The sequence below is a fragment of the Eschrichtius robustus genome, chromosome 1 (genome assembly GCF_028021215.1).
Source record: "Eschrichtius robustus isolate mEscRob2 chromosome 1, mEscRob2.pri, whole genome shotgun sequence".
Taxonomy (NCBI): domain Eukaryota; kingdom Metazoa; phylum Chordata; class Mammalia; order Artiodactyla; family Eschrichtiidae; genus Eschrichtius; species Eschrichtius robustus.
Genome location: NC_090824.1, coordinates 175,146,485 through 175,290,663, shown reverse-complemented (window position 1 = coordinate 175,290,663; position 144,179 = coordinate 175,146,485). Strand labels below are relative to the sequence as shown.

Here is a 144,179-nt window from a genome sequence, read left to right as displayed (position 1 = left end):
AGCATAGGACTTTTTTTTTAATATTCTCCTTTTATTTTTTATTTTTTTAACACCTTTATTGGAGTATAATTGCTTTACAATGGTGTGTTGGTTTCTGCTGCTATCACAAAGTGAATCAGCTATACGTATACATAAGCATATGACATTTAAGCAGACTTTCAAGTAAGTACATGTTTTCTGTTCCACAAATGTTATCTAAAAAAATTCTCCCTCCAGGAGGTGAACAAGTATATCAGAGAAAATGGCATCAATTCTCTGCACTAATTTGACTACTCCCTTACTGATCTTCAGAGAATGACTGTAGTTAATTTAAGGTGTCCCTGAAGGCTTTCCAAAAATATGGGCTCACATGGGGATGTTCCTTGCAGACGGTACTTTCCAGCTAGTCAGGAATCAGAAAGAGAGAGCTGCTGAGATTTTCAAAGCCAATCCCTTTGTTATTCCATTCCTCCTCTGAAGGCGTGCCATGCAAAACCCATGACCTCTTCTTCTACAATGTTATCCTAGTTATATGATGTTATCCTACTGATACGAGGGTAGGTCAAGAGAATATTCCATCTGGAAAAAAAAAAAAAGGCTAATAACTACCTTCAAGCAGTCAGGCAAGGTGGGTGGCTAGGTGTTTTCCATTAGCAGACTCGGAACAGAAAATCTGGCTTAAGCTCTTCAGATTACCTTGACAGAATAGACCCTAATAAGAGAAGGTATGAAGTGTTTGAAATCTTCAGTGGAGTAAATGCTTTAGAGCAAAGTGATTAATTGTGCAGGTAAATACCATTAATCAGCAAAGAAGTAAAAGATGCAGCAGCAGATATGTGATGACTTCCTGTCCTTCCATGCCCTGTTCCCGGCTGTCAGGGTCTGAGTCTTTGCAAATTACACTTCCCAGATGCTCTTGCCCCAGCCATGGGCTAGGTGGCCAGTGGGAAGTCCTAAGAAGAGTCTGGAAGGCAGATGAAAAAAGAGAAGCCATAAACATTCCTTTCTGCTTTTAGCAGCATCTCCATCAGCGAGAGATGGCTGCAGGCTCCAGCAGCCTTTGGCAGCCTTGGTAAAGAGAACAGTGGTTGACTGCCACTATAGGCTCCAAAATTTTTTGCAGTTACAACAGCATTGATTTCTATAGCAGCAATAGTTTCCTCCAGAATCAGCCATAAGTATATTCCCGGATATTCAACATCCCTTATCTTAGGGAAATGCAAATTAACACTACAATGGGAATGCCACCTCATACCCATCAGGATGGCTATTATCAAAAAAACAGAAAAATGGGACTTCCCTGGTGGTGCAGTGGTTAAGAATCCACCTGCCACTGCAAGGGACATGGGTTCAATCCCTGGTCTGGGAAGATCCCGCATGCCGCGGAGCAACGAAGCCCGTGCGCCACAACTATGGAGCCTGCGCTCTAGAGCCTGTGAGCCACAACTACTGAGCATGCATGCCACAACTACTGAAGCCCGTATGCGCCCTAGAGCCCATGCTCCACAACAAGAGAAGCCATGGCAATGAGAGGCCCACGCACTGCAATGAAGAGTAGTCCCAGCTTGCTGCAACTGGAGAAAGCCCGCGTGCAGCGACAAAGACCCAATGCAGGCAAAAAATTTTTTTAATTAAAAAAAAAAAAAAAAGAACAAGTGGTGGCAAAAATGCGGAGAAATTGTGCACTGTTGGTGGCAATGTGAAATGGTGCAGCCACTACAGAAAACAGTATGGAGTTTCAAAAAACTAAAAAATAGAACTACATATGATCCAGTAATCCCACTTCTGGGTGTATACCCCAAAGAACTGAAAGCAGGGTCTCAAGAAGATATTTGTACACCCGCATTCATGGCAGCGTTATTCATAATAGCTAAAACATGGAAGCAACCTAAGTGTCCATCAACAGATGAATGGATAAATAAGGTGTGGTCTATCTACACGATGGAATATTATGCAGCCTTAAAAAATGAAGAAAATTTTGCAATATGCAACAACATGGATGAATCTTGAGGGCATTGTGCTAATGAAATAAGCCAATCACAAAACACAAATACTGTCTGATTCCACTAATATGAGGTACTTAGTCAGAATCAGAGACATGAAGTAGAATGGGGGTTGTCAGGGCTGCAGGGAGTAGGGAATGGTGAGTTACTGTTCAACGGGTACAAAATTTCAATTTTGCAAGATGAAAAGAGTTCTGAAGATGGATGGTGGTGATGGTCGCAGAACATTCTGAATGTACTTAATGCTACGAACTGTACACTTAAAAATGGGTAAAACGGTGCATTTTGTGTTATATGTTTTTAACCACAATTTTTAAAGAGTATTTACTGCTTGATTCCATTTATTTTATATAAATTTCTGTAAAATGCAAACTAATATACAGTGACAGAAAGCAGATTGTCAGGGGAGGGGCAGGGAGGGGCACAGTGAGGATTACAAAGGGTCATTTGTGTGATTGTGGTTTTACAGGTGCAGACATGTCAAAACATATCAAATTGTACACTTCAAATATGTGCAGTTTCAATTAACCCCCCCCCCCAACAAAACGCTTTCTAAAAAATTCACCTCTGTCTGAAATTCCTGGCAGGGTTCAGGGTTTTTGGGGGGTTGGGGTGGGGGACTGGTCTCTGACTGAAATGTCTTCTGGCCTCACGAGCCAGTAGGTTCAGACCAAGCCAGGCTGTTGGTGATAAGCCATAATTCCTTGCTCTTGCTCCACCTGCTAGTGTAGGACTTTAGCCCTGCACACACTCACGGGCACACGCACAACACTCACAGTCTCATACACACACACACACACACACACACACACACACACACACACACACACACACCCCGTCTCACTCAGACACCTTTGGGATCTGCTTGTCAGGACTGTATTTGCTCTAAAACAAGTTCCATGTGCCCTGGAGTCTCACCAAGTCCTCCGTGAATCCTGTACCCTCAGCTCATGCCTATAGCTTTTCCTGCCATCAGGTTCTCACTCACGGCCAAGGGGCCAGACCAACGGGACAGTCTCAGACAGACACAAGGATGTCCTCCCTTCCTCCCTATGCTTGTCCCCTGGGCTCACTTCTCCAAAACCGCAAATAGATTCCTGCATCCTGTCCCTGTAGGTTCACCAGACACACCCAGAGATGTGTGAATTTCAGTGAGCGGGACATCTAGCCCATGTAGATCAAGACGACAGTGTTGAAACCGCTGTTAGGGCCCCTGGATTTTGAGTTTCCCATATATTCGTTTTACAAATACGTAGCACCACTCTCTAGGGAAAACCTGCAGACAGACGGCTCCATAGACGGTGTGATAGGGTGATACGTAAAGTATGATGTTTTGGCAGAGCTAGAAATTAAGGCACCAAACTCTGCTCTGTGCCCCTGCAACCACCTACACTCGGACTCATGAAAACAAAGCCACCAGATGTTAATCTGCTGTTCAAAGAACACTCCACCAGGTGTGGGACAAAACAGGTGGGGGATTGCGGGACAACCGGGAGAACTGGTTTCCTTCCCTACGCCCACTCTCCCCGGCCCTCCTCGAGGTTAAGGAAGAGAAGGGGTGAGGTCTAGCTCAGCGCCTCCACCTTCCCTTGCTCCGCGCTCTGCGGAGGGGGGTAGGTTCTGACACAGGCACCCCATTAAATTGGGACACCCACGAACCTAGGGGCAACCGTAGAGTGACAGAGACGTTTATTAGTGTGATCCTGGTGATATTTTCATAATGTATACATGGATCAAACATCAAGTTGTACATCCTAAGTGTATATAATTTTTATACGTCAAAGATATCTCAATAAAGCTGTTTTAAAAAAAAAAAGAGCCTAGGGAAGTCTGGCTGTTTTGAGAGTAGCCAGGAACACAAATCCTGCACCCCTAGAAGTGGGAAAAGCCAGAGAGAGCTTCCAGAGGTGGTCTAAGCTCTGAGCTCCCCTCTGGGCGAATGTGGCCTGAACAGAATCCAAATGTCTCCAGGTGCCCACGTGGGGACCAGAGGGGACTGCGGGCAAGGACCTCACACTCTCCAGGCCTCAGCGAGGAAGGAGCCTGGGTGCAGGGAGGGAGTTGAGGCCAAGAATGTCAGCGGATCTCCTGTCAGGACTTGATGGCACCCAAGGACCTGCAGGATGTCACCCTCAGGGCCTGGAACAGGACACCCTCACTTACCACCTGGAGACATCGGGGCAGAAACGGAAGAGAGACGTCCCCCCTCCACAGAAGCGGGTAATGGAATCCTGGGAAAGAATTTTAAACAAAACTCTGAGTTAATAATTGACCTGAGAGCTTACGGAAGTGGACAGAGGGAAGGCATGGAGTGGGCGAGACAGGACGGAATGCACCTGGCAGGTCAGAGGTTTAGAATCAGAAATTATTGTCTCTACTCTAAAATGCTTCTGCCACCCGGGTCCTGTGAGGGCAGCTGTCTGCTCACTCTACCTGGAGGAATCAGATGGCATCTTTGCTCCCCAAAAGTACATCTGTGGGGTTTGTGGGCTTTTCCTTTCCTCTTCTTCCGTAGTTCCCTCCCTAGAGATGTCTCAGTCATTTTAAATGGACAAACCTTGTGCTGGGACCCTTAGAGACAAAAATATTAGAAAATAAATAAACTGCAAGTACAGTGGGTCACACTGTGCCTCTAATGCGTACAAGTGCTCACAAATATTCAGCGCTCCACCATGCAGAAGGTTCCCTCGACCACCCTCTTAAACTCAGGCACGGCTCTGTTACTTGCTTTGGCCAATAAATAAGAGAGGAGTTGTGGACTGAAGTTTTAAGAGACAGCTGTGTTATCTGAAGACTATTCAAAAGTATGTAATTTGTTGTGTTTTATTTTCTCGTTATTTCATTTTTATACCTGAAAAAAGAGATAAAGGCTATGGCCCAATCTGCTCTCAATGGCCCTTCAAACCAAATCTCCCCATGAAGTCATGTAGGATCTGATGCAAGTACAAACCCAAGCATGCTTTCCTTCATAAACTCAGGAGTCCCATAATAACTAGCATGAAATTACCTTAAAATATGGCTCTGACCTTCCAGATTAGGTCCAGGCTCAAGAAATCAGAGGTTAACAGCATGTTGCTGTGGATTAAAATGAAGGAAATAGGCATGAACCCTAACTGGGCACAGAAAATGTCCTATTTATAAGCTTTGCCCATGAAAACCCAAGTCAGCTAGACATCATTAAAATGCCAAATAATAATTACTACTATTGTTACTAAGAGTAATAATGATGACTAATAGTAATAATAATGAGCTGCTGAAAGATGTCAGGCCCTAGGCTAGGGCCCTACCTGGAATCTCACTGTATCCCAAACAACCCCACTTCTGTTCCCACCTTGCAGATGAGAAAAGGGAGGCAGAGGGAGGCTCGTGTGCAGGAAAACTCAAACTCCAGCAGCCTGACTTCAAGCCCTATAGGCTCCGCACAGCACCATAGCACTAGGGCATCTCAATACGACACCCAGCACTTCCCCTGGAGCAGATCCCTAGCAGAACCATCATGGAGTCCACTTCAATAATAGGAGTGTTTCCTCAGGGCCCTAATGATTATTTCAATTCCTATTCTTGCAATTTGGATTAAGTTTTCTACAATTAATCTGGATCCTAAGTGAATGAAAAGAGAAATATATTCTTGTTAGTTCTTCCAGGTGGTCTTGGAAACAATCTTTCTGATTTCACAGACTGATTTGAGGAATTGCAACCGAACATTCATCAGGAAAGAACACGCCTGGTTGAGAGTATATTTCTTTACCCACAGCCAGAATCTGAGCCTTGTTCCCTCTACTTTCTCAGGTGGAAAGGAAGGTTAAATCTTGTTCTCCGTGGCTCATAAGGAAGCCAAGATTGCTCTTGTTTGCATGGATCCCTGGACCTCTCATCAAAGATGAAGGTGCAGTTTTTCAAAACTGCAAGAAAGTTCTATATTTCATGGACACCTATCAGTCATCACATTTTCTTTATCATTTCACCCCCAGTATAAATGCGTGTATATATTTATTGACAAATACATACACTTTGGCTTTTTCTTGTTTGGGATGACTTGAAATAAAGTCGGTGTTCATCTGAGTCACCCAGCATATTTCACCAGAGATGTTGCCCTTCTTGATCCCGTGGAGACACACCTTTCCTGGAAGAGTTTATTTATGGAGAGTTAAACTTGGGAATGATGAAGGAGGTAGCATGGCAGAGGGACTATTCAATAAACAGCTAGAAAAAGTGGGTTTTCCATATAAAAAAAAATGAAATTCGATCTCTATTTCATAGCATGCAAATAAGTTAACTCCAGATGGATTAAGTAAGGACTTCGTGGTCAAAAGCTGAACTTTAAACTTTTTATAAGAAAATAAAGATGAATATCTTTCTGACTTTGAGGAAGGAATTTCTTATTTTTTTTATTTTTATTTTTTGGCCACACTGCAAAGCATGCGGGATCTTAGTTCCCTGACCAGGGATTGAACCCACGCCCACTGCATTGGAAGCATGGAGTCTTAACCATTGGACCGCCAGGGAAGTCCCTGAAGAAAGAATTTCTTTAAAAGACAAAAAAAAAAAAAAAAAAAAAAATCCTCGTAACCATAAAGAAAACAAATTTTTAATTGATAAATTTTATCATATTAAAATTCAAATCTTCATCTTTTCATCTCTTGTTCATCTGTTTTGATCTTCTGCAAACAGTGACAGTTTTACTTCTTCCTTTCCAATTTGGATTCCTTTTCTATCTTTATTTTGTCTGATTGCTGTGGCTAGGGCTTCCAATAGTATGTTTAATAAAAGTGGCGAGAGTGGGCATCCTTGTCGTGTTCCTGATCTTAGAGGAATGCTTTCAGCTTTTCACAGTTGAGTATGATGTTAGCTGTGTGTTTGTCATATATGGCCTTTATCGTGTTGAGGTATGTTCCCTCTATACTCACTTTGTTGAAAGTTTTTTGCAATGTCTTCTTTTTTTTATATAAATTTATTTATTTTTGGCTGCGTTGGGTCTTTGTTGCTGGGCGTGGGCTTTTCTCTAGTTGCGGTGAGCGGGGGCTACTCTTCGTTGCGGTGCACGGGCTTCTCATTGCGGTGGCTTCTCTTGTTGTGGAGCACGGGCTTTAGGCGCGCGGGCTTCAGTAGTTGTGGCTCGCGGGCTCTCGAGTGCAGGCTCAGTAGTTGTGGCGCACGGGCTTAGTTGCTCCGCGGCATGTAGGATCTTCCCGGACCAGGACTCAAACCCGTGTTCCCTGCATTGGCAGGCGGATTCTTAACCACTGTGCCACCAGGGAAACCCTGCAATGTCTTCTTGATTAATTTATCCTGTTAGTATATGATGTCCCTCTTTATCCTAGGATTATTCTTTATTTAATATTCTTTATCCCTGGTAATATTCTTTGTTCTTTATTCAAAGTGTACTTTGAATTAATACAGCCCCAGTTTTCTTTTGATTACTATTAACATAGCATATCTTTTTCCATTGTTTTACCCTATTTCTCTTTATATTTAAACTGGGTTTATTATGGTATATAGTTGGTTTTGCTTTTTGAATCCAATCTGACAATCTCTCTAATTTATTGGGTTGCTTAAACCATTTATATTTAACTTAATTGTTGATATGGTTGAGTTTAAATCTATCATCTTGCTATGTGTTTTCTATTTGTCCCATTTATTCCTTGTTACTTTTTTTTTCTCATTTCCTGGGTTTTTTTGATTATTTTTTATGATTCCATTTTTTTTAGTTCCATTCCATTCCACTATTGTTTATTATCTATGCCTTTTTTGTGTGTGTGGTTGCTCTAAAGAATATACATTTTCTACTTGTCATAGTCTATCTTTAAATAATAATTTAGCACTTCACTTTAAGTGTAATAATCTTTCAGCAGTACATTCCCAGTTCCTCTCTCCCATCCTTTGTGCTATTGTTGAAATGCATTTTACTTCTACATGTTATAATTCCCATAATACACTGTTACTGTTTTTGCTTTAGAGAGTCAATTATCCATTTAAGAGATTAAAAATAAGAAAAAACTTTCTAATATTTGCCCACATTTTTACCATTTCCAGTACTCTTCATTCCTTTGTGTAGATACAGACTTCCTTCTAGTCTCATATTCTTTCTGCCTGAATAATTTACTTTAACATTTCCTGTAGTGAAGGTCTATGGGTGATACATTCTCTTGGCACCTATTTGCCGAAAAAAAAAAAACAACACTATTTTTCTTTCATTTGTGTGAGATATTTTCACTGAGTCTAGAGTTCTAGGTTGACTTTTTCTTCTTTCAGTTGTTTTTTTTTTTTTTTTTTTTTTTGGCCATGACACGTGTCTTGCGGGATCTTAGTTCCCCCACCAGGGACTGAACCCATGCCCCCTGCAGTGGAAGCACGGTGTCCTAACAACTGGACTGCCAGGGAATTCCCTTCTTTCAGTTTTTTAATGATGTCACTCTATCATCTTCTGGTTTGCACAGTGCCTGATGTGAAGTCTTCAGAATGTAATATCTTCCTTATGGATTATTTCATTATTTCATTCTGGCTGTCTTTAAGATTTTCCACCTTATCACTGATTTTCAGCAGTCTGATAATGATGTGCTAATTGTGTTTTTATTTGTATTTATCTTGACCAGGGTGCTTTGAGATTCCTGAATCTGGAATTTGTTGTTTTTCATGCACTTTGGGAAAATCTCAGCTTTTATCTCTTCTATCTTCCTGTCTCTCATCCTTCTAGGACTCAGTAACACATATGTTAGACAATTTCATATCATCCCAAAGTTCTTGGATGCTGGTATTTTTTTGTCCTCCCTTTTCACTCCTCATGTTTCAGTGTGGATAATTTCTATTGTCCTTTCCTCAAGTTAACTGATTCTTCCCTCTGCTAATAAGCCTGTTGAAGGAATTCTTTATGTCTGATATCATGGTCTTATTAGTCTGCTAGGGCAGGCCTTATCTCCAAATGCAGCCACATTGGGGGTTAGGGCTACAACACATGAATTTGGGGGGAAGGAGGGAAGGTCACAATTTAGTCCATAAAGAAATGGTGTTCATTTCCAGCAATTTTATTTAACTCTTTTTTAGAGTTTTCATCTATCTGGTCAAATTCCCCATCATGCATGCTGTCCACTTTTTCCACTATACACTCTTAATATATTAATTATAGTTATTTTAAAGTTTCTGATAGTTTCAACATCTGCACCATCTCTGTATCTGGCTCTGTTGACTATTTTATCTCATTTCATTTTGTTTTGGGGGGATTTCTTGTCATTTGGATTAAATGTTAAATTTTGTGTGAACAAGAATAGTAGAGACTGAGGTAAACAATATTTATACCCAGAAATGAGCATGCATGTTCTTCTATCAGCTCTACAGGCGGACCTCAATTGATTGCACTTCATTTTATTGCATTTTGCAGATATTGTGTTTTTTACAAATTGAAGGTTTGTGGCAACCCTGCATCGAGCAAGTCTATTGGTGCCATTTTCCAACAATTTGCTCACTTCACGTCTCTGTGTCACATTTTGGTAATTCTCACAATATTTCAATCTTTTCCTTATTATTATATTTGTTATGGTGATCTGTGATCAGTGATCTTTGATGTTACTACTACAACTTGTTGAAGGCTCAGATGATAATAGAATAATTAGAATAATCTTACACATCTTATAACCTTATCAATGTTCTTTTAGTTATATTATAAATGTGATTATTAAGTTAATGTATAATAATAACAGACTCTTTTTTCTTTAAAAATACAACATAATTTTATGTTTTTTATAAATGAAATTAAATAAAATTTATTTTAAATCACAAAAGGGTAATGAAGATGTCAAAATAGGCTTAATAGTATCTCAAAATTGATGAAAATAAAGAATATACTAAATGTTTTTACTTGCATCAGGGAAATGAAAATACCAGGGCTAATAAAAAGAAAATCTATAAGGGAAAAAACCCAAGCCTATCTGGAACATAGTTTCTCTTTTTAGATGTATTGTTAGGATAAGTTTAGTTGTAAGAAAAAAACCAAAAGTAGCAATGACAAACAAGGTAGATGTCTATTTCTCTTTCAGGTTCAACAAATTCAATGGGAGACAGTCCAAGCTGCGTTGGTCCTCCTGGTGTCAGGGACCCAGGTTCTTTCCATCTTAGCTCTACTCTATGGGTGGCTTGTGGCTCCTATTTTTGAGAGTCCTCATGGCTCAATATGACTGCTGGAGCTCCAGTCATTATGTCTGCATTTCAGCCAGCAAGAAAGAGGAAGGGTGAAGAATGACACATCCCTTCCTTTTAAGGCCATTTAAATCAAGTGACAAGATATAAAGCACATCTCTGTTTTCAGTTTTTTGTTGGTTTTTTTTTTTTTTTTTTTGCAACTACATCAGCAAACAAAAAAAAATGTCTATTGGTTTTGGAATAGTGTGTAAAGAGATGGTCTGGAAGAGATGACCTATCTTTTAGGGATGAATAATCTTGCCTAATTGAGCCTCTCTGGTCTACCAGAATGCCAGATTTTAAATCTCTTATTGGTTAGTTATTTTGGAAACATTCTCATTTTAGAAGCCTGTTTACTTCAGGATTCTTATTTAAAATGGCTACTTTATACTAGAAGTATACAAAACTTTACACTAGAAGTATCCCTAATAAAATGGCCAAAGTAAACTTTCACTTGAAAGTATACCTGCAAAACCATATCAAAGCTGCTGGCTTGCCTTGTTTCAATTTCTTAAAATTACCCATGAGCTAAAAATTCCTGTTTGAAAACAAGGTGTTTAAGGTTGTCATGAGACTTTTTAAATTTAATTTTTAGAATAAATAATATGGGTCCTCCCTGGTGGTCCAGTGGTCAAGAATCCGCCTTCCAATGCAGGGGACGCGGGTTCCACCCCTGGTCGGGGAACTAAGATCCCACATGTCGCGGGGCAACTAAGCGCGTGCACCACAACTACCGAGCTCGCGCACCTCAACAAGAGAGCCCGCGTGCCACAAAATACAGAGCCCACGCGCTCTGCAGCCTGCGCACCACAACTAGAGAGGAGCCCGTGCGCCACAATGACAGATTCCACATGCCCCAAAGAAGATCCCGTGTGCTGCAACTAAGACCCGACGCAGCCAAAAAATAAATTAATAAATTAATTAATAATACATATTTTAAAAAGAATAAATGTTTCAAAAATATGGAAAAAAGGGTAAAACTATATGTATACATTGAAGCATCCCCCCTTAATTCCCATGTCCCATTTATTCAGTTACCACCTCCATAGGAATGCACATTTATTGCTTTCTTGTGTGCTTTTCCAGGGTGTTATCAAATATGCGTGCTAATACAAGCAAATATAAATATATTCTTATTTTTCTCCCTTCTGACATAAAAGGCAGCATACTATACATTGCTTTGCATATTGTTTGGTTATTTGTCTTCTAAACAATGTATCCTGGAGATCTTTCTACATTCGTAGAAAGAGAACTAACTTTTTTACAACTGCATTATATTCTCTTGTATGCATGTTACATATTTTATCCAATCACTTTCCTGTTGATGGACATTTGGGTTATTTCTAATCTTCGCAACTATTAAGATGTTTCTTAACACATTTTTTTATAACATATCTGGAGAAATCATTTTGCAAAAAAAAAAGAAAGAGAGAGAAAGAAATGACACTAACAATAACTCTAACCCCAAAGAAATCAGTAAGAGTTTTAGGTTCATAAATACCTTATCTTTCAACTCAGAAGCTATAAGTTCTTACATTAAAAAAATTACAGGGGCTTCCCTGGTGGCGCAGTGGTTGAGAATCTGCCTGCCAATGCAGGGGACACGGGTTCAAGCCCTGGTCTGGGAAGATCCCACATGCCGCAGAGCAACTAGGCCCGTGAGCCTCAGCTACTGAGCCTGCACGTCTGGAGCCTGTGCTCCGCAACAAGAGAGGCCGCGATAGTGAGAGGCCCACGCACCGCGATGAAGAGTGCCCCCGCTTGTCGCAACTGGAGAAAGCCCTCGCACAGAAACGAAGACCCAACACAGCCAAAAATAAATAAATAAAATAAAGAATTATTTAAAAAAAAAATTACAATGTCTATAAAATATTATAACTTGTAGATATTTTATTCTTAATATCTTAGGTCAAGGACCCTTTTGAAACAAACACTGATGAAAGTTATGGGTCTTTTCTGCAGAAAAGAGCATGCTCAAAAAAACTTTTGCAAAATGTTCCAAGAGGTCATGAGTCACCTACTGTGATTGGTCATAGATCTAAGATTTTAAAATTCGTGAACCAAACTCATTCCAATAAATTAATATTTCTGATTTCTAGCATAGTGGAGGAATCGAAACACTTTGAGTATTTGTCAGCCTAAAAAGATTACTACACATTAGATGGTGCAAAGCCTACGAACGGGCTTTCTTGGGCTTGCATGGTGTTTTTTTCTAAAGCAATAGTCACTATTTGCAAACCAGGAGATATCACACAAGGACCTATATTTTCAACGTTTCTTCAAAAATTAAAACTCTAGTGGCCCTGGACACACTACTCCCGTAGTCTGCAAGAGCTTTCAGCTCACTTCCTCTCACGCCCACCAACCCGATTCCAGGATAAATCATGGGTTTGCATTTTTAAAACCCTAAGGTTCTGTCACTTTCTTCCTTGGATTTATCCTGAGTTATTTATGGATGAACTAAAGAACAAAGGAGAAAGCAGGAGGCTCATGAAAGCTGTTCCTCTTCTTCAAGCCCTCCTCACCGGAGATGAGATAAGGGAGGAAGAAGAGGCCGGGCTGGGGGCAGGAGAGGAGGGGCAGATTTAAGGAAGAGCCCCCAGGGTGACAGGCCAAATTGGGCTCTTGGGTGAACAGGGGTCAGTAGGGGATTCTCATGGTGTAATTGAAAGTGGAACACAAAGCTGATTCAGCTCGGGGAGGTTTGCTTTACAAGTTTATCATCTTAGTTGGCTGTTGTCTTGCTGTAGGAAGTGACAGCACAAGTGGGAATATTGGTCGCAGCTGTTGGAACTTCCACCCAGGGTGGAGTTTCTATCCTCACCATCTGTTCATGGGGCCTCCCTGTCTATCTTCTTGGTGCTTTGGTGTGATGAGAAAGAAAAAAAAAAAAACTATTGAGAAAAACAACTTTGCCTTCTGAGTTGCTGCTGAGGTATTTTACACTATGATAACCTTACTCACACCCAGAGTCTGGACATTTAGATAAAGACTTGAATTGAGGATGCCGCCGTAAGTTCCCACTTTGCTTTTCCTAGGGCACCCTTTAAAATAACGCTTTACAGTGAAGCCTGTGAAAAGTTAGTGACCTCCGCCCAAGCACCTTGAAAGTTAACAGGTGCTCGCTACCCTGCTCTCCATCTCCTGCTTGCCGCCACCGGGGACGGAGGACTGATTTTTCCCCAGGGTCACTGTGCCCCCTCGCTTCTGGGATCTGTAAATAATAATCAGTCGATGACTCTACTTCCTTTGTGTGGGTGTATTGAAACTTCACCTTCAATCAAAACGACCCCCGTGGGTTTCGCTTCCCCAAAGCGGGACCTGGGATGCTGAGAAAGCTGCCTGCCGACCGTCCCCTGTGGGTGACTGGTGCCGCCTCGTTCAGCAGGTCATAACCTGCATATTCTTAATCCATTACACCAGCTCGGCTTCTCCACACATCTGGTCCCCGCCTTGGCAGCTGGCTCGGCTTAGCATCAGAAATAATATTTCTCCCAACCCTTTCTCCACCCCTAGCTTGTACTTAACATTTTTAGTTGATAACTTTCTCTACAATCATCTGAAGTAATTTACAAAGGACAATATATTATATATTACACATTGCGTATCATATATGTAACACTTATTGAGCATTTGTTATATGTGGGGCACTGTTCAAAATGCTTTTATTAACTCGTCTGATTTTCACAACCACCCTGTGGTGTGGGTGCTGTTATTCCCATATATGCAGAACTGGAGAGAATGTGGTTTCAAAGTCAATTAAAAAGTAAAAGTTCCAAGCCAAATCAAACAAAAGCAAACACATAGATACAGAGAACAGAATAGTGGCTACCACAGGGGAAGGGACGGGGGAGGGTAAAATGGGTAAAGGGGATCAGCTATATGGTGACAGAGGGAAACTAAATGTTTGGTGGTGAGCACGCTGTAGGGTAGACAGAAGTAGAAATATAATGTTTTACAAATGAAACTTATGTTATAAATCATGTTACCTCAATTTAAAAAAGTTCCAAAATTAAAAAAAAAAAAAAGTTCCAAAACAACTTTGAGTTAAAAAATAAACTTTAAATAGTTGTTAAACACACTCTACTCTGACATGTTTAAATCTTTAAGATTCAAAATCCATTTCATCGCTTAACTTTTCAACTACAAAAGTGATTAAATTATGGCTATGAGGCTGCAAATGAATATAACTGAGTGATCAAGAAATGGATTGGTCTCTTGGAGATTCTACTTATCACAGGGAAGAAAGTAAGGGGTGATTTTCCCCAAGAGCAGACAAGATTTTGTGTTCTACAGTGCGGGGCTCTCCCATCCCAGGGATGCAGTTTACAGATTATGTATTTGTTTGGTGTTTGTTTATTTGATTGCAGAGTAACAGGGAGGTGGACCCAAATAGGGCTTTTCTGGACAAAGACCTTGGCTAATTGAAAGAATCTGCCTAGATTGTCTGTGAGGCTGTACAAAAAAGGGGGTCAGGTAGGTCTGCTGAGACCAGAGGCCGAAGGGTGGGTCTGGACAACGACCACCCAGAAATAACCAAGAAGACAGAGGTGGCAGGCCTCTCCCTATTTTTCCTGGCAAAATCCATGGGAAGGGAAGACAGCCATTTGCCTTTGGAGGATGGGGGGAGAGTGATATCGGATTTGTGTTGATCTTGGCAAGTGGAAGCTTGGAGCCAGATAGGAAGATTTACAAAAATAAGAAAACCTGGTATTGTGTATACTTTGAGGATTGAGAAGCAATTCCTCCCTCTTACAGCCAACATTTGTCTTTCTGCTCTTCAGCAAAACTCCTCCTGTGAGTGGACTAGTTTTCTCTGGGTCCCGCTGCCTCATTTTACTGCCTCGGTGCCCCCAGGTTGGCGGCAGCAGCTAGATGCCCACGTGCTGATGCCTACAGACTTATATTGCCTTAGCTCCTAAGTCAGCGTCTCCCAAAGCCAAGGACACTATCCTTTGGTGAGCAGTGGAATGATCACCCCCAGTCTGGGAACCAGCTGTGCCTGGTTCCTTAAAGGCTCCCCGAGTCTTCATGTTGTCCTTCAAGAATCTGAGAATTACCATGTGACCCAACAATCCCACTCTTAGGCATACACCTGAGAGAACTGAAAACATATGTTCACACAAAAGCTTGTATTTCAATGTTCATAGCAGTATTATTCCTAACAGCTAAAAGTTGGAAACAGCTCAAATATCCATGAACTGGTGAGAGAATAAACAAAATGTGAAATATCTATTTAATGGAATATTATCCAGTCATAAAAAGGAATAAAGTACTGCTACACCCTACAACATGGATGAACCTTGAAAAAATTACAGAGTGAAAGAAACCAGACACAGAAGGACATATTGTATGATTCCATTCATGTGAAATATTGAGAATAGGCAAATCCATGGGGAAAGAAAGTAGATTTGAGGTTACCAGGGACTAAGAAGAGGTGAAATTGGGAGAAACTCCTAACAGGCCCTGGGTTTCTTTTTGGGGTGATGGAATTATTCTGGAATTCGATAGTGGTGATAGTCATACAATGTCATGAATAAAAACCACTGAATTATACTCTATATAAAGTGGTGAATTTACTGTTATAGGAATTATATCTTACTTTAGAAAGTTAAGATTCTAAAGCAAAAAGGAGGAAGAGGAGAAGGGGTTGGGGAATAATCCATTAGCCTAGATCCATAGTCTCCCCTTCTTGGTGGCCCAGTGTGACATGTTACCCTCCTATCCTGAGGGTTCACTGCCTGCCCCCCTCCAGAGGACAGCCGATGGCTGAAGACCCAGCTCCCAGGTATCATCTCTACTGACCCCACAGCCCCGTCCTCAACTCCAGCTCTGCTCTGAGTGGTGGCTGCTGACCAAGCCCCCCAGCCCTGTAAGGGGCCCTCTTATTTGAAGGCCCCAAACAAGCTCCCACCTGAGTCACCCTTGAGGTGTGGACACTGTACCTCAGGGATCCAACTGTTCTGCAGGCAGGTCAGTTCCTTTGGCCTGAGAAAACAGGTCTTGGACTTTGTTCTCAGAAATAAAGATACCATATTGTTATAGGTGGAAGTGTGTCACCCCAAAAAGATATGTTGAAGTCCTAACCCCCACTAACTCAGAATGTCACCTTATTGGAAATAGGGTCTCTAAGAGGTCACCAAGTGAAAATGAGATCATTAGGATTAGGGTGGGTCCTAATCCAATACGACTGGTGTCCGTATAAAAAGGAGAAATTTGGACACAGACACGCACAGAGGGAAGACAAGGTGAAGACACACAGGGAGAAGCCAGCCACTTAACTGCAGTGACGCACCTACACACCCAGGAACACCAAGGATTGCCGGCAAACACCAGAAGCTAGAAGAAGCAAGGAAGGATCTTCCCCTGGTGCCATCCAAGAGAGCATGGCCCTGCAGACACCTGCATCTTGGACTCCTGGCCTCCAGAAGATCAGAGGACCAATTCCTGCTGTCATTAAGCCACCTAGTTCTTGGTACTTTGTTAAGGCAGCCCTAGGAAAATAATACACATACAAAAGCACAGGGCTGTTTGGGTGTGGATGGCAGAGATTCACATGTTTTTAAAAGAAGAAACCATCAGTACTGCTCATAAAAAAGGAACAAACTACTGACACACCGCAACTTGAATGGATCTCGAGGGAATTATACTGAGTGAACAAAGCTGACCTCTACAGGTTACAAACTGTATGATTCCATTTACATAACATTATCCAAATGACAAGATTATAGAGATGGAGAAAAGATCAGTGGTTGCTAGGGCTTAGGGAGAAGGTGAGAGTGGAAGGTGGCTGTGACTAAAAGAGTAGTAGTGGGAGGAATGCTTTTGATAACTGTTCCCCGTCTTGACAGTGGTGGTCACAGACATCTACATATGTGATGTGTAGTGCCCAGAACTGAATACACAAGCTCCATTGAGTGCATGGAAAACGGACTAAATCTGAATAAGGTCTGGGGGTTGCATCAGTGACATTCCCTGCTTGTGCTGTTGTACTGGAGTTATTCAGGATGTTACCACTGGGGGAACAGATGGAGACCCGAGCCCAGATACGACCCATCCTGCCTAATTTCACTCCCAGAACTGGGGATTTCTGATTGTGCGTCCCGAGCTTTCTCACTGCACACCCGCTTCTCAATAATGCCAGGCTTAACTGGAGATGCAAAGAAAGAAAAAAGCCACCTGCAAAGCAGCAGGATGGTAGGCTAGCCGAATCGTCTAAGGCACAGAGGTGAATAACTGTCGGTCCTCCCTCCCACGCCCGCTTCAGAGAGTTTAAATGTTCTTGGGGAAGAAAGATGCAGCAGGAGTAAGAAAAGTGGCGGTGCCGGGAGCCAGGCAAGGTTTGGGCAGGCGGCCTGGGCTTCGCTCCCGGTCTGGGCCTGGGCGCACCAGATAGGTGACCGGGCCAGCCGCGCCGCGGCGATATCCCCGCTGTCACTCAGCGTCACCGGCCCGGACCAGCGGGGCGCGCGGCCACTCGTTCGCCAGCTCCTGCTCCAGGACCTTCGAAGTCGGAGCAACAGGCGGAGACAAGCGAGGAGAGGTGACTGAGTGGAGCCGAAACCAGGTGTGACGCCCACCGGCCGTGTTTACGGGAACTAGTCTGCTTCCCGACAGCTTCTCCCACTCGTCGCGGGGACACAAGACTGAACGGACTGCTGGGGTCACCAGGGGCGAGGAGGGCAAAGCCGGGGAGGACCCCGGGCCTCCTCAGGGCACAGTCCGGGTCCCCGTCCCGCGCTGCCGGTGGCGCTGCGGGGACCGGGCGGTGGCGCGGGGGTCATTGGGGCTTTTTCCTGGGGAGGGGGTGGGGATGCTGAGTCACGGGTCTGTCACCGCTTCTCACCTCTCCAGCCCTCGGGGGCTAAAGCAAAACCGAAAGCGAATGCGGCTCGCTGGGCGGCCGGTCTCGGAGCTGCGCCCGCCGCCTGCTCCCGGGCAGTGGGCATCTGAGCGCGCGAGCGGCGGGGCGTCGCGGCGGGGGCGAGCCCGGGAGGAGGCCGGCGGGGGCGCGGCCGAGGTCGGGCCATGTCCGGGCGGCTCCGGGGCTGCGGGGTCGGCGCCCTCCCCGCGCTGCTGCTGCTGCTGCTGCTGCTGCTCGGACCGCCGGCGACACCGGGTAGGGAGCGCGCGGGGAGCGGGAAGCCGGGCTGGGGGCGGCCCCCAGCACAAGGCTGTGTGCCAGCGCGCCGGGGACACGTGGAGGGACGCGGGGGCCGTCGGCTCAGGGCCCCGCGCCCCGGCTTGCCTGGCCTCTCAAGGCAGGGAGCGAGTGGCCGGGCTTTTCATTCTACGTTTTCCCCAATTTCCGAGGCAAAGGGAAGAAGCCGGGGTTTGCAATGCGGGCTCGGAGTTGGGAGTTTTACAGCGATTTCGAGAAACGCATCAGCTCCGCGAGGAAAGCTGTGCGCGCGTTCATCCGCCGGCAGTCCCCCCGGGGGGCGGGGCGGTCCGGGGAAAACGACTGGTCTCTACCCTCCGACCAAAGCAGGTTATATGGGTGGGTGGTGGTAGGACGGGGTACGGACTGCGTGCGTCCCGGAGAAGTGAAAACGTGTCGGGCAGGTTGCACACCTGGGGGACCTGGCAACAGCTCCAAATTCTTCAGCATTAGGAAACCGAGAGAGTGCGCGGGGGCGGGGGGGGGGGGCGCCCCGGAGTACGCGCTCCCAGGCAAAAGGGGAAGAACGAAGTTGAGGATGGCTGGGTGTGTTCGGGAAGAACTTTAGGTCGCACAGATGTCATTTCCCGGTTAGACTCGAACGCGTGTCCCATAGGTTGTAGATTTTCGTCCCGAGAGCTAGACAAGAGGGAGGAGAAAGGAGAGATGGGTCTGGCTTTATCCACGTTGGCGCGCCTTTATCTTGTTACAGTCACGGAGCTCTCTGAAGGTCTGATGAAAGCTACGAACCCTCTCCTCTGAAAAATACATGAATGCACATACTTCCACAACTTGCATATAATTTGGGGGTTTGGGACCCCAAAGACCAACCATGGACTCTCCAGGAGATAGTAATCCCATGATCTGTGTGTGTGTGTGTGTATGTGTGTGTGTTTAAGGCAACACTCCTAATAACTTACCTCCAGACGGGCCAGTCTACCCATTACTCCATCAGAGGCGTCCATCCACAGTTGTGGCTGGCTGGCCTGCTGTGAACCCATAGCTCTGAAGGCTTTCCTAAAGTTTAATTTTCCTGAGACTATGTTCGCATTTCCCCCAACTTCTGAGAATCTGAGTTATGTTGGTGACGGAGTCAGTTGGCTAGCCAGTGTCCCACATGACCCTTGGGGAGATGTGGGGCACAGCCAGAGCACTGGGGCAACTCTCCTGGACAATGTGAAAGTGAAATTCAGCTTTAGTCAGAACCCAGCAAAGATGAGCCATCTGCTTACAAATGCAGAGGACACTGCAGGCAAGCTCTCTAAAGCTCATCAACCGGCATAGCTCTTTGACCCCACAAAGGCATTGCTGCCATCTTTTAGCTCCTGGTGTTTCTTAGTTTTTCTTAAACAGTTCTCTTGGGGGTACAACTGACCGATAATAAACAGTATACATTTAAAGGCGCAATTTGACAAGTTTAGAGGTAAATGTATAGTCACGAAACCATCACCACGGTCAAGAGAGTAAACATGACCATCACTATCAAAAGCTTCCTTACATCCTACATTTATCCTGACCTCCCAGCCCTCTCCCCCAGGCAACAAAGATCTGCTTTCTGTCACTATCGATTTGTTGCATTTTCTAGAATTTTATATAAATGGAATCATGCAGTTTGTACTCTTTCTTGTTTGGCTCCTTTCACTCATAGTAATTATTCTGAGAATTCTCCAGCCTCGTAACTTGTATCAACAGCCCATTCTTCTTTATTACTAGCACTGTTCTACTGCATGGATATTGCAGTTTTTTTTAATCCATTCACTTGTTAGTGGACATTTTTGGGGTTGTCTCCGGTTTTTGGCTATTACATACCAAGCTGTTATGAACATTCACATATAGGTTTTTATGTGGACAGAGGTTTTTGTTTCTCTTGGGTAGAGAAAACGGCTAGGAATGGAATGGCTGGATCACGTATGCTTAATTTTTAAAGAAACGGCCAAATTATTTTCCAAAGTAATTGTACTCATTTACACTCCCACCAGCGGTGGGTGAGAGTTCCACTTCCTCCACATCCTTGTCAGCACTTGGTATGGCCAGTCTTTTTTTTGTTGTTTAACTTTTTAACTTTTTAATTTTTTTACAGCTTTATTGAGATATATGTAATTGGTATATAATATTGTGTAAGTTTAAGGTGTACGACATGATGATTTGATATATGTGAATATTGTGAAATGATTACTACAGTAAGATTAGTTAACACATTCATCATCATCTCACAGTTACCAAAAAAAACCTCTGTGTGTGTGTGTGTGGCCAGTCTGTCTTTTTAATCGTTCCATTCTAATAGATGTGTAGTGGTCTCTCATAGTTTTAATTTGCATTTTCCAAGTAATGAATGATGTTGAGCGTCTCTTCTTGTGCTTATTTTCCATCAATATATCTTCTTTTGGTAAAGTGTCTAGTTAAATATTCTGCCCTTTAAAAAAAAATGAGTTATTGAATTGAGTTTTGAGAGTTCTTTCTACATTCTGGATACAAGTCCTTTATCAGATATTTGATTTGCAAATATTTTTTCAGAGTCTGTGGCTTGTCTTTTCATTCTCATAAGCGTCTAACGAAGAGCAGAAATTTTTTTTATATAAATTTATTTATTTTTGGCTGCGTTGGGTCTTCATTGCTGTGCATGGGTTTTCTCTAGTTGTGGCTCACGGGCTCTACCCTTCCTTGCAGTGCTCGGGCTTCTCATTGCGGTGGCTTCTCGTTGCAGAGCACGGGCTCTAGGCACGTCGGCTTCAGTAGTTGTGGCACGTGGGCTCAGTAGCTGTGGCTCGTGGGCTCTAGAGCACAGGCTCAGTAGTTGTGGCGCACGGGCTTCGTTGCTTCGTGGCACGTGGGATCTTCCCGGACCAGGGATTGAACCCATGTCCCCTGCATTGGCAGGCGGATTCTTAACCACTGCACCACCAGGGAAGCCCAGAAATTTTTAATTTGGATGAAGTTTAGCTTATTAATGTTTTTCTTTTACATTACTGTGCTTTTAGTGTCATATCTAAGAAATCTTTGCTTAAGTCAAGGTTACAAAGGTTTTCTTCTATGTTTACTTCTAGAAGTTTTATAGCTTAGGTTTTACATTGATGTCTGTGATTCACGTTTTTTTTTTTAGTTTCTATTTATTTATTTATTTATTTATGGCTGTGTTGGGTCTTCGTTTCTGTGCAAGGGCTTTCTCTAGCTGCGGCAAGTGGGGGCCACTCTTCATCGCGGTGCGCGGGCCTCACTATCGCGGCCTCTCTTGTTGCGGAGCACAGGCTCCAGACACGCAGGCTCAGTAGTTGTGGCTCACGGGCCTAGTTGCTCCGCGGCATGTGGGATCTTCCCAGACCAGGGCTCGAACCTGTGTCCTGTGCAGTGGCAGGCAGACTCTCAACCACTGCGCCACCAGGGAAGCCCTGTGATTCATTTTGAATTAATTTTTCATATAATGTGAAGTATGGCTTGAAGATTTTGTATTGGCTTGGTTTTGGGTTTTATTGTATGTGGCTATCCAATCATTCTGGCACCATTTGTTGGAAAGATATCTCTGCTGAATTGCTCTTACACCTATTTTGAGCATCAGCTGTTTATATATGTGTTGGCTGCTGTAGACAAAACATCAGTACATGAAAATCATTTATATTGCTATACATTAGCACTGACCAATTGGAAACTGAAATTTTTTTAAAAAGCAATATCACTGGCAATAGCATCAAAAAGTATGAAATACTTAGGGATAAATCTGACAAAAATGAGAAAGACCTGTACACTGAAAACCACAAACCACTGCTGAGAGAAATTAAAGAAGATCTAAATAAACAGAGGTATATCATGTTCATGGATCGGACAGATGAATATTGTTAAGCTGTCAATTCTCCCCAAATCAAAATTCCAGCAGGCTTTCTTATAGAAATTGACAAACTGGTTCCAAAATCCACATGGAGATGCAAAAGACCTAGTATAGCCAAAACAACTTTGAAACACAACTGAGTTGGAGGATCAGCACTTCTGATATTCAGAGTTAGAAGGTTACAGTAATCAGGAGAGTGTGGTATTGGTGTAAAGATGGACAAAAAGCTAACAGAACAGAGGGTGCCTGATGTTTTTAAGTGAGCTTAGAAGGGAAGTGGTTACAGATGGTTAGATTTACTACTTGGCAGTATGATCCTGGTCAGGAATTATACAGGGCAGCTCATTCCTTACAACTAGCTAGGTAAATAATAGTCTTAGATCTGTTCCTGCTAGTTTTCAGCGCTAACAGACACAGCAAGTTGTTGTCATCTGTTCTTATTCAAAAGGCCTGATTTGGAGGGGAAACCCATCATCTCGGCTAGGAGGTCATTTGCTTCTTAAAGATCCTCGTAACCTGAAAGGCTGCAGATGATTTGCCCAAAGCAGCTGGAAACGACAATGATTTGTTTGAAGGTGAATATCCCTGCTCATCAGTTTGGATTTTGTTGTGCAGGGTGCTAGTGTATTTGGGGGTGGTTGTAAAACTTATGTCTTTAAACATTTTTTAAACCATTTTTCAGAATCTGGGAAGTTTTGCTAAAACCTTTTCTTTTCCAAATCATTTTTATCTCATTATTGCTTTGTGCTGCTACTGATAGCAAAAAAAGTGATAAAAACTCAAATGTACAAAATATGGGATTTGTTGAAATCAACCTAAATGTCCAACAGTGGAGGATTGCATAAATAAAATAGGGTTGCTTTCAAATAGTATGCATCATATGATTCAGTTTTTACTAGAAGATCTAGGAGTAGTTGTCATTCAGTAGAAAAATTATAGGTTATGTCTGTGTGTATGTGTCTGTGTGTGTGTAGTTGTCCGCCTTTTCTTATTTTTCTGTCACAATTTGAATTGCTTTTGTAATGAAAGGAAATAAATAAAACTACAAAAGAAATAATGCAAAAAAGATCTAGAATTTTGGAATTTTTTTCTAATTCATCTTTAATTAATTATAGCCGATCTTGTTTGGCAATGTTTTTGTGGCTTCATAAATTTTTCAAATTGCTCAAAATCAGGTTCTATAAAGTCACTGCATATAACATTTGTGCATTATATACATACATTTATAATCCTTTACAACTTGTTTAAACAATTCCTTATTGTTAGAGCTATTTGTAGGCTTCTGTTACCTCCCAATGGTTGAATATTTAGGTTGTTTCAAAATGTCTGATATTTTAAAAAGCACAGAGTAGGAATAATTGGATGAAAATTAGCTATAAAGAACAAAAAAGGCAAGGGGAAAGCCCTCAAAGTCTTTTTTAAATGGCAGAAATGTTTGAGGATATTCTTTTTCAATCAAATCATCACTTCAACTAACTTGTATTGGGCTAAATCACTTCTGCCAAATTGATTTCACCGAATAGTATGTAACTAAGTAAATTCATGTATAAAATCCCCTAGTATATACTCTTGGAGTCATATCCATGTTACTCATTATACATGATTGATGTTGTTTGAATGTTTCCACTTGGAAAGACTTACTTTTCTTCTGTGCAGAAGGGACCTAATTAAGGGCTCTGGTGGGGGGATATTATTGGAGCTGCATGGTGGAAGGGGTTACTCTTATCAAGAGTGTGAATAACAAACTGTAGTCAAGAGGGTCTGGAGGCAGGAAACTAAGTTGGAGGCTTTTGCAATAGTTCCAGTAAGTGGTGATGAAACCCTGAAGCAAGGCAGTGTCAGTAAGGGAGAGGGGAGGGGGCAGATTTCCTTTTGAGTTCTACAAGTATAGAATGTATTTCATTCTTTCCCTTTTTTGTTTGCCCTTCAACCTATAGCCACTCAAGTCTTCCAAGCCTTCAAAAGTCATAATTTAAGAACTTGAACTGTGATGAATCCACCTACTACACAGAAGGTAGATTAAGAAGCTCAGTGAATGAGCCTGAGAGAGAGAAGAGAATTGATGAGTTAAGGGCAAGACCTGGCTGTGGTTGGTACTTACACTGAGTGCCAATAGGAAAAAAATGTGTTGGCTTGGCTGGCGTTTCAGCCAGAAAAATAATGAGGGAAAATGGATTACTGCGAACACAGAGAGGCTTTTACGCTTTTGAGACATTAGCGCCACAAAGAGCTTGAGGGCAGAAACCATATCCTATATGTCTTTGTATCCTACCGCAGTCAGTATGCTATAGGCATTTAAATGGTAGAATAAGAGAAAGAAAATACTGGAATGGATTCTGACTTTCCTTTAAGAATGGGAGGGGCCTGCTACCCTTGAACTCTGGATGCAAGACTAGGCCAAGGCTACTTACTCATACTAGACTGTGTAAACTGACTTGATAAAAAAGTCTGATTCACAGGTTCTGAGAAGTGAAAGAGGTGTGGCCCTACACAACTATTTTGGTGACTTCATTTAAATGATCGTTAGGACTTGTTATGTATATTTTTTGCTACTTAAGAGCTTTGAAAATGCCAGAATCTTACATTTTCTCCCATTTCCATTACTTCATCCATTCCACTCTATAGATTCATAAGCTAGTAACTAACTTGAGAAAACACCCATTACATACGGGGTTTAGATCTGTAAGAGTACCAGAGAAATATATTCCCCACCTTCAGGAGCTTACAATATTGTAAACAAGGTGAGAATTGCTTACACTGAATATCTAGGGAACAATGTCATGAGAGAATATATAGAGAAATTATAATTGAAGTATCAAAAGATGTGATTAAGGCCTCTGAAATGAAAGGTTATTGATGCAATCAAATGTGTTATCTCCAATGCACGTGTGAGAGAGTCTAGCTTTGTAAAGTTAGTTACTGGCTAGTATGTGGCTGATTGGGTTGGCTGCAGTATAGTAATACCCTTGTGGATTCATGTATCAATTATTCATGGATTTATCTATCTTTGAGGACTGTTCACAATGGAAAGTAGACTCCCTTTCTTAGCAAAATGACAGAGTAGGTATTCTGAAAAACTCTCCTGCTGAAAAAAACACCCAGAAATGATAAATAATACAGAGCAAATATCTATTAAAATCCATAGCCAATAAAATAGGTAATCAACTGTTTAAGGCAAAAATAATAATAATGTGTTGTGGTGCTTATAAAATATGTAGAAGCAAAATGTATGACAAAATAGCACAAAGGCTGGGCAGAGAGAAATGAAAGCATATTGTTTAAGGTTCTTATACTATATATGTGAAGTAGTATAATTTCACCTGAGGGTAAGCTGTGATGAGGTAAAGACACATACTATAAACCCGAAAGCAACCACTAAAATAATACAACCAAGAATCATGAAATTTCTATGGGACCATCTCCATAGAAAATCCTACGGAATCTACAAAAATGCTACTAGAATGTGTTTAGCAAAGCTGCAGAGTACACAATTAATTTACAAATATCAGTATACAAAATGCTAGCAACAAACAATTAGAAATTGAAATAAAAATAATGCCATTTGTGTTGGAATAAAAATATGAAATACTTACGAATACATCTGACAGAAGATGTACAAGATTAGTACACTGAAAACTATAAAACATTTCTGATAAACTACTGAAGACGTAAATAAATCAAGAAAGATACTGTGTTTATGGATATTGAGAAGACTCAATATTATTAAGATGTCAGTTCTTCACCAACTTGATCTATAAATTTAATGCACTTGCAATCAAACTTTCAGCAGGCTTTTTTTTCCAGTTAGAAATTGATATACTGACTCTATAACCCAGTAAAGAACCAAACTCACCTTTGAAAGTAATTAACAAAGTTACAGGATTTACAGTACCTGACTTTAAGACTTATTATAAAGCTATAGTAATCATGACAGCATGGTATTGGTGTCAAGATTAACAAATAGACAAATATATCAATGGAACAGAATATCAAGTCCATAAATAACCCCACATATACTTGGTCCTGTTTCAAGATCCTACACTAAATACCACTGGAGGTCCACTACTGCTGCTGCTGGATGAGAGGAAGGAAGTTTTTTAATGCACAAAACCTGTCAAAGATACAAGGGAGAGGTTGGCTGCCATGAAAGGAAAAAGCAATATAACTGAAAACTCCAACCCTGAGAGCCAAGCACACAGGGCCAGCCTAAGAGTGAGGCTGGACTAAGACCACAGAGAACTTCCCCTGATGCCACCACATCCAGGCAAGCAAGCACCAAGTAAAAAACACAGCAGTCAACTGCTCAAGGTGGGGTGGGCAAGAGTGTAGAGAGATAACCCCTGTGGTTTAGATAAACAGAAAAGGACAAAAGATGAGGGTGGAGCAGGAGCACTGAGAAAAATCTTCTGCCACTCTAGCCCCCACCCTAAGCACAAGATAAGACTAGAGGAATTTGAAGCCAATGGTGTTCTGAAGGTAACCATAGCAACAACAAAATCCAAATCCAATTCAACAGCTGACTAGATTGACTCAATCCTCCCTACATCATCAGTTTAGCAGAAGTGTTCACATTTTCAGGCATAAATACTATTTATCTCAGTTCTACACACATAGTTCAGCATTCAATCAAAAATTATGAGACATACAAAAAAGTGACAATAGCTCAGTCCCACTATGAAGAGACAGAGCAATAAACAAGACTCAAGAGATGACCCAGAAATTGGAACTATCAGACTGGAAGTTAAAGTAACTATCATTAATATGTTAAAGGCTCAAGTGAAAAAGATGGACAGGATTCACGAGTAAATGGGGAATTTCAGCCGAGAGATGGAAATCATAAGAAAGTATCAAATGGAAATGTTAGAAAATTTTTTAAAAACAAAATGAAGAAAAAAAAAGAAAAAAAAAAATGAAAAAACAAAAACAAAAAAAAACAAAATGAAGCAAGCCTTTGACAGGCTTATCAGAACACTTCACACAGCCAAGAAAAGAATCAGTAAACTTGCAGATAGGTCAGTACAAATTACTCTAATAGAAACATAAAGAGAAAAAATGAAAAGAAAAAACAAAAAAAACCCAAAGAAGAGTATCCAAGAGCTGTGGTACAATAGAAAGTAGTCTAATATATGTGTAATCAGAATTCCAGAAATAGAAGAGAATGGAGCAGAAGAAATATTTGAAGAGATAATAGTTGAGAATTTCCCCAAATTTATAAAAGATATTCAGTCACATATCCAGGAAACTCAGAGAACACCAAGAAGGATAAATGGCCCCCTGCCAAAAAAAACCAAAAACCTCATGCTAGACACATCATATTCAAACTGCTGAAAAGTAAAGAGAAAATCATGATAAAAAGAATAAAAATACATTATACACAAGAAACAAAGATAAGAATTACAGTAGACCTCATCAGAAACTATGCAAGCCATAAGAAAATGGAGTGGCATCTTTACAGCGCCAAAACAAAACAAAACATAACTGTCAAGCCAGAATTCTAATAATCAGGAAAAATATCCTTCAAAAATGAAACCAAAATAAAGACTTTCTCTGACAAACAAAAGGTGAAAGGATTCATGACCAGCAGACTTACGCTACAAGAAACATTAAAGGAAGTTCTTCAGGCAAAAGGAATATAATCCTAAATAGAAACTTGTATCTACAAGAGAAAAGCTCTAGAAATGGTTAAAATGGAGGTAAATAAAATATATTTTTCCTTTTCATCACTCTAAAAGATACTTACTGTCAAAAGCAAAAATAGTAGCAAAGTATTGTGGGTTTATAGAATATATAAAATTAAAGTGTATGACAGCAAAAAGTTAGCAGACAGAAACTGTAAATATGCATTGGTAAGATTCTTAACTATTTGTGAGGTGCTATAATATTATTTGAAGGTAGCCCATGATAAAATAAAGATGTATATTGTAAACTTTAAGGAAACCACTAAAAATAAGTTAAAGTGGTACATATGATAAGCCAATAGTCAAGATAAAATGGAATAATAATAATCAATCCAAAAGCAGGCAGAAAAAAAGGAAAATGAACAATGATCAAATAGAAAACTAGCAAAATGGTAGGTTTAAATCCAGCCACATAGGGCTTCCCTCATGGCGCAGTGGTTAAGAATCCGCCTGCCAGTGCAGGGGACACGGGTTCGAGCCCTGGTCCGGGAAGATCCCGCATGCCGCGGAGGAACTAAGCCTGTGCACCACAACTACTGAAGCCCGCATACCACAACTACTGAAGGCTGTGCACCTAGAGCCTGTGCTCTGCAACAAGAGAAGCCACTGCAATGAGAAGCCCGTGCAACACAACAAACAGTAGACCCCACTTGCCACAACTAGAGAAAGCCCCCACACAGCAACAAAGACCCAACACAGCCAAAAATAAATAAATAAATAAATAAATACATTTATATATTTAAAAAAAATCCAGCCACATAAATAATTACATTAAATATAAGTGATCTAAACACACCAATTAAAAAAAACAGAGATTGTAAGATTGAATTAAAAAAACAAGACTCAACCATATGCTCACTATAAAATACTTTGAATATAAGGGCAAAGATAGGTTAAAAATAAAAGGATGAAAAAAGATATACCATGCAAACAATCCCTATTAAGAAACAATTTACTGACCAGGGGGCAGACAGCAGAAGCAAGAAGAACGACAGTTCTGCAGCCTGTGCAATCCTGTTCCTGTGGTGGAACAAAAACCACATTCACAAAAAGATAGACAAGATGAAAAGGCAGAGGGCTATGTACCAGATGAAGGAACAAGATAAAACCCCAGAAAAACAACTAAATGAAGTGGAGATAGGTGACCTTGCAGAAAAAGAATTCAGAATAATGATAGTGAAGATGATCCAGGACCTCGGAAAAAGAATGGAGGCAAAGATCGAGAAGATGCAAGAAATGTTTAACAAAGACCTAGAAGAATTAAAGAACAAACAAACAGAGATGAACAATACAATAACTGAAATGAAAACTACACTAGAAGGAATCAATAGCAGAATAACTGAAGCAGAAGAACGGATAAGTGACCTGGAAGACAGAATGGTGGAATTCACTGCTGTGGAACAGACAAAAGAAAAAAGAATGAAAAGAAATGAAGACAGCCTAAGAGACCTCTGGGACAACATTAAACACAACAACATTCGCATTATAGGGGTCCCAGAAGGAGAAGAGAGAGAGAAAGGACCAGAGAAAATATTTGCAGAGATTATAGTCGAGAACTTCCCTAACATGGGAAAGGAAATAGCCACCCAAGTCCAGAAAGTGCAGAGAGTCTCATACAGGATAAACCCAAGGAGAAACACGCCGAGACACATAGTAATCAAAGTGGCAAAAATTAAAGACAAAGAAAAATTATTGAAAGCAGCAAGGTAAAAACGACAAATAACATACAAGGGAACTCCCATAAGGTTAACAGCTGATTCCTCAGCAGAAACTCTACAAGCCAGAAGGGAGTGGCATGACATATTTAAAGTGATGAAAGGGAAGAACCTACAATCAAGATTACTCTACCTGGCAAGGATCTCATTCATATTCGATGGAGAAATCAAAAGCCTTACAGACAAGCAAAAGCTAAGAGAATTCAGCACCACCAAACCAGCTCTACAACAAATGCTAAAGGAACTTCTCTAAGTGGGAAACACAAGAGAAGAAAGGACCTACAAAAACAAACCCAAAACAATTACAAAAATGGTCATAGGAACATACATATCAGTAATTACCTTAAACATGAATGGATTAAATGCCCCAACCAAAAGACACAGGCGTGCTGAATGGATACAAAAACAAGACCCATATATATGCTGTCTCCAAGAGACCACTTCAGACCTAGGGACACAAAGAGACTGAAAGTGAGGGGATGGAAAAAGATATTCCATGCAAATGGAAATCAAAAGAAAGCTGGAGTAGCTATACTCATATCCGATAAAATAGACTTTAAAATAAAGAATGTTACAAGAGACAAGGAAGGACACTACATAATGATCCAGGGATCAATCCAAGAAGAAGATATAACAATTATAAATATATATGCACCCAACATAGGAGCACCTCAATACATAAGGCAACTGCTAACAGCTATAAAAGAGGAAATCGACAGTAACACAATAATAGTGGGGGACTTTAACACTTCACTTACACCAATGGACAGATCATCCAAAATGAAAATAAATAAGGAAACAGAAGCTTTAAATGACACAATAGACCAGATAGATTTAATTGATATATATAGGACATTCCATCCAAAAACAGCAGATTACACGTTCTTCTCAAGTGCGCACGGAACATTCTCCAGGATAGATCACATCTTAGGTCACAAATCAAGCCTCAGTAAATTTAAGAAAATTGAAATCATAACAAGCATCTTTTCTGACCACAACGCGATGAGATTAGAAATGAATTACAGGGAAAAAAACGTAAAAAAGACAAACACATGGAGGCTAAACAATACGTTACTAAATAACCAAGAGATCACTGAAGAAATCAAAGAGGAAATAAAAAAATACCTAGAGACAAATGACAATGAAAACACGACGACCCAAAACCTATGGGATGCAGCAAAAGCGGTTCTAAGAGGGAAGTTTATAGCTATACAAGCCTACCTAAAGAAACAAGAAAAATCTCAAGTAAACAATCTAACCTTACACCTAAAGAAACTAGAGAAAGAAGAACAAACAAAACCCAAAGTTAGCAGAAGGAAAGAAATCATAAAGATCAGAGCAGAAATAAATGAAATAGAAACAAAGAAAACAATAGCAAAGATCAATAAAACTAAAAGTTGGTTCTTTGAGAAGATAAACAAAATTGATAAGCCATTAGCCAGACTCATCAAGAAAAAGAGGGAGAGGACTCAAATCAATAAAATCAGAAATGAAAAAGGAGAAATTACAACAGACACCGCAGAAATACAAAGCATCCTAAGAGACTACTACAAGCAACTTTATGCCAATAAAATGGACAACCTGGAAGAAATGGACAAATTCTTAGAAAGGTATAACCTTCCAAGACTGAATCAGGAAGAAATAGAAAATATGAACAGACCAATCACAAGTAATGAAATTGAAACTGTGATTAAAAATCTTCCAACAAACAAAAGTCCAGGACCAGATGGCTTCACAGGTGAATTCTATCAAACATTTAGAGAAGAGCTAACACCCATCCTTCTCAAACTCTTCCAAAAAATTGCAGAGGAAGGAACACTCCCAAACTCATTCTATGAGGCCACCATCACCCTGATACCAAAACCAGACAAAGACACTACAAAAAAAGAAAATTACAGACCAATATCACTGATGAATATAGATGCAAAAATCCTCAACAAAATACTAGCAAACAGAATCCAACAACACATTAAAAGGATCATACACCACGATCAAGTGGGATTTATCCCAGGGATGCAAGGATTCTTCAATATACGCAAATCAATCAATGTGATACACCATATTAACAAATTGAAGAATAAAAACCATATGATCATCTCAATAGATGCAGAAAAAGCTTTTGACAAAATTCAACACCCATTTATGATAAAAACTCTCCAGAAAGTGGGCATAGAGGGAACCTACCTCAACATAATAAAGGCCATATATGACAAACCCACAGCAAACATCATTCTCAATGGTGAAAAACTGAAAGCATTTCCTCTAAGATCAGGAACGAGACAAGGATGTCCACTCTCACCACTATTATTCAACATAGTTCTGGAAGTCCTAGCCACGGCAATCAGAGAAGAAAAAGAAATAAAAGGAATACAAATTGGAAAAGAAGAAGTAAAACTGTCACTGTTTGCGGATGACATGATACTATACATAGAGAATCCTAAAACTGCCACCAGAAAACTGCTAGAGCTAATTAATGAATATGGTAAAGTTGCAGGATACAAAATTAATGCACAGAAATCTCTTGCATTCCTATACACTAATGATGAAAAATCTGAAAGAGAAATTATGGAAACACTCCCATTTACCATTGCAACAAAAAGAATAAAATACTTAGGAATAAACCTACCTAGGGAGACAAAAGACCTGTATGCAGAAAACTATAAGACACTGATGAAAGAAATTAAAGATGATACCAACAGATGGAGAGATATACCATGTTCTTGGATTGGAAGAATCAACATTGTGAAAATGAGTATACTACCCAAAGCAATCTACAGATTCAATGCAATCCCTATCAAATTACCAATGGCATTTTTTACGGAGCTAGAACAAATCATCTTAAAATTTGTATGGAGACACAAAAGATCCCGAATAGCCAAAGCAGTCTTGAGGCAAAAAAATGGAGCTGGAGGAATCAGACTCCCTGACTTCAGACTCTACTACAAAGCTACAGTAATCAAGACAATATGGTACTGGCACAAAAACAGAAACATAGATCAATGGAACAAGATAGAAAGCCCAGAGATTAACCCACGCACCTATGGTCAACTAATCTATGACAAAGGAGGCAAAGATATACAATGGAGAAAAGACAGTCTCTTCAATAAGTGGTGCTGGGAAAACTGGACAGCTACATGTAAAAGAATGAAATTAGAATACTCCCTAACACCATACACAAAAATAAACTCAAAATGGATTAGAGACCTAAATATAAGACTGGACACTATAAAACTCTTAGAGGAAAACATAGGAAGAACACTCTTTGACATAAATCACAGCAAGATCTTTTTTGATCCACCTCCTAGAGTAATGGAAATAAAAACAAAAATAAACAAGTGGGACCTAATGAAACTTCAAAGCTTTTGCACAGCAAAGGAAACCATAAACAAGACAAAAAGACAACCCTCAGAATGGGAGAAAATATTTGCAAATGAATCAACGGACAAAGGATTAATCTCCAAAATATATAAACAGCTCATTCAGCTCAATATCAAAGAAACAAACACCCCAATCCAAAAATGGGCAGAAGACCTAAATAGACATTTCTCCAAAGAAGACATACAGACGGCCACGAAGCACATGAAAAGATGCTCAACATCACTAATTATTAGAGAAATGCAAATCAAAACTACAATGAGGTATCACCTCACTCCTGTTAGAATGGGCATCATCAGAAAATCTACAAACAACAAATGCTGGAGAGGGTGTGGAGAAAAGGGAACCCTCCTGCACTGTTGGTGGGAATGTAAATTGATACAGCCACTATGTAGAACAATATGGAGGTTCCTTAAAAAACTAAAAATAGAATTACCATATGACCCAGCAATCCCACTACTGGGCATATACCCAGAGAAAACCGTAATTCAAAAAGACACATGCACCCGAATGTTCATTGCAGCACTATTTACAATAGCCAGGTCATGGAAGCAACCTAAATGCCCATCAGCAGACGAATGGATAAAGAAGATGTGGTACATATATACAATGGAATATTACTCAGCCATAAAAAGGAACGAAATTGAGTCATTTGTTGAGACGTGGATGGATTTAGAGACTGTCATACAGAGTGAAGTAAGTCAGAAAGAGAAAAACAAATATCGTATATTAATGCATGTATGTGGAACCTAGAAAAATGGTACAGATGAGCCAGTTTGCAGGGCAGAAGTTGAGACACAGATGTAGAGAATGGACATATGGACACCAAGGGGGAAAACTGCGGTGAGGTGGGGATGGTGGTGTGCTGAATTGGGCGATTGGGATTGACATGTATACACTGATGTGTATAAAATTGATGCCTAATAAGAACCTGCAGTATAAAAAAAACAAACAAACAAAACAACTAATACTAAACTTTCATTGGGTTATTTGTATGGAAATATGTTAATATAAATGTTTCAGACATTACATGAAATTTCTAAAAATCTTATATTTGTATTTGTATGGAAATATGTATGGAAATATGTTAATATAAATGTTTCAGACATTACATGAAATTTCTAAAAATCTTATATGTTCTGGTATAATGTTATAAGTAATAATCCTAGTTATTACTTTAAAATGTATATCTCAGAAATAACTAATTTTCTTGTCAACTGCATTATTATGAACTTTCATCAAATCTTTAACCGTGGTCATTTTTAAGTCTTTTGTCATTTACAGACAGTTCTGGGTGTACTCTGATGATTTTGCAAATATGTTCCTATAAAAGGGTTTCATCTTCAAGAAATTCATGGAAAAGACTCTGACAAGTACAGGTTTCTGGTAACTGACTGTACTGCTGAACTGAATGAATAATCATTTTCAGAACTCTAATGAAAAACTGATGAACTCATAAAAGTGCTAACAAAAGATCAAGATGAAAAAAAAAAAAATTAATTACATGGGACTGAGTGAACTGAGGAGGATGAGTATAATTTTTGTGACTTTCTGTCTGAATTAAAAAAAAAAAAAATCCCACAAGGACTCAGAGGCAAAGAATATACAAATCAATTTTCACTGCAAAGTAAAGGAGCTGTTACAGTGGAGGATTACTGGACTGAATGTCAATATTATGACATAGTATGAGTGTGTTTCATGTTTGGTAATTGCAATCATTGTTGCTTTTGTTGTGGTCATCCATGTACAATGCTTGGTGTCAGTCTATTTATCTCTTGTAAAAATAAAATACAGTGTGTGTGTGTGAAAAATAAAATAAAAAAAAAAAAAAATAAGAAAAAAATAAGAATGATTTCAACTCAACAACCTAACTTTATACCTCAAGGAACTAGAAAAGAACAAAGTTATCCTAAAGCTGGCAGAAAGAAATAGTAAAGATCAGAGCAGAGGTAAACAAAATAGAGAATAGAAAAATACAGAAAATCAATGAAATCAAAAGTTGGTTCTTTGAAAAGATCAACAAAATTGACTAACCTTTAGCTAGATGGGCTAAGAAAAAAAGAGCAAAGACTCAAATTCTAAAATCAGAAATGAAAGTGGGGACATTACTACCAATTTTACAGAAATACAAAGGATTATGAGTATAATGAACAATTATACACCAACAAATTAGATAACCTATATGAAACTGACAAATTCCTAGAAACACAAAACCTACCAAGACTAAATCATAAAGAAATAGAACATTTGAATAAATCTATAACTAGTAAGGATCAGTAATCAAAAATCTCCTGATAAAGAAAAACCCTGGGCCCAATAGCTTCAATAGTGAATTCTATTAAACATTTTAAAAAGACCTAATATTAATCCTTCTCAAACTTTTCCAAAAAGTGAAAAAGGAAGGAACACTTCCTAACTCATTCTGTGAGTCCAGCATTTCCCTGATACCAAAGCCAGACAAAGACAGAATAAGAAAAGAAAACTACAGGGAATTCCCTGGCAGTCCAGTGGTTAGGACTCTGCACTTCCACTGCAGGGGGCCCCGGTTCAATCTCTGGTCGGGAAACTAGGATCCCACAAGTCATGTAGCGCAGCCAAAAAAAAGAAAACTACATACCAATATCCCTTATGAACACTGATGTGAAATCCTTAACAAAATACTAGCAAACTGAATTCAGCAGCATGTTAAAAGGATTATAAACCATGACCAAGTGGGATTTATTCGTGGAATGCAAGGATGATTCAACACATGAAACTTGATAAATATAATATACCACACTAACAGAATGAAAGGAAAACACCACATAATCATCTCAATTGATGCAGCAAAAACATTTGACAAAATTCAATACACTTTCATAATAAAAACACTCAAAATACTAGGAATAGAAGAAAACTACTTCAATATAATAAAAGCCATATATGAAAACCCACAGTGAACATCATACTCAATGGTGAAAGACTGAAAGCTTTTCCTCTAAGATCAGGAAAAAGGAAAGGATGCCTACTTTCACCATATCTATTCAACATAGTACTGGAAGTTCTAGCCAGAGCAGTTAGGCGAGGAAAAGAAATAAAAGGCATCTACACTGTAAAGGAAGAAGTAAAATTATCTCAGTTTGCAAATGGTATGATCTTATATGTAGAAAACTCTAAAGATTACACACACACACACACACACACACACACACACAATGTTTGAATAGGATCAATTCAGCAAAGGAGTAGAATACAAAGTAAACACACAAAAATCAGCTGCATTTCTATATACTAACAATAACAATTTGAAAAGGAAATTACAAAAACAATTCCATTTTCAATAGCATCAAAAAGAATAAAAATACTTAGGAATAAGCTTAATCAGGGAAATGAGAGAATTATACAATGAAAACTACAAAATATGCTGAAAGAAGTTAAAGAAGACATAAATAGATGTATGGAAGACTCATACGTCCTGATTTCAAAACTTACTACAAAGCTACAGTAATCAAAACAGTGTGGTATTGGCATAAAGACATACGGGCCAATGGAATAGAATAGACAGCCCAGAAATAAACCATTGCATTTATGGCCAAGTGATTTTTGACAAGGGTGCCAAGACCATTCAACTGGTAAGGGACAGTCTTTTCACCAAATAGTGCTGGGAAAACTGGATATCTATATGCGAAAGAATGAAAGTAGGATCTTACCTAATATAACATACAAAAATTAACTCAAAATGGATCAGTAAGACCTAAAACAATTAAACTCTTAGAAGAAAACGTAAGACAAAAGCTTCATGATATTAGATTTGGCAATGATTTCTTGGATGCGATACCAAAGGCAAAGGTAACCAAAGAAAAAATAGACAAATTGGACTTTATGAAAATATCAAAATTTTTTGCATTAAAGACCCTATCAAGAAAGTAAAAATCAACCCACAGAATGGGAGAAAATATTTGCAATTCATATATATGATAAGGGATTAATATCCAGAATATGTAGATTCCTAAAACTCAACAACAACGAAAGAATAACCTGATTCAAAAATGGGTAAAGGACTTGAATATACATTTCTCCAAAGAAGATATAAAAATGGCCAATGGGCACATGAAAAGATTCTCAACATCACTAATCTTTAGGGAAATGCAAACCAAAACTTCAGTGAGATATACATCATACCCATTAGGATGACTGTTATTTAAAAAAAAAAAATGTGTTGACAAGGATTTAGAAAATTGGAACCCTTGTGCACTGTTGGTGGGAATGTAAATTAGTACAGTCACTGTTGGAAAATGGTATGGCAGTTCCTAAAAATATTAAAAAATAGACTTACCATATGATCTAGCAATTCCACTTCTGGTGTATACCCAAATTAATTGAAAGTAGGGTCTTAAAGAGATATTTGTACACCCATGTTCATAGCAGCATTATTCACAATAACTAAATCGTGGAAGCAATCCAAGTGTCCATCAACAGATAAATGGATAATCAAAATGTGGTATACACATACAGAGCAATATTACTTAGCCTTAAAAAGGAAGGAGATTTTGCAATATGCTACAATATGGTTTATGCTAAGAACATTATGCTAAGTGAAATAAGCCAATCACAAAAAGACAAACACAGCTTTGAGCAAGTTGTCTTTGCAATCCCAAGGAAATGGCCTGGTCTTGTGAATCACCATGTGTATGGTGTTTGGGGTGAGGTAGGGGTTCTCAGGCTCTCTCTCCCTTCCGAGGCTTCAGAATAACCCATGGCAGCAGTCATCAGTCCCCCAGAGACTCAGCACTTGACTCTGTGATATCATAGGCTCTTCCAGGCCCAGGACAACAATGCTGTCAGCTCCAAAGAGCAGAAATGGCATAAGGAAGGAAAGGGGCAGGTGAGGAAAAACCAGTTAAATACATTCCTGCCAACTAAATTCAGTCTTTGCCTAGCCTTCTCCCCTGGGGACCTCACATCTCTTGTATTCTCTAGTTACTGGTCTGTGGCTGGATGGAGACCATCCAGTCACCAGTGATACAACCTGAGGCGTCCAAAGATCCAAGGTCGATTCGGGCTCCCTCAGAAGGAAGGAACATTTTATCATAGAGCAAAGTCTAGTATTTTTATGACACTATCCATTCTGGTCCATCATCAAATGTTTTCAGAGTTGAGTTTTATGGTCATTCCTCTCCACTCACCCCACCCCTCCACCTCTAAGTATTTCCCCAGCTCTGTTAACATACAGCAAAGCCCCCCAGATGCAGATTTAAGATTTTGGTAGCAAAAATTTGAGATTTAATTTAAGATTTTATAGTGTGGTACTGCCAAGGTAAACACACACACACACACACACACACACGCACACACACAATATTTTTGAGATGGAGGTGGGGGAATTAGATCCAATTAAAAAGTATTAGAACACGGTCCAGAGGTTAAGACTCTGTGCTTCCAATGCAGGGGGTGCAGGTTCAATCCCTGCTTGGGGAACTAAGATCCCACGTGCCGTGTGGCGCGGCCAAAATATTAAAATAAAATTTTTTTAATTAAAAAAAAGTATTAGAACAGAAATTCAGAAAATCACATCAGGAAGAACCTGTAAAAGAAATCCTCATTGACAGAATCAATACCATGACCTGGAAAAGTATGAACAAAAAGTGTTAATGTGTGCTGAAAAGTATTGTAACTTGCTGTGATGCCAAGAGACTCATGCACCTGTAAATACCAGAGAGCATGGTCCCTGGACCAGCAGCATCACCATCACCTGGAGCTTGTTAGAAAGTCAGACGCTCAGGGCTTCCCTGGTGGCACAGTGGTTGAGAATCCACCTGCCAATGCAGGGGACATGGGTTCGAGCCCTGGCCCAGGAAGATCCTACATGCCGCGGAGCAACTAAGCCCCTGCGCCACGACTACTGAGGCTGCGCTCTAGAGCCTGCGAGCCACAACTGCTGAGCCCACGTGCCACAACTACTGAAGCCCGCACGCCTAGAGCCCATGCTCTGCAACAAGAGAAGCCACCGCAATGAGAAGCCTGTGCACCTCAACGAGGAGTAGACCCCACTCGCGGCAACTAGAGAAAGCCCACGCATAGCCATGAAGACTCAATGCAGCCAAAAATAAATAAAATAAATTTAAAAACATACAAAAAAAAAAAAAAAAGGAAAGAAAGTCAGATGCTCGGCCCCTGCCCTGGACCTACTGACTCAGGAGCTCCGGGAAGAGGGCCCAGCACCCTGTGTTTTAACAGGCCCTCCAGCGGGTTCTGGTGATGAAGGCAGTAAGGAAGATGAAGGCAGTAAGGAGCAGAGTTGATGTGGCAGAGCAAGGCCTCCAATGTGGCCGTGATGGAGACTAACGCTACAATCATGACCAAACGTAGGAAGAGCGGAAGCACCACTACTGGCCCCGGGAAATGAGGAAGAAACTCTAAAAGGTGTGGAGAGAGGACAGGAAAAGAGGGGAGGTCGGCACCATGAAAACCACAATTAGGGAAATAATTAAAATTTTCCTGACCAAAAGGTAATCTTGGTCTGAGCTGTCAAGGGCTCATAGAGTTTCCTTCAAGAGGAAATCTCAAAGAAAGGGCCCCAAGTGGCACTCATCAGGTGGTTTTTCTTTGGATACTTATTTTTTAACTTATTTATTCTGATACAACCTCAAACTTACCATGAAGTTGAAAAGATAGCACAAAGACCTTTGGAATATCCTTTACCCAGATTCACCAACTGTTTACATTTTTCCCCATTTGCTTTACCATTCCCCCTCTCTCTAAATAAATCTACATTTATTATACACGTGCACGTTCTTCTGAAGCATTTAAAACTAGGTTGGCGACACTATGCTTCTTTATGCTTATAAATTTCAGTATATGTTTCCTAAGAACACATTCTCTTACATACCTTCCTAAAAAACAGCACTCTCACATAATCATAGTACAACTATCAAAATTAGGAAATTTAATCTTGACATAATATTATTATCTAATACTCAGTCCATATTCAAATTTTGTCAATTGTCCCATTAATGTCCTTTTTAGCTGTTTTCTTCCTAATTCTGGATCTAATCCAGGACCATGTATCACATTTAGTTGTCACATTTCTTTAGCCTCTTTCAGTCTGGAACATTCCCAATGCCTTTCCTTTTTTTTTTGGCTGCGTTGGGTCTTTGTTTCTGCGTGCGGGCTTTCTCTAGTTCCCGCGAGCGGGGGCTACTCTTCATTGCGGTGCACAGGCTTCTCATTGCAGTGGCTTCTCTTGTTGCAGAGTACGGGCTCTAGGCACGAGGGCCTCAGTAGTTGTGGCACTCGAGCTTAGTTGCTCCGCGGCATGTGGGATCTTCCCGTACCAGGGATCGAACCCATGTCCCCTGAACTGGCAGGAGGATTCTTAACCACCGTGCCACCAGGGAAGTCCCTCTTGATCTTTCTTGATCGTGAATACAGGCCAACTACTTTTCAGAATGTCCCTCAGTTTAGGTTCATCTGGTGTTTCCTTGTGGTTAGATTCCGGTTATGGATTTGGGGGAGGGAGACCACAGATGTGATGCTTGTGTCCTTGTCAGTGAATCGGATCAGGAGGGATATGACAGCTATTTGTCCCAGTGTTGGTGAGGTTACTTCTGATCACTTGGTTCAGGTGGTGTTTGTCAGCTTTCTGCAATATAGTTACCATTTTCCCCATTGTAACTAGTAACTAATTGTGGGAAGATTCTTCAGGACTCTATGTACCAGTCGGGATTGTGGTCCTAGGAATCTAAGAAGAGCAGAGCCACCTTGTGCAGCTGCGGGAGCTGGTTACCATCGAGGTGAGCTGTTCCTTCTGTGTCTGGAGCCGGAGCCTCCAGGCCACGGTCTGAGTGGGAAGATGGCCATAAAGTGGGGGAAGCAAGAGCCACCTGGGAGCCGTGAGGCCGAGCTGGATCCCATGTTGGTCTTTCGTCTTCCCTCCGAGACTCCAGCTTCCACGAGGAGCGTGTCCAGCAGGAGAAGCCGGTGCTCCTCATCATGGCAGTAGATACACACCTGGCCCAAAGGTGGGAGAAGCTGCAGCAAAGAGTCACGGGGCTGGAGGAGCCTGCCGATAAGTGACAGTGCGTGAGCGGCAGCGGCCCCCGTCTCCCAAGTGCAAAGGAACGTGGATGCTCCTTCCCTCCTTCCAGATTGAACATAAAATCTTTGTTGTGTCACAGGCTAACTGGACACCGTGCAGGGAGGGGAATTTAGGGCGTGTGTGTCCAGCTCAGCTAAACTGACGCAGGGCAAATCTGCCACACTACGTAAATACTATGTCCCCCATTTTTGCATCCATTGTCCCTTTTTCTTATTCCATCATCCTGTCTATATTTATTAGTTAGCATTATACTGAAGGCTTTCTCCTCTCCCTTATTTAGTTATTAGTCCTTTATTTATTTATATTAGCACAGACTTGAGTTTTGTTTTATTTTATTCCTTAATCTGTTAGTGTATTTGTTTTGACACTCAGATTGTCCCAGATTGGCCAGCAACAGCCAGTTCAACCTGGCCACCAAATCCTTTTGACATGTTGCCATCATTCTCTAAGCCTTTCCCTACTTTCTGGTACCAGATATTCCAAGCTCACCTTGTGCTTTCTCTCTCCCGGCCCCGGGTCAGCCTTTTCTCCAAGGAGCTGAGGTTCCTTTTAGTGGAGTCCAAGATCTTGGTACTAAATATGTTTTCTGCTTATATGTCATTGCTTCCAGGCACTGTCAGAGGACACAGGTAGCGTGTGCGCACACACGTGTACACACAGAACCACGTGTACACAGACGTGTACACACACACTATGATTACATCCTGACACCTCCAACCCCAATTCTATCCCAGCACCACAGGGTCCATTCCAGTCGTCCCTTCCCCATTTCCATAGTTGTAACTTCTTCCTCCAACAGTGAGGACCCTGGGTTGAGTTTGTCTTACTCACTGATGAGTGGTTCCAGTAGAGAATCAAGAAGAAAAGGAGGGATGACAGTGACTTCAGACCTTTGCCCTCAGGTTTAACAGCAGAGATGGGCTTGGGAGGAAAATCTACGGATACTACAAGAAGTCACTACTCATTCACTCAGGATCTGGCCCAGCGTGCTTTGCCTTGTAAAACAGAGGTCCTCAACTGTGTGCACAGCACATTTCCTGATCAGTGTGTAAAATTCACTGTTGCTCAAGTGAATATACCGGCAATGACAACGTTTGGCAGAAGGGGTGTTGAGCTGGGAGGGATACTACCTGCTATGAATCTAAGGTGAAGTCAAACCACCACAAAGAAGACTGCATATTTACTGAAGGCTGTAAGAACTCTGAATTATTATATACACCATAAACTTAGGTACTTTTATACGCAATAAACTATCCCACCCACATGGCAGCCAGCCCTGAAGGATGACCAAGTGAGTTACACATTAGCATGGATACCCTTATGCTGTGGCAGTGGCTCTTTATAACTTGCTGACATGGTCACCATTGCCTCAATGTTTTAAATCCCCTTGAGTGGGAGGGCGCAAATGTTTCATTTCAGAGAGTGCCACAGACACTCAAAGTTGAAAGCCACTGCCCTAAATGGAGGGGAGTATTTTAAGACTTAGAAGATGTAGAAAAATTTGCTGACAAAAATCCCAAACCTGAAAACAACAAAGAAAACAGTGAAGACTGAGAAAAGGTGGCCGAGGAAAGATCAATAGATTCAGAACATCATTTGAGGGACTTCCCTGGTGGCGCAGTGGATAAGACTCTGTGCTCCCAATGCAGGGGGCCTGGGTTCGATCCCTGGTCAGGGAACTAGATCCCACATGTATGCCGCAACTAATAGTTCGCATGCTGCAACTAAGGAGCCCACATGCTGCAACTAAGAAGCTGGTGAGCCATAACTAAAGGAGCCCTGGAGCTGCAACTAAGGAGCCCTCCTGACGCACCTAAGACCTGGTGCAACCAAATAAATAAATAAATATTTTTTTAAAAAGAACATCATTTGATATGAGAATCAGTGGATTAAGCTGAACTTGAGGACTACACAGCGAATAAAAACGTTTGGGAAGGGATTCAGGCGAAAGAGGTACAGCCCAAAGACCAGATGGGAGAGAGAGGAAGATGAAGGAAGTAAACCTAAACAGCCAGATTTCTTCTCTCCGCTATGAACTTTGTTCATACAAATTAGTAGGAAAAATGTTTTTTAGAAAACTGGTACATTGAAATAATGATTATCTTATGATCTCATTGAAAAGAAAATGAAAATGTTTGAGTCCACTATAGAAGCCCCATAAGCGAAAAGAGAACGTTGTCACCATCAGGATGGAGTGATAAAGGACGGCAAGCTGTATGTTATAGTTTTAAAAATCTAATATTATATGTCAATGGGGCTTTAAAAGAAGAGTCAGGGGTTGGATTAAGAACAAAAAGCTAACAATCCATTTTCCCTCTTGAGACTAGGGAGACCAAAGTAAAGCCTGGAGTGACTGACCCACCGAGCTCAGGTGGGCTCCGGTATGAGGATGCTGACACCTCAGTGACAGAGCCTGAAGCAGGAGGGGAGGGTCTGACAGCTGCCCCAGCAGTGGGCTGGCCTGTCTGCAGGCTGCCGGGCACTTGACCATGGATTGTTCCAACCACACTCTGAATCTGGAGATGGCTCCTTCTTTTTTTTTTGTTTAAGATTTTTTGTTTTTTGATGTGGACCATTTTTAAAGTCTTTATTGAATTTGTTACAATATTGCTTCTGTTTTGTTTTGGTTTTTTGGCTGTGAGGCACGTGTGGGATCTTAGCTCCCCGACCAGGGATCGAACCTGCACCCCCTGCATTGGAAGGCGAAGTCTTAACCACTGGACCTCCAGGGAAGTCCCTGGAGATGGCTCCTTGTGATTTTGATATCTAAAGAGGCCCACCTGGCCAGCAGGATGTGGCATAAGGGGTCCAGGTGGTGGTGACGCTGAGAGTCAGGTGAGTAAGTGTCCTGGTGATTCTGGCAGTCATTCTCTGACATCCAAACCTAGGCCAGCAGCTGGGGAGTGTGGAAATCCAGGGGATGCCCTCTGGAGGAGAAGATGGACAAGACCTGGGCAGAGGGTCAGTCCCTAGTCCAGAAAGCTAGGGTTCTGGACAGAGGCGGCCCAGTCCACAGGGAGCAGGTGAGAAGGATGGTGAAAGCTGCTATTTGGGGGGCCCGTGGCTAGTCAAAGCTGACCCCAGATCCTGCCCGACCAGAGGAAGGTTCGGATTTCTAGGAAGCAGGCACAGGTTCTGTCGGGGTAAATCAAACAAGACTGGCTTATTTGAAGGCTGTAGAAGGAACTCAGCACCACCGGAACACGCGGGTGAAGACAGAGACATTTTCCAAGGCAGATGAAGATTCACGTTCTGGAATCCAGCATCCTCAGCACGTCATGCAAAACTGTGGAAGATGGTCACATTTTCCAGACTCTGTCCCCCCGGGCGTAGCACAGGCTCTAATCTGGATAGGACACAGTCTTATCTGGATAGGTGACTGAGCCCACCTCATCCATTTGGGAGTTGGGCTGTTCCCAGTACTCTCAGGTGGCTAAATCAGCAGACTTTCAGACTAGCACTGTCTGATCCTAGCCTGTTCCCGAACTCAGATATGAGAACAAAGGACTTCACTAGGTGTCATGCTAACAGCACTAGACCAGCTATGGAGCTGATTGCAGATCTACTGAGCATCTGTCTACAGAGAGGTGCCTCGGAAATGAAATGAAGGTCCAGGATGGGGCAAACCCCAGGACACTGGTTTTAGCCATCAAGTTTCATACAAAGAAAACCTTAGGGTCTAAATCTTGCTCGAATCTTTCAACTTCCAACTAATTAGAAGAAGGGGGCAATTATTAAGAAAACTTTAATTGTTCTAGTTCTGGCTCTTACCTTCTTTTGGTAACATTCTTCTGATAAAACATATCTTAGGGCTTCCCTGGTGGCACAGTGGTTGGGAGTCTGCCTGCCAATGCAGGGGACGCGGGTTCGAGCCCTGGTCTGGGAGGATCCCACGTGCCGCGGAGCAACTAGGCCCGTGAGCCACAACTACTGAGCCTGCGCGTGTAGAGCCTGTGCTCCACAACAAGGGAAGCCACGACAATGAGAAGCCCGCGCACCGCGATGAAGAGTGGCCCCCGCTCGCCGCAACTAGAGAAAGCCCGTGCACAGAAACGAAGACTCAACACAGCCAAAAATAAATAAATAAAACAAAAAAATAAAACGTATCTTATTTTTCACTCCACGTGCACTTTGTCACATCCACAGTCTGCTGGGAGTGACTTGTGTCTTGTCTCCCAAAAGGCTGTCCAGAATCCTCCCAAATGGCCTCACAAGTCTTCTCGGCTTCAATTTTACCCTAAGCTGCCCTAACTTGACCAGAGAAAGGAGAAAATTCCTAATTCTAGGATCTCCTACATTTTTCACATTCATTTAGCAGCAAAAGCACTGAATACCCACCCTTGGCATGGTTTAGCTCTCTCTTGCCCTGTGGTCAGCCAAGGTTTCTGACTTCCTGTGGCAGGGTATTTTAAAATCCCCTCCCCCACTTTTTTATTATGAAGTATTTCATATATTTAAAACAGTATATAATATATACACATGACTAATATTCTTCCAGTCCTCATCGGTGTAGCCTTTCATCTATGGCCAGTGGTTACCCCGCGGGGTCCTGGTTAATGCCAACAGCTATTCTGATTGTGGGGCTGAGGGAGGGCTTTCCTGAGGAAGCGATGTTGAACTAAGCTAAGAAGGGTGGCAGGCGATGGCCAGCCAGGATGGGCGGGGGAGGTGCACGGTGAGAGGCACGGGGGGACCAGAGGCCAGTGTGGCCAGAGGGAAGAGTAGCTGGAGAGGCAGACAGGGCCGGGTCCAGCAGAGCCTTGATTTTAGTTTTTATTCTAAGAGCAGTGGGCAACCGAGAAAGAGTGAAGTCATCAAACTTGAAGTCATCTGAAGATGATGCCGGCTGCCTTGTGGAAATGGATTAAAGGCTTGTAGGGATAGCAATCCAGAGGCTAAGAGATACTGAGGCTGGAGACTGATGGGAGTGGAGGGCAAGAGAGAGGGGTCTCTATTGATGACCCCTGGTATCTAGCTATGCTGAATGGCTGGTACTTGAGGCAAGATTCTGGACAGCTTCTAGACGGTGGGGGCCCTTCCTCAACATCTTCCACATGCTTGGAATCTGGAGTGTATCCCCAGGGGCCCCTACGATAATCCAGACCCCGATTATAAAGTTATTGACTACCACCCAAGTGTTCCCTCGGAGCAAGCTGAAATCTCTTCATCTCTCCCCTCTCATCTGCACTTCTGCAGGCATCACGTGCCCAGCTCCCACATCTGTGAAACATGCAGACATCCGAGTCAAGAGTTACAACCTCAACTCCAGGGAGCGGTATGTTTGTAACTCTGGCTTCAAGCGTAAAGCCGGGACCTCCAGCCTGACTGAGTGCGTGTTTAACAAGACTGTGAACATCGCCCACTGGACCACTCCCAATCTCAAGTGCATCAGTAAGTGCACTGTCCCTCCGCCCCTTTTGCCAAGGCCACGCAGAGAGCAGACTGCAGTGTGGGCAGCAGAATGAGGTGGCCTTGACATCTGGGTTGAGGACTGAGACTAAATAAAGCAATGGGCTTCTAAACACACCTCCGGGAGGTGGAAATACATGGGCTTCGGGGTCACACAGTTCTGGGTTCAAGTCCTGGCTCTGCCACTTAACCATCCGTGAGACCAGGGGTGAGGGCCTTAAGGTTTTGGATCTCTTTGTTCCTCATCTAGAAAATGGACCTGATGTCAACATTGTGGCTTGTAGGAGGATTAAGAGAAACCTGGTAAATATTAACTATTATTACCTCAGTGCTTTAAGATCACAGAAGGAAGAATTTGGCTACAGACAAAGGTGTGTGCTCACAGCATGCTTGTTTCCCAGACAGCATTCCCGATTCCTCCCTAGGAGACAGCCTGCAAGGAAATCACTCCCCGTTCTCCTCCCCTGAGAGCAGCATGGAGAGCCACAGAGCAGAGACCCCCTTAGCCCAGTTATCACGTCTGGGGTCCCGCCAGAGCCCAAGACTGAGTGTGAGGAAAGATCTCCAGAATCCCTTTTTTTTTTTTTAACCATCCACAGCTGGATAACCACACCAGAAGTCAAACAAACTTGGAGTGGAAGCCAATAGTGCTATTTTCAGGACTACTAAGCCCCGTACCCTAGAAAAGGAAAGGTTAATCTGTGGTCTTCCAAGAGAATGATGATTCAACAAACATTTATTGCACACGTGGTGCACGTCCAGCCGTGATACTTTCTCACGTAATATTTGTGAAAATCTGCCACTCCTCTCTGGGGAAAGCAGACAAGCGGGGCTGTTCAACAGCAAACTCACGGCTGGGGGACTCCTTGAAAAGCCAGACTCCCTCTGGCTTTTTGAATCTGTATTGAATCTGTAGCGCTGAGATCGCCCTGTACCCCTTCCCCTCCCCCTGCGTGGTCGCCCTGCAGGCATCAGAGGCCGGGCAAGGAGGGAGCCTTTGCTTGTTGCAGAGGAATAGCTGGGCTGGGAACATGGCGCCCACGGCATCCTGGGGCCATTGGAGGGATGAGCTGGGTGAGGACGGGTCTGAGCAGTAACTGCAGGGAGAACACAGATGTCTTCCTCGGTCTAGTCCGGGGGACCCACTGGAACCGTAGTCCAGGGGCAAAAATAAGGGCTTTCCACTGTAGGGAAAGTGACTGTTTCTTCAAAGTTCCAGTTCCTCTGGGTGAATGAATCGAGGATGGCGAACTGAACAGGGCGGGTTGCAGGCGGAAGGGGAGAGGAAAGAAGGGGGCGAGGCCTGGAATCGTAGACTTTTAGAACCCAAAGACTGGAGGAACCTTTAGGTCTCATCCCCAAAGCCCCCACCTTTTACCACTAACAACAGCCTCCGTTATTTTCCCCAACCTTTTGTGCCAAAAACAATCCGCTGAGTAATCATTTATTCTCCCACGCAAAAGCCAGCGTTATAAAGCTGAGTTGCTATCGCTGCTGTCATCCCAGCCAAAAATAAAACACATGTGATACTTAACTTGTGCAGTCTTTTTGAAAGGCTAGAAAAAAATAGTGTGCAGTCTGTTTGCAATGGGAACTGCAGACTGATGCTTGTTTATCTCTTGTGCTTCTGGCCTAGCCTAGGGAGCCAGACGTGTCCACTTTAAATTTATATATTTATTTTTGATTTACATCCAGTTCTGAAGCCACACCAGGGTCCGCCCTCAGGATCATAAACGCCATGTGGTTATCCTCTCTCTAGGAGACCCCTCCCTGACTCACCAAACGCCACCCTCCACAGCAGCACCGACAGGGGTGACCCCAGAGCCAGACAGCCCCAACCCTTCTGGAAAAGGTAGGAATGTCACAGACTCTCTCCAGACTCTCATCCCCTGATGCCATCCGGTCCACAGAGAACCCTCAGATTCGTGGACCACTGCCAGGGTTCCACTGCAAACACCTCTTATTCACGTCAAGAATGAGGATTGACATTAGTTTCATTTTCCCTTTTAAACCAAAGTAGCCTGATAGCCAGGCTTCACAGGTGCATAATTAATAATGGTTTAAAATCCACTCTTAATAGGCCAGATCACACTTTGTGGTAGAAACGTAGCCTCAAGAATGGGGGAGGGTCAGAGGTTCTGACTGCCTTGCACGTCAGCCTTCCCAGGTTTCATGGGCGCTGGCAGAAAACCTGACCCTTCTGGGTCAGAGATGGAAGACTTTCCTACCCGGCACCACAGGCAGCAGGACCGTCAGCAGGTTTCATCAAGTCCCTCGTCCCCACATGCCTTAAGCAGGCCTAAACAGATGCCCGTACGGGCAGCCTACGTCACTGGAGGGGAAGCCTGAGCAGGAGCCTGAGTGTTTCACTGCTGGCATGAACATGTCTGCCCTGTGTTCCAGGGGGAGGCGCTGTCTCCACCTTCCAAGTCCATCTAAACATCCTTGAAAAGTCGGTGCCAAGAAAGGGCCGTCAGTGCCCTGCTGGCAAGATGTGCAGAACCGGGAGAGACCCACGCAGAGCCGTCTCCCAATAACCTGTGATTGCTTTAGTACAGACGCTTGCACGAAGCTGCCAGGGTTCTGCATTTCCACCAAGTCTTGGGTAAACTCTACCCCAATTTCCTCAGCACTGTCCTGATGTTAAGAAAATCCGAGCTCTTGGAGGCTGAACATCCTGGGACAACATGCGCTGTATCCTCTAATACCCTCTCTTGACTCCTGGTTTTCTGTGGCCCATTACCCACTGTGAGGCTTTTCCTGGTCCCCGTCTCCCCCTTTCCCTCCAGGCACAGCCATCCCACTGTGGTTGACGGTGCTGCTCAGGCCGCCTCCCTGGAGAGCCGGTTCTTAACCGTGGATGCTCGTTGAAATCTCCTTGGAACTCTGGGTGGTCTGGGGAGCATCTGGGAATTAGGGTTCTAGAAGCTCTCCTGGGGACCCTTACTTAGGTGCCCAAGGCTGAGAACCACTGCTGAAGGGAGGATGGAGAGGCGGGAGCAAGGTTTCCTCCCAGTTACTTAGCCGATGACAAACGGAAGGAAGGGGCTGGAGTACCCAGAATCCCTTTGGTCCAAGTCACACCTGTTTCGGGTGGCCTCCCCCAGCCTTGCCTTCATGCCCCAAACACCTGGCAGACGCAGCTGCACAGTGAAACCTCAGACATGAGACTGATCTCCCAGGCGGGCGCCATGGCCACGGGTGCCCATGCTCTGCCCACGTGGCTGGGAGAGCGTGGGGAAGCGGCCCGACTGTATGGCCCGACAGCCCGGGATGCAGGGCTCACAACCACCCTTGCGCACCCTCTGCTCCAGGGCTGGGCTCCTAAGCACCGTATTGTCACAGTGGAAGACCCATTTTTCACAGAAAGAGAACAGTGGAGTTGTGCCACCACACTTTACACTTTGGGGCAGCCATTGGCCAGTGAGGGATGGGGAGGTAAAGGACAGGTGGCCCACCCTCCCCAAGATGGGGGCCAAGCCAGGACACGTCCCTCAGGTCCCCTCTCTAAAGGTCAGAGGGGCAAATCTCAGGTTCCCCTGATTTCAAATGTTTTGTGCAAACATGTAAAAAGTAAACTAAAATCAGCATCCCAATGTCTTTTGGCCAGTACAGTTCCACTTGTTTATCTGAGCTGGGTCTCCTGGTAAACACTTCTCTAGTGCCTGGTTCTACTCAGATCTTTGGGATGGTTAGTTTATGTGCCCCATGATAAATAACCATAAATCCTCTAGCGTCCTCAAAAGCCCCCTGGCCATTCCAGATGGATGAAGATGTTACCCACCCAAGGGGTTTTCCCCCAGAGCCCTGGAGGAGGTTGCTGGGGGCGGGCTGGCCGCGGCGGGCTCACGAGAGCCGGTGTTAGTACACTCTCTTCCAAAGCCGAGAAAAGACACTGTTCTCAATATTTTCGTTGTCCATGTCTTGCACTTCCCTGCAGAGCCAGCTTTTACTTCCAAGTTAGACACCACAGTGGCCACAAGGCTGGCTACCGGACCAGGCTCCAGGCTGATGCCATCCAAAGCTCCTTCTGCGGGGACCACAGGAGTAGTCAATAATGAGCCCTCCCAAGTCCCAGCTCAGACAACAGCCAACGCTCCGGAACACACCCCCTCGGCCTCGCAGGACCCGCCCGGTTAGTGCTGGCTTTGCGTGCTGGAGGAGAGGGCAGCTCCCACAGGCTGCTTCTGAGTCGCAGATCCTGAGCGAGCGGATTGCATCACACCATCCAATCCGAAGTCAGGATGACTGAGCAACCCTCTGCCTCCTGCTCTCTGCCACAGCCTTGGTTCTCTGTGCTCCACCCTGGCTCAGCTCAGCGGGGAGAGAAAGCCTGTCTCCTACATGTGACAAGCCTCCCCGTATTAATCCACATGGCAGAGCCTTTGCCAAGAATCAGAATAAGATCTTCCTCCTCCCGATATGGGAGGGCAGAGGAAGCTTTCCTTGATCTGGAATCATAATGTGTGGGATGGGGGAGCGCTCGGTAATCGGCATCTTCTCTAAGGGTGTATCTGATTCTTAAGCATGGCCCAGCATCGGAATCAATGACCCTGGTTCTGTGCTGAAGTGAGGCTGGTTTTGCTAGCTGTGACTCTCTCAAGGCTTTAAGATGGGAGCCAAATTGTCCAGGATTTCTCTTGCTTAGTGAGAAATCAGTGCCTTTAGGACCATGGCAATAACTGAGCTGCAATCTCTTCTCTGCAGGTGCATATCAGTACAATCCCAGAGCTGTGACTGGTAAGTATTTTCCTTTGTCCTGGTGGTGTTTATGCTCAGGAGATCTCAATGCCAGGGTGCTGGGCGGACCTGGCTTATGCCTGCTGTCCCGGCATGGTCACCAACAGCTGCCTCTTTCACTCTCAAAAGTGTCTCTGTTTAGGTAAGTTACATGATCCCCCTGTTTATGGAATTCTAGCTTGACTATTTGTCTTAATGTTGGTAGTTTCTCACTGTCAGGCTACTGGCGTAGAAGCCAGAGTTGGTACATCACATTACACTGCCATATTCATTTAGTGCACCAGGAGTAAAGGGTTTATCTTTCAGACTGTATTATACCTCTCATCTTTCATAGCTGAAATACATTTGCTGCAGTTTATATGCTCAGCCTTTAACAGGAGCTACCCCTATATTATGTCATTCATCTGTTCAAACAATATAAATTGAGTTCCTATCCTGTGCCAGATACGGTCCTAAGCTGCAACGAAATGCAGATTTCTCATTAAAAAGCAAATGGCACTTTACATGTCCTTCAGCTTATGGAAGGTTAACGGTTTAATTTGATCAATTAAGTATTTATTGATTACCCACTCTGAACCCAGCAGAGTGCTCAGTACTGGAAGAAACAGAAAAGAAACCACTGCCCAGGAATAAGGAATTGACATTCTCACTTCAAAACTACCTTCAGCAGATGCAGGCACACGGCACATCAAATACACTACCCCGCGATTGAACTAGTTTGCAGGGACCGCCGAGAAATGACGATTCCCTGGATGTTCACAGAGGACACATTTAAAATTGAAGTATAGTTGACTTACAATATTACGTTAGTTTCAGGTGTACAGCATAGTGATTCAGTAATTTTGCAGATTATACTCCATTTATGTTATTATAAGATAATGGTTATAATTCCCTGTGCTGTGCAGTATATCCTTATTGTTTATCTACTTTACGTGTAATGTTTTGTTATCTGTTAATTCCTTACCCCTAATTTGCCCCTCCCCCTTCCCTCTCTCCTTTGGTAACCACAAGTTTGTTTTCTCTGTGAGGCTCTTCCTGTTTTACAAATACATTCATTTGTATTATTTTTTTAGATTCCACATATGTGATATCACACAGTATTTTCTCTTTCTCTGTCTGACTTACTTCACTAAGCATAATATTCTCTAGGCCCATCCACACTGCTGCAAATGGTAGAATTTCATTTTTTTTTTATGGCTGAGCAATAGTCCATTGTATATATATATACCACCTCATTACCCATTCATTTGTGGACGGACACTTGGGTTGCTTCCATGTCTTGGCTTGGAAAATAGTGCTGCTATGAACATTGGGCTGCACATATATTTTCAAATTAGTATTTTCATTTTTTCCAGACATATAGGCAGGAGTGGGATTGCTGGATCATATGGTAGTTCTGTTTTTAGTTTTTTGAGGAACCGCCAGACTGTTTTCCATAGTGGCTGCACCAATTTACGTTCCCACCAATAGTGTAGGAGGGGTTCCCTTTTCCCTGCACCCTCTCCAGCACTTGCTATTTGTAGACTTGTTGATGATGGCCATTCTGACTGGTGTGAAGTGATACCTCATTGTGGGTACAGAGGACCCTTTCATCACCCACACTGAACAGTGGCCACTGGCCACCTCGGCCGCCTTCCCCACTGTAGACCCAACATCACTGTAGGTTGAAGTCAAGGCGGGGGCTCCTCGCCCTTCTGGGCTCCTGTGCAATAATCCACCTTTTCTCCCCTCTTTCCTCTGTCTCGCCAAATCTCTTTTCCTTTTTCTCCAATCCACGTGCCCCCTAGGAAACACAAAAGGGTGGAGAACGTGGCAGTTGATATATTAATCCATTGTTTTGGTGATTCTGGTTTCTTTGCTAAATTTGCCTGGAAATAACTGAGGAAGAGGCCAAGGGTCTGAGTTCAAGTGGCTGGATTCAAATTGCTGTGTTATATCATTGGCTCAGGGGCGCTCTTCTCACTTGAGTTTGAGTCTGCAGTTTTTATTCTCAATAAGAAGAAACAGGAAGCAGCATTGTGAAAGTGGAACTATAGTTAACATCAGCTTGCCTTTTCCAATAAATCTCTCCATGGACAGTAAATGCATGCCAACCTGATTAGTCAGCACGAAGGAATAGTTGAACGGAGAGAGTCACATCTCTGCTAAAAAAAATTTGTCTTTTAGTCATAATGATGATTAATGTTAAGTCTAAAAACTCAAAACAACTTCCACTAATTTCCCATGTTTTCCATTACTTTTTTTGGAACAACTTTTCTATGCTTATTTTTATTTACTTAGGTGCAACTAGTTATGTTTCTGTAACTTCAGTGTCTCTTCTGATTACAGGATCATTGCAAAAATATCAGGAAAAAAAACTTTTTAAAAAAGAAAATAAGGTCATCTACAATCCTAAAGTATTACCTAATACTTTGGTATATAGTCTTCAAGACTTTTCTGTGCGTATGGATACACACATGGCTTACTGGAAATTTTTTTCTATTTGTTTTTATGTCAACCAGCTTTTTATACTTAAAAGACATTGTAGACATCTTTCCACGTTAACAAATGTAGATTTCATAGTTTTTTTAAAAAGCTGAATAATATTCCATTGTGTGGGTATGCCACATTTTATTTAACTAATTTTCTACTGATAAGAGATTTAGATTAACATTTTAAAAATTATTTTAAACAATACTTTAGTGAATACTGTATATATATTTCTTATTTCCTTAGAATAAATTTCTAGTAGTGGACTTAGACAGTCAAAGGAAACGGTCTTCTCCAAAGCTTCTGTTACATGTTGCTAACTGCCATTGAGAAAAACTTCACCCATTTCCTCTTCTACCCTGCAGAGAATCTGGGTATTTCCCCTCATCCTTATATTTGTTTTTCAGGAAAGTTCTATTTTTAAGGCCACGTCATGGGTGATTCATCCTTGTACACACGGCTGTGTGCTGTCCGTATAGGTGCAGGTCTGAAAAGCTCAACAGTTCAGGAGATGAATGTGCCTCCTGGTCCACAGTGAGACTCCTGGGTCCCCAGACGTTCGGGGTTGTCATCTTACACACAGGGCACATAGGCGATGTTTTTGCAGGGAGATTTCACAATAGCAAGGCAAACTGGCCAAATCTGCTTGGCGCTTATGACCCATACAAATGTTTTAAAGATAGTTCTGTTCAGCTTGCCCTCAGGCTCAGCCCTCTCACTTCCATGTGAAGATCCCACCCTCCCTAACAATCTCAAGCCATCGTGCCTGGGGCCCTCCACCCTCAAGTCCCCGTCCCAATGCTGGTCCTTTCAACTCCGAAGAAACATGTGTTCCCCTTTTCCTAAACTGTTAACCTTATTCTCTTCTAATCTGTAACACCTGCCTCATGACACCCTTCTTAACACCACCGTAGACAGTTGCAAATAAAAAAACATAGTAAAGATGAAATTGGAAGAAGAATGGCACTGCCTGCTATTGTTTCTAAATCAGGATTCTGTGAAGGTGGAGAAAAGGGGGACATTGTGGCGGGGACAACCGAGGAGGATCCCTGCCCTACTTCCCCACCTTTGGGTTTAGCAGCAGCTTCCTCTCCTCCTGGGGTGCTGGTGCCCTCGTCCTGATGCTCACACCCAGCTTCTGATCGCTGAGGCCCTTACTTTCTCCTCTGGCCTCACTCCCGTCCCTGCCCCATCACCCATGCCACGTTGATCGGGAAGGACGAGGATGCGGATAACGCGAATGGGGACGGTTTGAACTGGCAGTGTTGGTGGGAAAGGAGTGTCCTTTCTGCCCAGACGTAGAATAGGCTGAACAGCTGGACCTCAGGGAACTGTTAGTAATGGTGAGCTGGCTAGGAAGGCATCTGGATCTCGCTGCAGGAATGTAAACTGTAAAGAATTTTCAGTCTCAGAAACAAATCTGATGCTGGGCCTTCGAGCTCAATGCCAGCTCAGTTCTGCTCTCTTTCCAGCGGCCATCTCCACGTCGGTCGCCATGCTCTGTGGAGTGTGCATGGTATGTCTTCTGGTACTTTACGTACGTTACATAAGGTCAAGGTGAGTAGATGGAAGACTCGCACCGCACAAGATGCTTCCTGGGCTTCCCTGGTGGCGCAGTGGTTGAGAATCTGCCTGCCAATGCAGGGGACACGGGTTCGAGCCCTGGTCTGGGAAGATCCCACATGCCGTGGAGCAACTGGGCCCGTGAGCCACAACTACTGAGCCTGCACGTCTGGAGCTTGTGCTCCGCAACAAGAGAGGCCGCGACAGTGAGAGGCCCGCGCACTGCGATTAAGAGTGGCCCCCGCTTGCCGCAACTAGAGAAAGCCCTCACACAGAAACGAAGACCCAACACAGCCAAAATAAATAAATAAATAAATAGTGTTCCCTTTAAAAAAAAAAAAAAAGATGCTTCCTCCCCCAAGAAAAGGGCTGCATCCGGATGACCCCAGGCCTGCCCTGCCCAAGGAAGACCCCCTTTCCTGGCTGTAGACGCAGGCACTTCCATGCACCCCGTCTGTGTTCGCCAAAAGGAGTGTCGGGGCTGAGTGGTCACTGAGTCGGGCCTGTGCCCTTCACTTTCCAAAGCAGCCCGCAGGCCACTGGTCAGAACCGGGCAGCCAGAAGCCAAGAGATGACACGGGGCCAATTCACCGAAAGCCGATTCAGAAGGAAAGAAGTTTCCAAATAACCAATCTGATGGATCTGCAATTCTGATGATATAGTCACGAATGTATTCTTCTTGAACGTACTCGTTAAATACAGATATGCTTCCCCATAAATAGGCTCATTCATGTTGGCCTTGGAATTTATAACACTTGAAATTCTGTATTTCAGCAGTAGTGGCAAGATTGTTTCTGCCACTTGCTGAAATTTCAGTTTTTATTATTTTTCTAATCTTTACGCATTTTTACTATTCCTTCGTAAAAGCCTCAAGTGGCATATTAGCCTTGATTTTGTACTTCCATCAGTTAGTAGCCAGTAGTTTAGAATTCCATAGTGATATGGCTGGTTCCAGACATATCAGGTGTGTTGAAACTAAACTTTTAGTCACTAGTTATAAAATATTTTTTTCTAAATATTATATCAAAGATTATATCACACTTCGAGCCTACCTTTGACAAAATGAACATTCCATGAAATGCTACTGTAAAGCCAAAATGAAAAACAGCCATCAAAAAATTCACACAAATCTTCAAAAGCTGTTAATACCATCCCAAGCAAAAGAAATGCCACAAACCTCAAAGTTTAGAAATCAACAAAATAAGGTTGATATTTTACCTAAAAATTCATCAAAAAATCCCCCCAAATGCTAAAATATTAGCAAAATAGAAAATGACTTTTAAAAGGATTTTAAGAATGCCATTACAACTAAATACCACATAAAATGTTGTATTTGGAATTACATTCTTAGGAGATTATAATGAATATATATATTTTTTAATTTCCTTCCATTACTTTATTTATTTTAGTCTTTGGCCGCGCCCCACGGCATGTGGGATCTTAGCTCCCCGATCAGGGATCAAACCCATGCCTCCTGCATTGGAAGGCAGAGTCTTAACCACTGGACCGCTGGGGAAGTCCCAATAATGAATATATTCATTGACTATATTAGAAAAGAATATATACACAACCTTTTTTAAGAATACATTAAAATATATTTTTAAAAAGGATTTGTAAATTTGATATATGTGGCCAATAAATATGCTCATAAAAGGAAAACATCAATATTCACTGACTATATTATGGAAAAGTCATAAATATATCTATAAGAAGAACTGGTAAACCTGATAAGTGTGACTACTTGGGCATTTGGTGAGTCGATTCTTGCCATAAACTGATAATTTGCAAATAGGTTATTAGGTAGATTTGTCATTCAACAAGTTGGCTTTTAGAAAATTGTTTTTGGTAACTTGGCCTAGAGTCCTAATTTACAGTTTAGCCCTCACTCCAAGGAGCTCAAAGTGCTTACTCTAAAACGTCCTAAAAGTTGCTTATCCTCAGGAGGTAGACTGTATAATCCACAGACCCACATACTCAGGGCCTAAAACACATGTCCAATGACAGGGAACTGTGGAATTAAGACGCTCTGCATCCCTAACTCTTGGCTTCTCAAGGACTGATTAATATTTGGTTTTTGTTTTTTTTTAAATTAACTAATCTATTTCTTTATATTTGGCCGCGTTGGGTCTTTGTTGCGGTGCACGGGCTTCTCATTACGGTGGCTTCTCTTGTTGCGAAGCACGGGCTCTAGGTGTGCGGGTTTCAGTAGTTGCGGCGCATGGGCTTCAGTAGTTGTGACTCATGGGCTCTAGAGCGCAGGCTCAGTATTTGTAGCGCACAGCTTAGTTGCTCCGCGGCATGTGGGAGCTTCCTGGACCAGTGCTCAAACCCGTGTCCCCTGCATTGGCAGGCAGATTCTTAACCACTGCGCCACCAGGGAAGTCCAATATTTGTTTATTTATTTAACACTTACTAAGTAAATGTCAGGAGCGGTTTTAAAAGCTTTGTAACCATTACACCATTTTTATTAAGATTGTCACACCTGGCTTAGCCGGGCTCCTGGTGACTCGCTCCTTCCATGGTGCCTGGCATTTGAACCACCACCTTTAGCAGAGGGAGGATTGGCAAAGTGCGGGAGGCCACTCCAACAGCATTGGTAAACCTTGGTGGACAAAGGGCTTAAAATACCAAAATAAGATTTAAATACCACCTGTGAGTGGAGGCAATCTAGATGTTCTCCATCAGAGTGCCCAAATGAACTATCTTTTGACCTAATCTCTCCTCTTTTCAAAACCTGTGAATTACCTGCTTTACAGGCAAGCTTACCAGATACCCAGTGTTGAAATGGAAAGCATGGAGGTCGCGCCAATGACCGGGGGAACCGACGCCAGAGGGGAGGGCACAGAAAACTAACCACACGACCTAGGAGGCTCCAGGGGACGCCGAGGACAGCAAAGGCCACAGTGAAGGCCCAGCTCTGCTCCAGCCAAAGAGGACCTAGAGAAGCCTCAGGGCGGTGGCCTCGGGGAAAAGCCCGCCAGGGTGAGAAAACATCCTGGTACCATTTTACCGACTGCCCAGCTCAGGCACCGCCCGTATGAGTGGGTTCTCCAGTTTCAGGTCGGACACTCGCTCCCTGCCCTGGGGCATAGGGCCCAGTCCCCAAAGTCCCAGTGGTCGACACTTTCCCAGGAGAGAGTGAAGGCCTCAGGTCTTCCTATCAGGGCTTTTATTTCATCATGACATTTATTCAGGACAGCTTATCCGCTCAATTCTCTCTCCCATTCCTCACCTGGACCTGCAGTTTACAAAGAAAAGAAATACGCTAGAGGCTCCAAGTGAATTACAAGGCTCCTCCTGGCTTGGGAGATGTTTACAAGGATGACACCAGCATTTCAGCTCCTAAAACCCCTCTCTCAGCTAGGTGCTCTGCACACACTGAAAGGGAGCAGAGAGATTGTGCCCAATGAATCCTCTTGATTTAAAGGTTCAGAAAGAAAACTGAACTTGGTGACATTTTCTATAGATGTGCACTTATATTTATATCCTTGTCTTTTATAGCTACATATTATAAGATTTGTATTTTGAAATTGTGCCTTGTATAAACAAAATAAAATGTCTGTTTTCAATACAAAAAAAAAAAAATGCACTGAAAGAATCACGAGAAATGTACCACAAATAAAAAAAGGAGATCAGGAATGCAGAGTCCCAAATGGTTGAGCTCAGCTTTTCTTTCTCAAAGGAGAAAAAAAAAGACTCGTCTGAATCCGAGTCAGATCACAGTTTTGGAGAATTTTTAATAGCATTTCCATGTCAGAAGCAACGGGTGGCAGGCTGTGCCCCAGGCATGCCTGGTACACACACTGTCTCTTTCCCTACAGTGTTCTTTTCTTTCGTGCTTTGATGCTTATAACTTTTGTTTATATAATCATGGGCCTGGTCCCACCTCCTCATTTTACAGATGGGAAAACTGAGGCCTAGAGAAGTGACTTGCCCAAGGCCATGTGGCTCAATTAATGCCAGAGTCTGAACAGAGTCGGGATGGGGGCAGGTGCAGGGGTAGGTCTATAAACCAGGTGTCAGCTGCCCCATTATACAGCACAAGCATCCGCGAGGTGGGGCATAGGCACAGCAACCAATTCACAAGCTGCCGTGGCTCTCAAAGTACCATTTCTTATAAACTTCTTCATGTTCCCTGGTAGCGCAGTGGTTTAGAATCTGCCTGCCAATGCAGGGGACATGGGTTCGAGCCCTGGTCCGGGAAGATCCCACACGCTGCGGTGCAACTAAGCCTGTATGCCACAACTATTGAGCCTGTGCTCTACAGCCCACAAGCCACAACTACTGAAGCCTGTGCGCCTAGAGCCTGTGCTCCGCAACAAGAGAAGCTACTGCAATGAGAAGCCTGCGCACCACAACGAAGAGTAGCCCCCGCTCTCCACAACTAGAAAAAGCCCACGCGCAGCAACAAAGACCCAACGCAGCCAAAAATAAATAAATAAATTTATTTTTTTTTTAAAGTGAAGGAAGGAAGGGGAGGAATTTTAAATGGCTGCTTTGGGGATTTCAGAGCCACACCATTTTCACTATCTGCAAATATCTGTTTCAACAAGTAGGAAAACTCATTGCTAACACATGAGCTGGGCCATTCTATTCACTATTGGCCTTAAGTACTTGATTATCCTGAACCTGCCTGATTACCTGAACTTTTTGCTTCTCTCTTCAGCTGCTTGCCCCTAAGTTTCTAGAGTTTACCATTAACTGGATCCAGTTTGTTCTTACAAGAATCTTTAAGTGTATGACCCTTGTTATTTTTAAAACTAATTTGACAGGAAAAAAAAAAAGGGCAGATGTTCAGTGGAGCCAGGAATCTGAAAGGTTTCTATGGGATGGAAGAGGGCTGAGTCACAGGGATAGTTCAAGGATTTATGGTTCAAAATCACCATCATCTTTGGAAGAGTGAGTGACATGATGACCTCTGGGGGGCAGTGGGGTGCTGTTTTGAAGATGCAGAATCACCCGGTTCAGGTCCACCACAGAAGTCTGCGATCTACCAGGCACCAACCAAGTTCAAGCTGGGTAAATTATACGACAAAAATTAGATCTAGACATAGAAGCAGGGCTGGGTGGAGTTGAGGTCCAAAAGGACCAAGAGGGGTTGGGTGGGGACAGATCAATCAATCAATCAATCAGGACCTTTTTTTCTTTCGTCCTTTTTTTAAGTCTAAAGGGGTGAAATGAATTCTCTTACCAGGTGGTGTAGTCCTTCTAGGGAAATGTTTAAGTAACCTCTACGATGCCAGAACATACCATGGCCTCAGAATTTATCCATCAAGCAGTGATGAACATCTTGAAAAGAACTGTGCTTTCATCTTTGAATTCTGAGAGACTGATACAGTGCCCTGAAGGTCATTAACATGCTAGGTCAATACATTAAAAGATTCCTAATCACAGTAAGGCCAAATTTTCTGAGACAGGGTAGCAGGTTCTCAAGCAAAGTTACAAAAGAAGTGATCTGGGGGGCACTCAGCCACTTGTCTTTCTGCACCCATCTCCCTAATCTTCTTTGACAGCTCCAAGCACTGCTTCAAGTTCTACATCTGGCCCCCATTTTTACACACAAATAGTGACTGATGCCCAGAGGGCTTGGCCTGGGAGGACACAAGGTGACCTGGAAGTGAGGAATAGACATGGAAACCATAACAACGTACGCTGGAAGGGCAGATAAACGGTATGCGGGGGTCTCAGGTGCACCTCTTATGTGGCATCAGGACCCCCTTCCTACTCCCTCCCACCTGCCCCCACCTGTAGGCTGCCTGCGAGAGTTCTCCAAAACTACCACTTCCCCTCTCCTACCCGGAAGCGCCAATCTAGCCAACCTGGGAGGGTCCTGCAGGCAGACCTGGTGTGAGGCTACCTCCTCCAGTTACCTGTCACCGCATCGCAGGCCACCCCAACAGCAGCTCCGCACCACCGTTACTGTCTCTGGGGGCCGACTGGGCTCAGCCAGGCAGTTCTGCTCTGTGTCGTCAACTCAGCTGCATTCAGTTAGTGGCTGGGCTGAGCTGGAAGGTCTAAGAAGGCCTCACTCACTGCCTGGGGCCCCAATGCTCCCCTGCGTAAACTCTCCACGTGGCTAGCCTGGGCTTCCTCACAGCATGGCGGCCTCGGGACAGCCAGACCGCTTACAGGCGGCTGAAAGAAGAAACCACCAGGCCCCTCAAAGGTAGGAGCTGGCACATTTGATGGGCATATCTGTTGCATTTTATTGGTCAAAGCAAGTCGCCAGGCCACCCAGCCCCAAGGGGAGGGGGGATGACAAAAAAGGAGGAAAGGCATCAAGGGAAACCATCTTTGGAGATTATACCAGAATACTTCCCAGGGGCACCAGAGAAGTGGCATTTATCTTTCGATCCTTGGCACTCCATAAATCCAGGAAATGTTGGACCAACGAGTGAACAGAATGATCGGGGGTCAGTATCTGCCAGGCACTGAGAAGAGTCGATCTTTTTATTTTTACTTTTTAGTGGACACGGTACACAGGACCCAAAGGGATTTGCAAGTTCTGTAGCTGTTAGGTCTTTAGCCCAGATGATGTCGCCAGCTGGCTACAAACCTACATAATTCACATTTTTCCCTCCTCTCTCATTTCCTGTGCTCCACATTTGTCATGAAGAAAACTGATTGCCCATCAACTTTTTTTATCTTAACTTGATTTTCCTTGATCAATAAATTAGACTTCGACTTTCATCTTTTTAAACCCTCCTCTAGACATTATTAGGAAGTAGGAGAACAGGGACCAAAAAGGCACATTTAAGGGTTTCTCGGTGTTTCTAATTGCCCAATCCACTTTCTTCGATTCTGGCCTCAGAATTTTGAGAACGTAGCTGAGAATCTTGAGTTTGCTTGTTTTCCCGTAAGCCTGCGCTGCTTGAAGGCAAGAGCAGCCTGATTCAGATCAGAGCATCCCCAACACCTCACACTGCGGGAATCTATGAGGAATTCAACGTGTGACTATTTTCACAGAATCTATAAATACATGGCGCTACATTTATGAGGGAATTGTGGTTCACACTGTTCTCCCCTAAGGGCCTGTCTAAAAATCCACCCATTCTACTTTTGTGGTCTTGAGCTACCTGGGATGTAACACTCCCTCTTCTCCAACTTGGGGACCCGCCATCGTGTGGGGCACCCTCCCTCCCACAACGCAGAAAGGCCAATATCCCCTCCACCGACTCCCACCAGGTGTGGGCCCCAGAGCCACATGAGGCCCATCAGATGCCCTCACCTGGTGAGAAGCGCTGACTATGGGATGAAGGAACACAACAGAACTGATGGAGCAGTGCCCAGCAAGGCTTCAGGGGCATCCAACGTTGTCAGGCTGCCTGTGTCCTAGCTCTCCAGACTGCTGTGGTTCCTACCTGTTTCCCAAGCCTAATCCTCCAACCTCCTGTGATTCTACGAGCCCCCAACACTCTTCCAATACATCTTCTCTTTCCTTGTTACAGATTCAGTTTTCATTACTTGTCACTGAGAAGGTCCCACCAGTATGGAATTTGGTACTAGTAACGGGTATTGCAAATTACAGAGAAGTAGGGAAAGAAGGAATAGCTTCGAATGGTTATCTGCCTTAGAGAGGGCAGAAAACAGCGTAAGCTCGGCTAGCATGCCTGAGATGGGACTCCAGCAGCCCAGGGCAGGCAGTGAACTAGTTCCCCAGGAGTGGCCTGGAACGGCACGCCCGCTGAAGGCCCAGCTCCGGGAGGCTGCACCACAGCTGGCCTAAAATATTGTGGGTGGGGAAATCCAAGGCCATAGACGGGTGGCTACTATTCATGGCATTGAATACTTTAGATAAGAGAACACAGTTCAAATCCCTAAAATCTCTATTCAAGTTTCAAGCCACAGTCTAAAACCTAGAGATTCTGTAACCACTGAATCGCATGCCTTAGAGATGTAAGGCCAAGAGGAAACCCAACTTAAGAGCTCAAGTCTTCACAGTGTTGAATCACGTTAGCTGAATTTACAGCCACGGCAGGTTTAAGAGACCTGAGGGCTGGAAGGCAGAGCACTGATTGGATGAGGACGAGGCCCCAGGACTGGAATTAAGAAATGGGGCGGGGGGTGGAGGGGAGATAAACTGGGAGATGGGGATTGACATATACACACTACTATATATAAAATAGATAACTAACAAGGACCTACTGTATAGCACAGGGAACTCTACTCAATACCCTGTAATGACCTATATGGGAAAAGAATCTAAAAATGAGTGGACATATGTATATGTATAAAGATTTACTATGCTGTACACCTGAAACTAACACCACATTGTAAATCAACTATACCCCGATAAAAAAAAAAGATATAGTGGAAATGTGGAGGCTCACAAGCCTCCCAACTCCAGCCCCACGGACCCTCCCTCATCCTCAGCAGCAGCCCGTTTTACCCGGTAACGCTGCTCCTCGCTTGCTTCAAGGCAGCATCACTACTTCCTTGGTTGAGGAGTCACCTTGTCAGCGGAAGCCTGTGGCCCTGTTCTACCCCCGGTAGGCACGGGAAGAGAGCTCCACAGATTATGCCAGCCAGACCCTCAGGATCACGTAGCAGCCTGTTCGACTAAATCACAGCCCTCACAAGGGCCATCCAGGGCCTTTTTCCAGGCTGCCTCCTCCACCTTTCCGCCCACCGCTTCCCTGTGTCCCCACAGGCCAAGCACGACGTCCACGGTCAACCCATCTGCCAGTCCTTGGCCATTCTCTCTACATCCAATCTACCTTTCAAGAGCCAGCTTGATATTTACCTGCTCCAGGGAGCCTTCATTAGCTACTCAAATGTGTGAAATCGTCTGCCTCTGAGCCCCTATAACCTTTATTACGTGTCCTATAAATGCGGAGTTTGCTGAATAGTACCTCAAACAGTGGCAGGAGCACAGGACTCGGACTACCTGAGTGCCAAGCTCTCACTCTACCCTTCGCTGGCCCTGTCACCTTGGGAGAGTCACTTAAGCTACAAGGACCGACATTCCATCTTTAAAGTGGGGATAACAACACCTGCATTGTCCTTTTCACAAAGGTGAGAATCAATGGGGTGTTTGAAAGTGCTTTCTAAACTGCTTGTCTCTCTCTCTCTCTCTCTCTCTCTAGACACTAGAGATGCTAAGTGAAGACCTGGTTCCTACCCTGTAGGTGCTTACAGCCTGATCAAAAAAAGGGGAGACATAGCAAAACAAAGCGAAGCAAAAACTTCATACCACACATTAGCAGATATAAACGCCACATGGGGCGTGAACACAGTAATATTATAATGTTAAGCTCAGGAGGGGAAGAAATCACTAAAAGGCCTGGACACTTGAGGAATATTTTAGATGTAATGGGACTTGAGTTGAAGTATGGGTGTGATTTAAATAAATAGAAATAGGCAGGGAGGGTTCTAAATAGGGGGAATGATACAGGTAAAGACAGAGGGAAGCAGGTGACAAGTTCATAAGAGAAGGAGGCAGTTGGAATGACAGACCACTTGTGGGGCTGACGTGACAGACGAGGCGGAAGGCAGACTGTGGAGCTCCATGCTTCTCTTACAACCCCCGGGGTGGCCTGTGACACGAGCTGGTTCTGGGAGGACTGCTTGATGACTATTATAAACAAACAGAAACAAAAGCAGCCTTAAAGAGCAATGGTCTTGTAGGGACTGAGTGCAATCAGCAGAATCTTAGGGTCTTGCAAGTCCCAGGTGCTACCCAAAGGTCCCCTTCTGATGGACACCATCACCATGAACTTGGATGGTTATCTGTCCAGGGCTGTTTTCTCACTTCTTTGGGCAGAGAGCCAAAAGCACTAATTACAAAACAAGCATGTAATCTTCAGAGCCCCCTTTGAGATGAATGTGATCCAGAGGGCGCCTGAGCTTCTCTATTCCAAGTTGTCCAGGGCCGCCTGGGCTGCATGTGGCTGCAGTGTCTCTGGTCTGTTCCCAGAAGCCTTAGAGCCTTAGCTTGGGGGCTTCCCAGGGGGAGAGCTTAGAAAGAATTCTAGTTGCCACCCCAAGTCCTAATTACAGCAGCTACACTTTAACTGGCAGTAAAATTTGGTTTGAAGAATGCCATGGCTGAGAACATCAGAAAGCCTTTGATGCTTTGTTTTTGACAAATGTGGGCTTTTTGAAGAGTTCTAGTTCCAACCGTTGACATGGTGGTGCTGGAAATACCACGGGTTTGGAGATCACACCTGTTTTAACCCGAGCGCTGTTCTATGTGCTACTGATCAATCACTCTAGAGGCTGCTTCATCATCTGCTCCTCCAGGTTTGCTGGGAGAACTAAATAAAATAATGTGCAGTCCCGAGTATGTCTACCATGCTAATAAATGCTGAAGTCGTTTCCTGGACGAGATCGATGTGTACACTGGACAACCAGGCCCTGGCAGCTGCCTGCCCCTCTCTTTCCTTTTCAAACGAGTTCCCACTTTTGGGGTATTAATTCTCTTCCACACCATCATGTATATCAAAGGAAGCAGACCTCATTACAGACTCCAGGAAAGCAAATCCTGATTATTTTAAGCTACCCTCCTGCTAGCGGCTGGGTTAGGAATGGGCAAGTGACCCGGTTCTGACCACTGAGACGTGAGGGGAAGCTCCTGGGGAAGGGTTCCTTGCTCCCAAGAGACACAGAGGACAGGCTTTCTTCTCACTGCTGCATCTGGACACACTGCCCGACAAGATACAGGCAGCCTGCCGCGGGGAAGCCAGCCTCGCGGCAAAGCTGACACTAGAGATGGCAGGGAGGCCAGAAACGGCCCGCCCTCCTCTGCGAAACCGTCACATTTCCTGTTCAACGCCCTTTAGAGCTTCTGTCTGGGGGACTCATGGCCCCAAGTGTCCTGATACTGAATTTGGTAACACAAAGTGGGGACGGTGTAAGTTACCCTGAGATGTGAAATAGGCTGAACAGAGGGGGAGGACAGGACAGTGCCCTGCCCTTCCTCGTGCAGCTCCGAACCACTCATTAGAATGTTACCTTTTCTGCCACGGGCTCCAGATCAAGAAAACGTAATACTAGGAAAATGATTACATAAAAAAAATCCAGGACCATTGAATTGGACATTTAAAAAAGGAAAAAAACCATCCAGGGTGTTGAGTCCTGTCGGCTACTTCTTGAGGCCCTGGGTAGGTTCTTTAAAGGATGACCTTGGGTGAAGGCAGAGCAGATAATAGGCTTTGCAAAGAGGACCCATCTGTTTGCAGCCCAAGTTAGACTGATTGCAGCGAGAAACCCCTGCAAGGTTTGAAGCAGGATGGTGACATAATTTAGCCTTCACTTTAAGACTACGCGTCCTGGGACTTCCCTGGCGGTCCAGTGGTTAGGACTCCACACTCTCACTGCCGAGGGCCCGGGTTCCATCCCTGGTCGGGGAACTAAAATCCCACATGCTAGACAGCACGGCCAACAACACAACGACAAAAACAACAAAAAGACATGTCCTTCCACGTGGAGAAGGGAAGGGAGGGGCCAGAGGAGACGTGCAGAGCAGCTGAGGATGCTGGCATAGGCCAGGTGGGACGAGACAGAGACCTGGTCCAAGGGTCAGAGGATAGGGAGAAATGGGTGGACTTGAGATAGTTCAGAGGAAACGTCAAAAGAACTGGCAGTGGTGCCATTCACTGAGTTGGGGAGGGCGACGGGGGGACCCCGCCTATTTCACATCTCAGGGTAACTTACACCGTCCCCACCACCACATTCCTAAAAGCCCAGAGGCTCAGGGTGACTAGGAAGGACTGATGGAAACGACGAGGCTTGAGGGAAAGCAGTAACCACAGCAGTCTGACTGGAGAGGTGCCTGAGTCCTGTGTTAGCCCAGGTGGCGGCGCAGGGGCAGGCCTGCCGCCACCGCAGGAGCAGGGTCGGGCCTGCGACACACGACCATCTCCCACACGGGACCTTGTACTTCTGTCCACATTAGTGTTTAGTAAACTGTGTTTTAGTAAATCTAACCCCTTGTCTTCTCCATCAACTGAAAGCTCGGTGCTGATCTCAGTGGGCTGGGTGCTTCCACCTGTCGACACCTGCTCCAGACATTCCACACTCGCTCTGCAAGACCTTACCTGTGACTTCACTAAAAATAAAATAACCGGGTGGGAGCCACCTGAACTTCCGCCTAATCACTTACCTGTGCACTGACCTGGTTTCCTTTATATTTCAGGTCCCAACCCATCAACCACCTGTGTCTTCCCTAGCTCATCTTTGCTGTTATTTGCCACTCCAGATTTCCTAGTCCCCTCCCTGACACCTCACCTCTTCCAGCCTCGCTTCCTGAGACTCGTCCACGTGGATGGTGTCCGTTTCTCCACCTCCCACTCGTGTTCTCGAAGTTTATCACCCGGCACAGAGATGAAGTCAGGAGTTACATACGGTCCCCTACCAGAAAGCACCTCACCTCCCCTCCCAAAACGAAAGCATTTCAAAACCTTGTAGCTGATTGTTTGGGTGTGTATCTCTGGATCTGCAACTAATAAGCTCCCAGTGACTTCTGTTCTTAGGTTTCAGGCATCATAACCGACTTCCTACTGTGGAAGAGGAAGATGGAGCCTCCCCTTCTCACCACCATTACACACCTCCCTGCCGACGGGCCCGTGTGGACACTATTAATACTATGAAGATTATGTGCAGCTGAGCGGTAAACCATGGTCACTTTCACTCCCCTGTACAACACATCCCTTCAACTATTAAAGACTTAATAATCGCCTTGTTTCCCCATCCCATTTGCTTCGTTTTCTATGTGTTTCTCACTAACTCCAGGGCACACAAGAGCCCTTTACTAAATATCCTGCCCAGGTGTCCCCGCCCTCCTGGGTCGAGCTCCATGTTTCCTGGGGAAGGTCCTCCTCATTCTTGATTGGCCCTTCTCTTTGCTGTAATTCAATCCTCCTGTAGCTTCCTGAGGAAGGCGGAATGGTGAATGACATTTTTACATGTGAATGACATTTTTACGTGCCTTTGTTCTATTCCTCCTTTGGCTGGGTTTGCGATTCTAGGTTGGAAATCACTTCCCCTGGGTTTTGAAGGTGCAGCTCCACAGGGCGGGGATTGCATAATCTGAAGACTTTTTCATTCCTGGACGTTTGTACGTAGATGAATGACATTCTTCTTTCTGGTAGCCTATAGGATCTTTGTCTCTACTATTCCTGAAACTCCACCACAATGGACTTGCTGGAGGTTCATCTTCATACATTTAACCAGCATTTCAACCTGGAAACTCATATTCAGTTCTGGGTAATTTTTCATGATTAAAAATAAATTTTTCCAGCCTGCTTTCTCTTCCTGAAACTCCTTTGGCATCCCGATGCTCAACCTCTTAAAGTGGTTCTTACTACTGTTCTCCTTTCTTTTTTTTTTTTTTTTTAAAGAAACCAGTCAGTTCAATTATCGTACCTCTGTAGGTAATCTGGCCTCTAACTTTGGTGGCTTTTAAGATTTTCTCTTTATCTGATATTCTAGAATTTCACCACAACCTGTCTAGATGTAGCTTTATCTTTGTTTAACCCACTTGATTCTAGAGTTTACTGTTTTTTTTAATTTATTTATTTATTTATTTATTTATTTATTTTTTAATTTTTTTGGCTGTGTTGGGTCTTTGTTTCTGTGCGAGGGCTTTCTCTAGTTGTGGCAAGTGGGGGCCACTCTTCATCGCGGTGCGCAGGCCTCTCACTATCGCGGCCTCTCTTGTTGAGGAGCACAGGCTCCAGACGCGCAGGCTCAGTAGTTGTGGCTCACGGGCCCAGTTGCTCCGCGGCATGTGAGATCTTCCCAGACCAGGGCTCGAACCCGTGTCCCCTGCATTAGCAGGCAGATTCTCAACCACTGTGCCACCAGGGAAGCCCTAATTTTTTTTTTTAATTGGTACAATTCTTTTTTTTTTTTTAATTTATTTATTTTTGGCTGCATTGGGTCTTCATTGCTGCACACAGGCATTCTTAGTTGCGGCGAGCAGGGGGTACTCTTCATTACGATGCGCGGGCTTCAACAGTTCTGGCATGCGGGCTCAGTAGTTTTGGCTCACAGGCTCTAGAGCACAGGCTCAGTCATTGTGGTGCACAGGCTTAGTTGCTCTGTGGCATGTGGGATCTTCCCGGACCAGGGCTCGAACCAGTGTCCCCTGCATTGGCAGGCGGATTCTTAACCACTGCACCACCAGGGAAGTCCCTCCTTTTCTCAGTCTTTGTTTTTGCTCAACTTCCTGGATATTTTTTCAACTTAATTCTTTCAACAACTCTACTGGTTTTTTATTTTATACTTTTAATTTTGTCTCCAAATACACACACACACACACACACACACACACACACACTTGGTCCTGCTGCTTCATGGATGCACTATCTTCTCTTATTCTCTGAATATATTTAAGAAATTTAGATGTTTTCTTTTCCCTGCACAGACCGTTTCTTTCAAGTTGATTCTTTTCTGTTTGTTTTGATATCCAACCTTCATCTTGGAGGCTCTTTTCAAATAGCTGGCGATCCACATCTGGTTGGTTTGCTGCTCCTGTTTAATAAGAGTTGAGCACTAAAATCCTGTTTGAAACTCTGAGCACTTAGGTGGGGTCTGAAGATGGTGGGTGCTCTGGTTGGTCAGTCACCTAAGGAAACTCTACGTCATTGTCGGTGTTTCTGCTGAAGCTGGTTATACTCCCTAGAGAAGGCGCTGTCAATTTCCCACCTAAAGCATGTGCACGTGTGTGCATGTGTGCATATGTGTATCAAACTAGAATGTTGACTCTTAACCCCCCAAGGTGATGGTCTTAGGAGGTGGGACCTTTGTGAGGTCATAAGGGTGGAGCCCCCATGATGGGATTAGTGTCCTTATAAAAGGGACCCCAGAGAGCTCCCTCGCCCCTTCCTCCACATGAGGACACAGTGAGAAGACCCCATCTATGAACCAGGAAGCAGGTCCTCAGCAGACAAAACACACACCAGCGCCTTGATCTCACACTCCCGGCCTCCAGACCTGTGAGGAGTCAGTGTCTGTGGTTTACAAGTCTTCTGCTGCAGCAGCACAGGCTCACTAAGGCCGACGGCCTTGCGTTCACTACGGCCCCTGCCTTCAGCTGTGCCTGGTCTCTTACATGAGATGCTCCTCGATTTCATCCTCCCCAGAGATTAAACCTCTGGATTCTGCCAGGGCTGAGGATGAGACGTTGCCCAGTTATACAGAACAGGAAGAACGTGAGGATTTAACTGGCTTTTAAACAAACTCTCTGCCACTGTTCCCAGCTCCACCTTTACCCCTACTTCCATTGGTTCCCGATGCCATCGAGTCCCACCTCTTTTCAGAGTTCTTGGGCTCGGGGTTCAGTTTTCTCGGGTGAGCTGTCAGTTATCCTTCACTTATCTGCCTTCCAACCTCCAGAATCTTGTGGCTGTCACCTTCTCCATGTTGTCTCTGTCCTAACAGGTTTATGCCTTAAAAGAAGAATCCTATTTATCATCACTGGAGTATGGTTTCAGGAAGCAACCGAAGTACATACGTATGTTTGGTCCATCCAGTTATCCGAAGCACCCCACCCACATTTTAGCCCCCACGGTCTGGCTCGTGGCCTCACTGAAACTGACCACACTAACATCGTCACCTCTGGCTCTGTACCTTCATTGCCCTCGGTCTGGACAGTGCTGGATGCTGAAGCCCTCTCCTGCTTAAACCCCTTCCTCTCCTGAATTCAGCGGCAGCTCTATCTTTTGGAACTAGCTTTCACTTCCTTCACAGAATCCTCTTCCTTTTTCCTCCCAAGCCTGGTTGTCCTCTGCTCTTTTCCTTCTGGACCCTATGCTGGGGTGAGCTCAGAGACCCCTACACTGATCTACCTCACCCACCACTTACACATGACAGCTCTAAACCCTCTGCTTCCAGCCCAAACCGGTCTGCTGATGTACACACCTGTTCCCCCAACAGCCTCCAGGACAAATTTACCTGGGTTTCTCATAAGCACCCAAACTCAACATGTCAAAACCAAACCCATCACTGTTTTTATACAAACCTACCACATCCTATGTTTTCTGTCCCAATGATGGGTACCCTCACCCACCCTGAAAACAGGCCAGAAGACCGGGGGTCCCATCGGGATTCCTATCACCGACTCGCCACTTCCACTGAAGCACTAAGTCCTACTGATTCTACCTTTTAATCCTGAGAGCAGAAGTTCTCAGAATTCAGTGTGTATCAGAATCACTGTAGGGCTGGTTAAGTGCCAGCTGCTGGGCCTGTCTCATGGGTTCTGATCCAGTAGATGTGGGTGAAGAACAGAATGTGCATTTCTATCAAGTTCCCAAGGGATGCTGACGCTGCTCACCTGGGGCCACACTCTGAGGACCACTCACCTAGGTCCATCCCTTCCTCACCAGACCCATTTTGCCTGTCTTGGTCCAGCCCAGCAGTTGTCATTTCTTACAGAGATCACAACTCTGAGCCTCTTAATTGATCTGACCTTCTTAAAACATCCTCCAATCTACAACTGGAATGTTCTTCCTGAAAACAAAATCTGATGTCTTAAAATCTCTCATTGACTCATAGTCTTTGAGGATACCACCCAAACTCCTTCGTGTCCAGGGCCCTTTGTTACCTGGCCCTCACCAGCCAGCTCCTACTATATACATTCTCCAGCCACACACATCTCATTTCCCCAAGCCTTTCCTACAGTGGCGTACCTCTAGTGAATGCAATTTCAGGTGCTGATGTTCTGTGACATTTAAAAATTTCTCTTTGCCAATATTTCGGGTTGGTCAAATACTATCACCTAGTTTTTAAAAAATCTGAAGTCTGAAATACATTTTGAGAATAATTATGTGAAAGGAAAAACTAATGCATAGTCTACAATGCACTATGATATTTTAACACTTCTATTCCAAGAATAATTTTTATTTTATTTCAAATACCTTCTAAACAAATGGATTATGACATAACAGAATTTGTTTTTATATGAGTAACTCTGCATCAGAACCTCTATATACATGATAAAGTCAAAGATAGAGACAAATCAGAAATCCTAACTTTGAAACAAAAAAACTAGAACTTGCTATCAGTAGACTGCACATTCTTATACAACTGAAAAAAGAACTCCTCTAAGTTATCAAATAAGAGGGATTATTTAAAAATTAATGAACCAAAGAAAAATATTTGCAACTAGTTTATAATTATTTTTTCTCCCAATTTACGTGGTGTAAAAACAAAAACAAAACAAACTTCTACAGAAAATTGTGCACAAAAATACATTAACAACTAAATGAAATCATGGAAGCCCCATATTTTAAAGACTATACCTTATAAAAGATCTAAAAGATTTTCATTTTCATGTAGTGTTTAGTTTACATTTTTGAATAATGCTTTTTACTCTTTCCATCTAATCACTTATATTAAAGTGATAATGGATATTTAACACTTACAGATAAGGGTTTGGGATTAAGAGATGCAAACTACTATGTATAAAATAGATAAGCAACAGATATATTGTACAGCCCAGGGAAATATAACCATTTTTAAAAACTTTAAATGGAGTGTATCTATAAAAATATTAAAGCACTATGTTGTACACCTGAAACTAATATAATACTGTAAATCAACTACACTTCAATAAAAAATTTTTAATAAAAATAAATAGAATATAATTAACTTTATAAGTATATTTAATAAAATCCTAAGTTTATATAGGAATTTCTATCTTAAACTGATTACTGATAATAAACTAAAATAAATAACATTTCTATTTTTACTGTGTATTTAAAAATTGTTTTTCTATTTGAAACACACCAACCATTTGATTTTACTGATTTTTTAGAAATTCTTAACACTTAAAAAATAAAGTACCAGCATCAATTCCTGGATCCTATAATTTTTTAAAATAAGTACCAAAATACTAGTGCTGACATTTTGCCCTGGTAGTGCCATGACCACCAACACCTTCATGTTGTTCCTTCTTTCTAGAATATTCTTTTCTTCTTTAATAGCTAACGACTCACCCCATTATTAAAAACAGCTCCAGCACCACCTGCTTTGGTGGTCCTCCGACCTCCCCTCTGAGAGAGACACCCCTCCCGCCCCAGAGCAGCAGTGCGGCCCCCTCTCCGGACGCCCTCTGCCCCACACCCGAGCGGCCCGCCTCCAAACACCCCACACCCATCACACTTCTTACTGTCACCTCTCCGAGTCAGGACCACGGCTGACTGCAGACGCCCGCGACCAGGGCCCTGCCCCACATCAGGTGCTCTGAGAAGGCCTAGGGAATTCATGACTTCTCCCCAATAAATAAGTTGCTTCCCCTCTGGTTGGTAAAAGCAGATTTCCAGAAAACGTGTTCACGGCCCCTCTTGCCACCCACCCCCACAAACCCCTCTTTTGAACGACTCTGAGCACTGTGACCTCCAAATCCAAACCGTTTCCTTTCATGTGCTGTTTTGCTCTGAGTTAACCAAAAGCACCACATGAGGTGAGGCCAGGCCAGGAATGCCGGCGGAGCAGATGAAAGCACCCCGTCCCACCTCTGTCTTCAGGGCCCGTTCTGTGAATTCTCTGCCATATGCAGACGTTAACGTGTCCCTCACCCTTTCCAAGAACCCCAGCCCGATCCAACAGCACCCCTGCTTTACTCACCGGCCTGCTCGCTAAACTCCACTAGAGGCCTGCCGTGGGAGAGGTTAGGGGCGGCTGCAACAATGAGGCTAGGAGTCTGCTCTCCACTCCGCTGACTGGGCTCAGACACTAGCTGGTGAGCTCTCTGGGCAATGCCCTCACCTGCCATCTGCATCCCTGAAGTGCTGCATGGCAAAAATGTAAAAAACCAGATCCATGTACGGCTAAGCGACGTGGGTTTTTCCACTGGTCTCTATAAGAACAGCTTTATTACGACATCCACCCAGCATCCCCAGGCAGTGAACTAGGTACCAGCTGCCCATCTCCACCTGCTCCTGTCTCCCCCCAACGTGGCTGGCCTACTCCGGCTCCCTCTCAAGTATTTCTGGTCTTCCGTTCTACCTGTGGGAACACAAGGCGTCTAGCTAGTGTCACTTTGTACTTGTCTTGTTATATGTCATGCTGCCTCCCTGTTCAGCCTGTGAACCCCGTGATGACAAAGTTGCACCCTGTGTCTTATACATGCGTGATTCCCCACAGCATGAAAAAAATCTCATTTTTGATGCATTAGTTGTCACCCTGGACAATAAGCCTCCTACTCTGCTTGGTGTGCACTGTGAGCAGTTACAGAGCTTTGAAAAGGGTAAGCGGAGAAAAGGAGAAAGTCCAGAAACAGCAGGGCTGAAGGCAGGGGCTGTCACACCGTGGAACGCCAGTGCTACAATGCCTATTTAATCGAAACCTTGTAATAAAAGTTTAAATACATAATTTTCCTTTTTCTTTTTTTTTTTTTTTTTTTTTTTTATCAAAAGACCATCCCCTGCATCCCCAGCCTGCTGGCGTGGAGGAGGGGCAGTGGGGTCTGGCTACCTCCAGGGGTGGAGACACGGCAAGTCCAGCTCCAGTCGGCTTCATCTTCCTCGGAAAATGCTCTGTGAGTGAGTCCGGTCTCGGGGAGGGAGCCCCCATGCCGCCGTCCACGGGGGCAGGAGTCTACCCAGCATCCTGGCCGGTGGAGAGAGCTCCCTGCACCTTAGAAGACGAGGAAGAGCAGGGCCTCGTGCCGGGGCAGCACGATGTTCTCCACGGTGCGGTCCATGGCGCGCACCTGCTCAGGGGAGGCAGTCAGGAAGGCCAGCGGCCCGATGCGCTGCTCCGCGCATGAGTGGCACAGGTACCCACCCTTGTTTTCCTTCCTGTTGCTCTGCAGGGCGGGATGAGAAAAAGGGAGCGGGGGGAACAACTGAAGGGCAAGCGTTTCCCACCAAGAAGCGTGAACCAACCACCACCAGTGCCGCCATTATGACTGATGCTTTCAGACCCGCCCGTGTGGCCCTGAGGCCGTACCTCCCACAGCACAAGCACCCAGGGTGGACTCTGCTCTATCAAATCCCCCAGAACGTATCAAGGCGAGGGATGAAGAGCCAAGAAAAACCTAACTGGGCCTCCAGGTAAACAGTCCTCACCTGAGTGTCCACACAAGCCCACCTCCCAGACTGTGGTCACCCAGCCTGGCCCCACTGTGTCCAACGTCTGTGACACTGAGGCCCACCGGACACCTCCGGGCCTTCCTCGTGGAAGGATCGGACGAGCTTCCCCTTCACCTCCCTCACCCACAACCCAGATGGGCACACAGACGACTAAACTAAATCCTACGGAGAGCAGAGGTCACGGCCGAGACACGTACATAGGTGATGGGCAGCTTCCGCATGGTGAGCACGGTGTCCATGGGGATGGCGTTGCTGCACTGCCCCACGCAGCAGCGGACCACGCCTGTCTTCAAAACATTACTCGTCAGCTCTGCTTGCAAGAAGTACTCCTGGGAAGGAAACAGTGAGGACAAGAGTCACAGCAATGCCTCTGCCACTTCCTACTTGGACACCCCAACAGTTGAGGGCTGTCAACACTCTGTAGACCTTGCACAAGTCCCGGAATGAGAAGAGCACTGACCCCTGCATCTTCCCTCCGTTTCTCTACCTTCTTCCTGCCTGTAACACCGTCTCCAAGAGAACACTCACGGCTGGATCCAGTCTAGCTGGATTCTTGCTAAGATGGCCAGTTTAAAAAAGAAAGGTTTAATGGACAAATGTGAAACTGTTGGCTATAATGATATTTCAGGACTATTTCTGGATTTTACCTTAGGCTGACCTGTCCCTGAATCATTAAGGATGACTTGTATATTCTCTTTACAGATCAGCTTAAAAGACCTGCCCATATCAATCCTGCCCATTACCATCTCACAAACCTTTGGCTGTCCTAGGGGGCAAACACTCAACCTCTCTAAGCCCCAGTTTCTCCATCTGTAAAACACACAGAAGCCAGCACCCACTACACCCGGCTGCTGTGAGGAAGACACACAACACCGAGAGCTAAGTGCTTAGCGGCTGCACACAGTGGGCACCCAGATCAAACGCCAGACGGGAAATGCCATGAGAACAGGGACCAGGGTCTGGTCTGCTGCTACTCCACAGGAGGTTAATAAGGTTCTGGCATACCAGTAAGACTGCAAATACTTGCTGACAAAATAATTATGATTTCATGTTTTTCTGGATTACAACTGGCTATTTATCCAATTTTTGCAAAATCCGTGTCCAAGGTTCTGATTTATGTGGTTTTTCTCTCTTTCAGGATCTGGCTACCTGTTTTAGGAAAGAACAGAAAATATATGAACACTAGTGTTCCTGCCAATCTAACTGTGGGAAATCCTTTCTAAAATAAAATTAGAGATTTTCTTGGAGTCCTCTTTGCCCATCTGTCAACACGTTCCCTCCCTAGGGGAAAGCAACATCATGAATCTGGCATGCATCCTTTCCAATCCATTCTAAACTGGCTTTACACTTAATGTATATTTCTAAGAACATAAGGTGTCATCTTATAGGTATTTATTTACATAAGTGTTATACTGTTAGTTTGCTTCTCATCTAGTACATTTCTTTTAAGTGCTATACAGGATTCAATCATCTCACTCTCCCACATTTTATTAAGACAGTCCCTTTGTGTGGAGACTGATGTTGTTACCAGATTATTTCCAACAACGCAGCAATGAACATCCTTGTACATGATTTCCCGCCCACACATGCAAGAGGTCCTCCAGGGCTTTCTACCTTTTCTGACCCTGATCCACGCCAAGAAACCCACTCAGCGTTACAATTCTACATACACACACATGTATGTATAAAAGACTGAAATCAGTTTCACAAAATAGTATGTAACCTCACATGCTGTGGACTGATTCCTCCTTTAGACTTTACTCCACTTCCCTTTTTTTTTAAAAGATCATCATAACCCACTAACTAGGTTCCTAAATCGTTAATAAATTGCAATCTACAGTTGGAAAAACCCTACTGCAGAGCAGCGGTTTTCAAACATTTTGGTTTCCCGACTCCTTTACACTAATAAACATTAAAGGCTCCAAAGAAGTATTGCTTCCATGAGTTATAGCTACTAATGTCTACCTGATTAGAAATTTAAACTTTTTTTTTTTTGGTTGTGCCGGGTCTTAGTTGCAGCTCATGGGCTCCTTAGTTGAGGCATGTGAACTCTTAGTTGCGGCACGCATGTGGGATCTAGTTCCCTGACCAGGGATCGAACCCAGGCCCCCTGCATTGGGAGCCTGGAGTCTTAACCACTGCATCACCAGGGAAGTCCCAAACATTTTTAAATGTTTATTAATTCATCTAAAACATAACATAATAAACCTATCATATGTTAACCTGTATATTTTTATGAAAAACAACTGTATTGAAAAGAACCTTAACAAGGGACTTCCCTAGCAGTCCAGTGGTTAACACTCTGCCTTCCAATGCAGGGGGCGTGGGTTCAATCCCTGGTTGGGGAACTAAGATCCCACACGCCGTGCAGTGCAGCCAAAAAAGAAAAAAGAAAAAAAAAAAAAGGGTACCATGAAAACAAACCAGCTCAATAAAAGTAAATAAACAGACTGGACAGCTAATATGTCAATTAGGCATTGTGTTCTACTGCCTGTAACACTTAAATAATGGCTCAAATAATTGCAGGGTTTTTATTTAAAAAAAAAAAAAATCTTAACGAGAAGAGTAGCATTGCTATACATTTTTGCAAATCTCTTTCATGTCCGGCTTAAAAGAAGGCAACTGGGCTCCCATCTCTGCCTCTGGGTTCAATCTGTGGTGACGACATGCCATGTGGCCTCTGGAAAACTCCACTGTACACTTGTGAGAGCACTGAGGGAAAAGGGCAAGTAACTACCCAGTATTATGAGAAGAGCACGGAGTACACGTACAGTGTGTGTTGTGAAAGGTTCCCAGAAGGTTCCCCTGACCACACTTTGAGAACCAGTGCCCACCCCCCACCATCCTGGCCAGAATCTGAAAGGACAGACTTCTTCATTCTCACCCATCGGACAATTTTAGGTTGCATTTCCCTGACCATCAAGGAGGTTGCATAAATATATATTTTTTAACAGATTCCCTGGCCCCTGGGGCTTCCTTTGCTCATTTACCCACTAGGTTGCCTGTGTCTCAGGAATGTGTGGTTCTTTATGACCGTGTGGGTCCTCCTTTCCACAATCACATAAGCTCCAGGAGGGCAGAGTTATGCTTGGCTCGTGCCCACGACCTCAGCACTGTGCCCAGAGTACAGCTGCGCTCAGTAAGCACATGCAGGACAGATGGGGGAAGCGTCCCCTCCACTCCGTGACGGGTCTTTTAACTTCATGCAAAGCAGCAGCCGGCACAGTGAAGGGCACAGGCCCTGCAGACTCACCTCAGTTCACAGCCCAGTCTACCCCTTTGGGGTAGTGCACCTTTGGGCAAGTGACTCTACTCTGTGCCTCAGCTTCCTTATCAGTAAAACTGGCAAAACAACAACTGCATCACAAAAGATGTTTTTTTTAAGGGTTAACTATATGTTAGCTATTACTTTATCACACTGAAGCTTTACATCTCGATGCAATCAGATTTACCTGTTTTATGATTTACTATTATATGTCCTGCTTATTAATCTCCTCCTAAATGCCAGGCCTCCCTCGGCCCCTGCCCCTGGAGGTCAGCGTCTCAAAGACAAGTAGCCGTCTTTGAGGACCCCGACACTGCTCCCAATCGAGCGTAACGCAGCTATCTCATCAGCTCATCACAACCCTTCTCTAACCGCCTCCTCTGAGGTGCGGTGATCGCCATTTTGCCAGTATTACAGACTAGGAAACAGAGGTACAGAGCGATGATTAACTTGCCAAGGTCTCAGAGCGCCCACGTGGAGGAGCCAGTCTGACCCGGATCTGTACAATCGGCCCCGCAAAGCCTCACAACAGGAGGGGATGCTGCTGTCCCGCATCCCGCATCCCACAAACGCGCACCGAGGGCTGACTGTGCAGGCCCTGTTCTAAGGAGAGGCCCGTGAGCGCTGGGTTCAGAATCCAAGATGCTGAGGCTGAGAAGCGTCTCTGAGCAACCAGCATAACTCCACGTCATTTAATAATTCAATAATGTAATGATCCCCTCGCTTCCTTAAAACTTAAAGAAACAAAAGGTGTTTACCTAGATTTTCTAAGGGGGTCAGAGAAAAAGGAGTCTGCCTGCCCTACTCTTGGTTACAGGGGAGACCAGGATGGCTCGTCACCCTACAGGTGACAAGGTAGCAGGAAACAAGGGCTCCCTTCTGTTCTAAATCCTCACCAGGCACGACTTGCTTTCACCTTCTCCAGTGACTACCCTCCTCTCCCCCTCCAGAGCCTCCAAGATCCCCCATGAGCTGAGGGTGGACTTAGCCACTTCTGAAACAGGATGTCCCCAAATTGATTCATATTGCAGCTGTGATGAAGAAAAAGCAGAAGTCCTCACGCAAGGTCCTTCAGACTTAGAAACATCTAGTCATGCAAACGGGCAATATTTCTGGGGCTTCCTCAGAGTCCCCCTGTGGGCCAACAGATGTTTCCCAGCCCAGCCTCAGTAAGGGAGAAGTATTTCTCTAGAGTCCATGTTCTTTTTTCCATGGAGAAAATTCATTTTCCCCATAAAATATATGCAGTGACCAACTGATAAGCTTCCAGTTAGTTTTAAAAAGCCTATTAGACTCTAATACATAACTTGTGGGACTCTAAGGTATAAAATCCATGTGATGAATTTGGCAATATCTAGAAAAATGACACATCCATTTACCCTTGACCCAGAAATTTAGACTATAGAATGTATCCCCAAGAAGCACTGGCAAAAACAAAAAATGACTTGTGCATAAGATTATGCATTGTGGTATTAGTTTTAAAAGCAAAAGATTGGAAAGAACCCACTATCCATCAGTGAGGAGCTACATAAATCATGATAAATGGACACAGTGAATACTACTCAGCTGTAAAAAGGAGAAAGAGCTTTAGAAACTGATAAAGAGCCAGCATCAAAAAATCTAGAAACAATAAATGCTGGAGAAGGTGTGGAGAAAAGGAAACCCTCCTGCACTGTTGGTGGGAATGTAAATTGATACAGCCACTATGAAGAACAGTATGCAGCTTCTTTAAAAAACTAAAAACAGAACTACCATATGACCCAGCAATCCCAGTACTGGGTATATAACCCTGAGAAAACCATAACTGAAAAAGATAACATGTACCACAATGTTCATTGCAGCACTATTTACAATAGCCAGGACATGGCTGGCTATTGTAATAGCTGTGGCTGTTTCCATAGACAACCTAAATGTCCATCGACAGACGAATGGATAAAGAAGATGTGGCACGTATATACAATGGAATATTACTCAGCCATAAAAAGGAATGAAAATGAGTTACTTGTAGTGAGGTGGATGGACCTAGACTCTGTCATACAGAGTGAAGTAAGTCCGAAAGAGAAAAACAAATACCATATGCTAACACATATATATGGAATCTAGAAAAATAGTACTGACTAACCTAGTGGTAGGACAGGAATAAAGATGCAGACGTTGAGAACGGACTTGAGGACACAGGGGGGAAGGGGAGGCTGGGACGCAGTGAGAGGGTAGCATTGACACACACACTATCAAATGTAAAATGGATGGCTGGTGCGAAGCTGCTGCACAGCTCATGGAGATCAGCTCGGTGCTTTGTGACGACCTAGAGGGGTGGGATAGGGAGGGTGGGAGGGAGACGCAAGAGGGAGGGGATATGGGGATACGTGTGTGCATATAGCTGATTCACTTTGTTATACAGCAGAAACTAACACAACATTGTGAAGCAATTATACTCCAATAAAGATGTATTAAAAAAAAAAAAAGAAACTGATAAAGAGTGATTTCCATGTCTATTTCTCAGTGACAAAATGAGGTACAGAATATTACAGAATGCTACTTTCTGCGAAAAAGGAGAACAGAAGAATACATATATACCTATTTGCAAAAAGAAATACTGAAGGATAAATCAAAAACTAATTTTTAAAAACTAGCTATTGGAACTTCCCTGGTTGGCACAGCGGTTAAGAATCTGCCTACCAATGCAGGGGACACGGCTTCGATCCCTGGTCTGGGAAGATCCCACATGCCGCAGGGCAACTAAGCCCGTGTGCCACAACTACTGAGCCTGCGACCTAGGGCCCGCTTGCCGCAACTACTGAAGCCCACGTGCTCTAGGGCCCACATGCCACAACTACTGAGTCCGCGTGCTGCAACCACTGAAGCCTGCGTGCCTAGAGCCCTTGCTCCACAACAAGAGAAGCCACCGCGATGAGAAGCCTGCGCACCACACCGAATAGCAGCCCCTGCTCGCCACAACTAGAGAAAGCCCGCGCGCAGCAATGAAGACCCAACGCAGCCAAAATAAATAAATAAATAAAAACTAGCTATCAACAATGGAGGGAGAGAAAGTCTGCAGGAGACAGGGAGGGAATGAGACTTCTTGGGGATACACCTGTTACAAAGTTTTCACTTTGAAAATGTAAGTTTTATACATTCAAAAAAGATAATCAAGCAGGAAAGCAATTCTTTTAGGAAGTGTAGACAAAGAAACATATCTGTCTGCAATTAAACTGGTGATCAAACCACACAGAGGGGAAAAGACTCATCTCAGGCACCTTCAGAACATGCTGTTCTGACTGCACATCCTCAGTGGAATGTGGGGAAACAGAGCTGGTAGGAAATCTTAAATTCCATACAGTATTCTGCCAACAGTAATACTGGTATTACTTTAAAACTTTTATACACAGCGTAGTGTAAATAAGTAAGTAATAAATACTGTTCGGAACCAAGATTTTCAGTGTAAGAGAAAAGATTCAAGCGTTTAAAAGAAGTAAAAATCCTTAAAGGTTAAATCTGATTGGGCTGGAGAACCACAAGTGATGAGGTTTATAAATGTAATTGGCCACCGGCTCCGACAGTGCGCACACAGGGCAGCCTCACAAAACGGGAGCAGAAGGACAGCAGGTGAAGAAAAGGTTTTCACTGTCCGTGGTGCACACTCGGCAAAACACTCTGAGGAAAAGTGAGGAAGTGCTCGTGGTCACAGCTGGGGCGGTGGCTACTCCCGGGGATGGGGGTGGGGTGGGTGTGCTGGCAGGCCACCAGGAAGGCAGCGGGGACAGCTGGCAGACCCACTCTCCTGACCTGGATGGACGCCCACCTCACGCCTAGTTGCACCCGCCTGTGTGTTTTATACATTTGTGTCATGTTTAACAATAAGAAGTTTAAATTAAAAATTGCAATTGGAATTATCAGTATGATAATAATCAGAACTGTTGATTTTTCTTTTCAAAAATACGGATTTCCTAGCTCTGTCTACTAAAAAGGTGAACAGTCTGAGCATCACTAAGAGGGAGAGAATCTGAAATCACTGCCTCCTGATGGGATGCAACACAAAGCAAAGCCCCCTGCCCACCCCCCCATGGAGGATTCTGGCCAGAACAGTTAGACCCAAATCCAGTCATGCCCCTGCAGTGACTTCCAGTGATGGGGAGCCCAGGGCGGGGGACAGCAGAACAAACCCAGAATGGGAGATGTTCTGGGGGACAACCAACTCGGTTTCCACAAAAAGACAGGAGCATCAGAAAGGACGCAGGGGGTCCTGGGCTGCTCTAAATTAAGAAGCTTAAAAGACCTTATAACCAAACATGCGTTTGGGTCCTAATTTGAACAAATCAACTGTAAAAAGACATTTCTGAGATAATCATAAAAGTATGACTGCAGAATGGGTAGTAGAGCCCATATGGAACCACCATAAATTTTATAAGATATAAAATGGGACCGTGGTTACGAGAGAAAGGTCCATGGTGTTTTAGAGACGTGGACTCCAAATATACAGAGGTGATTTGTACATGGGAATTCGATATACCATTTTCTCAACTTTAAAAGCCTCCAAATTTTCCTTATGTAGCCCATGTTGTGAAATGATATCACTGTTCTACAAGACCTCCATTAAAAGTCACGGATGTGACAACGTGCTTTTGTTACAGATCTAACCACTACCATAACACAGGTTCTACAAGAAAACCATACTACAGGTTCTAAAAAAAATTACTTATGATCAAAGTTTACGCAAAAACTCACACAGTAGGTACAGATTATTTGTACATAAAAATTACTCTCCTACTTCACTCCCTAGGGTACTGGTTTTAGAGGTTAAAAAAAGCCGTGCTTATCTCTACACTAGGAGTCAGCAAACTGCAACCAGGGGCCAAATCCAGACCAGCGTCTGCTGCTGTCAATAAAGTTTTATTGGGACGTGGCCCACCATTTGTTAACAGATGGCCCACGGCTCTCTTTGCTGTGGTGGCAGAGTTGAGAAGATGCAGCAGAAACTGCAGGCCTGCAAAGCCTCAGATATTTACCGTCTGGCCCTTGACAGAAAGAGATGGCAGCACTCTGCTCTAAGTCCTCTCTGGAAACCCCACTGGGTGACCCAGGTGCCACCAAGGGTGCAGCCAAAGAAAAAGGCTTAACAGTTCTAAGCACTGACACATTAGCTGTTACACACAGCGAGGGCCAGGCGAAGCAAAGCTGCTGGGGAAGCATGCAGCTGACTTCAAATTCCAGCAACATTCTATGGCCAAACAGGCCTGTCTTAGAGAGGCATGGAAGACAAATGCCAGAGAGGGTTCAGAGAAAAGTGCGATAAAAATGCAAGGGCATCAGTCTCAAGCAAGAAGCTTTTGCTGCCACGACAGGTCATACAGAGTATTCATCTGCAATTTCTCCCTTTTAAGCGCTGACACACTCTTCCTCAAGAATGTGAAGAGAAATGCTATTTGCTAACTTGTTTACCGTCTACCTCTCATCCTAGAACTCAGGCTCTGTGAGGGGAGGAATTTCTCCTGCCCACTATCACACCCTCAGGGCCTAGACACGCACTTGGAACACATCAGACGCTCAACAGATATTCAATTGTGAGCATCAGGGTTCTGTGTTACCACCACTTACCAACTCTGAGACTGTGGACACCACTTACTAAAAAGGACCACTGCCCTCCATCTCCCCCAGCCCAGGTCCCAAGCCGTCAGCAGCAAAGCTGAGATTCCACGGCTCCCAATGTTCTCACCTCTGAGAGAACACGCACTGCGGCACTTGGACTAAATCTTCCTACTGTACGAAACCTCACACGTTTTGGAGACGGCTAAGGAAAAAAGAGTATTTATAGGGACTTCCCTGGCGATCCGGTGGTTAAGACTTCCAATGCAGGGTTCAATCCCTGGTCAGGGAACTAAGATCCTACAAGCCATGCAGCACAGCCAAAAGAAAAAAAAAAAAAAAAGAATATTTACAGTCCCTTTTACGTGTAAGTTTTACGTTTCAGGCTTAAGAATCTTTGGTTCAGGGAAAGACAGACGAAGTAGTAACCATTAGCTCAAATTTCTGTTCTAGTTTCAACCCAAGAGGGTTGAAAAAACTGAACAGCTTATCCTCCAGACCTTGAAAGGCAGAAAAGACGTGGAAATGAGGGGGTGGGGGAGGGGGCTGGTCTGTGAGGGGTAAAGAGGAAGGGCTGACACTTTCCTGCTTCTCACCAGGGACAAGGACAGGTACCTGAACACTCGCTCTCCCTGGCAGGACACATTCTGTCCAAGTCTGGAGTCTACCAGTTCAAAAGGGACCAGGGAGCGGGAAGAGGACGTGCAGACACAGAGAACACTCTTGCTGTTCTTCCCTAAGAGTGCTGAGCGCTAACTGAGCAGGGAGAACTTACCAAAGACATGGGCGCGGTTGGTATTTTAAAAAGAACTTTTAAAACTGACTCAGGAAATAATGTAGAAAAGAACCCAGGATTTTGTTTCTGTGGTTAGGAAGGACCCTCCCCCACTGGCAATCGGCCTCCAAGCACCCAAGAAAGAGAAGCCCCTCTCTTCTGATGCAGACCCCCAACCAAAAGCCTCGAAGGCCCCAGGTTGGCTGATCCCTTATTCAAACCCAGTAAAATCTGGACGTTGTTAAATTAACTCGTGCTGTCCTCTTACCCCAGCCAAAGTCAAGATGTTCTCCAGTGACCTGGTCATGATGAGACGCTTCCTGGCGCGAGTTACTGCTACATACAGCAAATTCCACTCATCCTCAGAAAACGACTCTGAAGAAAGCAAAGAGAAAAAAAATATCAACACAGAAGCCTGCTTACAGAAATTTATATTCTCATCTAAATGTTTACTACTCGGGCCTTCCCTGGTGGCGCAGTGGTTAAGAGTCCGCCTGCCAATGCAGGGGACACGGGTTCGATCTCTGGTCCGGGAAGATCCCACATGCCGTGGAGCAACTAAGCCCATGCACCACAACTACTGACCCTGAGCTCGAGTCCACAAGCCACAACAACTGAAGCCCGTGCACCACAACTACTGAGCCTGTGCTCTAGAGCCCACAAGCCACACTACTGAACCCATGCGCCACAACTACTTAAGTCCATGCATCCTAGAGCCTGCGCCACAACTACTGAGCCCACATACCTCAACTACTGAAGCCTGCGTGCTCTAGGGCCCACATGCCGCAACTATTGAGCCCACGTGCTGCAACTACTGAAGCCCACATGCCCTAGAGCTTGTGCTGCAACTACTGAGCCCACGTGCTGCAACTACTGAAGCCTGTGCGTCTAGAGCCCATGCTCCGCAACAAGAGAAGCCACTGCAAGGAGAAGCCCGTGCACCACAACAAAGAGCAGCCCCCGCTCACCGCAACTAGAGAAAGCCCTCGTACAGCAACGAAGACCCAACACAGCCAAAAAAACAAGTTTACTACTCCCCATCGCCCCAAAAAACCCTCAGGATTTGCTAGCTTTATAAGCGAAATTTTCCTACAAACGCCAACTCCGAAAACAAACAAAACCCTAACAGACTAGGGGCACAGAACACTCAAATTTTGACTCCATGACTAACAGAGAGCTTTTGTTTGTCTGTTTGCGGGAAAATGTCAAATGGTTTTATTCTAGGACTTAAAACCAAAACAACAGCACTGATACTTAGTTAGATGCTTAGAGTTTAACAGGTAGCCTTGAGTATAAACTGATACAAATGCAGACAAATGATAGAGTGCTTACACTAACCCCTTGTATGATTTTCGGGCCTCTTTAATAAAAAGGAGAATTAATTAAAGAAAAAACACCTTGGTGAGCAGGTAAACTGTATGTTTTAGAACTTCTGTCTGGTGGGGAAAAACCCACAGCTGAAGAGCTGGTGCAGGTTAAACAGGATGCAATAAACACAGCTGCCCTCCGAGCAGCCCTGAGGGAGGTGGACCCTGGAGGCTCAGTTTTTCTAAATACACAGTCTAAGAACAACAAATTTAGGAGCAGGAGGATTTTCTTGTTCTAGAAGGATCCTTCCAAGAAGCCACACCGTCCAAGAAAAAGCAAGGCAGCCCTGCAGTGAGGCGCCAGCGGTCTCCTTACCGACTCTGAAGTGGGGCAGCTGAGCAAGGTTGTGCCTAGCACAAGGCACTTTCACGAAATCATCCAGGACATGCACAGTGTCAAACTCCAGGCCTTTGGCCTTGTGCACAGTGCCCAAGATGTACTCTGGAACAGAAACACAGCGGACGGGCAGATGAGGGGGTGACGGGGAAAGAAAGGAAAGAGGAGAAAAGCTTACACTTCCCACCACACTCCCAAAACGCTAATTACGTTTTCTTGCCTGGGTGCGGCTCTGCAGAAAAAGGGGGAAAGAGGAAACCTCAGTCAGAAAAAAAAGAGAGAGACAAAAAGAAGACGAGGGGAAAGTCGAAACTTGTTGCAGGTGTTGCGAACACGGCCGAGTCCCAGTCCAGAGCTCACGGCGGCTGCCCACCGCCTGCTTCCTACGCACGAGGAGACAGAGGCCCAGAAGAGGCTGGGGTTTGCCCAGGGTCACCCAGTAGCAGAGATGGGACTCGGGAGCCCCTTCTACGGGCTGAAGTAGAACAGAAATAAAGGGGCCACAGAAGAACAGCAGCCTTGTTCCGCTGACACAGCCGCCCCTGGTCACCCGTGATGTCCACGCTGGCAAGAGGCGAGGGAGGCCGGCTGCCCCCGCCCCCAGGGGGAAGTGAAGAGCCCCCGTGTCCCTCACCTGCGAAGTCCAAGTCCTCTATGTGGCATCTCTCTATCCTTTCCACCAGCTCTGGAATCCGGATGTTGTACTTCTCCACGACCGCAATCTTGGCTTCCAGCTCCTTGTCCTCGGCCGCAGTCACATACCGCTTGAAGCCGCTGAAGCCCTCTTTGTGCACCCACCTTCTGATGAACCTGTCTTTAATGACGAGGTTTCCTAGAGGGAACATGCGTAGGGGTCAAGGTGACACAGGCTGCGCCAACATGCACTCCTAACTGACCACATGATAAACGAACGGTCTCAGAGCTGGAGACCCAGGTCCAGGCTCGACGGCATCACTAACCTGCCGCGAGCGCCTGGGCAAGTCAGCGCAGTGACCTGTGCCACAGCCCCTCCAGCTCCAAATTCAGGGTCAAGAGCCCTGCCTTTGACATCCTTGTCTGCTTCTCAGGGATTCGAAATTGCGCAGTAATGAAACAACGAAAGCGCTACAGAAATGTTAGAAAAGGATCACGTGGGGCCCATGCTGAAGTCTCGGTGTGTGAGGTCGCCCGGGCAGACAGAAAGATGGTGGGGAAGACGGCCTAGGGGCCAGTGTGAGAGAGAAACTTAGACTCCTGAGAAAAGGGTCTAGAAAGAGCCATCGGTGCCTCTGAAAACAGGAGGTCTCCGGCATCCCACTGTTGATGAGAAGAAGCCACACCGGCGCCTCCAGAGCAAACGAGAACTGACTCAGAATCTGCCCACCCGCCTCCACCCCGCCACTGTGGTGCCTGCGTCCACCCCACGCAGCAAGGAGGATACTCACGTCTCTTCCGTTCTTCCTCCGGCTGAAGAAGCGTCCAAATATCAATGATTCTGTCCAATCCAAATGATTTAATCCCCTGAAAAAGTTTTTCGGTGGGATTTTTTGGTGTTTTGTTGTTTTTAATTTTTTGTTTTATTTTTGTTACTGTTGTTAACAGGACAAAGTAAAGCAAACATAGAGGTGGGATTTTGAAATAAGACGCTCTTTTTGGAAACAGATGTCAAATTGCACCCAAAGCATAAAGACAGCGAGTGGGAACCTTCATCACGCACAAAAGCAGAGGCTACAACGCAGCCCGCAAACTCGGGATGACCCAGTGCTAAGCTCTGGCTGCTCCCTCAGACTTCTCCTACGTTTAAAAAAAAAGGCAAGAACTAGCTGCATGTTGCTTTCATGTCAAAGAAGGCAATTTAAATCATCTACCTTCCAGGAATATAAAACAGCTGCAGCGAAGAAGACAGATGAGACCTGAATACCGAGTGTGGAGCACAAACACTCGCTGCTGTTTCTTCTGAGGAAAGAACTAGACTGTCTACAGGTACTGGATTTGTTAAAAGGTCAGCTCCTGGAGGAGAGGGCCTGACCCTCCCAGTTCAGCCCACCTCTACCGGGAGGCATGCACTGAGCGCTGACTGGGGCCCAGGACAGAGACAAAGGCTCCGCACTCCAAGGGTTTAGATCATTTGGGGAAGGGACACATAAAACATTAACATCAAACAGAGACCAAACTAAGACAGTACAGATTAAAACGTAACCAGAAGTGATCAAGTGGGATGACACACGTGGGAGTGAGAGAGGGGAGAGAACAAGTTCACATCCTGCCCGGCGTGGAAGATGCTCCAACAGTACCATTTCCGTACAGTAACAAAGATGGCTAAACTATGCTACATCCACTGAGGAAGTATTGTAAAGCCACTCAAATAGCAACATGGGAGAAAATATGCTCGTGGGTGGAGTAAAAAACACATACTCTTTTATGTACACTCTAAATGCAATTGTGTAAAAATACACAACTATAAGGCCAAAGACATAAATAATTAGCAAACATGAGAATTTTTACATAAAACACTGAGATTAAGGGTGATTTTTTTCCTTTTAATTTCCAAAACTTCTGTAACTTGGTTACATAATCTTTATAAATTAAAAAAAGGAGCATCAGAAATCTTTTGATTTTGATTCACATACTGTATGTACCGAGGGCCTACACATAGTAGGCCCTGAAAAATATTTCTGTCATAGATGAACGGGTGAATGTCTCTTAGACATAAAACTCTGCTTCCAAGAGTTAAAAACACCCTACACATGTCACTCAACCCTCCTAGCTTCCCTGTGAGACAGGCAGTGTCGCTGTCCCAGAGACAGAGGGGCTGAGTCGCCTGCCACAAGCCACACACAGTTAGTGAAGAAGCAGAGCTAGAACCAGTGTCCACTCTGCATCCGGAGCCCCGGGCACCTCTCAGCTGTGCCCTCACCTCGCCTGTCTTACACGACTGACCATCACACCCCAGGACACTCACAGGCAGCCGGCAGCCCCGCGTGCACACATGTGAGAAGGGCATTCATTTTTTTTTTTTTAAAGAACGGAGGAAAAGGTCCACAGTCCTTGCTGGGCCAGACTTTACAGGACTCACTGGGCCAGAATGGCCAGGGGGAAGGACTTCACAGCGCAGACTCGGGAACAGTCACAAACCCAAATGCCTGTGTGCAGAGTAAGCCTGGATATGTGGGCCGTTTTCATCGGCTCTGTGTGTTGGCAATGTTTCTGTGCGAGACCAGAGAACAGAAACTCACTCTTACCCCTATCAGGTGGATCCGGGCAGGCACTTCTCCTTCCGTCACCCGGACAGCCTCATCAAACACGTTGGCGTTGGTCCGGGACAGCAGGGCCACCTGCCCCTTCGTGTCACCTCGAATGCCACCTTTTGGGAGAGAGCACAAACTCTAGGGCAAATCCAGATAAAGAGGGAAGCTAATCTGTGTAACAAATACGAGTAACTGAAAGCCTTACTCTGATGGTTGCCTCCAACCAAAGTCTTTTTTCTTACTCGCTTGCAGACATCCAAGATCGTAGCTCCCACATAGGCAATTTCCACACCAAACCTAAAACTCTGTGGGAGAACAACACAACGAAAGGAGTTAACACCCCCTGAAGAACGTGAGCGCATTGCTACCACCGCCAAGGCCTGGCCTCGCCAAACCCCACTGAGCATCTCTGACTCGCCCGACCTAGAATGGGTACTTGGAAATTCCCTACTGTAAACCGACTTACACAGAACCGGAGCTTGGCAAGCAAAGAATCACTATTCTAAGTTTTCAGAATGGCATTTTCTATCTTGAAACCTGAGAGTTACCTGCTTTTCTTTATCTCTTGCCCCCAAATCCAAACCTTGACAACCTTCCACCATGTTTTCTACAGTCGTTTTCTTACCACTGCTCCCAGCGCAGCTCAGAGACCCCTACCTCATGCCTCCCCAACTTGGCCTCCTTCCCTCTGCCAGTTGAATCTTTCCCTCACGTGTTCATCAAGCCCTGTGCCTCGCCACAAAAAGGAAGAGCACTCCACGAAGAAAAGGTGACGTGTGGACTTTCAGGACTCCTGCAGCCTGGACAGCCTTAGCCCCTTCATTCCCCGAGACCAGCAGCAAACTTTTCTTTTAAGCAAATCTACCGTTCTTCCCAAACTGCCTCTAACAAAGAAGCATATATTATACAGAAGATTAAGGGAGGAAGGGGGCCTCTCCCTGCCCCCCGAGGCTCCCTCAACATCGATTCAAACCCTACATAACCGGCCACGGGACTAATCACCATTTCCTGAGTGTTCCTTGCCCTCCCCCTGCCGTGCTGCATGGCAGTAACTTCTTAGCCTTCAAAACGAGGCCCGACACACTAATCCCTTGACCACTGTAGCTGGAAAGACACCATTCTTGCCCAAACTCGTGGTACTTATTGCCTTTTTCCATTCACTTATAACTTAAGGTAATGAAGTATTATGTACTTTGGTGAATATCAGTAACACAGCCTAAGGAAAGCAAGACTTTCAACAAACAGTACTTTGTTGCTATAGAACTATTCTAAGTGAGCCATAACTCAAATTATAAAGATCCACGAGTCCATACTGACACAAATAAATAAATGAATAAATAAATGGAAGAGAAGACACAAAATCTCCTTTGCAGAAGAATTCCAAATAATCTATGTAGACACTCCAACTCTTGTTCCCGAGTGAGCGCTGAGGGCAGTGACTTCCTTCCAAGGCACACAGTGTGGAGGGGTGGCAGTGGGAGTCACTTCACGGTGAAGAGACCTGCCAAGCACCACTTCAGCCAGGGGACCAAGACAACATCATCAGTTATAAATCGTGTTGACGGGGGACTTCCCTGGTGGCACAGTGGGTAAGGCTACACGCTCCCAATGCAGGGGGCCCAGATTCGATCCCTGGTTGGGGAACTAGATCCCATATGCATGCCGCAACTGAGAGTTCACATGCCACAACTAAGGAGCCCACCTGCCGCAACTAAGACCCAGTGCAACCAAATAAATAAATGCATTTTTTAAATAAATAAATAAATAAATAAACCACGTTGACAGTATGGGCCCCCAATACCTTGTAATGAAAATGGCAATTTTTCTTCCAAGGCCTTCCTCCCAAAACATCAGTGCAACCACCAGACAATCACCAATAGAGGGGTATCTGACAAAACACCTAACCAGTCCTCTTCAAGGTCCAAAAACAAGACAAGTGTGAGAAACCACAGAGCACAGGCAACAGGAGCCTAAGAAGACTTGACAACTGAATGCAGATGGGGTCACCTGAATAAGATCCTGGAACAGAAAAAGGACATTTGGTAAAAAGCCAAGGAAATCTGAATAAACTATGGACTTTAGTTTATAATAATGTATCCACGGTAGTTCATTAACTGCAGCAAATGTACCACACGAATATAAGACGTGAATAATAAAGGAAACTGAATGTAGGATGTGTAAGAACTTTCTATACTATCTTCTCAACTCTTCTATAAATCTGAAACTAAAAAACGTCTATTAAAAAAAATTCCTCTGGGGCTTCCCTGGTGGCGCAGTGGTTGAGAATCTGCCTGCCAATGCAGGGGATACGGGTTCGGGCCCTGGTCTGGGAAGATCCCACATACCGCAGAGCAACTGGGCCCGTGAGCCACAGCTGCTGAGCCTGCGCGTCTGGAGCCTGTGCTCCGCAACAAGAGAGGCCGCGACAGTGAAGAGGCCCGCGCACCGCGATGAAGAGTGGCCCCCGCTTGCCGCAACTGGAGGAAGCCCTCGCACAGAAACGAAGACCCAACACACCCAAAAATAAATAAATTAATTAAAAAAAAAAAAAAAAATTCCTCTGGGTTGACGCCACCCTAAGTCACTACAGCAAACAAGGGAAACTCCAGGAAATAAGGTCACTGAGTGGGCTACAGGGCCTCCTAGAAAAGAACAGAACACACTTCAGATGACGCTGGCATTTTCGCTGGCAGTCTCACATCCTCTTACTAGAAGTGAGTTTCTTAAATGCAGTGGTTTTCACACCTTTTAGTCTCAGGACTCCTCATACTTTAAAAAATTAGTGAGGACCCAAAGACGCTTTCATTTACGTGAGTTGTACTTACCTACAATTACCACATTAGCAACTTTAGTGCATTTCAATATAACAATAACCCCATTACATGATAACATACAGAACATATTTTTAAAACGGTATTTTCCAGGACTTCCCTGGTGGCGCAGTGGTTAAGAATCCACCTGTCAATGCAGGGGACACGGGTTCAAGCCCTGGTCTGGGAAGATCCCACATGCCTTGGAGCAACTAAGCCCATGCGCCACAACTACTGAGCCTGCACTCTAGAGCCTGCGAGCCACAACTACTGAGCCCACGGCGGCGCCCTAGAGCCCACACGCCGCAACTACTGAGCCCTCATGCTGCAACTACTGAAACCCGCATGCCAAGAGCCCGTGCTCCGCAACAAGAGAAGCCACCTCAATGAGAAGCCTGCACACCGCAACAAAGAGTAGCCCCCGCTCACCGCCAAATAGAGAAAGCCCGCGTGCAGCAACGAAGACCCGACGCAGCCAAAAAATAAAAAAAAAAATTTTTTTTAATGGTATTTTCCAAAACAAAAGTTAGAGAGGAGAGTGGCACTGTTTTTACATTTTTGCAAATGTCTTTAGTGCCCAGCTTAAGAGAAGAGAGCCAAATCTCAGAGCTGTCTGCATCCAGCCTGGTGTGACAGCCTCACAAAGATGAGTGCTGAAAAGGGGAGGAACATGTAACAGCCTTTCCAGACAATCAAGGCCCCAGGAGTTGCCATGCTCATGCTGGAAACAAGTTTTCCAAAATCTGGATTTCACTTGAAAGCAAGAATTTTATCTTCGGAAATACATATGTCAGCTGTTTTCCTTGAAGTCACAGCTCATAGCATGCATTTTTGAGAAAATGCCAAATCCCCAAGTCTGAATAACCAGAGTTGGTCCGTCAGCTGCTCATTCAAGCACAAACGAAAGAAGCAGCGGTGGAGCTCACAACACAATCACAAAAGTGCTCCTGGTCAGACAGCAGCACACTGCAGGGGCAGAAGGACTTCATCCTACTTCCCATTTCATCACACAGACCGTGAGAGAGACGGACTCAAGGGTCTGCAGTAATGAAATTAATCATTTTTCCTGTGCCATCCAGGATGTTCTTAGTAGGGACTTCCCTGGTGGTCCCGTGGGTAAGACTCTGCACCCCCAGTGCGGGGGGGCCAGGTTCGAACCCTGGTCAGGGAAGTAGATCCCTTATGCATGCCATAACTTAAGGGTTTGCGTGCTGCAACCAGAAGATCCCGTTTGCCGCAATGAAGATAATAAATAAAAATAAATATTAAAAAAAATAGTATTCTTAAAAAAAAAAGATGTTCTTAGTGAACTGCCTGCTTTCTTTTTTGACTCAGTGCCTTGCAGTGAAGAATAAGGCAACTGCTAGGACCGGCTGGTGCCAAAGCCGAGATTCTCAGCCACAGTCTCACCACTGACTTTGCATCATCAGGGCAAATGTCAACATAGTTGCAAGAGGCAGATAACTATTATGAAAACAGTTTTGACTTTGCAGACCCCCTGAGAACCACGGAGAGCCACTGCTTAGAGGCACGGATTTGCTACACACAGTGAGCCTCATGAAAAACCTCACACGGGGCCCGGCAAGTAGTCAACACTGGAGAACCAGGGTGGGGAGCCACAAGGCTTGCGTGCATATACGCGTCTGGGGACTGGGAAGCAAAGACAGCGCTTACCTGTGTGAGATAGAAGACGTGCGTGTGAGGGACTGTGAACAGAGCGTTGACTGCACCTCGGAAGGTATAGATCTGTTGGTGTGGGTCCCCCACGAAGATTTTCCCACATGGCTGAGACAGAACTATGTTCATGATCGCTGCGACCAAGAAGATGGAAAGTAAGGGCTCTGAAGCGACACCAACCCACGGAGCAAAAAGAAACCAAACTTAAGACAGAAAAGGATGAAAATGCTTGCACACTGGACAACAGAGTTATCTTTCCCTCCAGCATAGGTGCACTCAATCCAAAGAAATGATTTTATAACAAACAAAAGAAACAGCTTCTAACCCTACGAATGCAGATTATTTTTATTCCTGAATAAATTATTGAGTATCAGAAACCACATAGGCAAATATAAAATGAGGCAAGTTATCTTCTCTGATATTATAATTAAAGGCCCCAAAATGACCTACCAAGTCACACTATTTTCTATCAGCCACTGGAAAAATACACAACACAAATTGTTCACTCTAAATTGACTACCTTTTCCCCCGCCGCATGAGTTTCAACCCAATCATCTGGTGACCTAGGCTCAGCCAATATTTTAAGAATAGCGCAAGCAAAACATTTAGAGAAAATTAAGTCTCCTTTGGGTGAGGGGTGGGGGTGGAGAGACTAGTGCTGAAATCCAGTCAGACAGCAAAGGGTTTCTGAATGACTAAGCGTCACGCGCTCCTCCTCATGACAGACAAGAATCATCGACTTATGCACACACGTGTCCTCTTACACATTCACAACACTGTTGCTATGTGTTTGGGACTACTGGTGTCCTGAATGGTTTATCACCTGGGGTACAGTCCTGGGCCTCGTCCACAAAGATGGCGTCAAAAGAGGCCAGCAGAGGCTTGCTGAGCTGCCAGAGTTTCAAGTAGCCTACAAGAAGGGGCAGAAGAGTCAGAAATCGGAATGAGGCGGGTCCACGGCAGGGTTCAGGACCGGGCGCGTGCGTACCGTCGTGCGTCATATGGTAAGCCTCCTCCTTGCACTCGCCCAGCTTCCGCATGTTGTCCCAGAGTCGGCTCGCTTCGAGGACACCGTTCTAGAAAGCAAGTGACATGGTGATGTGAAGGTCATGACCCTGAAATCAGGAGTTCATGTCCATGTGCAGGGGTCAAAGCAAAGGCCCCAGCTCACGGTGAACGGCAGCCCCTCCCTGACCTCCCCCGGCTCCACGAGGGCCTCGTGTCAACGTCAGGAGCCCAGATGGGCAAAAGCCAGGGGCTGGACCACACCCAGTGGTAGAGCATCGCTCGGGGAGCACAGCATCTGATGAACCAAGAAAGGCTGGATGATTCCTCTAGATTTATGACTTACAGTTAATTCATAAAAAGTGTGGTCAGGGCTTCCCTGGTGGCACAGTGGTTGAGAATCTGCCTGCCAATGCAGGGGACACAGGTTCAAGCCCTGGTCTGGGAAGATCCCACATGCCGCGGAGCAACTAGGCCCGTGAGCCACAACTACTGAGCCTGCGCATCTGGAGCCTGTGCTCCGCAACAAGAGAGGCCGCGATAGTGAGAGGCCCGCGCATCGCGATGAAGAGTGGCCCCCGCTTGCCGCAACTAGAGAAAGCCCTCGCACAGAAACGAGGACCCAACACAGCCAAAAATAAATAATAAATAAATAATAAATAGATTTTTAAAAAAAGTGTGGTCAATGACTGAAAAGACTTGATAAAAATTAGAAAAGAGAAACACATCTTTAGACCCTGGACCAGCAGACCCCATGACGAGCTCTTATAAACCCTGGGCGGGAGCCCCATCTGTGAAATGGAGGACCAGGCTGAGGACTAAGCAAGATGAGCGCTCTTCACAGAAAACCCTGTACACTTCGCAGCCAGCACGACCGGCCTAGGGTCTCCCCTCCACCTCTACCTCCTGCCAGCAGCTCTAAAGACATCAAAGACCAGAACAAGCCGGCACCGTGTCGAGCCCTTGTTCCTCCCGAGCCCTAACTCCAAAGGGACTGAGACACTCACCAGCTTCTCGCTCTGCTCGACCATGACTCTCTGTCCCTGGCTGTTCTTACACCAGATGGGCACGTGGTCGATCGTCAGCTCGTCATCAGCCGAGGCAAAGAAGTTTTCCAGAGTCTTACATACTAGCTTGGCCCTTATGAAGCCACCCTTCCCTTCAGCGAGGACAGAGTTGACCATGAAGGGTGTTAACTTGAAGAGATTCAACTTCTTCTTCAATTGGTACCTGCAACGCACGTCCCAAAGGCACAGGGTTGGCTTTTGTGGCAACTCGGGATTTAGTGTCTCCCCCAGGCCTGCCCCCTTCTCTCCGATGACACCACCAGCTCACTGGAAATGGCACAAACACGTGACGAAAAAAAGCCAGAGGAGCTGAGTGAGGTCCTCGTAGGATTGGAAAGGGCTCCGTTACGCTTTCCAGAATTCACATCTAATAACCCAGGAGATGAAGCGGCTCACAGCAGATACCACTATTCCAGGGTGTGGACCAGACTCCAGGAGGCCCCAGGGCGGACCCTCGAAGCTCCCTGAAACTTTCTCGTCCAAAGGGACGCGGCTCAGAGGCCCTGGGTGCCTGGAACAAGTGCCCCTCAGCCCCGTCTTCTTCCCTCCAGCTTCTGAGGAAAGCCTGAACGGGTCAACCAGACTGGTGATGCCCTGAACTTTAGGCAAGTCACTCTGACCTTCTGTGCCTCAGTTCCAGAGACATGAGAATGCCTCCCTCAGTGAGATAGTGTTATGCTTCCCTTAGTAACAGTATATCTCTATGGGGTGGAAGTATAAATTACTCAATCTATGACCATATTCCCTGCCTGTAAGTGAAGATAAAGCACTAAGTTTTCTCCGAGTCACTGTGGTGTACTGACTGCAACGTGAGAGCAGTAACTGGACGTAATGGCAACAGTGGCACCACGATGCTCACTTGCGCCCGATGTGTCCGTAGGCCATGGAGTGGAAGGTCTTGCAGATGACATTGCTGGGGAAGACGAGCTCGGCCTGCTTGGCGATGCTCTTGTTGAAGGTCACGTACAGAAACCTGCTCTCGGACCACTTCTCAGCGTACTTGACCAGGGTGGAGGTCTTCCCAGTGCCTGGGGAAGCCAAGAGCAAGGGAGGTGACCCTCTGACCAGGAATAATGGTTCCCACAGATGCCATAATCGGGTCCCACCCATGCCTATCTCCCCGCTTGCCTGCAACCAGACAGTGGCAAGTTCTCCCGTACTGACGAAAACTAAAAACGGTGCCGTGAAGGGAGCAGCAGACTCAAGACAGAGCCACCTGGGTTGGGGTTGCAGCCCCTGCAGCTCTAGAGAGGGGCCAGTTCTGTCTGCTCCTCAGCCTGTGTGGGTAACACTGACCTCATAGGGTGTGCAGGATAATTACCCAGGTACCCAGCAGAAGAACTCATAAACGGTAGCTATGCTGGCCTAGGCACCATTCATGCTTCGAAAGCAAGAGCGTGAAAATGAGATTCAAGGATCCTTCCAACCCGTTCTGAACTATCCTATCTGCCCCTCCTCCCCGCCTTTCATTCAGTTATTCAGTTAGTCAACTGTCACCCACTGAACAAGTATTTCCTGAGCACCTACTGCACATCCAGCCCTACGCTAGGCACTGGGAGCATGTCACAAACACAAAGCAAGGTTCCTGCATTACAATCTAGTTGGGAATAAAACACCAACAGAGTTGGAACAATTGGAACAACAAAAAAAAAAGAGAATAATGATGATACAGTAGAGTGAAAAAGAATATGGATCTGGAAACAAAAAAGAAAATCTCGCCTATAAAAGAAGAAAAATAGCACCTCCTTTCCTACCTACCAGGGCTGTTTGAAGATCAACAGATCAATGACATAGTGTGGAGGTGCTAACAGAAGGTGCGTGTTGGCTATTCTTCTTATGTAATCAGGCACCACACAGTTAATACAGATTAGTCACAGTGAGAGTTCAGAATCACGGAGGTCTCAAAGGGCTGAGGAAGCCTCCACCAAGAAGACACAGAAGTGACAGGGGTCAACATCAGATAGCAGAGAGATAGGGGGAGTAGGGGGTGGAGAGGGGAGGGGAAAAGGCACATTTCTGGAGAGAAAGAGATCCAGCTTTGAATTCTACCTCCACCATGTATTTGCTCATTTAATCTGGACCACATCATTTTAATTTCCCTGAGTTTTAAAACCTCATACATAAAATGAACCAGAAATTCCCTGGCCATCCACACTTCCACCACGGGGTGGGTGTGGGTTCAATCCCTGGGGAATTAGGATCCTGCATGCCACGCAGTGCAGCCCAAAAATAAATAAATAAACCAACCTCACAGAATGTTAGGATTAGCACAGGGCAGACATTTAATAAAGTGGCTGTTGTTTTTAGTAGGATATTTAGGCAGAAAAGAAGCGGGAAGGCATTCCAGGTAGAGAAAATAGTATGAGCAAAGGTTCAAAAAGCAACCAAGTACTTTAAGAGCCAGGAAGCACAATTAGCTGACTGAGGAATGTATGTTAGAACCAAAAGGTAGGAGGCCCTTCTAGACTTCACCCTATAGAAATCAAGGAGCTCCTGACACTGTCTGAATAGGGGATTCACATGACCTGCCACCCCATGAGCAATCAGTGTCTGAGCAGATATGACGATACATAATAGGCTGGATCAATCCCAGTGGCATCTACTCCACAAACAAACTCCTATGGACCATTTGTTCACCAGGAACTCCAGTGTGGATGCCCCCCCGGAGTGGTAAGAAAAAGCAATTTATTCCTTGGCAACTGCTTTTTAGATGATTTAATTGCAGCAGTTCAATAACAGATTAAGGTTAAGATATTCTGGGAGGTGGCGGGTAAGGTGGTAAGAGGCATGCCAGGAATGGCAGCCCCCTTACCTGCAAATGCCATAATTTTTACCACCTGGAGAGGTTCCATCTTATGGCTTAGGATCAGCTGTTGTTCATGTGTCAGCTGGATGGTTGTTTTCTTGCTGTAATCATTACAGAAAAGAAATTAGGAAAAGAATAAGGAATTGAAAAGATCAGGTGATGGACTGTCAAAAATGAGACAGGAAACCAAATGGGATGAATAAAATTTAACCAGAAAAAAGGGGAGGGCCGCCCCCCCTTAGGGTGATTAAAATGTTCTAAAACTGGGTTATGATGGTGGTTGCACACTCAGTAAATCTACGAAAAATTACTGAATTATACAATTAAAATGGGTGAATTTTATGTAATGTAAATTATAACTCAATAAAGTGGTTAAAACAAAACACCTTTTCCTCTTTAAGTACGAGAGTCAGGAATCAAAGACGACAACACACACACACCCTTACAGACATACCCTGGCCAGACCGATGGTTCCTCTTTGACTTCTGTGGCCTGAGCACAGGAATTCTCCTGAAGATACAGGCAATAGAAAATGTTGTAGTGAATCCTAACAGGAAAAAAGCAGATTAGAGATTTTCAAATTCAGTCACAATCTGTATCTTATTTTTCCTCAGATGTTTTTTAGACTCCTAACCATTGCTAAAAATAAAATATACACCACCATTTTATGAAAAAAAGGGAAGAAAAGGGTTTAAATATACCTAGAGCTGAGCTATATTTACCTGCACCATTGGTGGTAAATATCTGGAGAGCACGGTTCTGGGAGAGATGCCTGGCTGCGGTGGGCAGAGGCAAAGGAGATAGACCAGGACGTGCTCTTTGGGGAACAAAATGTAGCCACGTATGAACACAGAAGGCTCTGTCCACTCCAGGCTCAACAGCCCTGAAGGGAGACACTGTCTCGGGGACGGCGTACGACCCCACGGCACCTCACGTTCACAGAGCCCGCTTGCCTGCACCGCTGCCCTCAAACCTCACGGAGAACCTGGCGGAGCAGTGGGTGGTGGGGCTCGCCCAGCGGTAACGCAGGGAAGGGGCAGGGCGGGGACCAGTTACCGGTTGCTGATGTTGATCCCTTTCTCCCGCATGGCGTAGAGCAGCACGGCAATGCAGTACAGGGTCTCGGTGATGTCTGGCATGGTCACTGTGGAGCTGGGCCGCCGGAGGCAGAAGAGCAGCTGCTGGATGTCATTGACGCTGCTGGACAGGAGGACGATGGCCGCCACCAAAGCCCACACGTTGACACCCTGAGGAGGGAGGTGGACAGGACGGGAGACGAGACCCCAAACACAACCGGTAAGAATCACATGGGACAGCCGGTGAAGAAAGCCAGGTTTAGGGTTCGTGTACCTTCCTCAGACCGTCTAAACGGAGCGCAAACTTCCCGAATGACATTTGGGAAACACCGGGAATGTCTCCTTTTACCCTGGATTCCTTCTTTCTCATCATTTTTGGGTTTGAGTTCTTAAGTTTTCTTTGATTAAGTAACATTTATAAAGTACTTAATGCAAGACCCTGCACAGACGTGATCCTCCTGCCTGCTCACCAGCCCACCCCAACCCCGCCAGGTCAGTGTGAGCTCTCAGGTCCAGACACTCAAGTCAAACAAGCTCACTATTAAATGGGTGCCCACCTGGGAGGCACAAAAATTGGGGGATCCAAAAAAGACAGCAGTCTTTAGGGGGAAATCAAGACTGACAATTCAATGGCATTAAGATGTTAATTTACTACTTACTTTATATTATTATTACTTAATACTTATTAAATATTAAGTTAACTAAATATTAAATTATTGAAAATTTATTATTATGGACACAGTATGCTCCATTTATTAATGTCTAAGAAAATGTTCACTAACATGGAAATATCAATAATAGACATACAGGGACTTCCCTGGTGGCTCAGTGGTTAAGACTCCACGCTCCCAATGCAGGGGGCCCGGGTTCGATCCCTGATCAAGGAACTAGATCCCACATGCATGCCGCAACTAAGAGTTTGTAAGCCACAACTAAGGAGCTGGCAAGCCGCAACTAAGGAGCCCGCCTGCCACAACTAAGACCCAGCACAACCAAATAAAAAAAAATAAGAATAATAATAATGGACATATAAGTATATAACTATCATTCTTAACTTTACTGCAAGCCTCCCTGTTAAAAATGCATCCACAAAAAGCAAAGTTCCACACACCTTTCACTACAACCATACTGGGAAACAAATCTCACTCCATCGACAATCACTTCACTAAAGATGGACAGAGAAATGCACATGGCTGGATTTCCAACCCTCGACTGGCTGCAGAATGAGGCTGAGGTTGCATGTGGCTTCCAAAACAAAATTTAAGAAGAATCGCGGGCTTCCCTGGTGGCGCAGTGGTTGAGAATCTGCCTGCCAATGCAGGAGACACGGGTTCGAGCCCTGGTCTGGGAAGATCCCACATGCCGCGGAGCAACTAGGCCCGTGAGTCACAACTACTGAGCCTGCGCGTCTGGAGCCCATGCTCCGCAAAAGAGAGGCCGCGACAGTGAGAGGCCCGCGCACCGCGATGAAGAGTGGCCCCCGCTTGCCGCAACTAGAGAAAGCCCTCGCACAGAAACGAAGACCCAACACAGCCAAAAATAAATAAATAAATAAATAAATAAAATTTTTAAAGAAAAAAAAAAAAAAAAAAAGAAGAATCGCTATCCAGATGAGAAGCCACAAGACAAAGGAAACTGGGGACTATTTCCAGCTTCTCATTAACTCACTGTGTGTCAGTACAAAACCCTTCTTTTCTCTGGTTCTTTCAAATAACCCAAGGTGTCAACAATACAATGGGCTGCCTTGTAAAGAGATCCTTACTAATCAAAGTGTGTAGAGGCTGGATGACCATCCTTTGTTGGGACTGCTCAACAGAATGGGAAATTGGATGAAATACTTTTTAAAATTCCTTCCAAATTAAAGAATCTGTAACAATGTAGCCTTTTATTTCTCTATGGGACCAATGACAAGATTAAGGCTTCAAAGCAAAGGCTGAAGGAAGATTTTGAAAATAAATCTGAAATAACCTTCAACCAAACTTGATCACCAATACACTTTCTTCCAAAGAGAAAACGTGTCGCCTCCCCAACCCTCCCCTCCCTGCAGCCTCTTCACGTACGGCAGGGGCAGCGTAGAGATCGGGGAGGTGTTGGCGCACGCAGGCCTCTGCCTCGGGGAGGAGGAGGTGATCCCTCAGACTCCACAACGCCCGTCCAGGGTCCACACTCGGGGAGCACTTAGTGGTGGCTGTGTAGCTGTAAGACATTCACAGCAGCGTCCATGGGATAGGTGATCCATTAAGTGCTGATTTCTGGGAAAGGACTTTGGAAACCGACTTCCTCCCAGGAAACAGGGACTCACCGGATGAGGTTCAGCACACACAGGTCTGACTCCTTCTCTATGCCATAGCTCGAGAGGATGCCGTCCACTTTGCTGACTGCTTGCTCTTCATTCATCAGGTATTGGTGATACAGCTTTTTCCAAGGAATGAACTAGACAGTTTAAAAAATCCAAAACAACATGCAGGCAAGGGCTATTAGAGAACTGATCAGGCCACAAACATATAGATAATCGTTTGAAAAACAATCATAGTCTACAATTCAAAAGCTGGGCAAATAGGGTAGAAACATTACACAAATTTTAGTTGGAAACTAGGAGAAGGGGGGGGGGGGTCCTCGGCTTCGGTTCCAACATTAACTTCTTACAGAATCTGGGAAGAGCTAGTGCTTCAATTTCCCTATCTGAAATAGTGTGCTGTCCCTTTTGGGACACTAATGGCTCAGAGCTTCAGCGAGGATTAAATAACATGAGAGTTGTGGCTATACTAAGATTAGACAAAATAGACTTTAAGTCAAAAGTTATTAGAAGAGGGACTTTCCTGGTGGTCCAGTGGTGAAGAATCCGCCTTCCAATGTAGGGGACACAGGTCCGATCCCTGGCCGGGGAACTAAGATCCCACATGCCACAGGGCAACTAAGCCCACGTGCCACAACTACTGAGCTCGCGCACTTCAACTAGAGCCTGCATGCTGCAAACTACAGAGCCCACGTGCCCTGGAGCCCACGCCACAACTAGAGAAGAGAAAACCTGCACACCACAACTAGAGAGAAGCCCGCGTGCCGCAACAAAGAGCCCGCGCACCACATCGAGCGCTGCAATGAAGATCCTGCATGCCTCAATGAAGACCCGACGCAGCCGAATGAATAACTTAAAAAAATTATTAGAAGAGACAAAGAATATTACTTGATGATAAAAGGGTCAATTCACCAAGAAAATATAACAATTATAAATATACATGTACCAAATATCAGAGCTCCTAAATCTAGGAAGGAAACACTGACAGAATTGAAGAGAAAAACAGACAGCAACACAATAACAGGAGACTTCTATACTCCATTTTCAAGAATGGACAGAACAAACAACACTGGACCGAACAGACATATACTGAACACTCCGTCCAGCAACAGTAGAATATACAATCTTCTCAAGTACACACAGAACATTCTCCAGGAAAGATCACGTACAAGAACACAAAACAAGTAAGTCTTAACATATTTTAAAAGACTGAAATTATAGAAAGTATGTTTTTCAATCACTATAGAATGAAACTAGAAATCAGTAGCAGAAATCAAACTGGAAAACCCACAAATATGTGGAAATTAAACAACACACTTAAAACAACCAATGGGTCAAAAAGGAAATCACAAAGAAATTAGAAAATACCTTGAGACAAATGAAAACAAAAATACAGCATACCAAAACGTATGGAATGAAGTGCAAGCAGGCCTAAAAGTTAAGTTGATAGTTATAAAAACTTACATTAAAGAAGAAGGAAGATCTGGATTTCCCTAGTGGCGCAGTGGTTAAGAATCCGCCTGCCAATGCAGGGGACACGGGTTCGAGCCCTGGTCCAGGAAGATCCCACAGGCCGCGGAGCAACTAAGCCCATGTGTCACAACTACTTATCCTGTGCTCTAGAGACTGCGAGCCACAACTATTGAGCCCACATGCCTAGAGCCCATGCTCTGCAACAAAAGAAGCCACCACAATGAGAAGCCTGCACACCACAATGAAGAGTAGTCCCCACTCACCACAACTAGAGAAAGCCCACGTGCAGCAATGAAGACCCAACACAGCCAAAAATAAAATAATTTTTTAAAAATATTTTTAAAAAATGAAGACAGATCACAAATCAATAACCTAACTTTACACCTAAAGGAACTATAAAAAGAACAAACTAAACCCAAAGCTAGCAGGAGGGAGGAAATAATAAAGACTAAAGAGCAGAGATAAATGAAATAGAGAATAGAAAAATAGGGGAAAAAAACCAATAAAACTGTTTTTGTTTTTGTTTTTTTTTTTAACAAGATCAACAAAATCGACAACCCTTAGATATATTTTGGAAAAAGAGAAGATTCAAATAACTGAAATCAGAAATGAGAGGGGAACATTACAACTGATGTCACAGAAATAAGAAGCCTTATAAGAATACTATGACCAATTGCAGGTCAACCAACTGGATACACTAGAAGAAATGGATAAATTCCTAGGAACACACAACCTACAAAGACTAAATGATGAAGAAACAGAAAATCGGAACAGACCAATAATAAGTAAAGAGATTGAATCGGTAATCAAAAGCCTCCCAAAAAAAAAAAAAAAAAAAAAAAAGCCTCCCAAAAAGTTAAGAGTCCAGGACCAGACTGCTTCATTGAAAAATTCTACTGAACATTTAAAGAACTAACATCAATCCCCCTCAAACTCTTCGAAAAAACTGAAGAGGAGGGAGCACTTCCAGACTTATTCTGAGGCCAGCATAACCTTATACCAAAGCCAGACAAAGACACTACAAGAAATAAAAAGAAAATGAGAGCTGTGACAAGGTCACTGAAAATAACCACGTCATTGCTGGTGATGATAAAAACTGCATTATTCTAACATTTCAAGAGATAAGGATAAGCTGGGATATCTTCCCAAAATCTTCTCGAGCAGAATGGAGGGAAACCTCATCTATCCCCAGTTCATGTCAGAGAGATCTCAATTAAATGGGTAGAAATACTGACCCAAAACAGAGTTCACAACTAAAAACAGAAAGATACTTCTTAGAAAGTAGGAGACAAGACCCCAGGCAAAGAATGGAACAAGAGCGATGTGAAATTTCCTCCAAAATCTTTTGGGCTTGGAAGAGAAATGTACTAAGTTTTGATATATCCACCTTTCCCTCCATCTCCAAGGTTTTAAACTTCAATGCATTTGAAGAATAAGTTAAACTCTCTACCTCTGGTTTATTCCCAATGTCCGGTCTAAGGGACGTACAAGCTAAGCAGAACATTCTACCAGCCCTCAGGCTTACTGGAGACCTGAACCTGGGAAGTATAATGACACAACAAAGGGAAGGGCAGGGCGCAGGATAATGGTATCAGGAAATCCTTTCTGAGATCACAGGCTGCCCCTGTGTCATCTTCAAAAGGTACTCTTGTGACTAAACGCAACACTCATTTACTAATCACCTACTATATGTAGAACATTGTGAGACACAGTGCCGAATGCAAAAACAAACAGGACAACCAGCCCTCTAGCAGTGCGCTAATAATTTAAAGGGAGGAAGAAGGCTCTCTAAGACCATAACAGAACATGATAAGCTTGAACAGAGGTATAAATCACTATAGTAGCACAAGGAAGAGAGTGAGAGAGTGATTTCAATGGGATGGAATGGGAAAGCGTTAGTCTAAGAGGGCAGCCTTGAAGAGGAAAGACATCAACAGAGCTATGAGGGGCCCTTTCGGTTGGCTGGGGGAAGTGGGGTGCAGATTAGACCAACATAAGGAAAGTACTGTGCAGTCCACAGTTGGGAAGCAGAACATCATTGGTTGTGGACAGAATACAGGGATGGACTGGAATGAAGTCAGCAATGAGCCTGGAATAATGAGGCGGGACACACACAGAAGGTCCCAGGTGCCTCCGGGAGACTGGGATTTGATTCTGGAGGCAAATGGACACCAACATTTCTGAAGAAACGTCACTGTCAGGAGTATGCATTAAGTGAAGCGAATCCATGAACTTTTAGAGAAAACATGAGAGAGCGAAAAGCACTTTCCGTACCAGTGGATCACTGATTATCTCCCTCCAAAAGTGGCACACCAAGCTCAGATTCCAGTAGAGGTCTTCCATGGGGAGGAAAGCAAAGATGTGCCTCAGGACCTCGCTGGGCAGGCTGCAGATGTGGCTCTGGGGTTCCTGGCAGGGCGAGGTCCCAAGAAGCCCATAGTAAGAGTCAGGAACAGGATCAGGACCAAGGTCCTCCACCTCCTGGCTGGATTCTCCAGGCTGCGCAGAGAACCACGACACACCGTCCTCTGCTTCCTGTCTGCCTTCCCTGGGCCGTGTGCGCGACAGGGAGAGATGATGCCGTGGGGTCTTCCTAGAAACCCCATCCCACTGACTGGTCCCTGTGGCTTGATTCCTCTCGTCCTCGAAGGACCGAGACCGCTTCCCTGACGAGCGTGGCCATGCTGCTCCATCACCTCCCTGAGGCAGGGCGCAGTGGCCTTCTGCAGCAAAAACCATCTCGTCCTCCGAGTCCTTAGAGCTGTCCTGGCCCACAGAACTGCTTTTGGCCATGTCATTGGTGCACCGCTGCTGGCCAGCGAGGAAGAATTCAGGGTTGTATCCCGGGCATCCTTGACCTGGACAGAGAACCCAAACAAGGTGAACGAGAAGTGAATAATGACTGACGACCCGTTGCTGGCCCAAATAAGACAAACTAATTTTCAATTATCTATTTTAATAGAGGAAAGAGACAAGGATGTATTTTATTGGTCAACTGATTATATAAATAGCTTAATCCAAAAAATATTTGTATCGGGCTCTATCATACAGTCATACACATTTGGAAAGAGACAGAGACCAGTCTTTGGATGGTGTGAGGACCACACTACACCTTGCAATATATACAAACTGAATACCTGAACGGACAGGAGTACACGAATGCTCACATTCACACATCTGCTCATAAAATTCACCTCTCCTGGCTTGTTCTTACCATTAAAAAAAAATAATCTAAATTTGCGTAAGTAGAAAGGAAAATGCTTTAGATTGTCAGGATACAGTAAAACCCACTCTTCTCATTTGACAGTTAAAACCCTTTCAATTGATTTTTATTTCCTCCTGTGAAACTGACACATTATTTAAAATACAAAAATCAGAATTTTCTTCCTATTTTTAGAGTGGTATCCAATCTAGTCTATACATTCATTCAATAGGTATTTACTAAGCACCTATGATTTGGAAACAAATATAAACTGTATGTAAATCATATAATAAAACAGTATATATAGTCCCTGACCTCACAGACTTTTCAGGCACTCAGAGGAATCCAACTGGTGATTTCACACATCACCACGGCATTTTTAAATTCCTATAAATTATTGTAAAATGCCAATGACGTATTTAAACACCTTATCAATATACAACAAAATATATGGTACCTTCCTGAAATGGCTGTAGCCAGAATTCTCACTTTAAAAATTAAGAGAGTGGATCAACTATACTTCAATAAAACTTTTTTTAAAAAGTAAATAAAACAAATTAAAAGTTTTAAAAATTGAAAGTAAAAAAAGAGTGGAACAAAACTACGTTTAGCTTTTAACAGGATATAAAACTTACTACTTTTTTCTATGTTAGAAAAAAATTATAACTGCTTCTGGGGCAATGTGATAGAAACCCAAGTTTTGAAGTCAATAGGCCAGGGTTAAATTCTGATGTTTTCTAATTGTGGAGTTAATTACACCAATATTTATGAAGAGCTACCACCTGCTCAGTGCTAGGACTCCACGCTGAAACACACATGCTGACAAGTCTTTATCAGTAAAGAACTCACAACACAGAGGAGAAGTTGACTTATACACACAAAACAGACAAAATATTAAACACTATATAACCACCGAGTTTAAAACTGCCTCATACAATTGGTTACAGTGGTTCCAAAAAGTGGTAAACAGAGACTACAATCACATCACAAGAATTGAAGATGACTAGTGAGATCTGAGTTGGATTCTGAAATGAGATATATCACAGGGAAATAAGGCAATCTGGATTATACAAACAGGTATTAATGAAAGTGGGAATTCACTTAGCACTAGATGGGTCATAAGGAAAACAAGCTGCCAGAAGTAGAGCCTGCATGTAATAATGTCAGGGGATTGAGCCTGAGTCCCTAATAGTAACAGGGAACATACCACACTGGAGGTTCTTGAGAGTGGCAGTGACATTACAGAAAATGGTACTCAGGAACATTATTTGATATTCGAGCTGATATGGAAAAAATAAAGTCTGAAGGCAAGGAGAGGGTTATTGCAGCAGCCCAGGTACGAGGTGACAGAGGGCACAATCTACCGTAAAAGCACTGAGTGAGGGGACATTTGGGAGAAAAAGAGTGATACGGTGGACCTAGTGATGGACTGGACAAAGAGGACTGCTGAAGAGTCAGGAAATCACGACGGTTCCAGAATGGAATCGTGGTGATGCTGGGACGTGTTCCCTACCACGTTATAGTTAAGCCAGCTAGTGGAATTCACTCAGCCGTGCTTTTCTGGGGCTTTCACCAACCACTATGATAGGATGGAATTTTCACAGAAAACTCACAAATAGTGAAAAAGTGTCAAACTATTGCAACAGAACCACAAGATCACAGTAGCAGTATTTACAAATACCGGGAGATATTCAAAGGCCACACACACTACAGATTCTGAAACGCAAGGTATTTTGGGGGAAGACATACCTCTAGTCCCTCTTTTGGTTCTGGGTCTAGGATAGAGACCGTGGTTCGGGTCTCTGTTTGTCCATCTTTGACCGAAGGGCTGGGTCACGGCCAAGTGACTCCGAGCCAGATGTTGGCAGTCGACGGCTGTAAGATGCTTCCGCTTAAACCGTCTCACTGTTTTGTATCAACAGGCAGAAGAAATGGGACACTTGTTAGTTATCACCAATTCTACAAGCTAGCCAGCAAGTTAACCTTTTCAGGAATACAGTGGCTGTGGGCCACCCCAGCCAGCCCTTTCCCTCTTCCCCATATTCCCATCAACTTTCAGTCATTTTATAGTTTCTTTGCATCTCTTCCTTAGGATTTGAGAATCCTAAAATAAGATCCTAAAATAACCTTCTTTTCCACCTATCATACTTTGTAGAAGCCCTGATCATGAAATGCTCATTCAAAAAGAAGTTGCCACTAATGGATAAATGGAGATCTGGTAACTTTTCCTTGACTTTAGCCAGGCCATTTACACTACCATAATAACCATAAATATTTTAAGAGTTGGCTATAGCTTTTCAAAAACAAACTCATGCATCGTCCCCTGTATACACCAGCTTCCCCAAGTCTGAGAAGCAGAAGGCACTAAGCGGACAGTCACAGTAGATTTCCCACCCCCACTGTACGCCTCTCCCCATGCACCCCACCCCACCCCGTGCACCCCTCTCGGCCCCGAGAGCATCTCAGCATCGGGCACTGATGTAAGAGGACAGGAGCAAGGGCCCCAAGTAGAAGAGAATCGAGCCCACTTTTCAGCATCTTCAGAGGAGGAAATTACATATTCTCCCTCAGCAAAACACTACAGCAGTGACTGTGCCTAGAATTCTGTCTCGAGAGTATTGAAATATTTTTGTTTATATTAGTCATTTTTCTGCCAGGTATTTTTTCATTCCTATTTCTGCATTTTATCGCATGTAAGATCTAACTACCTCCTTATGGCATTAAATAGAACAGTTACACTACTGTACAACAGAATAGTTACACTTAAAAAAAAAAAGACAAGACAAGAACAGATACAAGAGAATTAAAGTGACCCTTTAGGGACTCCCCTGGTGGCGCAGTGGTTAAGAATCACCTGCCAATGCAGGGGAGATGGTTTTGATCCCTGGTCCGGGAAGATCCCACATGCCGCGGAACACCTAAGCCTACGCGCCACAACTACTGACCCTGCACTCCAGAGCCCGTGAGCCACAACTACTGAGCCCATGTGCCACAACTACTGAAGCCCACATGCCTAGAGCCTGTGCTCCGCAGCAACAGAAGCCACCGAAATGAGAAGCCCGTGCACCGCAACGAAGAGTAGCCCCTGCTCGCCACAACTAGAGAAAGCCCGTGCACAGCAACGAAGATCCAACGCAGCCAAAAATAAATAACATAAAAATTTTTAAAAAATAAAAATAAAAACGTGACCCTTTACAGGAGATGGGCAACAGAGAAATCAGTTCCTGCCAGTACCGTATTTTCACAGCTGCTAAAAATACTCCAGTAAACTGTAGTATCAAATGCCAGAATCTCACTCAACATTTCCCGTAAGCCTGAAAACGTCTGAAACCAAGACACCACTGAGTATATCTGATACAGTTTATAATCTTAATAACTCCCCTCAGCCCTTAGCTTCTTCAGAAATGATCCTTCCAAATTTCAGTTTATTCTTTCAAGGTTTAATGTAAGTTTAAAAAAACTTCATGGATATTTCGAGACTTTTTTTTTTTTTTTTTTTTTTAGAAATTCACGTTCTTTTATTTATTTATTTATTTATTTATGACTGTGTTGAGTCTTCGTTTCTGCGCGAGGGCTCTCTCTAGTTGCGGCAAGTGGGGACCACTCTTCATCGCGGTGCGCGGGCCTCTCACCATCGCGGCCTCTCTTGTTGCAGAGCACAGGCTCCAGACGCGCAGGCTCAGCCATTGTGGCTCACGGGCCCAGTTGCTCCGTGGCATGTAGGATCTTCCCAGACCAGGGCTCGAACCCGTGTCCCCTGCATTGGCAGGCAGCTTCTCAACCACTGCGCCACCAGGGAAGCCCCGAGACTTTTTAAAAATTACTTCTACACACAGAAATAGTTCTACAGGCCCCTCTGAAAGAACGCTAGAGACCTTTTCACTACATGAATTCAGAGTTAAGATGCAGTGGTATAACTGTTAAGTCATGAAGAAGTACTTAAAAATATGCTCAGCCGGGCTTCCCTCGTGGCGCAGTGGTTGAGAATCTGCCTGCTGATGCAGGGGACACGGGTTCGAGCCCTGGTCCAGGAAGATCCCACATGCCGTGGAGCAGCTAAGCCCGTGTGCCACAACTACTGAGGCTGTGCTCTGGAGCCCATGAGCCACAACTACTGAAGCCTACGCGCCTGGAGCCCGTGCTCCACAACAAGAGAAGCCACTGCAATGAGAAGCCCGTGCACTGCAACAAAGAGTGGCCCCCGCTTGCCGCAACTAAAAGCCCGCATGCAGCAACGAGGACCCAATGCAGCCAAAAATAAATAAATAAATTTATTTTTTTTTAAAATGCTCAGCCGGATAAAAGCAGTGTCACATAGTGAGGGGACAGTGGACTTAAAAGGAAAAAAACAGGGTGTGAGCCCTAAGCTGGCCACATAGTGGCCGGAGGACCCCTGGTCACTTAGCCTCTCTAAGACTCAGGGGTGTTACAATGATTAAATGAGAAAACACACTCCAAAAGACTTGTTAAACTATAAAACCCTACACAAATATACACATCTGCTTATTCTGTGAAACAAAGCTTAGATGTGACTGATTCGCATAAAACATTGAAATAACTTTCAAATTATAAAGATGTCACCTGATGGCAAGACATGAAGTGTATCAGCAGTCCAATTACAGCCTATTCTGTATTACTGAAAATACCTTTTAAAAAGCCAAGGGACTTCCCTGGTGGCGCAGTGGTTGGAAATCCACCTGCCGGTGCAGGGGACACAGGTTCGAGCCCTGGTCCGGGAAGATCCCACATGCCGCGGAGCAACTAAGCCCGAGCGCCACAACTACTGAGCCTGCGCTCTAGAGCCCGCAAGCCACAACTACTGAAGCCCGTGTGCCACAACTACTGAAGCCCGCGCGCCTAGAGCCTGTGCTCTGCAACAAGAGAAGCCACCACAATGAGAAGCCTGCGCCCCGCAACAAAGAGTAGCCCCCGCTCACTGCAACTAGAGAAAGCCCGCGTGCAGCAGAGAAGACCCAATGCAGCCAAAAATTAAATAAATAAATTTATAAAAAAAAACAATAAATTTGAAATTTTTCCATATTAAAAAAAAAGCTTGAAGTCTGATTACTCTTTTTAAAAATAAGACACGAAAGTTTACCTCTTCTGCTCAAAATCCTTCATATTACAAAGCCAACAACCTAATTGCTATTTTTTCTGAATGGGGACCTCTGGGCTGACTGGCAGAAGAGATAAGAAAGCTACAATGGGCCTTGCAGAACAGAGTTGGCCCTTGGGATCCGTGAGTTCCGCACCTGCGAGTTCCACCAACCACAGATGAAAAACACCAACACGACCTGTGGTTGGCTGAATCCGCGGATGTGGGATCCGCAGGTCCCTGTCCACAGGGTGGACTCTAAGGGGCCTGAGCCCTCTCGGATTTCGGTGCCACAGGGGGTCCTGGAACGAATTCCCTGCAGAAACCCTGGAATGACTATACTGACGAATCCTGGCCCCTAATTCAGGTGCTCCAAACACACTTGGGTCAACTACAGGAGCAGTTGAAGAATTCCAGCCAATAAACCCACTAACCCTGTAGATCCCAGATATGAGACTGATCTCTGCTTTCTCTTCAAACATTCCCAACTGTTTCAAAGATGGCAAATACAGTGTCCAGAATTAAAACTGGAGACAGTCTAGAAAAATTATCAACAGAGAATATCTTATTTAAAGAAGGTTCCATAGATAAAATCACAAAGGAATAAGATTAACAATATCAAACCCTCAAATTCATATGACCCAGGACCTTGGTGTTGGCACAGACCTGCAGGAAGTGTTCTGCTTCCAGAGTCCTGGTACATCCCAGAGCGGTCCTGCACGAAGCCATCACAGAGCAAAGGCTAGCAGCTGGGTGCAGAGGTGCCCACACTGGGCCATCTGGCCTCTGGGTACCAGCACAGCCGCCTACACTGTCCACCTGGAATGGTCCCCGCAGCCCTGACTGCTCATATGGGAAGCAGAGCTAACACTTTTACGTTCTTACTTTTCTGACTCCAGTGAGAGGTCAGAAACCGAGACTATTCTTTCTGCCTCTCAGGTCTCTGAAAGATGAAGCGCTGTGACTCACTGCACAGGGAGCTGGGGCCCCCGCACCTGTCTCCAGAGTTAACAAGGCACTTAAGTCAAAGGCCGTGTGATGCGCTCGGATCCGGAGCTGGGAGACTTCCTCCCTAACAGCCTTGGTTCCCTTCTCATCACAACAAGGACCCTGACAAGCTGCCATGCGGAGTTCACACCACGGTCATGTGGTTTGAACCAGACAAGACACATGAAAGTACCTAGCGACACCCATGCAGAGGCTGACAAAGCCCAGCAGCTCAGAATTACACGTGGACCACACCGTGCTGAGTCTCCTAAAAGATGCCTACATTTTAACAGCACCAACGTTCTTGTGAAGTTATTTAAAATTACTACAGTAAAGTTCTAACCACCTTCTGTTCTTGTTAATATACTTCTAAACCAGCAGTTCAAATATAACTTTATCCCAATAAAGATGCTCAAATGCTACTTCTTGCTTCCCTGGGTCCCCAAACCTCGTGCTGCTCCTCCGTCCTCTGAAGAGCAGGTGCCCTTTGCATTGCTCTCCAAGAGCACGTATTATTAGAAGCTGCTCGCGTTTCTTCAAGAAGCAAACCTAAAGTGGTCGGTGAGGAACGTGCACCGTTAAAGGGATGGAGGGAGATGACAACCAAACTACGTGAGGCCCCAGAGGCCCAGCGGAATTGTCTCCAGGCCACAGTGGGTATCTGTACCCTTGGAGACCCTACCACAGTGACTAATAGAAATGTGTCACATCCCTCAGATGTGACGATAGAAAAACACTGGGAAAGTATGAAAACCATTTGTCAAACAGAATTTTGCTCATTCCCACGCTGCTTTTTCTGTGATGGTCATCTCACAGAGAGACGCCTCACCGGACCGCAGGAGCAGTTCCCAGCCTTGCATCTCAGTCTGAAGTGGCAATCACCTGGATTGTGGCCCTCTGCCAATCACCGATCTCTTCACCTTGATGATGATCTGTCCCGCCCACCCCCGCCCCGAGTCAGGCACACTGCTGGAGATTAGACTCTCCTCAGCCCCCGTGGAACGATCATCACTAAACCTGTATGAGACCACCAGCCCTGAAAAGGCAGGGAACATGTCTCATCAGCTTCTTCCTCAAAGCACTTAGCACGACACTGTGCAAATAACAGTTACTCCAACGCTTATTGAATGAGAAGTACGTGCTATGACTCAATTCTGTTGTAATTCGCCTAGCTTCATTTTGTCATCTTCTTGATTGCAAGACAATTTAAAAAACAAGTCACACAAAGCAGAATGGAGTGCTCCTGGTTTCGTGGTGAAGACTGTCAGTCCCCTTCCTCCTTGGCACATGGCTGGTCCACACTTCCCCATCGCGCTGGTAGCTAGAGGCCCCACAGAATGTGCATAGAGGGATGTGCGCCTCTTCCAGGCCTGGCCCATAAAAGCCTCTCCTGCTCCTTCCTCCGTCCTCTGCTCCCATCCAGAGAAGGGAAAGGTGACCCCAGGGAATCTTAGAGGCCACACATTCGAAAAGGAAGACCCTCCAGCAGCCTGGGTCCTTGGATAACTGCTTTAAAGAGCACCACTCCTCCCACACAATGCTCACACACACACACACACACACACACACACAAACTGCAACCACCCGAGGCTGTTATGGGATTGAGAAATGAGTTTGGATTGTGAGGTCATTACACGTTTGGATCTGTTTGTTACTGCGGTCACACCTACCCTAACCATTCTAGGATCATTTGAAATTGACACCAAGTCACTTCCCTTCTTCCCCTACCTTTGTTAATCATAATTTATACCAAAAGGCCTGCAGGACTTCCCTGGTGGCACAGTGGTTAAGAATCCGCCTGCCAGTGCAGGGGACCCGGGTCTGGTCCCTGGTCTGGGAAGATCCCAAATGCCACAGAGCAACTAAGCCTGTGCGCCACAGCTACTGAGCCTGCGTTCTAGAGCCCGCAAGCCACAACTACTGAGCCCACGTGCCACAACTACTGAAGCCTGCGCGCCTAGAGGGCGTGCTCCACAACAAAAGAAGCCACCGCAAGGAGAAGCCCACACACCACAATGAAGAGTAGCCCCTGCTCGCCACAACTAGAGAAAAGCCTGTGCACAGCAACGAAGACCCAACACAGCCAAAAATAAATTTAATTAATTAATTAAAACAAACACACAAAAAGGCCTCCAAAATGTACAGGTTACAGACCTAAATGGACAAGCTGAAGATAATAAGTGCCTACAATTCCTGGAAGGAAAGTTTAAAAAACCACTTAAAAAAAAAAAATCAAGATAACTCACCAGCACAGGTGCCTGACTGGAGATACAGCTCATACCAAGAACCCAGCTGGGTGGTTTTGCTAATCTAGAGAAACCCAACCTCATCCTGTTAGCTCCCCACAAGCCTCCCGCCCTTCTCGGAGGGGCTCCGTGCAGATCAAGCGGACACCCTCCTGTTTCTGGCGAGACAGCAGAGGTGCCCACAGCTGGCCCATCGTTACCAGGAGCAGGTACATCACAGGCCAAACTGCGCCCTCAGAGAACTAAAAGCCCAATCTGAGCAACATGAACGGTGTTGGTCCCCAACTCCAGTGCGACAGAAAGTATTCATTCAACCCAGGCAGCACTCTGTAGTAATAAAACCACCCTGTATGTCTCTGAGAGACCTGCAACAATTATCTGTACAACTATATTTAATATAAGTTATTTACATACAAATTATTACTATTACTATAGTATGGTTTTTTTTAATTTATTTATTTAATTTATTTATTTATTTATTTGGCTGCATTGGGTCTTCGTTGCTGCATGCGGGCTTTCTCTAGTTGCGGCAAGCGGGGGCTACTCTTCATTGCGGTGCGCGGGCTTCTCATTACGGTGGCTTCTCTTGTTGCGGAGCATGGGCTCTAGGCGTGCAGGCTTCAGCAGTTGTGGCTCATGGGCTCTAGGCGTGCAGGCTTCAGCAGTTGTGGCGCACGGGCTTAGTTGCTCTGCGGCATATGGGATTTTCCCAGAGCAGGGCTCGAACCTGTGTCCCCTGCATTGGCAGGCGGACTCCTCACCACTGCACCACCAGGTTAAGTCCCTATAGTATGTTTTATTAACGTCTTCTTAATCGTTGTTTAAGCATGTATTAACATGTCTTCTGGGGCTTCCCTGGTGGCGCAGTGGTTGAGAATCCGCCTGCCAATGCAGGGGACACGGGTTCGAGCCCTGGTCTGGGAAGATCCCACATGCCGCGGAGCAACTGGGCCCGTGAGCCACAACTACTGAGCCTGCGCGTCTGGAGCCTGTGCTCCGCAACAAGGGAGGCCGCGATAGTGAGAGGCCCGCGCACCGCGATGAAGAGTGGCCCCCGCTCGCCGCAACTAGAGGAAGCCCTCGCACAGAAACGAAGACACAACACAGCCAAAATAAATAAATAAATAATTAATTAATTAAAGGTGCTAATAATTTAAAAAAAAAAACAGAAAAAAAAACATGTCTTCTGCCCCTAGACTGAAAGCTTTATAGTCTGTTGGGACGTGCAAGGCACTCAGCCCCAGCACCCGACACTCACCGTTCCATAAATATTAATGAACAGAATGCATTAAAAGAACAAATGCACAACTACGGCACTTCCCTCTGAAGAAGATGAGGTTGTCTTCTTTGGCTTTGAAATCCTACACTATGTTATAGGTCCAACGTGCTTCACAGCTTTTGGAAGTTCTTTCACGTACTCTCATCTGATCCTTGCACAATCCTGCAATTGTGCCAGGATGACACTGGGGCTAGGGTGATGGAACTTAGGTCTTCTGACTCCTCAAGCCCAGAGTTCTTTCTACGGAAGGTAATATTCTCTCTTCCACATCCAGAAATATTCAAAGCAGCTTCTAAAAACCTCAGCTTTAATTTCTCTGTCCCTTTTTAGAATCACTGTGGAACACCATAACCAAAGATAGCAAGTATTTAGAAAATAGCAAGCATAAGGAAAATATCACAAAATACTGTACACTCAAAATGGAAAAACTTCCAAATATTTTGTCCCCATTAGCTCTACAAGAAGCAAACGCAGAAAGGAAACACAACACGCAAGTCCTCACTCTCAGTGCAGAGCTGGGTCCCTGCCAGCACTACATCCCGCTTCCCTACAAACCCAAAGGTTCAGGCTCGCAGGCCCAACCTCACTTAGGTGCCCTCACACCCACAAACACCTGCTCCTCCCTTGGAACAGCACTCACTTATTACAGCAAACAAGGATGGCGAGAGCTCTTCTACGTGTTTCTCGCAAGGAAAAGAAAGAATAGGGAAAGAATGGAAATACAAGAAAACAACCATTACTTACACACTAGAATTTATAGATTTGAAAGGCTTTTTTCTACTGTCAATTCATCCCACAACCACTTTTAAGTATCTATGATTTCCCAGATTCATTATAAACACCATGAGGGCTTCCTCTCTTGGCATCTCTGGGGTCAAATGCTATTTGAGACACTGAGGATTCAAAAACAAATGATGTCACCTGTCTATAAGGCAGCTCTCAAAACACACACGTATTACTATACGTAAGGCACTATAAGTGCTACACAAATGCACTTACGAAATGAAGAAAAGTGACCAGTTAGGAAGGATGAAAAAGGCTTTATGAAGAGTTCAGCCTTGCACGATGAGTAGGATCGGGGAAGGCAAAAGAAACAGTGTGTGCAGAAACACAGAGAACTAGCACAGCAGTGGTGTGCCGGGTTTCATTAGAACAAGAGGCTCATGGATTGTGGAAAAGGATGGAAAAGAATTTGGGAACACAGAGGATAAATGTCCTTAAATATAACGCCAAGGTATTTGGACTTTATCGTGTAGGCAATTCAGAGAATCATCTCGCTTTTCTAAGCAGGGTCAATGACCAACCATATTTACACATTAGAATGGTAACTCTGGAGGCAGGCAGAGGATGAGTAAACATGCAGACTGTCAAGAAAACCAGGCAGAAAGTCACTTTACCAACCGAGGCAAGAGGTGGTCAAGGCCTAAGGGCAGCAGCAGCAAAAACAGGGAGAAGGGGAAAGTGAAGCCTAACAAGTTTTTTTCGACTGGTGAGACTGGAAGAGAAAAAACAACACAGGTAACTGACATTTCTAGCCAGAGCTCAATGATCACATCATTAACCACGTTAAAGAATAAAGGAGAAATCGTGTTTTCGTTTTAATCACTTCTTCCGGGAATGAAGGGAAAATGAAAGCTTTCAAGTTTTGAAAATGGCTGTTTGTTCTGTTCTAAAATTATCTGTAGCATGCCAGGTTAAGCTCCAGGAGGTACTCTGAGATATGAGACTTGTCCTCAACACGTCTGTGAGTGACAACTGGAGACATAAGATTGGAGACGCTCTGGTGAGATGCTCTAAGAGCAGATGATTCCACTGACAGATGAGCAAAGACAGAATTCACGTTCAATATTCAAATAAAATCAGCCTAGGAAAGACAGAGGGGAATGACAAGCAGAGAAAGATGATGACAACAAATCTGAAATTAGAGTTCTAAGTCCAATGCCAAGTTTGGTGTTCACACACTCACAGGTCACAAAACATGTCAAATGATCACGACACCGGAACCATGAAACACAACAAAAGATAAAGACAGCCAAGCACCAAATCACAATGCCAATGAAGGCCACATGCAAAATGAGTCACTACAGGGCACACCACAAATTCCAAACACCTGCACAGAAAGGAATGAGCAGACCAACTGGGAAACCATAAGACCCCAGTATAGCTCCATCCATTAGCTTACTGTCAAGATCTGTCCCCTCTACACCAAACTTTTGCTCCAGAGAACCACAGGGGCTGTAGGCAGGTTAACATACATTGTCATCTAGTTATCTAAAGGGGGACGCAGACCAAAATAAGTTCCTAAAGAAGACAGGAGGGGCAGAATTGCACATGGGATACCAGTGAAATAACCAATCATCTGAATTTCAAATATCGTCCTATAGTGCAAACATGTTTTGTTTTTCAAAGCAAGGAAGCTGGAGGCGTAAGGCAAGAGAAGTTGGAATCACTGGCAATGAGGATGTGGAGGGGGATTAACAACAAAAAGTGTGAAACTACCAGATACCTCCACTCCCACTTGCACCAACACCAACAGCTGCGCTAAGACCAATGCTTGGCATGTCCTAAAACTTGATGCACTTCAAAGCACTTTTACACCTTCCTTTTTTTTGGAAGTGGCAAGATACAAGGGGACAATAACTTTGGCAAAGCTGATATTGGACCTGGTTCTGTCTCTGATGACTATCCATATTACACTCAGTTAACCAAATTCAATCAGCTCACGAGTAAAATGAGCCTGTTTTCGTACTAGAGGTCTTTTTTCATTTTATCTCCCTTAATCTATTTGAGCAGAGTGCCAAGCACTAGCAGACCCTCACCGGGGGCTACCATCCTTCTTCCTTCCAGAGGTCTTTATTAGCTGTACTCCCGTGGGAAAATCGCTAACTTCTTTAGGCCTCAATTTCCCCACCTGTTATGATGCCTTCCTTACAGGGTTGTCTGCGGATGAGATAATTAATGTAAAGTGCTTTGTAAACCAGAGTACAAGATGTAAAGCATAATTGTCTCCAGGCCTGGCAAATAGCAGCTGCTCCCATTTTATCTCTAAAGGAACTGAAAACACCAGGAGGGTTAAATGACGAGCATCCAGGAGGATCGGGTAAAGAACTCAACACCTACACTCAAGTCTCCCATCACCCCACACAGCTTGCTCAGACCTCAAGTACCCTCCACCCGCTCAAGGCCCTCCCACATCACCTTAATTTTCTTAATATTCAGGTTAGGGGGAGGGCGACTGCAAACGAAAGAGGCAAAAGGATACCATAAAATGACTCGCCCAAGGTCAAACCAGCAGAGCAGAAGGAAAGGAAACGCTGGCTGCCCCCAGCGGAGGCCACGTCTCCGCAACTCTCACACCGCCGAGCAGCGCCGCGCCCCCGCGTCCCGGGGCGCCTCGGCCTCCCGCGCGCGCACCCCGCCGCGCCCCTCACTGCTCCCCCCCGCCGGTCCGCGCCCCTCTGCGCCCGCGCCCGGCCCGGGCCCCCAGTCCCCCGCGGACCCCCTGAGGCGGGACCGCTGAGGAACCCAAAGGTTCAGCGTCCACACGGCTGGGCCCGCCCGCGCCCCCTGCCACGCCGTCGGCCTCACGCACTATGGCACTCCGCACCAGGGGTCCCGCCGTCGCCGCCGGGCCAGAGCCGCCCAGCCACCCAGTCCCAGCATCCCCCGGGCAGCGCGAGCCCGAGAAAGCCGCGGACTTCCTCCACCAGCTCCGCCCCCGCCGCTGCCCAGGGAAGAGCCCGCCGCCGGCGCTGACGGAATGAGCCCCTGGCCAATTGGAACGCGCGTGAGGAGGGGGCGCGCTTACGGACTTCTCTGGAGACCAATCGAAACGCGTATCCGGAGAAGGGGCGGCTACCGCTAGCGGGCTCCGCCCCGTCCTGCTTCCGCTAGGGCGGAAGAGGCGAGCAGAAACTTTCCCAGAGTTCCTCCGAGCTCGGGGACCCACTGAGGGGCCGCGGCAGTCGGGGTGGGGCGGGGCCGAGGCCGTGGGCGGGGCAGGCTGCGGGGGGCGGGGACGCGCAGGCCCCACCCCGTCTTGGCGGGTCCGCGCTGCGTGTGACCGGCACCTGCAGCTGCGGTCCCGCGGTTCACGTAATGTTTCGCCCCAAAGTGAAACCAGTGCGGACGGCAGCCTCCGAGCGTGCGTTCGCGGCGGCCCGCGGGGCGCGTGCTCAGCCGGAGACCTGAGCGCCCGCCCGGGGCGGAGCCGGCAGGGCGAGGCCGAGGCGTCCGGGGGAAGGGTCGGGAAGGGCCCCTGGGGGGCGGGGGCGGGCCGGGAGCGGAGCCAGGGGCCATGTCAGCGCCCGCGGACCCAAGGCGGCTGTGCCGGCTGGTGCAGGAAGGCCGGCTGTGTGCCCTGCGGGAGGAGCTGCGGGCTGCGGGGCGCGCCGGCTGCGCGGGGCCGGCCAGGGACACCCTCTTGCATTGCGCCGCGCGCCACGGCCGCCGGGAAATCCTGGCCTATCTGGTCGAGGCCTGGGACCTGGACATCGAGGCCGCCAACCGAGACTACAAGCGGCCTCTGCACGAGGCTGCCTCCATGGGCCACCGGGACTGCGTGCGGTACCTGCTGGGCCGAGGGGCCGCGGTCGACTGCCTGAAGAAGGCCGACTGGTAGGTGGCGGAACTTGCAGAGAGACCCTCACCATTCCCCGCAGAATCGTAGATTCCCGCTCCTTCGTAGGCCTCCACGACGTAGCCCCTCAGCCTTCCCCTATTGAGCAGAACATTGTTGCTACCCTTGTTGGGTTAACTGCTCCGATCTTCTGTTCCAGACTGCCTCCCACGATAGAGCAGAGAACAGTAAAGTACATGATCAGATAGAATATAAGCAAACTACAAATTGTCTATATGTCCTACGTATAGCATGAGCACCAGGGCGGGATGTTCTTCTAGGAACATCTAGCTAAATGATTACTTCACCAGTAACATTGTTTTAACTTTCTACTTTGAAATTCGTAGTTATAGGTTCTCAGAAATTTGCAAAGACATGGGAGAAGTCCCATGCACCTTTCCCCCATCTTACCCCAAAGTTAACATCTTACAGCCACAGTAGGTAACAAGAAGAAGGAACCGCAATTGCTACAATCAGTATACTTACTCGGATTTCACCAGTTATACGTACACGTGTGTGGGGGGGGTGCTCTGTGTGATTTTATCACATGTGTAGCCTTGCATGACCACCTCCACAGTCAACGATGCTCACCTGTCACCATCACACAAAGTAATTGCATTGTGTTAGATCCACATTGTTTTCAGTACTATGTCTGTCCACCTCCTTAGAGGTTATGAACATCTGAAGATTCATAACATAATGAAGTTCCTGAATGGATCCACAAGGGATTCCTGATCTGATATAAATAAGGAACACATCAGACAGCCAGATAGCTAAACAAAGTGCATCTTGCCCACTGGCATGGGGAGGGGGGGCGTAGATCTGGTGACTTTTTGAGGTTTGCACTTTGGCTGTGACTAAGCACAAAACTGATTTTCTTATGCTTATCCAGTTCTATGGGTAAGGAAACAGTCTTCCCAAACAACCGTTAAAAGGGCACGTTTCATTTGATTGTGTGCTTAGGAAGTGCAGTTACAGTGAGACATTTTTGCCTGTTCTCACCTTGCTGGCTCTCTCAAGTCCCTTCCCTGGATCCATTCCCTCTGTGAAGCACTTCTTGAAGATTCCAGCCTTCATTTATCTGGGTGTCTCCCTCCTGATTTCTCATTCACTATCATTACTACATTACCAAAAATAAAAAATTCAAAATAGTGTTGGTAATTAAGTAATATCAAAGCAGTCTCAGAGGACAGATCCTGGCTGAGACCCATGTAGTTATGTTGAGCTCCAGCTAGGCCAGCCTCTGGGACAGGAGGTAAACAAGACCTGCCCCTGCTTCCGAGAGTCATAGCAGATGAGAAGGCAGAAGCACAAAATCACTGATGTGGGAGAAGAGGAGTTGATGGTGATGTAGTTCACTGTCCCATAGTTGTGGACACACATCAGTTCAGAACCTTATTGTAATCACGCTGTTTCATTTGCTCCACCAATGTAGGCTCCTTACGGCAAGGCACTATGTCAAATGCTCTTTTTAACTCCTTTTCAGACAGTTTAATAATCGGTTACTGATTGAGGTGAATGGGGTAAGTCCAGCAGAGTACCTCTTATGCAGATATTCAGCACAAACTGTCTGTGATTTTGACTAGTTCTGTTCCAATTCAGTACCATACTAAAAACTAGTTCAGAAACAACTTTGCCTCCTTAGTATTCCCCACCTGTAGGGGCACCCACGTCACAGTCATTTTCCCCTTGTTAATCCTCCCAGGGCCCTCACGACAGGCAGGGAAGTTGCCAGCCAAAGCTGTTTTCCTGCTTCCCAGACTCCCGAGTGCTCAAGGTCTTCCGTCTCTGCCAATGGTGTGCATTTTTCTGAAGCCCTGGTCGAGTGCTTCTAATGCTTCAGCCGCCCTTCCGTCTGACAGCTTGTCCCGATTGACCTTAGGACTCCTCTGATGATGGCTTGCACAAGGAGGAATCTTGAGGTGGTCCAGGACCTCGTGGAGCACGGCGCCAATCCACTCCTGAAGAACAAAGACGGCTGGAACAGTTTCCACATTGCCAGCCGAGAAGGCGACCCTCTGATCCTCCAGTACCTGCTCACTGTTTGCCCAGCTGCCTGGAAGACAGAGAGCAAGATCGGGAGAACCCCACTGCACACAGCAGGTATGGCCCAGAGCTGTGCGGGATGCCCCCCACCAGGGAGCGAGGAGTTGGGGAAATGGCAAGGAATACGAGCAGCTTTGGGGTATTTTGGCAAGCACTTAGTTTCTAAAACCAATGTCACCCGGCCCTTAACATGCTCTTCTTTCTTGTTTTAGGTGACTTTTCGCATACATTTGTCTTCTCCTCCCCAGTTAGTTACATGGTAGGCTGGTTCTGTTCCTTACTAAGTCTTTGACCTTGGGCAAGGAACTTAGTCTCTTGAGCAGGTTTTCTCAACCACAAAATAATGATAATGATGATGCCCGTATCACAAGGTCGTAGGGATTAAGGCACATGCAAGGCCCTCCGTGCTCCACACGCAGTGAGCACAGGACAGCTACAGCTGCTATTTTCACAACCATTTTGACATTATTAAAAGCAGAAGGAAAGGGGACTATCCTTATACATTCAGCAGTACCTACTATGGTGCTGTCCATTTAAATAAATATAGGTGCTTATAATTAAATACCAGGGCTCAGTGGGTGTGACTTATCTAGTGACAATGTTGAATATAAATCTGGACTACCATTTTTCATTGTTTGGAGTAATTATCCTTAACTCTGAACTGTGTATTTGTAGATTATCTTAGTTAAAAGCAAAAGCGCAGCGGTATAAGACAAAAGGGGCATTAAGTAGACCAAGAGTCCAGATCAAGACATTTAGAACATAATCTTTAGCCCTCTGGGTAGCACACTGAATTAGAATACAGGGCTTTTAGGTTTCTCAGAAATCAATACCTGTGACATGATGTCATTGAGGAGATAGGCACACAGTTATTCTGGCCACAGTTAGGGACCAAAGAATCCTTTATAAAACTTTGCACATGAGTGGAAAAACTTCTTTGCTCGTGAATTGTTTGACGAACTACCCTGCTGTTGTGGAGAAACAGTCAGTGCCCAGTCATTCACACAAAATAGTGGAGAATAGATAGTCAAAATCTTTTTTTTTTGGCCACGCTGTGTGGCTTGTGGGATCTCAGTTCCCCGACCAGGGATTGAACCCGGGTCAGAGCAGAGAAAGCTCGCAATCCTAACCACTAGGCCACCAGGGAACTCCCTCGAAATCTTTATTATAGAGGATAGTTATTTCTAGCAGAAGAATTAAATTCCTGGTTATTTTGTCATGGATTACTCTTAAAATGTTTTACATTTCTTGGGCAAAAACTGACTGGCCCTAGGGATTCGTAGCACGAAAGTGAGGAGGCAGGTTTAAGATTGAAAGTTTGCCATCAAAGTCTCATAAAGACAAGATGATCAAGTGTGAGCCTTATACCTGTTAAGTGAAAACATCGCCCTTTACCACTCATCCAGCTAAATTTGTCTTTTTCTGGGGCGGTGGCAATGTATCTAACTTAATACTCTTTCCTGGAAGTTACAGCTAGAGGGATGGGGCACAGAGAGGTGCCAGGAGGGAAGAAGCATTTTATTTTTGTGCTAAAAAGCTCTCATTCTCAACTCTCTCCACCCAGCAATGCATGGCTGTTCAGAGGCAGTAGAGATGCTTCTTCAGAGGTAAGAACAAAACAGCAGATTGAGGAAAATATTTGCTAATTGACAGTTAATATCAGTGCTGCATAATATCAGAGCTCAGACAAAATGTTCATAAAGAATCTAAAGTACCAAAACAGACATGAACAAAAGACTTAAGCAGATAAAGAAGGTGAAACAAAAATAGCTAACAAACCTGGGGAAACATTAGCCTTTTATCTGTTCATTCAACAGACATTCATATACTCACTCAGCACTCACTGTACCAGGCGCAGGGGCTACCACAGCAACAAGATAATGTGGTTTCTCCCCCAACCCTTGGAACTCACAGACGGGCAGGGAAGACAGACGCTGCCCACGTCGTGTGAGTCTGATGAGTGTTACAGGGAATTGTGAGGGCCCCACAGCAACATGGCACGTGGCCTAGGGGTGAGGGATCTTGGCCCCAGTGACACTGACACTATGACCTGGAGGAGGCTGAAAATGGGGGGCAGGGTGGAGGGGGCATTCCAGGCAGGGGTGACAGTACCGTGAATGCTCAGGGCCGGGGACAAACACAGTGCACGGCAGAGACCAAAAGAAGATAGGCACGTGCTGTGTCCCAAGAGTGACGGGGAGACTGCAGAGGAAGGGCGATTCAGGTCCGGTGGGACGCTGGGCGCCACCTGAGGATTCCAGATCTTGTGCTAAGCGTATAAGATACCACTGAATAATAAGAGATTTGCATTTTTCAAAGATCCCCCGGTTGCAAAACAGAATGGATTGGAGGGGGAGCAAGCGTGGGTGCTGTGAACGCAGTCTGGCGGCTGTTGCAGTTGAACAGGAGGGATGGTGGTGGCTGGACCACGATGCTGACTATAGGGTGAAGAGAAAGGTCTGGAGACACTTGAGAGGTAGAATCACCAGATCTCGGTGAATAAAGGGACAAAGGGAATGAGGGAGAAGGACAAGTCCAGGATGACGGCCAGGTGTCTTACTTAAGCAGCTGGTGCTGTGCTGGTGCCACCTGCCGAGGTAGATGACACCTGGGGAGGAGGGGCAGGCTTGGGGAGAAGCTGGCAGTGTCACTTTCGGGCATGTTGAGTCACATGTACCTGTGAGACACCCAGGCAGAGACATCCAGCGGGCAGTTAGACACAGATTTTAGCCCAGAGGAGAGGTGTGGGCTGAGATACAGGAGTGGGCCTCGTCAGCATAGAAGTGACGATTGAATCCATAGGATGGAAGTGGTTACCTAGGAGACGATGAGTGAAGAAGAGGAGGCCTAATGCAGTGCCCCGAAAGCATCACTGTGTAGGGCTTGCCTCCTACGCGTTGGGACTGTATGCCTGCGGTCATAAATACTCCTTCCTTCATTCAACAGATGTTTTCTAAGCACCTGCTGTGTGTGTTAGGCACTGGGTGATAAGCAGTTAACACTGTTCTTTCCCTAACAGCCTGCAGGCTAGTGTGGAAGCCGAGTATAGACACACAATCGCAGAAATGTCGTAAAATTTCAAATGGTGATGATACTACAAAGGGAAGGTCCACAGTGCTATGCGGGAGCAGGGGTCATCCTGTAGATCTGGGCGAGAAGATGGGCCTCTGAGGTCCTCCTGAAGCTGAGATTGGAAGGATGCCTTGGAGTTGGCCAGGTGAAGAATGGCACTAGGATGCTCCAAGCAGAGGGGACCAGCAAGTGCAAAGGCAGCAAAGAGCCTGGCACCCGGGGGAGCAGAAGGAGGTGGGACAGGCAGGACCCTTGAAGGTAGGAACAGAAGAAGATGGGACAGGTGGGAGGTAGGGCCGAGAGGAAGGGGAGACAGGTGTGACCACGAGGAAGGTAGGAACGGAAGAAGGGAGGACTGGGGAGAAGGGAAGACGGGTAGGAATGGAAGGAGGTAGGACCATGAAGCAATAGGAACGGAAGAAGAAAGACGGATAGGCTGTGGGACCGAGAAGAAAGTGGGACCGGACAGAAGGGGGGTCGCCTTAAGCACAGGGAGGAGGGGCCAGAGGATCCCGGAGAAGTGAGTGGATATCACATAATCCTGACCATGGGAGGTCATATTGAGGTTTTAGGCTTTGTCCTTTGTGGTTGGGAAGTAGTTAAAGGTTTTAACCAGCAGAGGAGGTACCCAAATTACATGGTGAAAAGATTACTCTGTTAGTGGTGAGAACAGAATGGCTGGTCCGGAACCAAAGAGAGAAAAACAGGTAGGAGGCTGTTTCCTGTTGACTTGGTCTTTGTTTTTTCTTTTTCCCAGCTGCATTGGGTCTTGGTTGCTGCACATGGGCTTTTCTCTAGTTGCAGCAGGCGGGGGCTATGCTTAGTTGTGATGCGTGGGTTTTTGGGTTTTTTTTTAACATCTTTATTGGAGTATAATTGCTTTACAATGGTGTGTTAGTTACATATACATATATCCCCATATCTCTTCCCTCTTGCGTCTCCCTCCCTCCGTGCGTGGGCTTCTCATTGCGGTGGCTTCTCTTGTTGTGGAGCATGGGCTCTAGGCGCACGGTCTTCAGTAGTTGTGGCACACGGGCTTAGTTGCTCCGCGGCATGTGGGATCTTCCCAGACCAGGGCTCAAACCCGTGTCCCCTGCCTTGGCAGGCGGATTCTTAATCACTGCGCCACCAGGGAAGGCCCTGTTGACTTGGTCTTAAGGGGTGAAGACAAAGATGGAGACAAAGATACAGTTTTGTTTAACATTTTGGATGTAGAATTGAGAGGTTTTGGTAATAGATCGGCTATGAGGGATGAGGGGTGACTTCAAGGCTCTGCATGAGAAGCTGGAGAGATCACAGTCCCTAAAATGTGACGAGAAGCTTAGAGGAGGAGCAGGTTTGCTGGGGAAACCAACCTGCTCTCGAAGAGCTCGGTACAGATACTGAGGTGGGGAAGGAGGGCAAGCACTCCAGGTTCTCACGGATCATCTATGAGGCAGGTGGTCAAGAGTCAGCACCGTTGGGTTTGAAGCGGTGACTGTTCCCAGCTGTTACTTTGTGTTTGGGCTCTAGGTGCCAGTATGAACCGGACTGCAGAGACAAGTGTGGCCTCACACCCTTCATGGACGCCATTCAGTGTGGACACATCGACGTAGCCAGGCTGCTCCTTGAAAAACACAAGGTATGGAAATGGTTTGGTTTTATCCCTTTAGTTCTTCCTACAAGTTTTAGATCATGGGATAAACAGGAAGCATTGTTGTTCAGATCATGGGTTCACATCTCAGCTCTGCCACATCCCCTCCTCTGAGGTCCCCTTTACCTCTTTAAGCATCAGTGTTTCCATTTGTAAAACAGGGTTACTATAAGGATTAAATAACATAATGTACGTAAAGCAGTTAGCAAAATAAGTATTCAATAAACAGTAGCTGTTTCATAATAATAACAGCAACAGACTCTCCCCAGTAATTCTATTTGTTTGGCACTTTAGCCTACAGTGTTGAATCTTAACCGTTTTTTTGGTTAGAGCATCCTTTGAGAATCTGACAAAAGCTACATATGTATCATCTGCCCAGGAAAATGTATGTAGACCACAGAGTTTTGCCAAAATGTCAGAAGTCCATGGACCCAGGTATCTCTGCTCCTTACTTTTGTTCATGTCTCTCCCAACCTCTAGGCTTGCGTTTCTGCTGAGGACTCCCTGGGGGCCCAGGCCATCCACCGGGCAGCAGTCACTGGGCAGGATGAGGCCATCCAATTCCTGGTCTCTGAGCTTGGCATCAACGTAGATGTGCGAGCAGCCTCCACCCACCTCACAGCACTTCACTACGCAGCTAAGGTTTGTTTCTTTCCAGAACAGTGTTCCTGCTTCCTGAGGCTTGCCTAACCCTGTTGATGAGCAACCCTGTAGTCGTGGTTCTTTCGCTCGATCTCTATGGAAAAAAGAAATTGCCCATGACATGCTCTTAAAATGGTCATGATTCTAAAGCCCTGTGTCCCTTTAAATAGAAACCTGCCTTGGGCTTCCCTGGTGGCGCAGTGGTTGAGAATCTGCCTGCTAATGCAGGGGACACGGGTTCGAGCCCTGGTCTGGGAAGGTCCCACATGCCGCGGAGCAACTAGGCCCGTGAGCCACAATTACTGAGCCTGTGCGTCTGGAGCCTGTGCTCTGCAACAAGAGAGGCAGCGATAGTGAGAGGCCCGCGCACTGCGATGAAGAGTGGCCCCCACTTGCCTCAACTAGAGGAAGCCCTCGCACAGAAATGAAGACCCAACACAGCCATAAATAAATAAAAATTTAAAAAACAAAAAAAAAGTAGTGTATTGTTTAAAAAAAAGGAAACCTGCCTTTATGTGTTTCTGGGTAAAAACTGAGAAGAGCCCTTTACTCCATGTAATGCCTGGGCTCTACGTTCCCTCCTGCCCTTTTTTGTTTTCAGGAATAATGTTATTTGAAGCTGTAAAAATCCATCGTATGAAGTTCCTAGTTCCTTATTCTTTTACTGGATTTCAGAAGATTTCTTTAAGTAAGAAAAGGGAATTGCATTTACTGGGCTCTCTGATGTATGATGTATTGAAGACACACAAAAGTTTTCGCTAGAAAAATAGCCACTATCTTTAATATTATCAGCCGCCTGCCTTTACTTGTTTTTCTAGCAACAGGATTAAACATTTTTCTGGTGAACTGCACTCTCCTGCCTGTGTTCCCCCTTTGAGAACATGGGTATACAGTTGAGGGTGGGCTAAGGGCATGGTCTGTGGTCACGGGGATAAAAGTGAGTGGGAAGATTGAACCTGCAGCCTTGGTTTCAGTCTCAGCAGGTACTGACAGGCTAACTGGCTGAACAAAGGTATATCGATTGCTTCACAAAGGACAATGCCAGCTATGATAAGAATCCCATCCAGGGGAGGTTACACTCTTTTCCAGCTTATTTCTCCCCTAAAGATTTAGCAAAGAGTGTGTTTGCTTGGGAGATTTAGAATTGTGTTTTCTGAGTAAATCACAAGATTTATACTCCTTACACTGAGGGAAACCCAACCATAGTGGTCAGTGATTTGGCTACAAAATTGATCATATGTATTCTAATAACTAAACGTCACCTACATCTTTAATGATTTATGCTGAATTTCGAGAGTAATGTGACAAGCCTTCCTTTAGATACGAAAATTCAGTTTCAGCAGTCGAGTATTTTAGAAAAAGCACCTAATGTGCATTAGAGTTTGTGTCTAAGGCTTGCTTTTGTCATCATTACAGTGGTAACAAGTTTATTTCAACACTCAGGAAGGACACGTAAGCACAATCCAGACACTCTTATCCTTGGGTGCCGACATCAACGCCAAGGACGAAAGAAATCGATCAGGTATGACCTCATTTTACACGTGCTTTGAAAATTATTAGTAAACTGAATGTAAACAATGTAAACAATGGACTTTTATGTTAAAATCATTACACTTTTAAAATTATTCCTCTAGTAGCTCAGCAACTTTTCCTTAAAAAAGCACCTCCTCCATTTGCAAAGCTATAGAACTGCTGTTACCATGGTAACGATGATGACTACTACTCCTTACTGCTGCTGGTATTACTGTTGTTGTTTTTATTATTTTAAACCACACAGCGTATGTGACTTCAAAGCACTTTCTGTCTTAATCCATGATCACACCAGCTCCCCAGGTGTTACATAGATTCTTCATAGGTCTTCTCTCTACGGAATGTATTTTAAAACCTTAATCACTATATTCTTTTAGATTTGGGGCTCAGAAAGATATTTTCAGAGCTAATTCCTTAGACTTGGACTTTAGAATAAACCTTCTCATTAGCACTCTGTGCACCAGTGACCATCTTGCGAGGGTTAAGCAGGACCTTGTGATGCTTCACAACTCACTCCAGGGCTGCAGAGGAAGGTCACTAAGTCCCAGGACACAAACTTTCTCCTAACGACAGGGGAGCAGGACCCAGGATCATGGCTCACAGCACATCAGAAACCCTCAGCGCCAATTTCTAACCAGAATGGGAAGATGTGTCAGCATTTTTTGTTTCTGTTACGTCGTTCTTACTCATGGTGATATTTTTACTTACACAGAGAATTCACAAAACTTTGAAAATGTCTTCTGTACTGTTTAAAGTCTCCTATTTCTCATTAACTTACTTTGTTGTTTTAGACAAGTCTCTCAAATTCTCTCCAACTGGTTTTGTTGCTTTTAAAACCATTTGTGACCAAGTCAGGTTAAAAGGAAAAATGTTTTGATCCAGAATAGGCAAAGTCATAGGGAAGAATACAGAACTATGAAATCTGTGCAATTGCAAGAGTCAGTGTTTTTATCAGGGGCATCCTGCTCTCCAGTCAGTACTGCTGTAGGTGATGCACTGAGCTGGGTGCCTCTGTCCCCACCCAGCCCTGCACCTGGCCTGCGCGGGGCAGCACGCAGCCTGCGTCAAGTTCCTCCTGTGCTCTGGGCTCGGGGACTCTCCGGACATGACGGGCACCCTGGCTCAGCAGCTCACACGGAGTCCGGACGTCCTTCAGTGCTTCAACCACAGTGCAACAGCTGAGGGCGTTTCCAGAGGAAAACAGTGAACCCACAGTAATTCACGTCCTGCTGCTTGAATCCGTTCGCAGATGCAGTGAAATGGGCCAGTAGCCAGTGTTTTCTGCCCTCCCCCTCCTGCACTCCCTGCTTTGGTGGCGGATTCCCTGGGGATGAGGCGGCTGTCTTCCTGGCTGTATGACTGCACATCGCACAGTCAGAATCTTTCCATAATCTCTCATCCACTTTTTCTGCCCTTCCAGTGGAGTCAGATGATGTTGATGAAGTCGGTGTCTGGAATCCTTAGAGGAGCATGAAAATACAGTGTACATACTGTTATGTATGTGTGTGAAATGTTTTATAATAAAGAGTGTGTGGTGAGGCCATGATAATAATATTTAGAATATAGCAAGTTCCTATTGCCTTGAGCGGTAAAACATAATTGGCCTGTATACTTTCTTCTTTCATAGGCTTTTCATTGGCATTGCAGTGGTTTAACTTTTGGCTTCAAAGCCTGCAAGGAAATGCTGGGATCTGTTTACATAGACATTTACAAGGAATGGAAACGTTTCTATAGTCTAAGCACTGCTACTTGAGCTATAATGTTTTAATCTTGAGGTTATTATTTTTTTAATGACAAGTTCTGTATTGGCTCCCTTTGGATAATAAAGGCATCTCAAAACGCATTGAAGATATTTACAAAGCTTTTCCACGACCTCATTTGAAAAATGGGGTTTGTCCCACAGGTCACATTTCCTGTCCCACCTGCCACCTGCCCACGGAAGCTTGTGGCTGTGGAGAAGTGAAACACTCGACATTGTAACTTTGAAAAATTTTGTAGCAACTTAAACAGATTGAAGAAAGGATGAGTCCTCAGGCATTTGGATTCTTCTCCTGTTTCTTTTCCTTTTCTTTTTTTCTTTATATGCAAATAATAATTATTAGTCCAAGTCAATCTGTTAAAAAAGCATTTGCATCGATCACAAGCAAGACCCAGTCCCCTCGTTCAGTGTCATCTGGTAAGAACTCGTCACACGCCCTCACCCCTGTTCTCAGCATCGTGCCAGGCTGGGCAAATAGCAGGAATGTCCAGTTCTCCGTTATTCCCAGGTGGTGCTGGCTGATTTTTATCCCTAACAACCAGATAAATGTTCTGGTAGAAACACGACTGGAACCTCTGAATCACACACTGTCTCCATCTGCACCTCCTCCAGCTGCAGTTACCATTTCCTGTTGCTCCAGAGATGTCTTCGTGTCCCTGCCTTTGCGTCTGAGGATGGCCTGTTACGTGCATCCCTACTTGCAGGTGGGACAGAAAGACCGGTCTGGGGCTGCCCTTCTCCCCTCAACACACACGTGAAGCAGCTTTTTCTTTGCAGTGACTGCACACAGGTGTGTTCCCACCCGAGCTGTGCCTCTGCCTTACACACTCGCCATGATGATGGTCCATCGGGTTATGCTTGGTTCTCCAGTACACGGCTCTCCGTTGAAAACGCCCCTGTAGCGTGAACAGGGCTGCTGGATGCTGCTGCCAAAGCTACTCGAGAGCCAGAGAGCCCAGTGATGATAGTAACATTCACTGTGGCAAAGACAGTGGTGATGATATAATTACAACCTATTACCGCAGTAGTAATATATTGAGAATGCTAATGACAATGGTGGTGATCATTAGTATTATTCCCTCACTTCCTAATTATAGGTCCTTTTCTCACTTCCTTTGGGTCTTTACTTAAAAGTGGGGCCCTTCCTTGGCCACCAGATCTAGAATTTCGTTCCCTCCTTCAACATTTTATATCTTCTTCCCTTAGTTCATGTTTTCCCCATAGCATTTACCACTGTGGAATATACCATCTGTCTTGAGTTATTTATTTTCTCTGTTGTCTGTCTCCCCCACAAGAATGTAAGCTCCTTGGCCAGGGTTTTTGTGTGTCTTGCTCACTCACTATATCTACAGGGCCCAGAACAATGCCTGGCACATGGTAAGGGTGTAGATCATGAGATAGCCAACGAGTGAACGATAACTTCTGTTTCTTGAGCACTTACTGTGTCCTGGATGCTGTGCTGAGTGCCTTTCCTGGCCAGTCTCGTTCCATCCCTGGCTCTTACAAGGGGCAGCCCCTCCTGATTATCCTCCATCTCAAGCATCCTTTCTCATCCCGACCTCCTTAGAGAAGAGCCTGTGCTTGGTTCCCGGTTCATGGGCACTGCCGGCCCCTGCCGCCCGGCTTCCTCACTGCTGCTCCTAGGTCACCGGGACCCAGTTGCCAAATCAAGTGACGTGCCTTTAGCCCTCATGTTACTGATCCTTTCAGTTCAATTATCAATCAATCACTCCCACCTTCCGGAAGCTCGTTTCTTGTCACCTCTGACAACACGCTTCTGGGTTTTCCTTTCTGAGCTTCCTTTTCCGTCTCTGTCATGAGCGCCTCTGTCAGGGCCTATCCCATACACGCTTCTGTCCCCACTCAGCACTGTCGCTGTGCTGAGTGTGCCTCCACCCGCCTCATCCACTCTCATCTCACTGCCCCCTGACCGCTGAGCCCCTCCAGCCCTGACCCTCTGCTTCCAGCTGTACGTTTTTGCAAGGCTGCCCCACACTCAACTCGCTCAAAACCTAACTTCCCCCTAAAATTAAAAAAAAAAAAAAAATTGTAAATCAACTATACCCTAATATAAAATAAAAAATTGTAAAAACAACCCTAGTCTCCCCCAAACTGTGTACGTTCTGCGCCTGCTGCCTGAGCTGTGACACCGCCCTTCATCCCGCCTCCCCGGGTCCCTTCCTTCTGCAGGAGGCCCGGCCAGTCTGGTCGGCTCCATCCTTACAGTGACTCCCTGGTTCAGGCCTCGGCTTCACATCCAGACCGCTGCTGCCACAGCCCCCCAAGTTCTTCTCCCGCGCCGCCTCAGATGCACTCCCCGCGCAGCCGTCGGGGCTCTGACGTGACCAAGGGCGCTGACCGCTGATGCTGGCCGCCACCTTCACCAGGGTTCCCAGCACCTCGTCCACGACCCAAGTCCAGAGACCGTGGCCGGTCCTTCCGAGAGCACAGCTGATCTACGTGAGAGGTCAGAGCAGAGGCTGGAAGGGATACAAAGAATTGCTGTCATTTGAAAATAAATGGTACCCAACACACATTACCAGAAAAAGTTATACAAGAAAGTATTTACAAGACAACAGTAGAAAAGGGATTGCAACATGGAAAAGAAAGCACAAAACTCACGCCCAGAAAATGAGTGCTCTGCTCAGGGGGAGCAGCACTTTATCCAGCCTGCCGTTCCTAGATCCGCCAGCAGGTGGCGGCACAGAGCAATGTCCCTTTTATTCGCCCAGGCTTTTTTTTTTTTTAGAGCCCATTGTAAAATATAAAAAAGTAAAGGAGAAAACAAAACCGATCATTCCGCTGCCCTAAAATGACCACCCTTACTTCTTCCTAGTCTTTGTAAATGTACATAGTTGAGATGATGCTGTATGTGCGATTTACCCCAACTTTACATCTCAAGCACATCCTAATACTCTTCAGAATTCTGTGACCTTTTACTTTAATGGCTGTCTAATGCCCCATCGTATGACTGTCCACACTTATTCTTTTATGTTGTCATTTTGGGGTTATTTTGTCTCGTTAAGATGAGATGTAGATGGGATAACCAGTGAAGCTTTGTCAAATTCGACTAAAAGGGTTAGGGAGCGGGTCCTGCGGGAGGCGGGGGAGGGGGACCAGAAGCCCCTGGAGACCAAGCTCCAGGTGCACAGGAGAGTGGAGGGAGGGTAAGGAGACAGCTTCAGGTGGACTCACACCAACACCTCAACTGACATCGGTATTTAGAGGGAGTGGGGTTGGTGGAACACGTGTGTTACATTTTCTACCATCGTGAATAACAATGTGAACTTACATTTGACAGTCTGTAGACTTGTTAAAATTGCTTTCATAAGCCGGCAAGGGTGTAGAGGGTTCAAGACCCAGTTTGAGAGAGGGATGTGATGTTTATCGAGAAAAACTAGGTAGAAGTGGGGCCTGGCCTCTGACCTGAGCCGTGACAGTAGGATTTGCTTGGCCTGCATGAAGAAGACCTATGGGAAAGCATTTGTAACATCCCCCAGAAAGGTGATTGACCTTGTAACATGGACAGGCCAGGGCCTTACTGAGAAGAGCACTGGGGAATATTTACGCTCATCAGCCACCCAGGCGCTGCCACGGGGCCTTTTCTGGCCCGAGAACGTCAACCTCAGCGTGGACGCAGGCATTTCAGCCAGCCTCATGGTGTGAGCTAAACCTCTTTTTCCTTCTTCCCCATCTCTGGAAGACTCAGAGCATACTTAAGGGTGGGTGGCATTCCGGGGGCACATGAAACAAGATGAAAAACACCGCAGAGTGGTGATTACCTCTTGTTCAGGGTTCACTGCTCCAGGCGTTCCTCGCCCGGTTACCAGGGCGGCCTGAGGACCAGCGGTGCTGCTGGCAGGATCAGGGCGCCTCTCCAGGCTCTGCAGTTAGCAGAATCCAACTCACATCCAGAAGTGTGGCTGGAAGGGAGCCCAGGAAACGTGGTTTATAATCTTCCTGGTCCTGCAGCGTAGGAAATCCCATAAAGAGGAGGTGGCGTTTGAATCCACACACCCACCATACTCGGTGTTGCTGGAATACCTTAGCACATCTACCACCTGAGATCAGCACAGCCCCAGGGACTAGTCGCTAATGCCTGTAAAATAATCCCCCCAAAGGAGAATCATTTAAGAGTTCTTTGGACTTCAAAAATAGCCAAAGAATTCAAGTGACAGCTTATGGCAGAAAATCTTTTTCAGTTATTGAAATTAGGGCATAACTAAGAACATCCAGAATACCACACACACGGTTTAGGTGGTCTTGGTATAACTGGTAGGGGTGGGACAGCAGTGACTGCAAAATGAAAGTAATTAGCATGTACATGCTCTGTTAGGGGAGACTAAGGGGAAACAGGTGTTCAGCCTAGAAAAACATTCCAGTGGATTTCCTATGAAGTCAATGTGTCCTGAGTTTAACTTTGAAACAAATTAAAAAATTGAAATAAATAAATAAATAAAATAAAATCTACCACCTGGGAAAGTGCCTGATTCCCACACACCATCACCAGAGCTGTGCTACCACATTCTTTTTTTTTTTTAATGTATTTATTTTATTTATTTATTTTTGGCTGCGTTGGGTCTTCGTTGCTGCACGCGGGCTTTCTCTAGTTGCAGCGAGCCGGGGCTACTCTTCATTGCGTTGCGCGGACTTCTCATTGCGGTGGTTTCTCTCGTTGCGGAGCACGGGCTCTAGGTGCGTGGGCTTCAGTAGTTGTGGCTCATGGTCTCAGTAGTTGTGGCTCGTGGGCTCTAGAGCACAGGCTCAGTAGTTGTGGCACACGGGCTTAGTTGCTCCGCGGCATGTGGGATCTTCCCGGACCAGGGCTCAAACCCGTGTCCCCTGCATTGGCAGGCGGATTCTTTTTTTTTTTATTAATTTATTAATTTATTAATTTTTGGCTGTGTTGGGTCTTCGCTTCTGTGCGAGGGCTTTCTCCAGTTGTGGCGAGCGGAGACCACTCTTCATCGTGGTACGCGGGCCTCTCACTATCGCGGCCTCTCTTGTCGCGGAGCACAGGCTCCAGACGCGCAGGCTCAGTAGGTGTGGCTCACGGGCCTAGTTGCTCCGCGGCATGTGGGATCTTCCCAGGCCAGGGCTCGAACCTGTGTCCCCTGCATTGGCAGGCAGATTCTCAACCACTGTGCCACCAGGGAAGCCAGGCAGGCAGATTCTTAACTGCTGCGCCACCAGGGAAGTCCCCACATTCTTAATTTCTACTAACTTGATATACCATCTCACTGTTGTAATCCTGCATTTCTTTAATTATGGATCAGATTGAAGATCTTTAGATTGATTTACTGGCCATTTACATTTTTTCAGTTTTTATCAGCATTAGTTACCTATGACCTAGTCAAAAACAAACTACCCCAAAATTCAGCGGCTTAGAAAACAACTGTTGATTTCTCCAGAGGCCTCAGGTCCTCCGGTGGTTTGCTGATCCTACCTGAGCCGGGCGGGTGGCGTCCTGTCGCTTGAGCCAGCCGTGCAGGATGGAGTCGGCTCTGCTTTGTGTGGGTCTCTTCCTCAGTCAGGCTGGCCCAGGCTTGCTCTCCTGACAGTGGCAGGGGTTGAACAGAGGAAAAAGAGACTCCAGCGCCCTTCTGTCTCTGCCCTGTGTGTGCAGACACTCCCATCCCATCAGCCAAAGCAAGTCCTCCTGCCAAGCAGAGCATGCGCCAGAGGGCACCGCCCAGAGCCTGGATACTGGGAGGCCATTGATTGAGACCACTGGTGAAATCAGCGTCTTGCATTATATTTGACTGTTGTGTTGTTTGTCTTGATTTGTAAGAGCCTTTTTTATATTGAGTGAATTAGCTCTACACAAAATTCACGTGGTAACTAAAATTTTTGGCGTGCATTTATAAGTGAAGAAAAAACAGACTACAGCACTGCAGAGATAATTTCTTATATATCTCCTTTTTTTTTTTAATTTTATTTATTTATTTATTTATTTATTTATGGCTGTGTTGGGTCTTCGTTTCTGTGCGATGGCTTTCTCCAGTTGCGGCAAGCGGGGGCCACTCTTCATTGCGGTGCGCGGGCCTCTCACTGTCGCGGCCTCTCTTGTTGCGGAGCACAGGCTCCAGACGCGCAGGCTCAGCAATTGTGGCTCACGGGCCTAGTCGCTCCGCGGCATGTGGGATCTTCCCAGACCAGGGCTCGAACCCGTGTCCCCTGCATTGGCAGGCAGATTCTCAACCACTGCGCCACCAGGGAAGCCCCTATATCTCCTTTTTTAGAAAACCTCTTTTGAATAGATATGGTTGTACATAGAGGCTAACTAAAATGGTTGGAGTGGAAAGACACCGCCTGGATGCAGTGGGGTATGTCTGTTTGGATTAGTCTCTGATAACTTCAGAGCACCTCTCAGATTCTAGAGCATTCACCTGTGCCAGCCTACAGCATGCATGGACTTTATTTTTCCCCGTTTTGCTGAAAATCCACAATCAACTAAGATTCAGATGAACATAAAAGACCTAGGAACAAAGTCCAGCTTGCAGGTTACCCTGTCCCTTGGTCCACAGCTCTGGTCTCACTCTCTCCCCATTCTCCCAGCTGACGTGGGCTTAGCTAGCTCAATTTAATCATTTAACATTAGATTGAAACAAAAATCGCTTAGTAAGAAAGGTCTGCAAGTAAAGAAAAACACGTACTCCAAAAGCAAAGAAGAATGGACCATCTGCTCCATGAGTGTGGATCCCATATTTTCTCAAAAATACCTTCCTGACCTTATATGCATGCATGTGGGGAGGGAAGATCAATAAAACATTTACACACATAACTTTTCCTTCTCAGAGCTTCCATCGACTCTATTCACACCTCCTTTGTTGCCTACATTAGTTACAATATAAATTCTCCCATAGCAAATACCCAAAATAACAGAGGCATAAACACAAGTGTATTTCTCTCCCAGGTAAGAGCCTGGGCAAAGCCAACCTAGGGTGGGTTAGGACAGTTGGGGACAGACAGACCCCCGGTGTCAGTGGTCCAGGCCCTAAGACTGCTCACCAGCCTGTAAAGGGAGTTGCACCCCCGTTTTAGGAAGGCAGGTGTAGGGCCTTCCCTGGTGGCGCAGTGGTTAAGAATCCACCCGTCAATGCAAGGGACACGGGTTCAAGCCCTGGTCCGGGAAGATCCCACATGCCGCAGAGCAACTAAGCCCGTGCGCCACAACTACTGAGCCTGCGCTCTAGAGCCCACGAGCCACAACTACTAAAGCCTGTGCGCCTAGAGCCCGTGCTCCGCAACAAGAGAAGCCACCGCAGTGAGAAGCACGCACGCCGCAACGAAGAGTGGCCCCTGCTCACCGCAACTAGAGAAAGCCCGCGCGCAGCAACGAAGACCCAACGCAGCCAAAAATAAATAAATAAAAATAAATAAATGTTTTTAAAAACCTTTAAAAATTTTTTAAATTTTTTTTTAAAATTAAAAACAAAGGAAGGCAGGGGTATCATTTCCATTCCCGTCCCGCTGGCCACAGCTTAGCCGTGATAGCGGGCAGAGAATCAAAGCTGGGGGCCAGATGGGGTCTCTGCCTCCTGCCATTTTCAGAGCTGCCTTGATGAGGGCTGTTTGTGTGCAGTCACCTGTCCCCCCACCCTACACGCACACACACACTCACTCCCTAACCCCAGTTTTTAAAGTCCCGAGGAGCAGAGCACAGCCCATTCATTCACAGATGCGTGACGTTGTACAGACACAAGAGGCCACCTGTGCAAACGGTATGGGGGGAGAGGCAGGCTCTGTCCTGCATGGAGCGGGCACGGGTCCTTGTGCCAGTTACTTCCCCTCTCTGCACTCGGTCTCCTGGTGGAAGGTGTGGCAGTGGCACTGCCTTCCGTGTTCACCGTGAGGATTCAGTGGGGTCGTGCTTGAGGTGACCGGCACATGTAAGCACATGCATGTCAGCTGCGGGCATCTTCCCAGGTAACAGCAGCAGGATAAAGAGTCAGGGCTGACGCCCTATGGAGGCATCATTTGTATTTCGTGTCCCGAATTTTCTTTCTCCTTCCTTCCTTGGGGACATCTCCCCACTTGGCCCTCAGGTGCCTCCATTTTCTTTTTTTTAATCATTCTTTTATCTTTAATTAATTAATTTACTTATTTATTTATTTGGTTGCACCAGGTCTTAGTTGCGGCAAGCAGGCTCCTCAGTTGCGGCTCACCAGCTCCTTAGTTGCAGCTCACGTCTCCTTAGTTGTGGCTTGGCAGCTCGTTAGTTGCGGCATGCTAACTCTTAGTTGCAGCATGCGTGTGGGATCTAGTTCCCTGACCAGGGAGCGTACCCGGGCCCCCTGCATTGGGAGCGTGGAGTCTTAACCACTGGACCACCAGGAAGTCCCCCTCCATTTTCTTTACTGAAAAGAAAATTTCATCTCAAAATCTTTATCCATGCTAAGATGTTAATAAATGAATGAAAAACTCAAATTTTACCAGTCCCTGAGTAATCTGCATTTTACCAGGGATCAAATTATTAAACTGAACGAATGAAGCTCTCAAGCTGAAATGCATGCACCATTCAAAATGTAAAGAGGGATTTAAAAAATGTGTTCCATCTGGGCCTTTCCTCCTATCTTCCTACTTGAGACGTTTTCCCTCCCTTTCATGACTACGTCTTGTTAACATTGTCTCCTTTCAGCATCCCAGGTGGGTCCGTGGGTCCACTTTTCTCCAGGTCCCCTGCTACCCACCCAAGTTACAACCAGGATCCTCTTGTTCCAGTTACTATGGCTGCGCGACATCTTAGCCCAGAGTCTAACGGTGCGAAGCAACGTTTCCTGCGCTCATGGATGCTGAGGGTCAGGGATTCAGACCAGGCACGGCGGGTGGCTCGTCGGGTGTCCATGTGGCTGGTTGGCGGCCACAGGTCTTCGCAGGGGCTTCCCCCGGAGGCCTCTCCCTATGGGCTGGTGTGAGCTTCTTCACAGAGTGAGACTGGGGTCCCAGGGGTGAGCATGCAGGGAGGGGAGGGCAGGGTGGGCAGAATCCACACTGCCTTTCCCTACCTGCCTGGGAAAGTCACTCAGCATCACCTCCCCACCTGCCATCCGTCAAGGCCAGCTGGGAAAATCTCACCCAGGAACCAAGGGCGACAGCCTCCACTTCTTGGGGGGAGTGGACAAGTTCCAGAACAGGTGGGACAGCAAGTGAGCCCCTTTCCACGCTGCCTCCCCCATGTCTCTCTCGCCTGAATTCCTATAATGGCCTCTGGTCTTGCTGCTTCCACTTTGGTGCTTCCCTTTGTGTAATTCTCACAAGCAGCCCGAAAAGCTTATAACAGGTTATATCGTGCTCCCACTACCCGCCGCCAACTCACCATCTTCATTTGGGGTGGAGCTCGGTCCCACGCCACCCACCACGTAGAAACCTCTCTCTGGGTCCCACTTCCATGTCGACGGCCTGCCTTCAGTTCCCCAAACTGACCAGATTTTCTTACCCCTCAGTGTCTTCTGGAAATTTCTCTTGACTTGTCGTGTGGGTTCCTCCTGTTCATCCTGGCCCCTGAGCGCCACCCCCCAGAGAAGCCGTGCCGGACCCCAGCCTCAGAGCAGCCCTTCTGCAGCACTTTGTCCCATCCCTTCACGCAGCTGTTCATAACTGCCCGGATAATGCCGTGCTTTCCTATGAAACGAAAACCCACAAGATCAGCATCCACATCTGCTTTGCGGTTGGCATAGTGTGGAATGAATGAATTCCACAGTGAGGAGCTGTGGGAAAAGGACCAGCCTCTACCCTCACGAGTCTGATGTCTGAGAGAGGAGCAAGGCTTGTTCCGTGACTACGTGACAGGCACAGTGTGCTGGGGGCCGGGAGAGGAGACAGCTTCGCAGAAGACATGTTATCTGGGCTGGGCCTCGAAGGATGGAAGTGATTTTGATTTGTGGGCTTTCTGAGCAGAGTCCACAGCAACGATACGATGTCGTGAGGTTGGGGCTGCCAGAGAAGATGCAGTTACATCTGAATTTCAGGCAAACCACGGGTACTGTTTAGTATAAATATGTCCCAAATATTTCGCAGGATATAATTACACTAACAAAGTATTCGTGGTCTATCTGAAATTTAGGTTTAAGTGGGTGTCCCGGGTTTTCACTTGCCAGGTCTGCTGACCCTAAGTGAGACTCCAGTTCACGGAGCATCCTTGCCTCTGCTGGGCAGTTTCTGCTGAGCAGTGGCCCCGTTGTTTCCCGTCTCACAAACCAGGGACAGAGACAGCGTGAAAAGTCATGTGACTCCTCTGTGGGCATCTCAGCCCCTCGAGATGCCATGTTCAGGTGCCTCCGAGCTCACCCGTGCCGAGTCAGAGCAGGTGTGTAGGATGAACGCCAGGAACCAGGCTTGGGCAGCAGAGAACTCTCCCTGCCTTTCACTGTCTGGGAGACTGCACCAAGGTTCTCATCTGTACAAAGGCCACAACACCCACCTGGCAGAATCGCCAGAGTACAACGCCTGGCACATTGAAGGGGCCAAGTGAAGAGTTGGCACTGTGGCATTGTTATTTTGTTTGTAACCTGTTGTTAAAAGCATCTGCATGGCTTACTGTGTCGTGTCGGTTTCCCCGATAGCAACAGGGAACAGTATTGTCAAAATTTTTCAGATCTTAGAGTTTTAAGTCTAAGAACCCATCCAGGGACTTCCCTGGCGGTCCAGTGGTTAAGACTTCGCCTTCCAGTGCAGGGCGTGTGGGTTCGATCCCTGGTCGGGGAGCTAAGATCCCACATGCCTCACAGCCAAAAAACCAAAACATAAAAAAACAGAAGCAATATTGTAACAAATTCAATAAAGACATTAAAAACGGTCCAGGGCTTCCCTGGTGGCTCAGTGGTTGAGAATCTGCCTGCCAGTGCAGGGGACACGGATTTGAGCCCTGGTCTGGGAAGATCCTACATGCCATGGAGCAACTGGGCCCCTGAGCCACAACTACTGAGCCTGCGCGTCTGGAGCCTGTGCTCCGCAACGAGAGGCCGCGATAGTGAGAGGCCCGCGCACCGCGATGAAGAGTGGCCCCCGCTTGCCGCAACTAGAGAAAGCCCTCGCACAGAAACGAAGACCCAACACAGCCAAAAATGAATAAATTAGTTAATTAAGAATGCAAATGACCCAAGGATCAGGTGTTTCAATTAAAAAAAAAAAACAGCTGTGAGTTCCCTATAAAAAAACAAAACAAAACAAAAAAACGGTCCACATCATAAAAAAAAAAAGAACCCATCCAGTCCAGTGGAGGCTCAACAAAGTTCAATAACTTGTCTGCCCTACAGCCGAGCGTCTGAAAACCCAGCTGGCGCCCTGCCCTCTTAGTCACGGGTGTGACGCTCCCCGAACGTCCAGTCACCCAGGCATTTCTGCATGAGGGCATCAGGCTGCATCACTACCTCTTTCCAATAGTTGGGAGATTTTCTCTCTTTTAAATATCAGTGAGAGGGAACTTCCCTGGTGGCGCAGTGGTTAAGAATCTGCCTGCCAACGCAGGGGACACGGGTTCAATCCCTAGTCCGGGAAGATCCCACATGCCATGGAGCAGCAAAGCCTGTGTACCACAACTACTGAAGACCGCGTGCCTAGAGCCCGTGCTCCACAAAAAGAAAAGCCACCACAATGAGAAGCCTGCGCACCGCAACGAAGAGTAGCCCTGGCTCACCGCAACTAGAGAAAGCCCGCGCACAGCAACGAAGACCCAACGCAGCCAAAAAAAATACATAAATATCAGTGAGAATTGTGCCGAGGCAGGAATTTCAGTTTCCCACTCCATTTGCCTGAACATAATCCAGAAATTGTCTGACCTTTTCTCACTGGCCTCAGCACCGAGCTTGACTTCTCGGTGGGGTGCATTTCCTGCCCCCTACACACACACACACACACACACACACACACACACACACACACGTCTTACTCATTTTTTTCAGCACGTAGGACACCCCCCATGATAATAACCAAACACTTTTACTATTCAGGTGTCCAAAATAGTAAGTGGATCGAAAGTGGGTTGCTAATGACAGCAGGCAAACAGCCCGACCACGTTTCCCCTGCTTTGCCTTTTGGTTTTCATCTCAGTTTCGTTTTGCCAAGTCAAAGGAGCTCACAGGAGAGGCCGGGCTGCCAGGCCCGA

General features: G+C 45.4%; 3 protein-coding genes across 14 annotated transcripts; 2 read left to right on the top strand and 1 right to left on the bottom strand.

The window, feature by feature from the left end:
- The first annotated feature begins 18,137 nt into the window (after positions 1-18,137).
- Positions 18,138-58,753, top strand: IL15RA (interleukin 15 receptor subunit alpha). 3 transcript variants are annotated; one of them, XM_068559907.1, is made up of 7 exons: positions 18,138-18,273; positions 46,177-46,371; positions 48,149-48,241; positions 50,330-50,524; positions 51,097-51,129; positions 55,071-55,155; positions 57,918-58,751. In XM_068559907.1, exons 1-7 carry the CDS (start codon positions 18,183-18,185, stop codon positions 58,012-58,014), a joined length of 789 nt encoding a protein of 262 aa, XP_068416008.1. In that variant the 5' UTR covers positions 18,138-18,182; the 3' UTR covers positions 58,015-58,751. The 3 variants fall into 3 exon arrangements, with proteins under 3 accessions (XP_068416008.1, XP_068416023.1, XP_068416015.1); XM_068559922.1 differs by lacking the exon at positions 55,071-55,155 and having other exon boundaries at positions 57,918-58,753; XM_068559914.1 differs by lacking the exon at positions 48,149-48,241 and having other exon boundaries at positions 57,918-58,752.
- A 14,467-nt stretch (positions 58,754-73,220) lies between these two features.
- Positions 73,221-120,452, bottom strand: FBH1 (F-box DNA helicase 1). The gene is made up of 21 exons (XM_068559895.1): positions 120,366-120,452; positions 108,916-109,071; positions 106,239-106,822; positions 102,498-102,628; positions 102,256-102,391; positions 100,176-100,366; positions 99,574-99,666; positions 99,126-99,220; positions 97,173-97,341; positions 96,254-96,476; positions 95,230-95,317; positions 95,065-95,151; positions 94,239-94,375; positions 89,960-90,059; positions 89,749-89,870; positions 87,952-88,027; positions 87,162-87,359; positions 86,507-86,632; positions 85,092-85,198; positions 75,398-75,529; positions 73,221-74,914 (listed from the first exon to the last, which is right to left on the bottom strand). Coding segments are annotated over exons 1-21 (3,123 nt in total). The 5' UTR covers positions 120,367-120,452; the 3' UTR covers positions 73,221-74,743.
- Positions 120,453-120,812: 360 nt separating this feature from the next.
- Positions 120,813-141,557, top strand: ANKRD16 (ankyrin repeat domain 16). Of its 10 annotated transcripts, XM_068559835.1 has the most exons (8): positions 120,813-121,390; positions 123,274-123,494; positions 125,002-125,044; positions 128,022-128,130; positions 128,623-128,784; positions 130,228-130,306; positions 132,686-132,777; positions 132,851-132,927. In XM_068559835.1, the coding sequence occupies exons 1-8, from the start codon at positions 121,071-121,073 to the stop codon at positions 132,851-132,853; spliced, it is 1,029 nt and encodes a 342-aa protein (XP_068415936.1). In that variant the 5' UTR covers positions 120,813-121,070; the 3' UTR covers positions 132,854-132,927. The 10 variants fall into 10 exon arrangements, with proteins under 10 accessions (XP_068415936.1, XP_068415972.1, XP_068415908.1 ...); XM_068559871.1 differs by lacking the exons at positions 132,686-132,777; positions 132,851-132,927 and adding an exon at positions 141,520-141,557; XM_068559807.1 differs by having other exon boundaries at positions 132,686-132,978.
- The last annotated feature ends 2,622 nt before the right edge of the window (positions 141,558-144,179 follow it).

Excerpts from the sequence above, each read along its gene's own strand:
- ANKRD16 (XM_068559787.1), top strand. The coding sequence starts at position 121,071 with ATGTCAGCGCCCGCGGACCCAAGGCGGCTGTGCCGGCTGGTGCAGGAA. Across the intron at positions 121,391-123,273 it reads TGCCTGAAGAAGGCCGACTG|GACTCCTCTGATGATGGCTT; the intron begins GTAGGTGGCGGA and ends GATTGACCTTAG. Across the intron at positions 125,045-128,021 it reads GTAGAGATGCTTCTTCAGAG|GTGCCAGTATGAACCGGACT; the intron begins GTAAGAACAAAA and ends TTTGGGCTCTAG.
- FBH1 (XM_068559895.1), bottom strand. Across the intron at positions 87,360-87,951 it reads GGAGGAAGAACGGAAGAGAC|GAAACCTCGTCATTAAAGAC; the intron begins GTGAGTATCCTC and ends TGTTCCCTCTAG. Across the intron at positions 75,530-85,091 it reads ACATCTTGACTTTGGCTGGG|GAGTACTTCTTGCAAGCAGA; the intron begins GTAAGAGGACAG and ends TTTCCTTCCCAG.
- IL15RA (XM_068559907.1), top strand. The coding sequence starts at position 18,183 with ATGTCCGGGCGGCTCCGGGGCTGCGGGGTCGGCGCCCTCCCCGCGCTG. Across the intron at positions 18,274-46,176 it reads CGGACCGCCGGCGACACCGG|GCATCACGTGCCCAGCTCCC; the intron begins GTAGGGAGCGCG and ends GCACTTCTGCAG. Across the intron at positions 46,372-48,148 it reads TCCCAATCTCAAGTGCATCA|GAGACCCCTCCCTGACTCAC; the intron begins GTAAGTGCACTG and ends TCCTCTCTCTAG.